Source organism: Seriola aureovittata, chromosome 12, assembly GCF_021018895.1.
Source record: "Seriola aureovittata isolate HTS-2021-v1 ecotype China chromosome 12, ASM2101889v1, whole genome shotgun sequence".
In the NCBI taxonomy this organism is placed as follows: Eukaryota; Metazoa; Chordata; class Actinopteri; order Carangiformes; family Carangidae; genus Seriola; species Seriola aureovittata.
In genome coordinates, this window is record NC_079375.1 from 8595917 (window position 1) to 8711409 (window position 115493).

At 39.5% G+C, this 115493-nt stretch overlaps 1 protein-coding gene across 3 annotated transcripts; it reads left to right on the forward strand.

The window, feature by feature from the left end:
• Positions 1-49060: 49060 nt before the first annotated feature.
• On the forward strand, positions 49061-112444 carry LOC130179482 (netrin-G1-like). 3 transcript variants are annotated; one of them, XM_056392488.1, is made up of 7 exons: positions 49061-49353; positions 55306-55987; positions 78241-78884; positions 97447-97619; positions 101241-101267; positions 102590-102634; positions 109599-112444. In XM_056392488.1, the coding sequence occupies exons 2-7, from the start codon at positions 55742-55744 to the stop codon at positions 109835-109837; spliced, it is 1374 nt and encodes a 457-aa protein (XP_056248463.1). In that variant the 5' UTR covers positions 49061-49353; positions 55306-55741; the 3' UTR covers positions 109838-112444. The 3 variants fall into 3 exon arrangements, with proteins under 3 accessions (XP_056248463.1, XP_056248464.1, XP_056248462.1); XM_056392487.1 differs by lacking the exon at positions 49061-49353 and adding an exon at positions 49760-50789; XM_056392489.1 differs by lacking the exons at positions 49061-49353; positions 102590-102634 and adding an exon at positions 49756-50789.
• The last annotated feature ends 3049 nt before the right edge of the window (positions 112445-115493 follow it).

Sequence of the window (115493 nt, forward strand, 5' to 3'; positions counted from 1 at the left end):
TAAAATGTAAAAACGCAAATGTCCACATATTAGGTTCACATTTAAATAATAATAACATCTTTCATGCTGCTTTTGCTTTATTTTCTTTAGTACAATCTCCTTTACAGTGCGATGAAAACCCAGGCTGTGATGAAACATCTCGCTGACTCTTGCTACACAACAAGTTCCACAAAAAATGCATCACAGTAATGAAAAATAAAGCCACTGATGCAGTGCTGAAGGTGGAGAGGGAGAAGTAGGAGGTTACACTCTGTAGTTTACCGCATTTTAAGATCAATGTTTGAAAGTTATCTGGGTATAAATATACAGTATATGAGATGAATGTAATGCAACTCTCATTGAGGAAGTTGATAGTTTTGAGAGTCAGACAACAGTGTGAAATATTTGTCTAAAAGTGAGGGGAGAAAAAAAAAACTGCTGGATCAGCACTGTCATGCAGTTTGATGATTAAACTCTCGAAGAGGAGCCGTTTTTTTTTAAAGTATCTGCCAACTTACATCAATGCATTCCCTGAATCCAATCTAGTGCCAGAGCAGCCGTGGTGACAGTCACTGAGCAAGGGAGAAACAATCGGCTTAAACCCAGGGAAGAATACAGCCTTATCCCAGCCAAATGGATGTAATTCATTTAGCAGAGCAGGTGTTAGACAAAACAATTATTTCTTAAGGATGTTTTCTGACAGTAAATACACATTAGATACTGATATCCAAGTAATTATTGCGTGTGCCACAGCTCCTTTAAAAACAACTCCCCCGTGTGCAAATTTCAACCTTAAATTCATCATAAGTTGAAGGACAATGGCAGATGAAACATTATCCATCTGTTCTCTGTCGACTTGCACCTCTCCCTCTGCCTCTCTCCTTCCCTCCCCTGGTGAGGCTGAGGCGACCTGTGCATTACAAGTAGAGGGCTGATGATTACATTGTTGGACTGAGAGCGATGCTCATGGTGCTGTAATCCCAGCAGTAATCAATATCTCTGGCCGCTTCGTTGTCCCATCCCTTCTACTGCATGTAAAATATCCCCGAGCAACACTTAGCCCACACTTTAATTATTCTCTCAAAGTCATCAGTGGCTGGAACCAATACTGGTCTTGAGCATACTACAAATGAATCAGTATTTTTTTTTTTTTCCTCTTGTTTAGGGTTGGTTTACGACACCAGGGAGTGTGAAGATAAATGATAACCACTGTGGAAGTCTATGTTAGAGGCATGGAGTGAGAATTAGAAAGATGTTGTGCATTAGGAAGAAAATAACCTTTGAAGATGATTTGATTGTGATAAACATATTTAAGTCCAAATGAAATTAATTAGCATTTGCGTTTTTTTCTGCTACAGCATAGATATCTGCTCTGTATGTGTCATTATATGTGCTCTCTCTTGATGGAAATGAAAATACAAAAAGGAAAGATTTACTTATTTATTTTTGGCGTCATGCATCATGTTTTTGCTACCTTGTCCAAATTGAAAATCACTTTGACAATAATTTCTGGATGCAAATGGGTGATGATTTTTAGGATTCCAGTTGGACTTGTGTCAACTACGTGCCTATTTTATAGTTTCACATTTTATTTTTTACAATTCTTTAACATGTTTTATGACCTCATACATAACCTCTTCAGGTCTTTAACCACACATCTGTCTTACACTGTAGCCGTTATCCTGTAATATTCTCTCAGGAGATGATGATGAGTCCAAGAGACCTTCTTTTTTTTTTCTCTCTCTCTCTTTTTTTGCACAAAACTTAGAAAGTGATGATAGAGGAGCTGGAAGCTAAAATTAGATGACTGCCTACTACATATTTTATCTCCACTCATCATGTAAAAGCAAGCTAGTGAGAGGTCAGCAGTCCAGCTCTGAGGCGACGTCTCCACCTCCATGTTCCACTGTCGTCACCGGCAAATGTTACACTCAGGACGAGCTTGCACTTCTTCTGTTCGCTCTGCACCTGACTACCTGGATTAAATTAGTTTCTTTTCTTAGTTGCTGTTGTCCTAGTCGTGTTGCTGCATTAGCGTAATTAATTATCAGAACTGACTCGTTCAGATCATTTCACCTTGGCTAATTTAACACAGAGAGCATTTAACGTAACTGACAATCCTTGAATGAGTTATTGTTTGTGTTTTCTATTTTGTCTTCGTCATCGTTATTTTGTTTTTGTTTTCCCACTATGCACTTGGCAACTTAACTCCATGAAAATATGAAGAGAGAAAACTCATTTGTGATCTTACGTTTATCTCTAGATAGCTGCAAACAGGTAAAAAAAAGAAGCTATTACTTAAGTTTTTGGCCTCGGTGCCCCAGCTAAAGAAAATTTCTTTTCTTCCAGCATTTATTTATGTTGATGCAGCTATTGATCATGCTCACAAGGAAATTATGTCTCTAGGCCTCGATGCTAGTAGGTGGGCAAGGACATTAATCAGGAAATCAATTGTGCTGTCGATTGGCCTGGCTGTGTTTGGAAAAGGATTGCAATCTGAAGACTCAGTTGGATTGGAGCGAGAAGCTACTTATTCTGCAATTACACAGCAAAATTACAGTGTGTAAGGAATCTGAAGTGTTATCAGTTTAAGTTCTGAAGTGCTTTGCTGCCAAATACCATCTTTCTTGATTAAATTATCTCACAGCACTGGGCTGTGGGATAATTGGTCATCATCTGCACTTTCTGTAGTGTACTTTCAAATTTTGTAAAGGGTAAGGCAGACCATAATCTTTTTCTTGTTGTCAACAAATGCCATGAGAAGAACCTAAATTAAGAATGAAATGATCCTAACAAGTAGTGTTTGTGTAGCCAAAGCCTGTTATTGCTCATTCTTATGTGCCATAGACCTTCAATGGTTTCTAAAAACTATTAAAAACACAGTGATGAGTGACACTGTTGGACTGGACGACATGTTCCTTCTTCACAATAAACACGGACAACGGAGTTTATTTTGAGTCAGTGCCATCAACTGTCCTGCACATATAAACTAGACCACTAAATTACAGTAACCAGACGTCCCAGTTTGTCCAAGATTGTCCTGGTTTCATACTGGGCGTCCCGAAACCTGACAAATGTCTGTAAAACACAAATGTCCTGGTTAAAACCACAGTTGAAATAATAATTATAATATTCTACTTGATTTTAGTGCTCACATAGACATTTATCATGTTATTACCTAATCCAATACAAAAATATAAACAATGCACCATGTGTTGGAATTCAACACTGATTGGTCTTTATGTGTGTTAATCAATCAATGCGTTGTTGTCAAGGCTGTTGCTAGTGAGTCATGCATCATAGCCTATGATGCTGGCAGCTCCTTCTGACACAACCTGAGTATGCTAACGTTAGCTTTCTTTCTTGTCTCTCTTCTGGAAAGAGCTCCAGGACACTTACTTCTTCCTTTGCAACGTACCCGCCAACAAAATGCTGGTGCACCAAAAAGGTGCACTCGGTAGGTATGCAAAACGCTGAAATACTTGCCCCCCATCCTGATGAAAACGCCTATGATGTGTGCACAAGGGCAATACATGTGTGTGTTAACGAGCATGCAGTACACTTAACAGTTTGTTAGTCCACAGCTGAAAATAATCCCCAACAAATGCCATATATACTGGTATTTGGGTAAAAACTACAGTGTGCAGGGTTGAAAGAAAATACTTCACCTTTTTAAAAAATGTAACTATATATTCAACAACCCTTTTTAAAGCTTTACATATTGAGTAGGGGTGAATGGCCTCAGACAAGGTGGGAAAGTTGAAAAGTACTGAGGCTAAGGCTGCGTTCCAACCAGCACTAGCCTTGCATTAAAAAAACAAAAAAAACATCCACTCTGATACAGTGGAGAAAAAATGCAGAGGGCTTCAGAAAATAAGGGCGAAAAACCAAAAAACATGGTTGTACTGGAAAAAAGTTGAACCTCACTCAACTCTTGTCGGAACACAATGCAACATCATCTGACAAAGCACATGCGTGTCCTTTCAAACAAGTGAAAGCACAAATTCCTGATAGATTACTTAGTAAAAAAGTGCCATATTTCTTTTATTTTTTTTTGTTACCAGGAGATTGATGTAACAAAAGATAGAATTATTGTTGTCACAATAAAATGGCAGTTTACGATTTAGAGGGTCACATACTATATGCTATTATAAACCAATGTGTAATGTTTTGGCATCTGATAAGCCGTGAAACTGTTACTCAAACTGGATTTCCTGGATTGTCATTCATTGTTTTACCAGAACCTGAAACAGCAGTCCAACACCAGTGCAGCTCCTTGCATTTTTTAAATGCAGGAATATTTTTAGTCTGGATGCAAGGTTTACTTTTCTTTTTCTATAAAGAAGAGTACAAAATAACACAGGCCTCATTATAGCATTTGTTTCAGTATCTACTTTTTTTCATGCCATGACTGATAACAAACACTAGTTGTGTTTTGTAGAATTTGAAGCTCTTTCTTATTGTATTTGTTTGCACCATTGTGTTCTTAGAATTCATCAGTGCAATACAATGCCACAGTAACCTCAATGTGCACTCAGCAGACACAGTTGCTTTTTCCCCTCACAGTTGTCTGTTTGACAATCAAATCTATCCCGTGTAATGTTATATCCTTTGTAGTTACAAATGGAGATGTAAGGTGCACAGTTCAAACATTAACACCACATCGCATCAACATGCAGACCACATGTGGTTGGAATAATGATCAAGAGAACAACAATGCCACTGTTCTAGGGGTGAGGTTGAGGTCCCCCCCGTCAACATCACAAGGCTCTTTGACATGCTATGAATCATTGGCATCTCTCACTCCATCTATAAGCCTGTCTCTGTTTCTGTCTTTCAACCCTATGGGACACATCTCAATGCTTTACCATAATACAGTTCCTCCACTGGGTTACTTGTGACATAGTCAGACATTTCAGAGTGTTTCCTCTTTCAGGAGCTGTTCAGTGACAAACTCGTGGCAGTCCCACCCCTTGGACACACAAGTTCTCTACTAGTTACACACCTGCTCACTTCCCAGCTTTGAAAATGTCCTTGTTAGGGTGGAGTATGCGCAATGAAAAGATCCTGCAGAAACAGGTTTGATTGCACCAAATCTGTCAGGGAGGATCATTATCTCTAGGAAGTTTCCCACAGTGAGCAGCTGGGAAATTGTCAAAAACCATCTTGTTGTGGATGCAAATGAACCCCTTTGAACTCCACTTTATGTATGTAGGTGTTTATGGCTGTCAATCACCATTAAGATTTTGAGAGTCTAGCAAATAGTGCACCAATTCTCATTTCTAGTCACCTTCTGTTGTTTGGATGCCACAATTCTGTAGAAAGATTTATCCATATTTCCTTTAAACCTAGCTAAATATTATTATAAGAAGATTTATGAATATGGATTCAAATGTTGAACCACTTGGGGAAGTCTGACACAATCTTGTTTGACTTTGTGTGTGTGTGTGTGTGTGTGTGTGTGTGTGTGTGTTTAACTAATGAAGGCTTTAGGCTAAAATTGGACAGATGTCAATGGGAAGCTGATTATCAAACACAGAGTAAAGAAGGGTTGATTCAGCAACATATCATTGAAGAAGTAAACAAATATGTGAAATCTTAGCTCAGGTAAAACAAAAAAAAGTAATGCAACCATAATAAAATTTTACTACGAGTCAGTTAAACAAAGACATTTCATACAGGGCTTTAGGGCTGTTGCTATGTCCTTTTATGGCCTCAGACATGGACTCATCTCCGTACTTCTCCTGCTAGATCTTCGCACTGCATTTGACACCAAATCTCAAGATTTTATTACAGAGACTGGAACATATCTTTGTATTAAAGAAATCACACCAGGCTTTTTAAAAGTCATATTTATCAATTAGATTCCAGTATGTTCATGTAACAATGACTCTTCCATGCATACAAAAGTTAGTCATGGCGTTCCTCACGTTTCTGTGCTAGGACCAATACTTTTCACCCTGTATATGCTTCCTTTAGGCAATATCATCAGGAAACACCAAATAAATTTCCATCTATATGCAGATGACACCCAGCTATATTTATCTGTGAAGCCAGGTGAAACTAATCAGGTCGTAATGCTTCAGGCATGTCTTAAAGACATAAAAGTCTGGATGACCTATAATTTTTTACTACTAAATTCAAATAAAAATGAAGTTATTTTACTGGCTCCTCAGAAAAATATTATCTAAGCATATAGTTACTTTGAATGGCTCCCGTTCTATTGTATTCTATCGTGGTACCTTGGTGTCATTCTTAACCAGGACATATTCTTTACCTCACACATAGAAAACGAGTTTCTAGGACAGCCTTCTTCCACCTCTGCAACATTGTAGAAAATGAACATCTTGTCCATGCACCTCTACACTGGACTACTGTAATTCCTTATTATGAGGATAATGTGAAAAGCCTCCAGTTGATTTGAAATTCTGCAGTGTTGAGTACTGACAGGAACTAGAAGAAAATCATACAAAGCCCTTAAAGACAAAGCTCCATCGTATCTTAAAGTCCTCATTGTACACTATTATCCGAACAGAACACTCCGCTCTCTATATGCAGGCCTACTTGTGGTTCCTACAGTTTCCAAGAGTAGAATGGATTGAAGAGCCTTCAGCTATAACCCTCTCCTATGGAACTGACAAGCTTGGGTTTGGGTGGCAGGCACCCTCTCTACATTTAAGATTAGGCTTGAAACTTTCCTCCTCCTTTATAAAGCTCATAGTTAGGGATGACTCAGGTGAGCCCTGACCCAACCCCTTAGTTATGCTGCTATAGGTCTAGTCAGTTGGGAGTACTCCCATCATGCATTGAGCACTTCTCTGTCTTCTTTCTCCATGCATTTATATCACACTACTGCATGTCACTAACTTTGTACTTTCTATCTCCAATAGTTTATGCTGCTCCTCTCTGTCCTCATTCTCCAGGTATGTCTGACTCTGGAGCTGCAGGATCCAGATCTGTCACTACTACTCAACACTCATTATTATTAGTAATAAGTGATGCTACTATCATTGCTGCTGTTAAGACTATTATACCTATAAGTATCACTTTTATAATAATAATAATAATAACAACAATAACAACAACAACAACAACAACAACAACAACAACAACAACAACAACAACAACAACCAGTCTGATAGTGCTTGAATGCAACAGTATATACAGCTGTTCCTGGTTTCTCTTTCTGCTCTCTTCCCCATTTCTCTCCTCTCAACCCAACTGGTTGAGGCAGATGGTCGCCCACCGTGACTCCAGTTCTGTATGAGGTTTCTTCCTGTAGTTTTTCCTCTGCACTATTGCCAATTGCTTGCTCATAGTGGGGACTGTTAAGTTTCTTTCTATAGTATTGTAAGGTCTCAATCTTACTCTGTAAAGTGCCTTGAGATAATGTATGTTGTTATGATTTGACGCTATATAAATAAAATTGAATTAAATTATCCAAGTACAGTAGCACCACAGGATTTAAGTGGGGTTTCAGGATTAGGTCTCCATTTGTGATTGCTTTTATGAACTGGTAAAGGATATAACAGCTTTCTATGAAATCAGAGCTGCTGTTTCTGAACTGTTTTTCTTTCTTTTGTGACTAAGGCTTTTTTTAAAGAAAGAAAATGCTTGGTACATGTCAGAATACAGGGGAAGATATTACTAAAAGACAATATAAAATAAATAAAAATGAAAAAAACACAGACGAAAAAAAGACGCAAGACTCAGTTAGCATTACAGTTAAATGAAAAAGAAAACACAGTGATTCTCCATTGTTATTGTTGTTTGTCCTAAAAAGGAGCAAATCGAAAATTCATCCAAACTACCCTTTGGAGCTGTAAAGTATTGAGTGAAAGGATAGTTTTTTCCAGCCGTGGCAGCCTTTACCAGCATCTAACTTTATTTGAGCAACTTAGCAAGCCCCGTCTTTTGTGTAGACTGATAACAGGAGTGCATTCTTACAAAACTCAGTGCAGCTTCAAAAGCAAAACATATTCAGGGAAGGCTATTTCCATTCTTGAGACCAATTACAGGAAATCGGAGGTGATTCAGGGCCAGCAGGTGTTCATATGCTCCAAACACAGTTGTTTAAGATGTGTTTTATTCGATCCTTGAACTCTCAGATAAGCTTATTTAAAACTTAGAGGATGTTTTAAAGTGTTAGCTCTTGAGTGTGAAGGTTAACAAGGCTTAAAATACAGAGGCGTCTTCACACTAAACTGTAGTATAATAACATCCACCCTGCATCTGATTCACTGTGTATTGGCATGAAATCTTTTCTACACCAGTTTTCATTCTAAATACTTTTATACTAATAATAATTATTATTATACTTTATATACTATATATATTTTCTTAATATTGTAACTGCTTCTTCATACCATAATTCATCTGATGCTACTTCTCTCTATGGCGCCTATTGCATATTTTTCCCTGAAAGACATTTTAAAGTGCTCCGAGACTAAAATAAGATTTTGTGCTGTATAAATAAACTCGACTTAAATTGCTAAGTTCAAAATATATATATTTGTTTCTACTTCCACCCTTAGATATTCCTTTATGCATACTCACCTTAACATATGCAGACAAACATATTTCACATTGACATATACAGTATAATATACATAGTAGTTAAGCAGTTTCATATCAAATCTTGTTTGTAATCTTTGTCTTGTTCTGCCAAACATGTTGTATCACTTTAAATGTTGTTTATAAAGCACAATGTCTTTTCTGTCGTTTCTATGCCACATTTTGTGTCTATTAACATTTCAGTGTCTTTGTATTATAAACTAAAAGGCTGCTGACAAAAAGCCTCATTTCACTGCTGCACAGTTCACTCAATCTAGCCTGAGTGTATTGGGTCTTTTATTTAAGAACCTCACGAGTGTTAAAGTAAGCACATGGGCACAAATGTTTTCTGCTGAAGAGCTGATCGACAGTTTTCAAGGCTCCCCAACACACACACACACACACACACGCACAAGCCTTTTAGATCATTTCACGAAAAAATGGTTTATCTTTCGTACAATCATTTATCATCATGTATTCTTCCAGTGAAAAATTCTGTTTCTGTCGCTCACACTCTGACAAATATACAAAGCTTTCCTGTTAGTTTGGTTGTCTGCTGTGTGGGAGATGGATGTGACGAAGCCTCCCTGATGTCTTGGTCGTGACATATTTGGAGCGCAAGAGATGAGGAGATTGGTGAACTCTGAATTTATACATTTTAGCAGCCTGATAGTGACTCTGGTTAGGTCATGGAATCAAGAGGAGGAACATTTAATTTTAAACTTGATTTAAAAAGCTAAATCTAAAGTTGTCGCTGAATTGCAAGACCACACTCGTCGTCATAGAGCCAACTTTATGCTTAAGTGTTTATGCTCAAAAATACAGTATTTACAAAAATGAAATCAAGGAAGACATATTGCAAAGATTTATAATAACCTCAATAAAAAATTCAATTCAAGACGACAAATGGAAATAGTGCTTCAATGCTGAATATGCATCTTTTTATATGCTGTTTATCTCCAGCGAGAAAAATAACCTATATGAATTATGTGTATTGTGTTACCAGTTAACAGATGTTGCTTTATCACTGGTTTACAGCCCCAGGACTCCCACCAATCAGGGGCCTCAACAAAACTAAATAAAATAAATGAATAAACAAATAAAAAAAAAAAATTAAACTCATGTCTTGAGAGAGCACTGGAGCACCAGAGAGTTCTTCAGACTATCAGGGGTGAAGTTAGAAATATTAAATTTATTCCCACAGCGTACATAATGCTCAGAGTAGTCAGCGGCTCTTCTGGCAGCAGCGTCTGTCCCTCTGGTCTTGCACCGTGCACAAGTGGGCAGGTTTGTGTTACCATGGTTACAGGGGACGCTCTGTGTCTCCGTTGCTATAAAACTTTCTAATGGTTCCCAATAAAGGTTTTTTTTTTAGGGTTAACATGTCATTAATGTAACTGTATCTCAGTATTGATATCTAATAATACACTTTTACATTTTCAGTTAACATTATACAGAGCTGCCAACATGCTCAGGTCTCTGTTAAGTCAATCTCTCAAATCTCACTCAAATTAGAGGAAGCCCCAAAACCACTCCTTCACGAGGAAATATAATTATATATTATGTTAAATAGACTTTGTGTGCACAGAGGAAAAAGTGAGCATCAGTCTTTTCCAGAGTCCAAAACACACAGTTTATGTGCATCACAATAGTCCTTGATTTGAGACAGTTTGACCTATAATACAGTATTCTTTCTCTAACCCACAAAACTGATGAAAACTCAAATTCAAAGTTTGTTTTTGTCAATGCATTGTTTACATTTTATTTCCAACATATTGCATCAAACTTTACCTACACCTTCTAGAAATAAACTTTGTTTCTAGAAGGTGTATAGGTTCTGGCTGACAGTTCTCTACTGCAAATATATATTAAATAAACAAATGAAAAAAATGCAGATGAAAATTTAAAAAAAAAAGAAAGAAAAAAAAGAAAGAAAAAAAGCCCTGTAAATATAATCTATCCAGGACTAGGTTACTCAGTACATGCATCTTTTAACTGTCGCTTTAAATGTTCAGTATGACCTAATTAACAAAATTTCTGAGTTTCCTAGGGAGTAATCAGGTGAAACATGCATTTAATCAGTTCTTTGCATGTCATCTAGAATAGGTCCTCTAGACCGCTACCTATGCCTGGGATCAAGAATGAATTCCCATATTAGCTGTCATTAGCAGCTATGCTAACCAGATTTAGGTACTAATATCTAAGATTAACTGGCAATAACAAAAATATTGGTTTACATGAGTTAACACTTTATTTTACTTGCTCAGTGATACTGTAGCATGTTGACTTGATTTCAGCTCATATTACCAGGTAACTGTGGCTGAAATATTCAGCTCCATTTTCATCAACATAGCTACATGTTTAACAATTGCTCACAGAATTCAACCCAGAGAAAGAATCATGAGGCATAGCAGGTGTGGTAATACTGGGTTGATAGGTAGGATACAGCTGGCAAAAGAAAGGCAAAGAACTCCAAAGAGATGACGTTCACTCAGATGTTCAAAGAACAGGTGTGTAAAACATATGCGTGGATTATGTGAGCCACTAGGTAACGTTTTTCAGGTGTACTTTTTAGAGGTGTTGTTTGCTAGTTTGCTAACCTATTTTCAACAAGGATGAAACATATATCCCCTTACTCTAAGGTAAGGGAGTGGGGTCAAAGTAGTGGGGGTATCAAATTAGGCCTGGTGGGCCACCAGGCTTGGCATACACCGCTGGTGGAAACCCTGTGTTGCCTACCCGTACAAAAGCTTGCTAGCAAGAAAAAACGACAGCATACAAGCTAATCCAGCATTAGCTGTGCAGCAGCTGTTCAAAAGAATGGCAGCATGGGATTTATTGACAGCATGGGGCATTTGAATCTGAGAGCCTCACTGCATTATATTCCATTATATTTTGAATTGTCACCTGTTGTTTGTGTGTTTTTCTTTTCATAAAGACATTTCCACCATAAATTGATGCAGATAAGGCACAAATTGGTGAATAAAAAGTCACATAAAAAAAAATTGTTTAACACTCAAAATGTTCTGAGGAAGAAAGAAAGGACCCCCAGATCCCCTGCTTAACATGCCCGCACCCAGTGTTCAAACAAAGCCTACACCCATGGTATGAGAGCAAACTAGGACTAGGCTGAAAGTTAAGACAACATAGACAGCCAGCCACAACAACTGGCAGCAAATGAGCTTGCTCCTGTTAGCCTCAGTATTTATACTGAGACTAATAGCTAATGAGTAGCAGGTGGGTGAGCAGGTGAATGGGTCAAGCAATTAGCAGGAGCAGGAAACTCAGTGGTGGGAGATGGTGGACAGGTGAGGAACTGCAGGTCAAAAACAAAAGTTGAGGTTAGTGTGCAGGACAATGGAATTACTGAAAGGAGCAACAAGCAGAAGAGAAACAAGAAGAATTCAACATTCAAGAAAATTTCTTACACTTGTAGAACATTGGCTCTGTTCCATTATGAGTCACAGGAAGCTTTTCCAGCGAGCCAGTATGCGCTATATCAGGAACCGGAAACTAGACACCTACATTGAATCTGGTGCTTATCAATATAATTAATTAGACTGGTAGTTTCCCTGTTGAATGTCCATGAAAAGAGAACTGTAGTGGATTGCTTTCTATTGTTTCCAACAGGAAAGGATGAGACTATTGTTAACCAAACTCAGTGCAGTGCTTTCCATCATCCACTGATGTCAGAACGTGTCAGATGAAAGGTTGTCAGCTGGCTACTGTGGTGAAGGATAACTTGCCCTTGTTTACCAGGTGCATATTCAGTATATTTATTCTTTTGTAGTGCATATCAGTAGCAAGCACAAACCCTTCTCATTTCAACCTCAACTGGTGAATCGTTCCTTTAAGGGTGAAATAATTGGAATGGAGATGGCCTGGAACTGAGAAAACGTGGAAGAGGCATTTTGGGATTTTTGGAAAATATAAAATTAATGTTTTTTTTTTTTTTTTATCTTTACAAGAATTAATTCTGCACAGATTGAAAACTGGCTTATGGAAGTAATTAATGTAACATTTCGGCATATTGTGCCAGGCTTTTTAATGCCTGGACATGGATTTGAATTTAAAATATTTAAGTTATTAATCTCTTTGCTGCTTTGTGGATGTAGTTGGATGTGGAAATGGATCTTTAATGTCAAACAAGAATTCTTTTACAGCTTTTTACATTGCACATGTCAGCCTGGTTGTTATCACTAGTGACTAACCCCTAACCCTCCTCCTAACCCTAACCCTGACCAAAATGGCAATAAATGAGATGCGAAAAGCTTAAAATGCGTAGACACGACAAATGAAATGTCCTTGAAAGTCATATGCTATTTACACACATTATAAAACATAGCACATGTGGAGTCTTGGAACAGTTAATCCCTGTTGTTTAAGAGCATATCAGTTTCACAATGCTTAAAAGAAACATTTGTCACCTGATAACACTGTACCTTATATCTCAGCAGGGTGTTCCCCCATTAGTCTGTGGGCCACCACAGGAATTGTTTCTTCACCCCCTAATGTGTAACATCATTCTCTAAATTTAAATATCCTATTGCAATTCAATAGATGGAGAGAAAAGGGATGAGCATCTGAAGGAAATGCACTGGACCTGCCTGGGAATACTAAACAGATTATACATATGCGCAGGGGCCAGCACACCTCAGAGAATAGAGAGCTATGGATTTGCCTAGACTCTGTCTCTGGCATTTTAATCCAGTATGGAGATTAAAGCAGTAATCCACCTTCATTTTCAAGTAATTTGACACATACTGTACAACATGTCCTCATCACTGCAGGTTCAGTCTTATATCATTTGGAGAGTTTTAATAAATATTATAAATTTGTCTTGAAGGACAAATACAATAAACAGCCTTTATATTTCCAGGAAACAAGAGCCTTAATATGATTTCGATGAAGGAGGAGAGGATATGCATGTTATGTTTATGATTAAAAGGGGTCATCTTGATGCGCTCAGTCTGCATTCTTAGCAGTTAACTGATATTTTTCATTTCAAAATTTACGTGCTAATTTTTCTGCAAATATTTAAGGCATAAGCGTTCATTTCTGTGTTTACTGGTGTTACCAAGTTCAACCTTGACACGAAAACTCCCAGCTGCACAGAGGAGGGTGACACCAAATGTTTTAGAGTGAGCATTTAGGATTTTTCTCTTTGAGCTCCAGCTTTGAGCACAGATAGTTACTATTACTATTTCTGCTAGCCCAAGTGTCTGCCACTTGTACATTTACAAATGCATATAGATTAAATATCTTTTTTCTCATCTGATCCTTTTTAATCACTGTTGCATTTGGCACTTTTTTTATTGTCTGTACCAAGAATTAAGTGTGATTATGAATTAGGGAAACAAATGCTGATGGCTGGTGTAGCTTAATGTGTTGACATTAGACAATTCTATCTATCTATCTATCTATCTATCTATCTATCTATCTATCTATCTATCTATCTATCTATCTATCTATCTATCTATCTATCTATCTATCTATCTATCTATCTATCTGTGAAACGTATTATGTAAAAAAGGTATTATTTTCTTCATTGCCTGTCAGAAAGGACACCATGGGGTAAATCTTTCCTCTGTGATAGCCTCAGGCAGCCAGGGTCTCACTGTTATCAGCTTGCTCCATCTTTATAATCCTGCCTCATTCAAATGGTGACTGTTTGCCAAATGTTGATATGTTTTATTAAATCCTCATGTCTCTGGATCCACTTGGCTGGATCATGGAGTTAGATGAGACGCCGTCACAAAAAAACAATCACATTTTTAAAAAGGCATTGAAATTAGACTGGAATTAGACTCGAACGAATTTCAGCTTATCTCATTTTTGATTTTCAGAATTTAAGCTGTAATGCATATGAATATGTTTTTAATAGTCGACATGTTAAATTGATTGGAAAGAATTACAAAAAAGGGCCCTTGCTCTAAAATTCATGTCTAAATATATTCTGGAAAGTGAAGCGTGAGTGCTTTTTGCAATATCCAAACTATTCCTGTATGCATTAAACATGTTTTTAATAACAATCATCGGCACAGTGGAATATTTTGCATTGTTTTATGGCCTCCTTATATAAGATACACAAGTGCAGTTGTGCATATTGTAGACACTATGTTGATTATTGCCCATATCATTGCTTTTAAGAGTAACAAATCATCGTGCATAAAATTAACTGCTTTTCTATTCCAAATTAATGACTTGTTATCAGCAGCTACAGAACAATGAAGATGATACATTTCATCCATTTTATTGTATGCTTCCTATATAGTTAATTAATCAATTTAACCAGCCTTTAATCCAATAAATTACTATAGAAGTAAAGTGCAGCTTTAAAATTTAGGGCACACATCATATTTTTGCTGATACCGGAAATTCATTGATATATTGGGAAAAAGAAAATAGCCTCTACAACTTTTGTGTATGGCTTTGATCACTTTAACTCAAGCCGTAAGTGGACATCTTTCTTTCTTTCTTTTTTTTTTGCTCTGTGTGCCATCTTCAGCTCAGAGGAAAGCCAACGGTCAGGAAAAGCCAAGACAGCAAAGTTTTCAAGAGGATTACAGGCAGACTTTGTCAAACAACCCAGGACAAGGAAATCACTTTCACTAATCCCACTCTCTGATGTGCGCCTCACAAAATGTGCCTTTCATCAGCAATAATTGAACATTGAGCAGACTACTATTGCGCTGGAGTCATTTCCAATGCCCTTAGCCTCTTGACTTTCAAAGTATCTTGTCTCTGTCCTGTGTCAGATTTGGAGAATGTTCAGTTAGTGCTCTGATGCTGTATCTTTAGTGATGCCCCTACATGCTGCAGGATGTATCCTACAACTTTTTGTATCTGCCCAAATCTAAATCTGCCATTTCAACTTCTGTAAAGGACTCCTTAAATTCCTTACTTTGGTGACCATTGGTAAGCCCACTTTCTTAGTTACCATTGCCACACCTATACATCAAGCTTATTGTTCTCACACCTCACATAATGCAGGATAAAATAAAAGAAGAAGCAGATGTATCACTTGAAATTCATATTCACTGATAAAACAATGGCGTATTGATTTCAGGTCATAGGGAGATTAAAGCAGACTTCTCATTTCTGGCTGGCAGAAATTACAACATGGTGGCATGTTTTTATAAGATGTAGCTAGCAAGCGAATTAAGCTAACATTAGCTGTCTGTGAAATGTATCTTAAATATGCACTTGATGGCTACATATGTGATGTAGTGCTACAGCTAGTTAGCCTTAGTATTATACATTTTTGGCTGCTTAGCTTACATAATATTTCTTCATAATTAAACATTTATTTAAACATAATGCTGAATTGGCTGGGGTTTCTGCAGCGTCTTTCCTGAATAAAGTAAAGAGCAGGAAAGTGCTGTCAACTTTATCTTAAATTCTAATAGCATCCAGGCCACACTTCGCCTTCATGCTTGGTCAATGTAGGTATAATATCTTTGGATGCTAATGACTCCAGCTTATAGTGGCAAAACCACACAGTTCAATCAATTCCATACACTTTTTTTCTTGTGTTTTTGATCTTGGAAAGCTTAAAACAACCCAACCTCCCTCCAGACTCTTTAAAAGGTAAATATCGTTCATACAAGAGCCCCGTGCACACTGCTTTGACCTGTGGAGAAATTCAAAGCTTGACAGACCTGCCATGCCTAATTATGGCTGCTAAACTATTAAGGACAATCACTTTTTGGGAAAGAAATTCAGCAGTCAGTTCCTTAAAAATGTCATGTTAAAAGTCTCATTCATGTGGCTGAACTCCATAAAATGTCCCTTAATTGTGCATGGGTACAAAGCGCATTAAGCCATTAAAATGACCTCCTCCGATCCTAATCGTAAGTTGTTAGTAGCAAACTCACATATTGTGAATCTAATCCTCTGTGAATCCACTGACCTTGTATTCAGACTGCAATTCAGTGAAATATTTCAGCTTAACCTAGTGTAGCTCAGTCAGGAGTACCTGGATGGAAACCACAATTTCAAAGTGCTCCATTCCAAGTTCCAAGTTAGTGAAATGTCAAAGTGGGCTTTGGGTATTGCTCATGCATTTACAAGGAAGGACAGGGTGTTAAAGTTTATACATTTGGGCTTGTTGTTTTGTCTTGTTTCCCCAGCAGCAGGGAGTTCTCAGACCCTGCCGTCTTCACACGTGGTTTAGCCTGGGGCACTTTAAACCCCCTCCACGTCACACACACACATAGACACACACTCGCTTCCCGGTTGCTCTCCCTCTCGTTCTCTCTTTTTTCTGTGTCTGTCACTCTCTCTCTCTCTCTCTCTTTGTCTGTTTCTCCTTTTCTCTCTCTCTCACCTTCTTTCTTCCCCTGTTCAGTGTTCAGTTAGTGAATCCCTCAAGTATATACCGGACCACTTCCTTTGACACACACAGCAAAAGCCTGTCTGTCAGCTCCTGCACTGACAGGATGAGGCCAAGCTTGCCCAAAAATTGTGAGAGTGTACGTGAGTATATGTAAGACTGCTGTGTGAATACAGTACCTCCTTGCAAGCTTTTGCACGCATGTGATGTCATGTAAGTTAGTATTACTCACTTTTTTTATAGAAAAGTCCAAAAACACATGCAGTGGTTGAAATGCCATTTGCATATTAGCTGAAGTGTCCACACAATAGCTACCATTGTCATTGGTCTAATATATTTGTTTTCATAACCCTGGGTGGGGCCTGAGTAAAAGAGTTATTTGTAGGTTTTGCTATTGCTACAAAGCCAGCATTAGCATTAACAGCTTTTTACTTGCTAGTCTAGAAGGAACGTTACAAGCTCAGCCCAGAACTTGATTCCTTTACTCACCATGAGGTGACTCCAGCAGTGGAAAGCACCACCAATGTTAACCCTCATTCATCTTTTTTTCTACTGAAGCTAGCATGCTAACCAGCTAGCCTAGCCCGTCTCGTCACTTTCTGATGGCAGCTCATTGTAGCCTCCAATTCGCCCCAAGGCTCTTGTCAAGCGATAATCACCACCACCTCCTCCTGGCAAGGAACCACGTTTGGCGGCAGAGAAAACTTACTAATCGCCCCTTAAAAGTTGTAGTTTCCTCCATCAAAGACAGCACTGATCATACTAATACTGAGCTCTCAGGGGGATGAGCAAGGATAAAATCCTGTGCTCAACTTTACAAGTTTAGTTTTGACCTTAAGGAAAGTCGTCCTTCTCTGGTGGAGTCCGTTATGTTTTTGTCATTTTACAGCAACTTGACACTCAGGTTTCCACCGTATTTAATCCACTTATAAGGAGACTGCTCGTGGTGAGTTTGTATTTTTAATATCCTTCCCTTAACAAATGTTATAAATATCTGAATGACTGAAAAGTTCCATCTGTAAGTTTTCAGTGTGACTCAGGGTGACAGACGCACATGATGGCACCCTGGCACTACAGCAAATCAAACTGCTTAACCCTCAGTTTTAGCTTTATTTGTCACCTTGCGGTATCTTCTTTGCTACATTTTTATCACAAGAAATTCTGGTTTCCTATATCTGTGATGTAATGTAGCTAGCTAGGATATGCAAACATTTTCATGCGGCAACACTGAATAGTAGTAAGTAGTGGCATGGCTTGGTGCTGCGAATCAGTTTTGAATATGAGTAACTACAAATATACAAACAGCAGTATTCATTCAGCAACTCCACTCAAATGTTGCTGTCAAAGGAAGAATTTTGGAGATGATTAACTAATTATTTATCAAAGTATAGAACATGGATCAAAGCACTTGTCATCAGTCTGCCATGGGTGGGCATATTCAAAAGCAACTGACACATTTTCTCTTAAAAGAGCAATCACATTTACTATCCTCACTCTCTTTTACAATGAATGAGATCTTATTGTGGGAGGACAGAGAGGATTAACATATGAGTCACAAGGTGACTGTCTACTACCATTGCACCTTCACGACATAATACTTGAGAAAAGAGGGAAGCCTTGACAAATTGCGTGGTTGACTTTGCTATTCTCTTCAAGGACATTTGCTCCATCCTTACCTCTTCGTCTCCGCAGGCTTGACTGGTGCAATGGAACAAAAACGTTGACACCTTGTTTCTACAAATGAGAAATGACAAATGCATAAATCATTCAGGCTCTGCCGTGTAGAGATATCAGTTTGACACAGTCTCTAGCTGTTTGATGCTCCACTGATGAAAGCGTCCACGGCAGCCCATGGAAGGCTGATGTCACCACTGATGTGCTGAAATGGTCAGTGTCGTTGTTCAAGCCTCGAACCTCCATCATCATCACACCCATGATGATGGAAGATGCCATGTGTGTAACTGTATGTTGACCACACCACGCGATTTTACAAATTGAATCATTCCTACATCTCACCTGAGGATATTATTACTCTGGTCATTATAATTAAAAAATAAATAAACAAATATTGAATCAGTGCAATAATGTAGGAATAATTGAGTAATTAAATTTTTGTATCGCATTACAGCATCATTGTGACTATATTGCTACTGATATTGTGCTTGACCTCAATAGTGAAAGACTCAGTTTCAGTGTCAGAGGTTAGTAATCCTCTGTGAATTGAAACAATATGTGAGATTTCCAGAGAGAGTTTATTGTACTGAATGAAGATGTATAATGGTGCTGAAGCTTATCTATTGTAAACACCAACCCAAACAGCTTCAGTGTTTACTCTTTGCTGTGATAACAAGATTAAAATACAAAATATTTTACGTAACCTGAAAATATATTGTTTAATTTGTTCTAAACAGCAATTTCTCCCAGTTTCATGAACTTGCAAATGAAGCCGGCATGAAACACAATTACTGTAAATTCACTGGCTTGCATTTCTTCAAAAGTTACTGTATTTCACAACAAGACCAATATTCCACAGATGCTCTAATCTGTCTTCAAGCCCATCCAATTATCTATTTAGCCAAATGTATAATTACTCGTCTGTGTGCCAAGAGTGTTTATTAGGATTCCTTACACACAAATTAAATTGCCCCATAAACAATTTAGCAGCCATTAGAGCATCTCAAGAAATGATTCACTTAATGAGGGGGCGGGATGGGAATGTTGAGATGAGGAGACAGAGGGCTGTAGCGAACACGCAGCATCCAGTGACATTGGGGAAATAGACAATTAGATCTTGGCAAGCAAAACCGCTATACGCTATCATGATGGCTTGTTTGAAATCAATATAATGAGCTACATGTAGAGTGTTGTAACACTTTTTTTTAGAAACAGATGGGGAAAAAAACACACTTCCTTATGCTGTTTGTGAATGAGAAAGCTAAAATGGGGTTTTAAAATAAAACAGGGCGTGAATATCCCTGTAGTGTTAGCAAGCGGGCATCTTCCTGTCACTGATGTCTTGTTGAAGTTGGTTCACGATGCCTCCAGAAGGATAAACAGAGGGTGTGTGAGTGGAATAATTAATCTGTGTAGCAGCTGTCCCTCATTTATGATGACTGATTTACCCGCTCACTACCCTGCAGTTGTAGATCTGCAACACAGAATATATATTTACAGAAGTTGGTATTGGTACTCAGATCCTTTAGTTTGATAAATCAATATAACACCTTCACTTAAATAAAATTGTAAATGTGTTATCAGCATTCAGAAAAATGGCCTCCATTTTAGATATACAGTACAGTATATATGGCATTATAAGATTATTAATACTGATGCATCAATGTGTATGGAAGCATTTTACTGTTGTGACTGGTTGAGGTGGAGCAAGTTTTAACTTCTCTGTATAAAGTTAGGTAGTTTAGTCCAGTTGTTTTAAACCCAGGCTCCAGGCCCACTAAAGGGTCACAAGATGAATCTGAGGGGCCGAGAGATGATTAACGGGAGATGAAAGAAGAATACATTTGTTGATCATTGCAATGATTATAAGCAGTATAAGTATAAGTGGTTAATAAAATAGTAAATTTTTATAAAGTTGGCTGTGTGTGTGTGTGTGTGTGTGTGTGTGTGTATGTGTGTGTGTGTATATACATATATATATATGTATATATACATAATATTGAATAATATGTCAATTCCTTATTATTATTATTATTATTATTATTATGATTATTGTACACCACAGAATTTCATCAAAACATCTTACAGAAACATGCAAAAACACTACCCACAACGTACCCTACCAAGTGTCTATTATAGTTTCACACAGAACAGTTGTTTAAATAGTTGTTTGAATGAAAGTACTAGATAAATTTAGAGCAGAAAATCTCTGTTAACAGTTTACATCTGTATAAACATCTGAAACATGACAAGGGGTCACAACCTGACACATGTTTTTTGTGAACAGCCACAAGCCAAAAAAGGTTGAAAACCACTGGTTTAATCTTCAAAAATGTTCATAAGCTTGCCATGTGCTTTTAATGTGAAATTTTAACCTGCAGAGTAACCAGTAACTAAAGCTGAGAATATGAAAGCCATCTGTGCAGAAGAGTATGTGTTTCGAACTTCTTCCAAACAAACCTTGAAGAATGAAACTTTGACCATAAGAGGTACTGTCATAACTTATTCACTAGCAAGTGAGGACTCATGTTTTGACACCTAACTTCAAAGTATCTGGATTCTATTTCATGTTGGCATTGGAGGAAAGTCAAAAGGATGCCAAATGCAAAATCCGTCACCGAGGTCAAAGCTACTTCCCAAGATGACAGAGGGGTCGACACATTCATTGTCAGTGCAGAGATACAATGCCACCTGTCCCTGAAATCCTGTTCTAAGCATTAGCTTTGTCTTTTCTATCCGGCGTGACCAGCTCTCTTTTCTCTTTAGCTGCTCTTTCATCTGTTATTTAATGGAAGGATTGCCAACATGAAAGAAATGATCAGTTTGCCTTTCATCACAATGACATCATCCCTCTGGCTATACCTGAGAACTTGTCTCGTTAAAGTGGAATGCTGCTTATTAAGAAAAAGACACTATACATCACACGTGTTGTTGAGGGGACTTTAATCAAAACCCTGTTTAGACAGAAGGGTTTGGGATATCATCAGGGATGTGACGCTGCTTCAGACTCCCTGATGAGCAGCTGCTGCTGTTGAGAATGAATTGACAACAGGATGCCTGTTTCTGTATTTCCAAATGGAGTTTTATTTGATTTTAAATGTTAATGAGATATATTCTGTAATATTGTTCTTGTTTCGATCCAGAAAAGCATCATTTTCCACTGAAATGCCTCCCATAGCTGCTGCCTTGTACTTTACCATCTTTTCTGACACATTTTGCACTTCCACATTGTCTTACTGATGACCTCATCAGATTAAATCTTAAAGGGAAATTCTGTTTGGGTTTTATTTCATAATTCTTATCGGTTATTTTAACATTATACTCCCCAAAGTCACTCTAGACATCTGGAAACATGTCAGCATCGCTATCAGAAAGTCTTTCAGGGCACGAAATACAAGCAGTCAGTTAATGAAACAAGTAGCAAACAACTGTTTATCCAGATTATCTAAACCTCTTTAGAGGTAAAAATAAAAGTGAACTCACATCCCTCATTGCATTTGAAAACTAAGTGCCAGAGGATACAGTAGTAAAACTATCTGTTCAACAGTTTGTGTGAGTAAAATGTCATTATTTCCTGTAGAAGTTATGGCCAAACCACAAAAGTGGGACCCAAGGTAGAATAAACCATAATTATCCTTTAATTTATCTTTAATTAGGTTTTGTGGATTTTGGAATCATCATTTGGAATCATTTCAAGCGGAATTGGAATTTTCTAAAATCAAAAGTTTTGAGAATCATATATTTTTTCATTTCTTGCTTTTTTTTTTTTTTGCAGTAGTTCCTTTTACCACACAGACAAATTACTTTCACATTAGTTAGTGTGTTAATTATCAGCAGTTTAAACCCGGGAGCAAATGTACTTTTCTTCTGTTGCACAGATGTGTGAATGACCATCGCTTGGATCCTGTAACTGACGGGGTGAAAGACATTTAAATATGGAATAATTAAAGGGTAGGTTCACATATTTTCAAGTCTATTAAAATAATTGCACATTGCTGTGCTGTGCATTGCCAACATTATAACCATTATTACCCGTGTCTGCCAGCACGATTACACAAGAAGTACTGAACTATTTTTTTGATCACTTTCCTTGACATTGTGAGAGTGGACATTTTTGTAATTTTGTCAGAAAGCAATGTTTGTATCTCATGACTTGTTTTATGACAAATGATTCATTTATGTTATGAAACTTCTCCCTTTCTCCTTTTATTTTTCTGTTGTAAGAGCTACATAATGGAGGATTGTTTGGCCTTGGTGGAGGTATGCTCTCTACTGAGTGCCATTCTATTTTGCCATTACAATGCATTTTTGCACAGAATGACAGAAAGCGGTGTATTTCAATCTACATTTTTTAGGTAGGAATCACCTTAGCAAGAAATGTCTTCATAGTCAGTACGGACAGGAAGAATGACCACAACAGCCAATTACTTTTATGGACATTGACTATTGCATTAAGATAGAGTTTAGATGTCACCCTGTCCTTTAAATAATCATATTGTCATTTAACATTTAGCATTGTCTATTCACACGCTGCTATGTGAATGTTGACTGCATCTTCCCCAGCTCCTCTGCTGTTCCCTCAGCACCGCTGCAGTATTACATTCAGTACCAAGCAGGATCTTTTTTACCTGATGACTATCTAAACTCTGCAGTTCCTCTCATCTGGATCCTGATAAAACCTTTAGGACCTGTGTTATTTTTAATGGTGCTCATAAGGTAAGACATCTCTGAGCCACAAAACCTGAAGTAATTCACATTTTGTCTTGAACTATCTGTGTGCTTGAGAGAGAAAGAGAGAGAGAGAGAGAGAGAGAGATAGAGAGAGAGAGAGAGGGTGCACCGTTAGAACAAAATGCCTCCTCCTCTGAATGTGACTAATCACAAGGCTCAGACATGCAGTAACATAAGTTGCACTTTTGATTTTAACCAGACATATTGAAGAGAACCTTTTGAAGTGCTGTACTGATTTTAACACATTCTTTCTCTCTGTTTTTTTTATTTTGTATTGAACTAGTAATGTTTCGCTGTACTTTTGTCCCCTGGAGACTGTAGAAACATCTTCAAGAGAACACCTGCCCTTATCAGTGTGCTTGACCTATTTCCCCAGCTTCTTTGCTTCATCCCTCCCTCTGTACAGCCCGTGCTACAGAGGACAGGTAATCCCATTGACACTAGCAGAGACTGATGTAGTGCACCTGCGATCTGGTTATCTTGCCCTATCTCCAATGTGGATAAAGCTGGTAGCAAACCAGCGAGGTTATAAGGTTGTCATAGATCACTGACTATAGTGTTCAGCTAAGTGAGCATTAAACTGGGTGTTTATAAGGGGATAAATTGCATGGCAGAGTTTAATGATGCTGCTGATAAGTGTGTGCAGCCATGCTGGGTGTGCAGTGATGTTGTGTTGTTTGGGAACTGGCAGAAATTGAAGGTGGAAGAATGCTGCCGGTATTTATGGGTTAGCTGTACTACAGAAGAAAAGACAACCTTGATCATATACTTCAGCGACACAGTATGGAACATAGGATACTGTATAATTTATAGCTTGTGTAATGTATTGAAATACAATAGTGAAATAATGTTTTGTGCTCTTGTTTTCTAAGAAAACCTGTGAATTAATTTAAAGAAAAGCAGTGCACCAGACTGCCAAAGGCTGCTGTATTATGAAAACAAAGATGAGAAAAGAAAATATAAAAGTACCCAGAGCATGGTCAATAAAGTGAAAGAGCTAAACATAAACAAACTTAAATATTGATGGAGGATGTGAATCTCCTGGGAGGCAAAGCAAAGGCGTCTTCTGGTGCCTCGGCGTCTGTCTGAGCTGCAGCAAAGCACAGGGAGCCTGTGCAGCTATAACAGATGTAAGCCAGTGAATGCAGTCCCCATCATTGCTGGGCCTCTAGGTGCTTAACTCATTTTTTTTTTTTTTTTTACTCATTTTAAAACATAATGTGCACTTTGTTTTATCATAGTAGTGCAACTCAATCCATGCAAGAGTTGTCCACTCATTCAATTAATCGATTTTGCTGTCATCAGCCACTCTCTCCCGTGTGCTCTCTCTATCCTGTGCAGTCTCTCTTCCTCTCCGACCTCTCTGCGGGCTCTTGATGGCAGCTGAATGGTCATAGTGAGGCCCAGCAGGTATTTAAGCTTTCAACGGCTCAGGATAATGTGCATCTAGTGCACGGAGCTAAAAATGTAGCTACTCAGGCCTCCCTAATTCATTTAAGCGAAGCCCAAGGAGGCTGGTGTGCTGGATCTGCAAAATCCATCAGCTGGCGGAGAGAGTTCAGAAGGGAGTGCAGCAAACAAACTGCCTCCAAGAAGCTGAGGCGAGTTTGTGGAAGAGTTTTAATCCTCTGTCACAATGGCTGCTTCCCATCAGATGAGGAGGAATAAGTTACATAGCCTGATTTATTGAGAGAGTGCAAAACAGAAAAGAAAAGGCAGAGGTGTTGATTAGTTTCAGTACTATCAGATCTGATCTATTTTGTCTGGCTTTGGTGGTGAATTTCACTGGTTTGGGAGCCTTTTCTGGTGGTTATTTCTTTTTCCTTATGCTACAGTCAAGCAGGTTGCCTCTTTGTTCTGGGGTTGTGCAGGAGATGCTCATCTTTCTTGCTAAGGAAACCAGGGCAACCACCTTCTGACAACTCCCTCGACTCCCCTGGCTTATAGAGTCAGACAGCAAACACATGCACATACACACCGGCACACGCCAACACATACTGTAGGTGGTGATAGACAACTAAGAGGAGGAACACATTCACACTCATACTGTATAGGGAGACAGAGAGAGAGAGACACAGACACATGCATAGGGAGGCTGGCAGGAGGATGGATAGGGAGTTAGCGAGACACAGACAAATGTGCTGTAAGAGCAATTCTTGTTTTACCGTTTGTTGTTATTAATCACACAATCCTATTACCTTTAAAAAATGTCTCTGTGTCAATGTGACAGAAAGTGTCTGCACCATTTAAAATGCAACAAATATTTTCAAAGTTCACTTAAAAAATATATTTGATACCCAACTTGCTGTTATTCAATTCACAAGTGGGATGGGGGATTATTAAAAATTGATTGAGGCTTATGTACCCAGATGTATTTGCTCTGCGTTTAAGAAAATGTCATCCGCAAACTTTTTTTTCATGCATTCACATTCTCACACCAAATTTTCTCTCGTGGCAACGGAGGTACTGAGGCCTGTCTTTGACTGATGTGCTGTGGCACGAGTTGTCTTCGGCTGAGATGAGGACTGCAGAGGGTTTTGACAGTGTTCACTCCAAATATCCTGCTCCAAGTGGGGCTGATCAGAATAGACGCCTCTCTCAGCACTGCTAGGCGAGCTCCGCATCGCAGTCTGTCACCACTGTCAAAAAGTGGGGACTGCAGTTGGATGCTCACTTTGCAACATGGCGATGGCCTGTAACATCTTGTTAAACTCTCAAATATGTCAGTTTTTCTTGTGCGGGCCAAGCTTTAAGTATGGGTCTGGAGTGGTTATACATAAACTCCATCTCCATTTCAGGGAAAATAGCTCACACATATTTACATCAGAGGCAAATTACAACATTAACAAGTCTGTTTATTGCTTTATTCCTCACTCTAACTCCTCTTAAGCTATGATCAGTAAACCTGGAGGCATTAAAGTAAAGTTATTAGCGAATAGTGCTCACTTTAGGATTGTCAGTTGTCAAGTACTTGCTCAAGAAAAAGTTTTCTGTTGTCATATATATACATCATGTACTGGAGTTTGTCAGATTGCTTTCTCCATCCGTTTATTCAAAATATTATAACATACTTCATGGTCATTGAGTAGAACTTTGCCCAGTTCTACTCCAAACAGTTATATATCCACTTCACCTAATATCCACTAGGAGATATTGTTAGAAAAAAGTTGAGCGTGAATTTTGGTCACTATTGAATGAAGTTATCCAAGATCACATTAAAGAGTAACTTAACACCAGGGATGGAAAGCTGTGTTTCATTGCCCTCTCCAGGTTTTCCAGACTCAGACCACAGCGTGTGGACAGAGATGTGCTGTGTCACACCTGTAACTACACCGAACAGTGATCTCACTCTGGACTGACACTTTATACAACAATATAAAGCACTGCAGCAAGGTGAGAAGGATGAGTTGGGTGTTTTTTATTTTCTCATTATTGGCTCGGACAGGACAGGACGGACAGGGGTTTTGCTCACAACATTGTTATGAAAACTTAAAGCTGTGCATCTTGATTGCATCTGCTGCTAAACAGGAACAAAGATCACTAAAGTGTTGGATTGATTTTAAAATTGATTTTATTGATTGCTGTTAAGGCTCTAAATGAGCCAGTAAAAATGAAATGATTGTGATTTTTGGGTTTTTGGGTTTTTTTACAAGGAGCTGCTCAACAATTGTCACTAGCAGACTGTTGTCAGCCAATGTGGATGAGCCAGGTTTTTGTGTTTCACAATATTCAACCATACAAATGGACACATTTAAAAACCAGCTTGAGGCTACCATAGTGGTGGATTGTTGCAATTTAAGCACTGTTACCTAGTTACATGCATCATTCCCTGTCATCTTGATTTTTTTTTTCATCTTTTATTTTGTCCATGTTTTTCTTTTGTTTGATTTCCTTAAACTCCCTGAGACTCACATCAGTCATAACAACCTTCTCTGCAGCCATTAAAGTCTCCTTTTCTCAAAAGACAGCCAGACGGTAACTCACCAAGTACATGCTGCATTCCTGCTGAGCCCTCTGGTGATAATAGTCTGACTTTCAGGTACTAACAATAGATGGTGTGAATTAGTAAAAGTTAAGGAAGGACAGAACAAGTCATTTGGGTAATAGGACCTTGTAATAATCTCATTAAAACGAGGGAGAGGAGCATAGGGACGACACCATTATCCCAATCCTTTCCCTACATGAGAGGTATTTATTACTTTGGTTTTGCCGTGCTTTTCTCATTAGCACCCTGATTGGGATTCTGCCTCCGTGTTTGGCTGCGACGCAGGATGGCCGGGGAGAGCTCCCATCAACACTCAGGTGAAGTGAAATCTCAGACTGACAGAGCTCTCCCTGGTGACTCGGTAACATGGCTAATGGCCTTGCTCAGGGCCTGCCCAGGCATAGGTTGTCGATACAATTCTCTTCCGCTTTTCCCACTTGCCAGTTTCCATCTGGAGCCTATTCTTGAACTGAGATGGTGTGTACCTTTCCCACGAGGTCACCGCCTGTCTCTCCATAACACTTAGCCCCAGTCCTCCCCTCCACATCCCCTTAGGTCCTCTTTTCTCTCGCCTTACTGAGCTTCTTTTCATTGTGACAGGCCGTACAGTGCAGTGCATTACAGTGAGTCAACTTCCTCTTTACTGTAAGGGCTTTATTTCTACGAAAGTGCTGCTAAGAGTCAATGAAGGCAGCTAAAGAACCACTTCACAGTATATGTTTGAGTTTGATTGAATTTGGACATGTGAAGTCACAAGGGTCTCCAATGTCCAATGAGTTTGAGCAGGAGGGTGGGATTGATCTATCATTCAGCAAATTTATAGAGTAGCAATTGCAAATTAAAGCAAACAGCATAAAGGTGAATGTTCTACTTGCAGATATGTAACATTATTATAGCTAAGGGTATGCTGTAGAAAAACAATTCTGTTTGTGGATTTATATCCACTAACAGACACTAGATGTACAGCAACCTTTAATTACCTGTTAAACAGATTTAAGACATTCTGAAATTATTTTTAAAGTATTTTTCTGTGTCTACTTCGCTGGCATTTGTATTTTGATGTATGGCAGTTGCACACAAACCGGCTGTCCTGACCACAGAGTCCCAGCATTCTGCTGATTTTCTCTTGCCAGGTCCATAATTGCATTGACCTGTCACTTCACGTGTAAATCACTCCCACCTTGATGGCTGCATTAAAATCAAGCAAGGCTCTGGCTCCACAATTTAGAACTAGAAAATGTACTCAGTAGAGCGTAGACCTCCACCGAGGCCAGTGTCACACAACATACGTCATTGTATAGTCCAAGGCATAACAAGCATCCTTTTTTCTCTAAAGGCAACGTGCCTTTAAATGTAAAGCTCCAGCTGACTGGAATAACCTGCCCGCTTCGCTTAAATCTATCACTTCCTCTCATCATCCTAAGTCATCTCTTTTTACTGACATTCAGGCAACTTACTCTTCGTTCTAATTACATTTCGATCAGGAGCGACTTACATTTTTTGAGTAGACAAGTAAATGTGTATTGGCATGTGCAGAGGGGTAAGATGGTGTGCGTAGTATAGGAAATCCCAGAGGGTTTAGACACCGGTGGAGGTGGAGGTGGCTGTGATTGGAATGAAGAGAGCGCTGAAGATCAGGATGTGATGAAGACTGGATCCTGATGAGCTGGACCTGGGCGCTGGATATGAAGACTTGGAGGTGAAAGGGAAGGAGGAGAGTCGCAGCTATACGTACTGAAATTACAGCTGACAGCAGAAGAGAGACTCATTTAAGGTTTGACAGCAACAATTTGATTGGCTGATTGAGATGGTTGCGAATTGGTTTACAGAACACGCCAGTCAGCTGATTAGACCAGCTGATTGATCAGCTGATTAGAAGAAGTGGAGAGAGAGTAAGAGAGAGAGAACCGTGAATGAATGAGGCATCAAGAGCCCTGATTGAACTTATGCTACGCCTAATTTGACACATGAAAATATTTTATTTCTAAAGTGTGTGGGTGTGTGTGCATTTACTGAATGAGTTGGTGTGGGAGTGAGGAGGCCTGGGAGAGCTTTTGTCTGTGTATGGGTCAGTAGTATTTGTATTTGTGCCAGTTTGATTTATGTATTGCATTGTATTTTCTGTATTTTTGTGTTAAGGACCCTCTTGAAAACAAGATGGTTCATCTGAATGGACTTATCCTACTAATAAATGTTTATAAATACACCAGACTAAAGAGAAAAAAATACAAAGTAAATTAGTAAATTTAATGGGTTCTTTCCCCTCCCTGCGTAATCCTGCAGACAGACAGACAGACAGACAGACAGACAGACGGACACAGGTGGAGGTAATAAATGGATTAAACAAACTGTCAAGCTATCCAAACACTATGTGACCAGTGCAGCTACAAATAGTTTCCCTGTCAATTATCCGCATAATAAAGCAGTAAAGGAGGCTGAACCACTTTAACAACTTCATTGAAAAAAAAAAAAAAGTTTTGTTCATTTCAGAGTGGCTCAGTTTATGATCCTGCCAAAACATACCATCCATAATAAAAACAAAAACTTTGTAGGCTGCCACAAGTCAAGTGCCGAACAGCAGGAGGCTGTCAGACAGCCCGGCTGAGGGGGTTATGGTTTCCACTCACCCAGTCGAAGTGCATATTCATTCACGCTGCTCCGCTCTGGTTCAGCGCTGAACTGTTCAACTGTGTCTCAAGGGTGAGCATCAGACAGGCATAATTTCAAGGCCATGCACTGTTGCTCTCATTACTATTCGGAGCCATATTTACCTGTTTAGCTCAGAAAAGAAAGAGCCAACAGGTAAGACTGAAGTGTTTGATCAATTTAAACAATGGAGATTTGTTTTATATTTTGCATTAGAACCTTAAAATCATGGTCTCTAATTTTTGACAGCAAAATAAAAAATTCATGTAGAACATCATTTTCAAGTCAATAAAACCTTTTCAGGCGGGAGCATATGACAGTATAGACTGCGCAGAAAACAGAGAGGAATCCTGGACAGGCTGCCAGTTCATCACAAGGCTAAAACACACACATTCACGTCTATGAGTATCCGGATATATATATACCTTTAGTAAGTGGAGGAAAACCAGATGATACACATGCAATTACAAGGAAAACACACAAGAAGATTGACGGCTCCATTCTGTGAATCTGGCTCTTTGAACTCAGGTGGAGTCATACGTATAATATTCCTGTGTCTACTCAGCTTCTTGTCTTCACTGCTCAGCGTTCTGAAAATTTGCATGTACTTTTCTCAGACAATGAGGATGAGCTCAAACATATGGGAACTGGCTCAGTAGCTGTGAGGGGTCGCCACACTCCCTATTTCTACCATGTGTTGTGTTAGTGGAGGAGTGGGATGGCAGGAAAGCTGCATCTAGAATTTGAGTTGTGTTTTTACACACATACAGCAATGTAATTGTGCAGTTGTACTGCTCCGACACCAAGACCCACCTTTGCACTACTCACTCTGACCACCAGCTCCCAACCTTTTAGGCTTGTGACCCCCTAAACAAAGCAAATGTCTAATTGTCACCCCTTGCCAGCATATTGGCTACAAACTGTTTAACCAAAAAATAATGTTTTCCTTGTGTTATTTAAATAGATACTGAAGGCTAAACACAGAAAAATTATCCAGAAATTCATAAGAAAAAAAATATCGGAAAGTCTAAAAAATAAAAACATGCTCTCTTCTGCTTTCCTATGGGTGAATCATCTTGCGGCCACTCTGTGAGCCCTAGGTTGTGAACCACTGCTCTAAATTCTATTATAGATGAAATGTAGATGTATAGATTCATGAGAAGTGAATAGCAGACAATTGGATGGAGCCATTCATTCTAATGAAAGTTGCTTTTTTATGTAGTTTTCTTAAAACAAGCTGTAGATCCAAAGAGCTGCTCAGCAGAGGGCAACAGGACAGCAATGTGTTGTTTAAAGCAAGTAACTCAGCTGCCACTGTACAGGAAGTCTGACCCAAACAATGATGCTGTTTATGGAAAAACTCACCAGAGTATGTACTTTTACCGAAAGCTGAGTAGTTTTGACACCTCTTTTATGAAAGTGTTTTAATGTTTTATTATTATTGATACTGTTGTAACCTTTTCTTTTATCCGCCGGTCTGGGTCACTTAACTGACAAACAGGAATGAGGTGTGAGAATGTGCAACAAAATTGCTCGGACTAATCTATAGGAACTCTCTGCACTGTACAGAGTCAGTCCTGACTGACCGTAGTCACTCCCTGTTCAGTTCAGTATGATTTGCACCTGTTTGGTCACAGATATATTATGTCAAGATGCAAGACCAATAGACTCACAAACTTATTTGTCCCTTATTGTATGTACTGTATTTATTTATTTACTGCTGGCTGGGATAATAAAGATTACCTTCAACTGTCAAGCTTCAACCTTCAACCTTCAACGCTGACCCTCAATTATCACATTTCAGCCCAGATGACGCAGGACTGGTGTCAGTGCACTGCATGATGTGAGACAAAAGTGCCAGTCTTTCATACCCACAGGTCTCACCCCACAGGACAACGTACTGTATCTGACACACACCAACCATGAGGGTGATATGGCACTTCCCACGTAGTGTTGCCTCTCAGCAAAGGTGGTGAAAACATACAGTATATCACAGAAGGTTTGATAGAGCGTGCAGCAGTGTCGGCCCAGGCATCTGCCTCTCACACCCACGGGTCTCCTCTTGGTCCACAGGTCTCTTCCACATCACCCTCTCTCAGGCAGCAAATGCCACCCACCAGGTATCCCAGCTGCCAAACAGTAGGTGGTGGGAAGCAAAAAAAGGCAGGTATATGAAGTACAGCAGCGCAGTCTCACAGACACATTCACAGACCAGACCCTGGTGCTAAATACAGACTCCGAGAGAGACCCCGAGTATCATCTGTACATATTACTTACAATATATACATGAAAAAGTAATATAACGTAAAACCAGCTTACTGTAATCAACTGATGTGCACAACACCATGCAATTTACAAAGTCTTTGGAAACCAAGAAAAAAAATGACATGATATGTAGTGCAGTAGAGAGTATTTCACTAATCAAAGGAAATTACACAACCTTTACATAACCATTTAATAAATACACCATGGTGAAGTTGTAGAGCAGTGTAAATTGTGTGTTTTGTTTCTTTTCATGTATTACAATCCTCATATGAAAGGGGAACTGCCTACAAACTGTCTGGAGCAGTCTTTGCACAGAAGAACAGAATGGCCTATTAATATCACCCGCAGGCAAATCCTTTGCAGGATCTGTCTCTCCTTTCTTCTGTGGAACAACAACATTTACGATGCAGGATCCAATTATAAAAGTCAGAAACCTGTCAAAGGCAATGAGCTCTTGTGACCCCTGACCCCGCAGTCGATTTGTCAGTGCCTACATCTTAATTTCCAGCTGATCACTGTTGCTGTGACATTTTGTGGCTGCCAGAGATTACAGATGTACACTGTTCCACTGGCATCAGTTTCACATTATGAAACAACGTCTTTATATTTAAATTTTTATATTTCAACTTAAACTTAAAAAGAGAAAAATTGACTTGAATTAGACTATTGACCTCATATTTCCTTATCAGTGACTGATTTTCTGTCAGTGTGTTTACCAGCAGACTTCTCAAACATATATGATTAATTTTTTCTCAGCTATTTGTACATTTTGGTGTTGCTACATAGCCAGTGTTAGCATTAACAGCTGTTTACTTCGGCATCAAACTTAATTCCTTTAATCACCAAGGTCTGTCTCCAGCGATGGAAAGTAACACCAGTATTAACTCTTGTCTCTATCATGTCTTTTCTCCTACTGAAGTTAGCATGCTAACCAGCTAGCCCAGTCCCTTCTCGTCACTTTCCGATAGCGACTCACTGTAGCCTCCAATCTGCCCTGAAGACGTAGCACTGCTCAAAGGGTATATTATAACCTCTTGTATTATAAAGACAATAAGGGCTGAAGCTTAATGAGACTTAGACTGGTTATTGCCTAACCTGCCTATGCCTATACTTTACTTCAGTTTCTCTTGTTTATTTTGCATCGTTAGTTAATCCTTTTTTTCATTTCTTTTCCATTTGTATTCTATGGATCTTTATGTATATAATTTTTATCATGTTAAGGAGGTTTTTTTTTTCATTTGTCGAGGCTGTAGTTGTCTAAATTATATATACTGTAGATATGGCTTTTCTTTTGATTGGTTTTGTTGCAGCCTGTGGCTCTTGTAGGAAGATGTTATTTTTTCAATTGTGAATCTGATGGGAAACTCAGTGTTTACTGTCTGCAAGAATTCAACTTTTTGTTTTGACCCGTTTTACTTTCCTATGCGCCTGTTCACCAAATGTGCAACAGACAGCGGTTACTTCATGCCAGAACTATGAACTGTCTGTTACCTGAGTATGTTACCGCATGTTTCAGGAATTTGCTGATTTTACTACCACTTGGCAGTCCTAAAGATTCTCATCGCCCACCACCATGTCACATCCATGGAGGAAGAAAGACACAGTAGTGAGTCTTCAGTGTGTTACAGTGCTGTTGCCCTGGTCAGTGCTCATGCAGCTCAGTGAAGGCACGGCAACCAAAATATTCAGACTGCTGCCAAAACACCATATCAGTGGCAGGTCCTCTACGCTGCACCAAGTCAGACAGACAAAGTGGATGATCCACTTTGGAAGAAGAGGAGCATGGGTGCTTAGAGTCTGGAAACATGAGCCTTTATTTTCAAGACCTTTGTCACTAAAGATTAAAATGTCCCTTCATTTAAAACAACAAGTAAGTGATGAGGCCCTGATACCTTGTTGAAATCAACAAATATCTTAGAATCATTTGCTGTACGTGCGTGGATGTGAGTAATGTAATTTCAAATCCTCACAAACAAAAGTTATCCACAGCTGAAAGCCTATCGTGCTGTTCAAACATTCGCCGCGGCTTTTCATGTGAAATGAAAAGGGTGAATCCTCATATCCCTCCATACCTGGCACTGCGGCTGCTCTCTACCTGCGAGCCTCTCTGAAGTAGGGGGAATATTACATGGCTCCTTTTTTAATGTTCTCTGTAAATCCTGCGGGGACATTACCCAAGCCCAGTCACCACCGTTTGTGACAGATGGAAAACCTTTCCAAAGGGATTACGATGCCCTATCGTTCTCATTTCTTTTAAAGCCCAGGTATCAGTTATCTGTCAGCCGGGTTCTGGATTGCCTTGACAGAGACGCACATGTCTCGACTCGCCCCTCGCCAGAGAGCGGATGAAATTCCCCGTTATGACCTCTCTGTCTCTGCCTTTCACAGCTGTCAGGCAACACAATGACATGATGGCGACATTTGAAATGCACCCTAATAGTGCCCTGTTGGGCCTTGTTACCACCATCACCCCTACCTAAGAAAAGGGTTTATAGTCTATCAGGAATGTGCCACATTCACAATTGCCCCTCGAATTGGGATTAACTTTTAAGTACACATCTGGGATGACACAGTTTGAGGGGAAACTGATGGACTGCTCCATTAAAGCGGATATTGTTGACTTTTCTTTTATTGAGATATAATGTACTGTTGGGAGAGGCTGGTTCTAGCCTGTGAATTCAGGCTGATGTCAGCACGTTGAGGGTTTTTGTTTATTGGCCTGTAAGGAATTCTGAGAAATAACAGCATTTACAGAAATACACATTTAATAGCCTGTTAAGTTTTTAGGGTTTTGCTTGAATATCATTTGCATTTGTTTTGGCTTGGTTTTATTGTGTCATAAAATGACACATAACATACTTACAGAAATATGCACGATACAAAAAGACAATAAAACACTGAAATCCAAAACACAGAGAACAGATTCAATCAGTGATGGAAAGTAACCGAGTACATTTACTCAACTTGACTCGTTAAAATTTTATACATATTAAAACCTTTTGGTAGTCTTATAGGAGACAGCAGTAAAATGCTGTTTACATATAAATATAATTATGAACCATCTTATACTTTCATAAAATTATAAAGACTTTGTTTGGGGTTCAAATGCAGGATTTTTTATTGTAAATGAGTTTTAATTTGTTAAAGGATTTGAATTTTCCACAGGTCAATCCAATCGAGGATACATGTGCAAAAAGAAAACAAATAAAAAACAGGGGAAATATAATCAAATAAAAAAAAAAAAATAGAACAGAATTGAAGCATTGCACAGGATAAACAGTCAAAGTTAACATAACCTACTTCTACTGTCCTCATGTCTGAGTAGTTTGAATCAGGAAGTATTTGCTTTCTGTTTTTCCGTGAGGAATTGCTGTTGACAGTTAATCAATATACAAGTGTCCCTGCACACTGAAAATATCTTCTTGTTTTTGTACCACTTCATGTCTGTTTCTTCCTCATACTGTACGCCCACGTTGTTGTACTGTATAGACACTGTAGCTTACCATACTCTCCCCAAAGACCATCCTGCTTATTAAATGTAGGAAACACAGGAAATATGTTCCATGGCACAAAATCTCACCTTCTTGCCATTCAGGGATGGAAATGTACAATTAGTTGTATGTCATATGGAAAAAAAGGATCTCATAACACAGCCACACACCCTTTGGACAAGAATTTATAATATAAGCTCTATGTGTATATTCTCCATAAATCTTGGATATATGCAACAGATTAAATATTCAAAGCCCTTAAAGGAGACCTGATGGGCACATTATCAATCCATGGACTTATTCTTAAAGCTTTGCAATTTTTAAGAAAATAATATGTAACAATACACTTTCAATGGAAATAAGGTCAATTTTATAAAATTGAATAGTCCTAAAACAAGACCTGCTGCCATGGTAGCAGTTCTGTGCAGCTAGATTTAATCACAGCTAAATGCAAATGTAAGCATGCTAAAATGCTGACAATGACAATGCTAACATTCTGGTGTTTATCCTGTTCACCAAACATAGTTTAATGTGCTAAATTATATATTTGTTAATTTGCACTAAACATAAATCACAGTTTAGGATGATGAGAATGTGTTTTTGCAGGCGTTTAGTCACAAACCCAATTACAATTCTAAATTTGATGATGGTGCTAGATGATATGTTAAACGGATCATGAAATGTATTATAATTCATCCTGAGGGGGAGGGGGGTGAATTTCAAAATTCAAAATTGCCAAAAATGGCAGTCCGCCCTCAAAACTTCATGTATGTGTATTTTGAGGAGAGGTCAGAAAGTCAGCAATGTCTAGGTTTCATCTCATGAAGGACGACCCAGAAAGCATAATAAATCGATCTCACATACTTGTGTTTCTGGCCCAGTATACGCCCTGTTCCACGGCCTGAATCTGGCCCATGAACAGCATGATTTTCAGATGCTACTTCCACATCTGGACCAATTCTGGTGGATAACAGCTAGAATCTGTCCAGATGTGGAAGTAAATGGGCGAGACTCATACCAAGGACCCAGGCATATGTTGTGCCAGAAGTTTCATCTTGCTATCTGGGGATGAACACCTGTAAAAATTTCCAATCGTTTAGGAGATATTTCAGTCTGGAACAAAGTAGTGGACAGACATTGCCATCTAAAGCTACCATTCCTTATAATGTCTAATGATTGTGCTGCACAAGAAAGTAGTGCCTCCATTTTTTAAGTGTTTGAACCTATCCAAGAGTAGAAGAAAAAATCCATTATTTATCTTGCTGTGACACATAAACAGGAAGAAATAGTGGAAACACTTAACAAATGGAACACCAAGCCTTGACCCAAGAGGTTAGTAGCCACAATTCAACGAGTGATTGAAAAAAATAAAAATCTTTAATGGAAGCCTGCATTTGCTGTTCTTGTAAGCACTTGCTTTTTGTGTAACATGATATTCCCACTTGTTGCCAGACACTAATTCTAGACTACCTACATTATTAGAAAGAAATAAAGCCTGAAGGAAGCTCATTTCCATATGTTGCCCCTCTCGTCCCTGCACTGAGTGAGAGTGGAGACTTTAACTATATATATTCATTGTCGACAGCTTCACCAGGGGTATGGATATACTCCCTTACATCTTTGACATTCATTTAAATGACATTCAGTTGCATCAAACCCCCGAAGGTCCATTAGTTTCTGCTCTCCCATTAGCTCCCACCTAAGACAAAGAGCAGCATCCATGAGGAACTGTTTAAATACCTCATTTGAAAAAACAGAACAGACGCAGTGCACACAGTGCATAAGAGACCATTTACAAGTTCAACCTGTTGAACTGTGTTAGGTAAGAAATGTTTGTTTAAAAGGAAAATAGCAACAGTAATACGTTTATTCAATGTGTTGCCAAGAGTGACATGGCCACATCAACAACAATGTTGTGTCCAAGCACTGTGCTGTTTATTTCCAATAGAGACGGACATATACCGAGCCCCTGAACACTCACAACATCCCCTCCCTGTGTGTTAAAGCTGTCATGAAATACTTTACATCAATATTTCATTACTGTATTCCTATCTGTAACTATTCATAATTATCGTGAACAAATTGGAGCATAAAACGATTTGCTAAGATTGGTAGGCCATCTTATATTAAGAGGCACTGAGTAAGATTCAACATCTCTAAAGCTCATGTAAAATAACACGTTCTATCTCATTTGTTTAATTTGCACAGAAAGATAAATGTCAGTTTGGGGCATTAGAAGGAGGTGTCTGGAGTTACTGTTTCTTGGCAAACATCCAGGAAACCTTATGGTGAAGACGAGGCTCCTGGAAATCACTAAAACTTAACCACAAATTGTCACTTTTACACTTTAGTTTCTGTGTGGATTCAACAAACAAGATGCAACCGCTTATTGAAGAAGCTTTAGTAGCCATATGTTTTTAAGCTTTAGGTTTGATCTCCTTTTTCCTTTTCAAGAGAAATACAAAACTGTTATGACTCTTCCTTTGGACTTGTGGGTATTGAAGTCTTTAATATTTAAATGGTTAACTCTTGCTTTCATTTGAAGCTGCCGTCAAGGGAAGATTTTGCTGTGCATGTTTAATTTATTCATTATTATTTATTAACTGTTTATAGCCAGATATAACCAACACATGTCTGTGAATGGGGGAACTGGACTTTCCTTTTTTTCCCCTAGATGTCTAATTGAAACTTAATGATCAAGATTTAAAAAAGAAGAGAGATTATTTCATGAGAAAAAAAAGCTCTGATTTTAAGTTGACATTTAGAATTTAAGTCTTTTAACTGACCGAACCTCAGAAATTGGGGGGAAAAAGGGAGTAGCGGGGAGGGTAATCTTTGGAGACAGGGTTGTAATTTTGCTAAGTGAGTCATCAAAGATAGCCATTTAATCCCAGATCTGTCCCAGACAGGAACAGAGAACTCTTTTGATCAGGAAATGAGGCCAACACTGGGCCTCGAGAGAAATACCCAAATCCATTTTGGGGATTGAAGTCAATTCAGGGAATGAAAAGATCACAAACTATCTATTTGTCAAATGCAAAGCCTGTGGTTATCTAATTCAGTAAAATATATACACAAAAGAGACTATTGCTGCGCAGTGGCCGTGTCTCCGGGAGGAATTTTTTGAGATTCAAATTTTATTCACATTTTAGCCATCAAAGGATAAAAAAAAAAACAGACCAACCTGCCAGCCAGTTCCTCGAGAGGCATTCACAACAGTAGGGAAATGTGGCGATTCAGTAAAAGTGCAAATTATGCTCATTATTCAACCATCAAAATCTATGTCCTGGTAAATGCATAGACACAATTGACTTTTTGTGTTTTGGTGTTGTTGTAAACATGCCTTATGCCATTCGCTGTTACGCAACCATTGCTCTCTCACCCACAGAAATATCACAGCTTCGACGGCTGCTCTCCATTATTGAACAGAAAGAGAGAAAAACTGCAGGTGGTTGGCGTTTAATATTTAAGAGGTTTCACTGGATTCCAGCACCTGCCTTGCATACTGAGGAAGGATCTCTCAGCAGACCTGGCCTGTGGACCCTGTGGCCTCCACACCGCCCCCCATCCCACAGCACCGCCCTCCCAGCCACCCAACACATCTCACAACCCATCCCTGTCGCCGCCACAAAGCCCGGTCTGCACCCAAACACTTTTCCTTCATGCTTTATTCATTTTCTATAACATGAACATCACAAGTAAGTCTCTCGTCTGTCAGCCACTCCTCCGATTCTGGGATTAATGTAAATCCTGACAAACAAAGAGGATTCAGTAGTGGATGATAATGGATAGGTGCTATTTGCATTGTAATATGAATTCATTAAATCCGTCTATATCCTAGAGACGGCTGCCTATTTCAGCACTGATGTGGCGTTTTGTTTCTGTGGAAAACAATGCTTCCTCCAGATGAGGGGTGGAGATAGAGGTGTCCTTGTTAATCTCGGGAGATGTTTATCATGGTTCCTACGCACTCCTTTCTTTTCTGACAAATCAGCTGCAACACTTTTACACCAACATTTGGTGGAGGGGGGTGGGGGGTAGGGTGGGGTGGTGGGAGATGTGCCGGCACGCTCCCTTAGGACTCCCAATTCTGAGGCTTCTCAGTTTTTGTCCTCTCCAGCAGGGGAGGATGCAATGTTTTATGTTTTAAAATGAAAAGAGATGTCATGAGGCGTCACTAAATGCATGGGGACTGTGTTTGATTGCTTTGCTCTGGCACGAGGGGCTGTTCTCGTGTCTGTTTGGTGCCTATCACTTGCTGCCGGTTCGCCTCATCATAAATAATGCAGTCTCCACCCTGCCCACCCAACAAACACCTAAATGAAGACAGCCTGCATTGCAGATTCCCAGAATGAGAAAGGTTACCTCAAGGAGCACGGCGAACCTGAATGAGGAAACAACAGGAAACGTTTGACGAGAACGCCTCCGTTTGAGGGCAGTGTTTACAAATATGTGTATTCTTGTTAGAATGATGTGTGTGTATGTGTGTGTGTGTGTGTGTGTATTTGTATGTGTTGGTGTCAGCGTGTGTGCACATGTATCTGTTTGTGTGGGTGGAATAAATAAAGGTACCATACATATCAGGGGTGGTATAGGGAGAGAGAGAACAGAGAGCTCGATGGGTGAATATGTAAGCCTGTAAAATACAGTAGCTCTATCTCCCAAAATATCATGTTTTTTGGGGAGATAAGATTGACAGAAAAAAAATATGTGATGACAGTTATCTTCCACATAAAAGTCAGCTCAAGCAATGCTACAAAAAAAACTTGTGGCTGAGACATTCCAACAATCGAAAATCTGCTTCCCCTCTACTTTTAATCACCTGAGTTTCTGATGAAATATCTTAGCTGGAGGCACGTCAATGCCTCTTAATACTGGGAGTAAAGACAAACCAACTGTTCCTCCACTGCAGCATACCAATGAATGACTGAATGTATAAACAGGTGCTGTAATACATGTTGGTAATCCATTTATAAATACTTGTGTGTGTTTTTTGCAATTTCTGATAAGTTATCAAAAGTGCTTTAAATGTCAAAAAGTCATTACTAAAGGGTAACAAGCATAGTCATCTAATAAGCAATCAATGCAGCACTTCTAAATGTTAATAGAGTCATTAATAAAGGGTCACAGGTTTCTCACTTTCTAATAAGTTGTTAGTAAAAGTCAGGGAATTCATCTGCAATTTTGATTGTTAATACATAATGAATAAAAAGTTTTTTACAATATCAATATATATATATATATATATATATATAAAAGTGTGTGTGTATTAATAAATGTGGTCCATAATAAATCTTATTAATAAGTAATAACTGATCTATAAAAGACCAGTAAACAATTCATTAAACAACATTACTGTGAGGAGTGGCTTAAAGAAAATGGTACAGGTAGATGAAGCACACAGACGGGTCGCATGGACAAAATCTCCTTTCATGGTTTATATTGTTGGTATTATTCTGTGATATAAATAGATATATATTGGGATTTGGTACATTTTCTGTTAGAAACTTATTGAAAATGAAATTAACCACACATTCATGTCTGTTTTTGACCAGTCCACTGAATTAGGGTATTTCATCACACTGATTCCAAAGTCATTAAAAAATCTAATTTTCCCATAAAGCGGACCTGCTCATTCACTTGCATGGACCCACAATAGGCTCACACACCTAGAGATATTAAAGGAATGGGCAGAATAGGAAATCTCTTTTTCTATCATCTCACTGAACAACAGGGTAAAGCTGAAACACGTTACGCTGCTTAAGGTCACGACCTTCTGCTGCTCTCAGTTATTTTGTAATTTGTGACAAAAAGAGGAAAGTTGACTTCACTAAAGCACATAAAAAAATAGCAGTCTGTTTTATATTCCCCCACCCATGAAACCAACATTTGACTTCTAGAAACATTTAGGTTTTATTGACATCCAAATCTATTTCATTGATTGGTAAGTTCCTCTGCATCGATCAGCTGGAAGTAGAAGAGCACAATTCGGGCAAACCTTGAGTGGATCCCTGCTTGTCATTAATAAACTCAACAAGTAATATAATAAAAGAGATGAATGGACTGTTGTGCACTAGGTGTGTATCCTACGTCTTAAAATAATGCGAATTGTAGTGGACTTTGGACCTGGTCTCACCTCGAACTCAACTGGGTTTGTTCAGAGAATCGACTTGACAACTAAGGTTGTCTGGACTCCATCCCTGAGGCCACAGAAGCCACGCTGGGTACTTTGTGACTATTATATAATGTGCAGTAGGTAGAGCTTCTTTCAGATTTATCCAGAAATAATAACTTCTAGCCATGTTTGGTGGCTAAAGACACGCAGGTTACTAATCTCTGACACAGCAGTAAGCCAATTTTTCTAGTGTTGTAATTCCAAAGAGAAATGCAGTTTAGGGGAAGGTAGCAGGAGTGGGAAGGTTTGTTATTTCATGAGCTGGCTGGAGTTTTTGAAGATGTGATCTCTCCTCCTGATTCTACGGTGGCTTTAGCAACTGAGTTCAGTTTATGAGCAGCAAGAGTCCCTGTGGTCTTTACCAGCCCAATATGTTAACCTCAATGAAAAGTAGATTAGACGTGGGTGAGCGAGTGCTTGGTCGAGCATTTACACTCACAAATCAAGATAGTGGACTTCATTTTACAGTCTATGCTAACATACTGCTGAATCAATATTCTCCAAGCGCACCTAAACATTAACAAGCATGACTCCACATCAAAATATGTTACCCTCAATCAAAAGTAGATTAGGTAGAGGTCAGTGACTACCTTGTCGGCTGCCAATGGTCCATGTTGGAAATAATGAACCGCTCTGAAAACATGACAGACACAAATAGCATGATATATGAGAGGAACACGCACAGCACATACTGCGAAGGCTTAATTGATAGTCAGATGATTAATAAGGCAGGGCACAAGAAAACTCCAATCAGTTAATAGTTTCATGTTTGTGGGACAACAGCTACACGGCGCTGCCTGTAAAATAGAGAGATGCATGTAGTAGCGAACGAAGAATAATGAATGGTAATGCTTGGAATTTTAATTAATGACAGTGGCAACGTTTTGTCTGTGCTGCACTGTGTTAACATGCGCCCAGCGTTGGTTGGTTACACTCTGTTGACTGTCTCCTGAGTGCCTCCACAAGACATATTCAGCGCTACTGTTCTCTGTAATACAATCCAATTCATAGATAATTGATTCTGGGATATATTCCATCTAAGTCTGCCTTCTGGGAAGTAGGCTAGTGGTCACACAACTACTGAAAATCTTCAAGACATGAATTTCAAGCCAAGAAACAGTATCTTGGCCTGATTCGTCCTATTGATTTTCTTTTTTATTCCCCCTGACAAAAAAGATGTGATTTAATAAACTTTACAATATGCTCCAACAACTGACACCACTGCTTCCCAGGAACCAGGCTTTAAACGCCACCAAATGTCATCTAGGCAAAGATCAAGCCACAGAGCAATTAAAGTGTTATGGTCAGCTCGTGCACATTAATACAAACCCGCCGTACTGTTGGCTGCTAACTGTTTATCAGCACGTCAATCCATCCACCAGGCATCTTGCAAGGAAATCTCAGCCCGCCCCTGCGCCACATAAAAAGTCTAAACCTTGTCAACACACAGCAAAAGAACCTCGGGGAATATGTGGACTTTTAGGCATGCCGTACCTAATAAATGTCAAGAGGCTTACATGGCTTTGTAGACATGTGAATCAAAATGTAGAGCAATCAAAATCAACGCTTTACAGTTAAAAAAATAGAAAACTACCAGAAGGAAAAACCATGCAAAGGCACCTCCGGTTTATTATCATGTGGATTGTTCTTTTTCACCCTGAGAGCCATGCAGTATTTTTTCTACTTTCAAGTTTGTTTTTTGATACCTCAAGCACTTTGATTCCATCATTATGAAAACAATTTTTATCCAAGGTCATCGTGTCATGAACATTTGAATAAGCTTGTGGCTATCTACAGTACATGCAGCCACAATTAAACACTTAGTAGCATCGTCTCATCTGTCTCTTCAAGTAAGAGGGCCGGAAACAATCCTAATGTGTCAACTGGTCTATCGTTCAGGCGGGAATAGTTTGCAGTTATCACCTCATTAGATTTTTTTAGCCTTGATCCCAAAACAAGGCTTTTATCTCCTCTCAAATATTAAGGAGGGCTGTTGATGAACTGATTTGTTGTTACGGTTAAAAATGACTTGTGCCATCCATCATGTTGTGAAATGTAGCACAGCTCCCAGAGAGGTTGGCGTGTTGCCCAACGCTCTCAAGGCAAGACATGCCAGGCTCCAGCTGCTTATATGCCCTGTTTTTTGGTACAGCTGAGGTGCCACCCGCTTGCTCACATACCTGGCAAAGAATAGAAGTGTACCTCCCACGCAATAAGACTTTTGATTCCAGATTCAAGGAGTGCAAAGAGGACAGTCTTTGGCGATCTCTCTTTGTATCTAAGTTCTTATCAAGAAAATAATTACATCTTTTTACTTTAGTGAAATTATGTCAAATGTCATAAAACAGAACTGAGATTGTCGTCCTGGAAAAAAAACCAGCCCATAGGCTGTTTGTACAGCAGGTTATTATGACCCATAGTTACGTTTTGTAGTTAGGCGACATCTAGTGGCTGTAGTAACTATGACAGGAGCAAAGGGAAAAATGTGATGACGTAGTATAAAGAGCGACAAAGTCCGCGGAGGCTGTGGTGGATGGATGGGTCAACAAAGCACTGGAATAGCCTGTGACACAGGAAAGCGGCGTCCGGTTATGTCAAACCAGTAGTTTGTGTTGTTTCTATTATCCATAAACTTTGATGAACAACAAAGGAAATCGTCGTTGTCGGTACAGCCCATGAGTTTATTATTGTAACCATGCCAGCCAAGGTCTGGTACACCTGTCGCTGTAGGGGCGCTATTTCAGGAGACACTCCTATGGGTCATATCAGAGGGTTGGTTGTTCAGGTTGGAGGACTTGTTGTACATTGTGTGCCAATTAAAATCTAAAAGGATTGCTTTACCGCACAAAACAGTGAGGGACTGAAGAATTTGGCGCAGAAGAAGATATACACAGTGGCATTATTTACATTATGAAGCTGCCAGTAATGACAGAGACACAAAAAGTAGAACAGTGTTGGTGTTGTCTATGTTTGGAGGAACCGTTGCTCCAGCAGACCCACTCATGTTAGCCTGTTAATGAAACGGAATTGAAATCTGATTCCACTTCATTTGTTCAGCCCCATGTTGCGTTCATGTGTCTGGGCTTCGTTACTTCCAGTGGACGGTGCTCTCTCTCTCTCTCTCTCTCTCTCTCTCTCTTTCGCTCTCTTTCTCTCTCTCTCTCTCTCTCTCTGTCTCTCTCTCTCTCAGGTAGCTGTGTGAGCCATGGTGGCACGAACTCCCCTGATTTTTCACAGTTTTGCTGACAAAGTCCAGTAAGTCGAACTTGGAGCTCGAATACACTGACTTGTCACATGCGCCGTCACAGAAGCTGCAGCAGCAGTCGGTGGAAGTTAACTTAATGTTGTCACATCAAACAAATATGCAAAAAATTTAAAGGTTGCTATTTCCATACAACTGTGTCAATCCCACCAACATCTGTTGCCAGTTTTGTGGCCATTTTTCTGTTGCTATTTAGCTTGAGCAGTTAACAAGCTTTTGAGAAAGATGGTATTACTATTTTTAATGCAGTGCACAAAGCTCTGATTGGTCGGCTGTTTCTCCACACTGGGGAAACTATCGTGATGAGAGCAACTCCAGACCAGTTTGAGTAACTGAACAATTTGGATATACCAATCACCAATCACCATGGTTTGATTTCTTTATGACAATTATGTTGCAGTAGCACAGTTACACTAACTCTCTGTGTTGGTAACTATAGGAGGAAAGTAGTCATCAGTAAGTTTTATCTGTTCCATTTCACCATAGAAGTAAATAAGGATGTTTACAAGCTTAAATGTCTCAAATGAATATTATTTTCCCCAGCACACACATACACAAACACACACACACGGACACACACGGACACGCTGCCGTGCTTGAACTAATTCCAAAGTGTGTTTCCTGACTCTCCCATCTCCTTCCTCACCCTGATCACTTCCTGTTCTAAGCTGCACTGCAGTAGCTTTGGCATACTCTCCAGAAAAGTGTCACACATTCCTTGTACACAGAGACTTTTATGTGCGGTAACAACCCACTCAAATTCGCAACTATGCCTCACTTGGTGAAAAGATACACTGTCATATGCCACCACACGGTTGCTCAACTTGTCACTTTAAAGGTGAAGTTTCACTCCAATTATCAGCAGGCGTTTGGTGACGCAGTCAGCAAAGGTAAACAGTTCTAGCAACCCTCTCGTCCAATCTCAACAATGGGTGAGTGATGTTTGTAGTAGTATGTGAATTTTGTTTTAATTATAGCCAGGAGCACTCTGAGATCTTTATGTAAATTACCAATACCTGAAAAAACAACTTTTGGGTTAACTTTCACAGGGAATTGGGATGTTATCTAATATTTATATCCCCTCTAATTGCATGCCATAATTACAACCTTGGCCTTAAGAAAGGCTTTGGAATAAATTGAATTAATTTGGCAGCCATAAGTTGTGCCTGCATGCTGATTCACTCTGCTCCACCTCTGGAGAAAAAACTGATTAAATACACTAATAATACATTTAAACCAGACAGAAATGCTTCATGAGAAAAAGAAGCCCAAAGCTGGATGGAAACAGAAAAGAGTTTTATTCCAAAATCTCGATGCAAGCGTGGAGAAAATCTCAACCCACACAAGGTTTGATGGCAACAGGGATGAAAAGTGGCTTGACAGATGTATTCTTTCTCCCCATCTTATCTCTGCAGGTCTGAATGTTTCTTTATCCTCTCCCTATATCCATCTCTCCTTCTTCTTTTCCTCTTTCTCTTGACTGCTCACACACAAACACACACACACACACGTACGGGGCTGCTGATCCTGTCCCCCTCTGCGGTCTTCTTACATGCAGGTGGGGTCACGGATGATTAAAGCAGTGGCAGGTGGACTCCACTTTGAAACTATCAATAGACCCCCGGGAGCCGAATCAAACAGCAAACCCTCCATCTCTGTCAACCCCGGCTCTCGGCAGCACCGAGGGAGAGGACATGCGGAGGGTGAGAGGGCAGGCTCCACCTCTGTATCCTCGCCGTACCCTGAAGTACACAGTTGAAAAAGCGATGGAGGGATTCCTGACACTCTGATGTGGTTTAAAGCAGGCTTTGTGGATTCATTCAGCTGACCCTGCAGCCTTTGACCAGAGGGGAGGAGAGTAGAGAGAACAGTCCTCTGCTGCATTTTTTATTCCCACAACCCTGCACTAATGTTTACTGCAAATAGTGATATTCAATGAACTATGGTCTAATAGCTGCTGCTGTACTACTGTTTATGCAATAAAAATAAAGAAAGCAAAGATGGAAACCTACAAGGTCGCTTTTCACAGACTAACTAGGGCAAGGGGGACGTTGTGGTTGTTGGAATTTCTCATCTGGGTTGTTTGGGACTTTGGAGTTTTCCTGTAAGCCAAGCTAGCAGCATGGCTCTAGGGACGGCAGTGTCAGTCTGTCTGTTGGTCAGTCGCTCCAGCATTCTGGTCCAGACTGAAATAACTATCTGATAGATTGCAATTAATGCAATTTATTCTCTGGCGCCACCATGAGGCTGACATTTGTCGTTCCAAGAGAAATGCATCCGCAACTTCTGTGTGGATTGCCATTAATTTAGCCCTTTAAACATTATAGGAAATGTAATAACTTTATCTTCTGACTTTTCATCTACCATCATCAGTTCAAACTTTCTGCTGTCAAAAACCTGCAAAAGTAAAAACATTCCCTTCAGACTCTGCCGTATTTTGAAGTTTGTGCTAATTAGCAGATGTTGGCATAACTTGGTGAACTTGGTAAACGAAATACCTGCTTAACGCCAGCATGTTAGCATCCTCATTGTAAGCATGCTAGCATGCAGATACTAGCATTTAGCTCAGACATCTGCTTTGCTTTTCTACCTCACAGAGCTGCAGCGCTGTCAACTCTTTCATCTGAGTCACCTTTTCTCTGAAAAATAGATAAAATGATGCAAAGGTAACTTTGCTGTCATTGTAACTGATCATTTGGATTGTTTTTATTTTGTAGGATTTTAATTTTTAGGAGTATTATTCAATATAGTTCAATAAATCTATCTATCTATCTATCTATCTATCTATCTATCTATCTATCTATCTATCTATCTATCTATCTGCCCTGCTAGAAATCAAAATGAGACGGCACAGTCATGTATGTGACTCTCAGGGCGGTATGGTAGTATTTCCAGGAGCAATGATTTAATGGAAATGTCAAGAGCAGCAGTCGCTCCAAGCAAAGGCTGAACCCTCTGATACAATGTGAGCCACTTACCTCAGTGGGGATGAGAGACTTGTTGTCATTCAGCTCTGGTCCCGACCAAAATCTGCCTTTATCAGAACAGAAATGGCATCCTCACTTTTTTTTTTTAATGGGATTACAGGTCTTTCATTGCATATTAATTTGCCAGAAATCAATACCGGCTGTGGTGCTATTTGGGAGCATTTTAACAGCAAAAAGACTGCGAAAGAGCAAGGAGAAGAGGACAGGAAATTAGACTATAATGTACTGATGCATGGTTTCTGTAAGTAAGGAGTTGAATGAAGGAAATACAGAAGGTCATATTGACCTTTTGAAAATAATACGCTTCATTCAAATTGGTTTATTCTTACATTTTGAGATGATATGGATGAATGAATGATGGATGTAAAGAGGGGAGGAAAGAAGGGAAACTGTGTGACTAAATGTAATGAAAAAGAGGGAGTAAGGAAGGAACCCACTGTGGAAACCCCGAAGTAATTTTTACAATTATAAACTTGCATTCATCACAAACAACTATTACAAAGTGTTGTATGCAGCGTTTTAATGAGTTCCATCTTTACTGTCTTCACTGAAAATCCACTGGAGCAGGTGGCGAAGTTGCCTACAGGGCGCAGGAGCTGCCAAGGGTGCTGAAAACGACTAGATTTCACAACACAGTTTTAAAAAAAAAAAGGAAAAAAAAGCAGTTTAATGAGACAAAACTGAGTAGCTCTCTGGAGCAGTTTGCACCTTTGCATTCCTTGTTAAACGATTTACAAACAGCAGCAGAAGAAGAAGAAAAAAGCCTCGGTGCTCACTGTGTCTTCTTTGTAAGAACACAATCCCTCTGCACGCCCATAGAAATGTGAATGAAGAATAAAGAGTTACTTATTGTACAACTCGCCCAGTTTTCGAGGCTTTATTGCACCGACATGAGATACAGTCTACTCAATTACTGTGGTGACCTTCAGCTGGGCGCGGTTGTTCTTATCGTGCAATCCAAACCAGTTGGCATTACAGCACAATTAAAATGCGTGTTCAAAGCGACCTGTCACCGCGGTTGTTTGCCGTGCTGCTTGGCACCCTGTAGTGGAGAGGGTGACATCTATGACTCCTCGCCAAGGGAGCCCGCTACACGCACCTAACTGTAGTTATTCTTTCAGCTCTGCCCTCAAAATCCGCCGAATAATTACACCAACAACTCCGGCCAGAGGAGTTTTATTTCTCTCTCTTTTCCATTTTTTCCTTTTTTTTTTTTTTTTTTTTTTTTTAAACCAGCGCAGCTCCAATCTCCCACATTCTTTTCTGGAAGGTAAGATCTTTATATTTGTTTTCCGAAAGCATGGACTCCTGATGGTGTTGTAGTGGGAATAATCTGCGTCTATGACCTCCGGGCGGTTGTCAGCGTACAGGCAAACAAGCAAATTATATTGTGTTTTCAGACAGAGGGTTTTTTTCCTTCCTAGGTGATCCTATTCTTGTAACTTCGGTTGCATTCTAATTGTGTTGTACTGTGGATTTCTGCCCTGAGGACTCGCCTCTGCTAAGTTTCGGTGGATTTTCTTTCTCTCCACATGCATGTCTGTCCTTATTTTGGATAGACTGAAATGTGATGATAAAAACTCACCGAGTTTATACTTATAGGTCTGATTTACATGGCGTTAGGTAACACTTGACTTGATCAGTGCGCTTGGGCTTGCAGCTGTTTGCGCTGTGAGGGACCTGGACACCGCTGTAGGAAGCGATGCAGAGCCACTGCTGAGGAATTATCCAGCAACTTTAAATAGAATATTCCACTTTAGTGTCACAGTGAATGTGACTTCGTTTACCGGTCAAGTCTGATCGTGCAAGAGTTTGGAATTGTTTCCTTCGTATAAATAAAACTGAGCAATTTTCAAAAAGCGTCACTGGAAATAAAATCACTTTCTTTGATTAATTCTAGAGATGAGTTGCATTTTAAACACGATATCAGCCTCTGAGGGAATAAGAAATACGACCCAAAGGTTCACTCGCCTGGTAACATAAATGACTCTACTTGGCGCAGTAACTGGGATTTAACAGCCGGGTGAAAATAAAGGGTGAAGTTGGGATTTACCAGGCAGTCAGTATTATCTTTAGGACCCGGCGGAGCGCTCATATGTAACTGGACATAGTGGCTCCGTTTGAGGAAGATTGCTTATCTCTCTCCTCCTCTCCCGTCCACAACTCGGCTGAGCTGAGAAATCTATCTAACCTATCCAAACGACCCCAGGAGTTACTCTCCACCGGGATGATGTGTTTTAATACGCGCTGATGGACTCTAATGATTTTGGGACCACTGTGAATCCCTTATACCTGTACGTGAAGTATTTGTTGTGCGCCATTCCGATGAACGCTGCGCCAAGAGCAGCGCTGCGTAAAGTCAAACAGCTCGTGTGGACAGCAGACGATACGCGACGGCGTTTGTAAGCGCGACAGAGACTGTCTGAACGCGAGAGAGTCACGAAGTGTTATTTTGGAAGAAGAGGCTGCGTTTTTTTTAGTCAAACGCAAAAGTTGAAAGTAAAGTTGGGACTAAGAGAAAACGCTGTGCTCTCCGCATGAATGCGCGCTTTCTGCGCATACGTTGCTTTTATTGACCCATCTGGTGGGAAATTAGAAGAATTTGGAGAGAGAAGAAGCAGTCAAAGGCATGTGAGAATCTCTCTGCAACTACTCTTGGTAAATAACTTGTTGAATGAGCAGCCCGCCCAAGGAGTTCGTTTAAATGTGAGTATTGTTTTTTTTCAACATTCAGATTGTGCACTTTCCTTTTTTTTTTTTTTTTGCATTTTTTTTGCATTTTCCACTTGTGAAAACAATCGTGACTAAATGGGCAATAACAGGATAATTATGGGCTGTTTGATGGGCGGATCGTTAGCAGTGATCAGGTTTGAAGTGGGTTAAATGAATAAGGAATGAGCAGCTGATATAAAAACACTGCAGTTTTACATCCACAGCGTTTTACCATTTTCCCTCTTTAAGGACTTTTACTATGTAGAGGAGACTCCTCTATGTTTTACGAGATATTTGATATCTTATAAATCGGAATGTGCATCGTATACACTTTTATGTAAAGCTGCTGTTAACTTGAATTGCGCCCCCATTAGCACCAGTCGTTTCATAAATGAAATAATGTCACTTTAACCTGTTGCGCAGCAGGTCAGGAAAGTCAGATCTAGGTGTGCCTCGCCTCTGCGCAAAATGTGACCCAGAACGCACTGGACACAGCCTCTCTTAATTATCTAAACTACCGCAAGCTCTGACAAACGGTTGCTTTCTTTGTATCTTAATTAAAATTAGGTCTTGTCCAGAAAAAAATTAGAATTGTTGGACTCTGGTTGCATGAATTTTACATGTCCTGGATTTTTGAAATGTTTGCAACATTCTCTGCCTTTTTGCATGTTAGTAGTTCAGGGAAAGGACTTTAAATAATGCATGGCAGCAGATTTATGTGGCAGTGGTGTAGGCAGGCTGGCTGGCTGGCTGGACTCCACAGTGAGGGACCCTCACATTGTCACCACATCAACCACATCCTCTCAGGGATAAAAGGCTCTTTGCAGGGAAGCACAGCCAGCTTTTGTTGTAAATAGAAAGGAAGGTAATGTGACTTCAGTTGCAGAGGTTAAAGGTGCAGCCCTGGGACATTAATTGTATGTTTTATGTGCTTACAGATCAAGTGCAGGAAGGTTGCTATTGAGAGAGAGGCACAGATATGGTGAGGGGAGGAAGACTGAAAGGGCTGAATGAGGGATCCAGAGAGAGGGAGGGAAGGAGAAAAAGACAATCAGAAGACAATTGTGTGCCAGTACAGACATGCTTCCGTTTGCCAGTCGATCCCACTGTGACTCATATGGAAGGGTTGGTTCTTGGCTGAGAGAACGTTGGAAGAATTAACCCGGTTATTGTTGCACTCATCAGCCAGCCACAAAGCATCAGTCTGTTCAAACTGGCCGTGGATCAGAAGTTATTGGTTGGAAGTCAGCAAAATCAATAAACACAACAAGGCGGTATTGTATGTGCGCACAGCCAAAATCCTGACCAGGTGCTCGACACAGAAAGGCAAGACAACAAAATAGCAATTGTTGTGAGATAAACTGCAGCGGGAACGTCAGTCTTTCCTGTTAGTGTTTATTTCTTTTATTGGTTTTTATTTTTAAACCAATAGAAGTGGCATATTGTAATCAGTGCTACCAGTCCATACAGTCAGTGTGGAGCACAGGAGCAGATCTGCTGTCCTATGCGTCAGCACCATGGACAGCTCCCCTCCACATTGGCCCTGTGTGGGAACCAAGAGGCGATCAGGAAGCCACACTCGGAGACAGAAAGCAAAGCCACACTTTAGCGGGATTACTATAAAATGAATGGAATACATCCGCCACGGTTTTTAAGAGTCTGGCTGGGAGTTTGTAACCAATATAAGCCACGGGGCACTGCTGCCTGCTGACTTTTAAAACACTCTGCCATGCATGAGCTGCCCAGGGGATGGAATGCAAGCGGACACAAGGGGGTGTTTCAGAGGCTTCAAAAACAAGTGAGGGAAAAGAGACAGAGAGAGAGAGAGAGAAAGAGAGAGAGAGAGGTGAGGTGGTCAACCTAAGCTCTAAGCTCTCTCTCTCTCCCTCTCTCCCTGCACACAGAGAGCTGCTCAAATATTGATGACTTTTAATATAGAATCTGACCTCATATTTTTCTCAGTGAAATTATGACATTCTTGAGTTTTTCCTTGCATTCTGAGTGCCCCTGAGGATGAGGTAGAGACGCATTGACGGGGGAAACAAGTGAGGAGGGGATTATGCTGTATATTGCATTTTTCGCTTTGTGTGAAGAATCTGATGTTATAAGATATGAACTGGTAACCAGGACAGCACCACGGGAGATCACGAGTCAGTTATTATAATATAATCTTAGATGGGACACCTCTTTGAGTGATATTTAAGAATGAAGTGGCTTTCTAAATGGTGTCAGGACGCTTATTGTGTGCAGAAATAATCTCTTCTGCATAACTGAGGTTTGAAACATTTTATATTCTAAGCTTTTTCATTTTTTCCTTCACTGTCACCTCAGTAGTGCTCTGATGCTGAATGATACCTGTCCTCCGAGGTTCACCGAGCATCCCGACACCTTCCTTTCATCTGTATGGATTTCATTTCTCCAAGTGTCCATGAATTAAAACCAATATTCCCACGGTTAGCTCCATTTGCTGTCGCTTATTAGGTTTGACTGTTCCCTATTAAATAAAAATAAGATAGGCGACCTTCACCACCCTGCTGCTGGTACCTAATTTGACTGTCTTTATAATGAAAGTCAACTTCGGTATTATGAAATAGGGTTTTATCTAGGTGTGTGCGTGTGTGTGTGTGAGAGAGAGTGTGCATGTGTGTGTGTGAGCTAGTGAGATGAGAGCGGTCCATCTCAAGACACATTTCTGATCAGGGACTGACATATATATTTATGACATTTCATTCACGCATCCCCATGAAAGAAATGGCTTATTCATCACTCAGAGCTCCAGTCGTGTTATCAAATTTGTAATTGGCCTCTCTTCTTAGGAGGCTTGTTGATTGACATGAGCACATTTAAAGAGCCAAAATTCTCCCCTCTCACTTTTTTTTCTTCTCTCATCCCCCAACTAGTTTCTTCCCTTCTCCCGCTAGAGGTCTGTCAAACGAAGCCTCCCATCCACACCTCCTGACATGGCTCACTTTGAAGGGTCTGTTGGGTCTGAAAAGCAGCACATTTAATTTCTCTGGCTCAGATGAACATCTTTCATTACAGTTGTGATGTATTCAGGCCCGGAGTCATTTTGTAAAAGGGGCATTAGGTTGGGAGAAGGAAAGCAGTAATTGCCTTAGATGTGGTCAGAACCCATTCAATTTTCAGCCCAAGACAAGGCAGCTGAGTTAAAATACTAAATTTTGAAGCCTCAATGTGTTGGCAGGGAGCGCAGAAACCTGCTCGCATGTGTGCGCACACATGCAGACACAACAACTCATTAAGGAGAGTTTGTGTTTTCCAAATTTTGATCCCAATCTTTGCCTTGTCACATGATAACACGTTTTATTAAAATCCCTTCATTGATTAATTTGATTTGACTCGGTAACTTCTCGATCAAAACTGTAATCTTTCCACACAAATCCAAAAATAGCTCTTTCCTCTGAACATAAAAGACTCGCCACATGCTTCAAACCCCAGCATACCTGGAAAATATTTGTTATAGCAGAGAGTGGGAGAGAAGGGGAGTGAATAAAGCTGCTGACTGGAAACTTACTGGTTTGGCTGCGTGTATGAATGGGGGGGAATCTGGGCAGAGAAATTGAATGAGTAACACTTTCCCATCAACAAGTGCTGCTGAAGTGCCCTTGAGCGAGGCGTTTAACCTCCTGCTGCTGGAGCAGACGCTCTGTGTGATCATGGTGGTTGTGCCAGGCATTTTTTCAAGTCCTGGCTGGTGTTAGAATTAATGAAATGCCATACTGCAAACTTCTTAGCAGCTGTAAACACGAAACTGTACATCCTTGTTAAAATTGTGCCATAAATAGGCAGAGGGTTAAATTGAAATGTATGCGCATATCCCAGGAACATTAACTTCTTTCCACTAAGGTAAAACCTCAGGCCATCTCAGCACTGTATATAGCTGCTCCATTTTATTTCCCCCACTTCCACATACAATTTTTACCTGAGACGCTGAGTCGTGTGGGACTCGGCTGACTGCTGCCAGGCACCATTACCTGACGAGTTAGGCCATTTGACTGATGGCTTGTGATAGCTCTCAGAAACGTACGATCCCTCAAATAGACCATTTCTGTCTCCCAATTCTGCTTTAATATTTCCCAAATGCCTCTGAAGGCACTGGGACAAACACAGCTCCACCTTCGGCTATAAAGGAGCAAGAGTCGGAAAAAATAACTTAAATGCAGTGACAAGACACAAGGAAATGAGCCTTTTTGTATGAAAATCAAGTGGAGCTTAGGCTTTGCAGAACAAGCTTGATTTGAATTGTATACAGTGATTTTGGAAAGGTTATTATTGAGGGATACATATAAACAGCGAGACCCTGCATTGTGTTTGTGTGTACATTATGGATGTGTGTGGTAGTCGGCAGTGAGATCTACTATTTATCCACCTCAGTGCCCTTAAACCATGTTGAGCCTCTGTTAATATTTTAATACAGTGTTTCAAGTGTTTCTGTGTGTTTATGTGATCTCTTTACTCACTGCACCGTCTTTTTCCTTCTGTCCTTTAGGATGCTGCTTGTGGTAAGAAAAAAAAACACACACACAATCGACAAGAGATCAAGCTAAGACATCTGACAGCCACTGACTTATGAGGAGTGTCACTCCTCGCTGCTCATCACGTCTGACCGTCAGTTGACCCCTGCATCAACATTCAGCACTTCTGGAGAAGCTCACTTGTTGACACACCTCATCAGCCAGGCACAAGAGGCGGCAATCGAAGACAAAATAACTGAATGGGGGCTAATCGTCGCCTGAAGCTGCTGACACACAAGTAGCAACATGCTGCCACAGTTCCCAAATCCTCCACTGCACCGTTCAAAGCTGCAGTTCATTTAGAAACTTCTCAGCGATATTGCCATCTCTGTGACGAAGCAGCGGCTGTAAACACACAAAAAAAAAAGAAAAAGAATAATTCCACAGAAACCACACAGAACGAGATCAGCGATGCTTTGGCCCATATTGTTCATTCTGCAAGCTGTCTGCACCAGCGTGGCACATGCCATGCAACATTACCCGGCGGCCTGGGGACACTATGACGTGTGCAAGTCCCAGATCTATACAGAGGAGGGCCTGGCATGGGACTACATGGCCTGTCAGCCGGAAGCCACCGACATGACAAAGTACCTGCGAGTGGCCCTCGACCCCCCAAATATCACGTGTGGAGATCCGCCAGAAACGTATTGCGCTTTGGTGAGTCGTAACCTCGCCTGTCCCCTGATGGAGACAAATGAGGCTGGAGACAGGATCTCACAGCATACTGGGTCAGGGATAGAGAGCAGTACATAACAAGGCAACGTGCTGCCGCTGCAGCAGAGATTAATGTACAGACAGATCCAGTGTGTATTAGGATACAAGTGCTAACATGCAGCATCACACATGCATGCTTGACATAGACACATGAATGGATGCTGACATGCATTAATAGATCAGATCCTGGGGATGCATTTAGACAAACATGCACAAGCAGGTGTAGAGACAGACAGATGCACACGAGCACGCACATACACACAAACCAGGACTCACAGTCGTGAATGTGCACAGACATGCATAAGTATACACACACCAGGTTATAGAGGCTGAGTTCGAGTGAACTAACACAAAATTCTGACCATATCTGACTGGTGTAGCTGAGTGTGTGTGTCATATTCTCCACAGTGCTGATGTTTTTCTTGTCACATATTTCTTCTGTGGATGGGACAATATTTTAGATACAAGGGAAAGAACATCTACTTTTTCATTTTTGTATTCTTTTGCAAAAAAATTTTGCATTCCCTGGAAAGATTTTTGTATTCTCTTGCAAAAAGTTGCAAACAATTGTAGAAATAGAACCTTATTTTTCTTCCTCCAAAATGTTTCCAAAATATTTTCACACAGTAGAAAAGCACCCACTGCCAATTTGTATTTTTTTGTCTATACAAAGTCAAAATGGCCAAAAATACTGCCATGTTAAATTTTTTCACTATACAAAAAACATGCAAATGCACAGACACACAGATGACTGCAGACACACCTCATCCCTCAAACCCCACAAATAAGTGCGCGCATGCACACACACACACACACACACACACACACACACACACGCACACACATGCACGCACACACACACACACACACACACAAACACATGCGCGCACACACACACACACACACACACACAGAGGAAGGATCAGTGTTAAAAGTGACAAGGTAATAGTCCTGGCAGAGATATTGTGCACTGCATGCTTACTGCAGTGTTTTCAGCGATGTGTTTCATTGGCCCTTATCAACCATTATCAACAGTTCAACCCCAGGTTGCATTTGTTTAGAGTCACACTCAAAGTAAGCAGCAAGTACCCACAGGCTTTAAAGTGTTTTATTAGAAGTTGTGTGCGTGCCCGCTGAGAGCTCCTGCAAGTAAATATTTACCAATTAAAATGGGCATCTTGAAAAGGAGAGTTTTTTTAAATTCTTGCGGCACCAGATGGCATTGAGACATTTAATGCCACTGTAGGATGAAAAAAGAGCCGGTCCCCAGTCGTGTGTGACGTTGTGCAAAGCTTTATATCAAAACAAACTGTAAAACCTTTATCAGCCCAGTAGATTATCCGGAATACGCAACATTAACGTAACACAGGGGGCGTAAAGAGCCAAACAGAGACAAAGAGAGGCACAGTGGTTGGACAGATACTTCATTTCACCACAATAATTGTCGGTAGTTAAAGATGCCTTGTGATTATCTTGACCATGTTTCCCTTTTCGTTTACGTGGAGATATAATTTCATACACAGTATACTGCAAACATGTATTTTCATACATTACACTGACAATATTTCTTTTGTGGTATTTTTTTTCATTTTCAGAGTATACAGTATATTTTTTCATTCATGAAGGTGGAGATAAAATGACTAATAGTGAATTTTGAAAATTGATTATTTACCAGTATTATAAGACTAAGGAGACTGGTCACTCACTGGTCACTTTTCACTGAATAATGTTTCCTTACCCAGTGCTTGTATTACTCTGTGTAGTTGTAACTACAGTGATTAGCCTTTATGTTGAAAGAGAGCACAGCACTATCAAATCATGTATCTGTTCTTCTTGGCAACAGTGGATGATGCGATTATAATTCAGGCACAGGGATAATGTCAGATCAATATCTGAAGTTATATTGCAGCTAAGTGTTGCAGGACTTTAGCATCTGAGTTGCTGGAGTGTTTGTTTCCATCTTGAACAAAGGGAGCAAATTTGGAAAGTTTTAGCCATGCTAGCAGAGTGGTTCTGGGGATATCGGCCTGTTTCTTGGGCAATCCAAACTATTGGATGGATTGCCATGAAATTTTATAAAGACATTCATATTCCCCAGAGCCCTGACTACAATGAATCACTGCATTTGCTTCAACCGCCGCTATAGTAGGTGAAAAATTTCACTTACATCCAGTGAAATATATCAATATCTACAAGATGGGTTGGCATAAAATTTTGCACATGGTTCCCAGATGATAACTCTTGACAACTTTGGCGATCCTTTCACTTTTCATCTAGCAACTCCTTGGCCTGAATTGTAATAACTTTGATGATGCTTTCACTTTCCAACTAGCGCCATCTTAAGGCCAAAATTTCAGTTTCAGTCCAGTAGTTTTGGCTTATCAACAAATACCTGCTAAACTATTTAGTGCTAATTAGCAAATGTTAGCATGCTGAAATGCTCAAAAGAAATGGTGAACCTGGTAAACATTTCCTGCTAAATATCTGCACATTAACATTGCCATTGTGAGCATGTTAGCTTGTTGATTTGGATGGGTTGGCCAAAATTCTCTGACCTTCTGCACTCACCAACCTAATAATTACATTTTTAATTACAAAGAAGCAGAAATTCATTCATCTTACGCCCTTTTATAGATACGTTTTCACCAAGACAACAATTGGTCAGCTAAATGGTCAATTAATCCAATTATAAGTACAAGCAGTTTAATCACTGAATTAAATTAAATGTAGAATATGTATTTGAGATAATCACTTCAGGTTTAGGAGGTATAAAGAATATTTGCAATCTCCAATGCCTCCAAACATGTGTACACTCATGCTGTAAATTGATTTCACTAAAAGATAATGCGACTTTTCAGATCTCCCTACACCTGCCAGGATGTCTGTCACCTCTGACATGGATTTGCGGTCACCATTGTCCAGGTGATCAAGAACACAGGCTTCTCCTGCACTCACTTAAACGGCTGTTGTGCGTTTGATCTGTTTACATTCTCAGCTGGCACACAGGCAGACTGACACCGGTGACCTTATCCACCGGTGCTTCCTGAGAGTTTGTAGGAGATGAGAGGAGCATGCAAATGAGCTCTTTTAGCCAATCACTAAGTTGCCTGCAGTTGTGAGCCTGGTCTAATCAGTTTCCTCAGGAGTTGGTTTGCCTCATAGTGGATGGTCAAAGAATCCTGGATAGCTCACCCCTCCCATCCCTTCATCGCTCAAGGATTTTTTTTTTTTGTCCAAACTGGGCTCTGCCAAATATAGTTATGACAGAGTCTGTGCTCATGAAAAGGGCATTAATCATTCAAGAGTGGATATTTTACATCTTAAGGTTCGAGGTTGTTTCCTCTTTGGATGAAATGGCAAAGATACCCTTTTTGGTTTTGGTTCACATTTCAGCTCTGTTTTCTCTTGAATGTTCTGGACAAGTGATAAAGAGAGTCCAGGATAAACAGTGTCTAGGACAGGTGTTCTGCATCAGGGAGTTAGCCCTGTTTTTATTTTTAGCTGCAGACCTTCAGGGGTTCTTCAGAATGTGTTGGTATTAAGGCTGTTCTCCTGTGGTGCACTGTGGCACTGTCACTCACTATCATTCGACACCAGTTTATGGTCTTTTTCTAACAGGCAGTGTGCAAGCATGTATGTATAATCGCATAGTTGTAATCCTTATGCTGCAATTTAAGAGAGTAGTGACAAGGTTGTATTAATTGATACATTATAATTCTTGTTATTACTTTTACAGATTTGTATAAAATTTCTTAGTCATGCTTCCTGTTTTAATTAATGGGGAAAAGACATTTTTAATATTCAGCATTAACACAAATTATCTAATTAGACCCATTTGAACGCTCGTAGGCGAGACAATTATTAAACTATTGCACCACATGGGCCCTAATGAACAATAGCTGTTAATGCAGAAGAACGCCTGCTGAAAAACATCTGCATCTAAAAAGCTCTCATAATCACTTTTGATATGGTTACCAGACACGAGAGTGTTTTTAATTACAGCACTTCTCTCACTCTCTAAAGTCCAAATCAGGTTGGCTTTGGGGGATTTAACGGCAATTCACTAAAGTGGCAGGCCATTACATAGACTTCATTGAGAGAAGAGGTTTAATTTTCACGCACTTCAGAGTCAAACCAAATCATTTGTAGTTGCCAAGTAATGGGCATGGACATGTTTATTCCACAAAAAATAAATAAGCGTTTGGCAGATGGCTGCCACAGTGTCTTAAAATTTTCACCATCTGAATATGCTTTGTAAATAATTTCTGTTTTGTGAAGCAGACCACACTGTCAAGCACTTCTAACTGCGCCTGCCATGGTGAAGTAGTATTTGAAATAGTGCCCTGCTGATAATAGAAACTTTTCACCCAGTGGTTTGGTGGTTTGAAATGTGGCAAGGCAAATCTTGGAGGAAGAAGTTGAGAGCCACTCTGTTCTCCCACGGCATTTTTAGTGATCTGGCTCTGGATCTAAATGAATGAATGCGAGCTTTGAGTCAGGTGTCATCGGCCCACATGCTCCACAGTATCTGCTGCCATGCTGATTCATCTGCGTCATGTTGGCAATTGAATAATCTGTGAGACTGATTCAGTAATGGCGTTTATTCCAGCTACTCTGAGTTTAACTGGGTAGATTCTTGTAATTCCTCTGAACTTTATTCAGTTCTCTCAGAATGGATGAAAGGAGTTTTGGCTGCCAGTTCACCACACAGCCCCCTCGGAGGCTTAGGGAGGAAAGACGAGTTGAGAGCTCCCACTAAGCTGCTCGGAGACTGCCACGTTATTGACAGTCAGTGCAGCAGACTTATCTTTGCTGGCAATGATGGGAGCCATTGTGAACTTTCAATCTATGTCTTACATGCCCACAAGAACTGACGTAATCGACTTTAGAAAGAGAAATAGATTATAGACCAGAGAAAGGGAAGTAACCTTTGCTGCATAGGCTGTGAGGTCATGAACAGAAATAGTGAATCTGCAGAATATCTCGTGCTTCAACTCCACAAAATGTGTTTATGAACTTCCAACTTGTTTTGCTTGTCAAATTTAGAAGAAATGTAATCACTGCCTGGATTCAGTTGGATTATGGGCAAAATCTTTTGTCCAATCCTGGAAAGTTCTTGAAATGTATTCTGGGTGACATTAATTTTCCAACCAAATTTATTTGCTGTTGTAGAATAGTTGCATGCCTAAGAACATAATAACAAGGTTGAATGATTACCCTGATCAGACTAAAAATCAGGATTGATCAAATCTTCATCCACCTGACTAACTCCTCTTTGAGCCTATGGCCATGTCCAAAATCACTTCCTCATTCACTCATTCTGTTAGAGTCCTAGTATAATGCACACTCAGTTAGGCTGTAGGGAGCAGTGAACTGAGGTTTGAGACACTCATGAATTGTTATCATTTTGCATCATCAATGATAGCTGTAGTGTCCCATAACTGTAATTTTTGCATCTACAGCATAAAATAAGATGCATTATAAATTGTAATTGTTAGCAGAAAATATTTTCATTTGTTAAATTGAGTGTATACATTTCACACTCAGAATCTGGATATAGAAATAAAATGGTTATAATCCTGTATATAGTGCACTATTTAGTAGATTTGATTTGATATGATTTTGGACACTGCCTCTGTCTGTGCCAAACCAGTCTGGGGCTCAATGTCATGAACAGAGTGTCAGTTTCTAGTTGCTGAAATAACCCACCAGTTCAGAGGTCAAAGCTGAAACTGCCATTGCCCCTCTTTGATCTCTGCACCCTTCCGTCTTGGGGGTGGGGGGATTCACTCATCCATATATTTGTTTGGAGACAGGGAACAGTTGGAGCGTTTAGCTTCCCGTCACCCCGGTGCCCTTGACTCTGTTCTGAACTGGCCCTGCCCAGCACATCATCACCGCACCACTGCGTACTAAGACACCGAGATGACATGCAACATGTCCCCTGACTCCAGGAGAGGGGGGGAGTCATCATTTATTCTTTCACTCGCCTGCCACCTCTTTTGTCTCCTGGCTTTTTAATTTCCTCGTCACTTGTTTTCTGTCAGCTGATGATGCATAATATCCATGCTTTGTTTGAACATGTGGAGGTTGGATGCTCCATATAAGGTGAGCACTTGACAGATAGAGATATGTCGGCATTCTTCCCTGGGATCTGTGACAGGTTAATTCTTAGAGGGTTGTAAATACAAAGACAGATGAATTATGCATAGAGATATAAAAGAAAGTGATGGGCTTTGTGGTTCGGCTATACAGTCTTTCTGGACAGCTTAACATTTGAATGCATGTTTGCTGACTGGAATTGAGTGCATATAAGTATATGCATAAGTGCTTCATTCTTTTAAATTTTTTTCCAAAGCAGACATAATACTTGAAAAGCCAGTTTTGAATATTTTTTCATAGGTGTCTGCAGGACTCTCGTTTCCTCTGAAAAAAATGATCATAATTGCAGTTTTCCTTTAGTTGCCCATAAACTGAAATTACAAGAACATCAGACTTTGTAATGCAAATGTTTGAAATCCACATACATTCTCTTACCCGTTCAAGTCACCTATTGTCTGTATTGAAAACAGAGAGCTTTATTAACAGTTCTAATTCTGTGCAGCTCTCATATCGTACAGTCCTCATATTGTATTTTCACTGACATATGATGGAACCAAGCTGCCTGGCATGGCAGACTGTCAAACATCGATGTTCTGTGAGATTATGTTTGCCCACCGTGTTTGATATGATGAGGTGGAAATGTGACACACTTTTCCACTTAACACAGCTGGGTTCGAGACACATTTAATTCAAACAACGCATGGAGTAGATTCAGCAGAACTATCTGAAGACATGGCAAAATCATTATTAAATGGCCAAGCAGTGTTACAACCCACAGAATTTTATTTTCAATCTTGTGGAAATCCTTACACCTCCAATCTTATCAGCTACATCAGGCTGAGCTATGTGAAATCATGTTTTTCATACACAGGACATCTATAGCACTCAGGGTTTCCCACTCAGTTTTTATGAAATATAATACTAGAATTTTATTCATGAGAGGTTGGTCCACCACTTTTGGTCAAGACTGAAATATTTTGACATCTCTTGATCCATTATCATCATCATCATCATCATCATCATCACTATCGTCCAATAGATTTGAAATCCTGTTAAACCAATTGCTCAATGACAATTGTGCACCTATATGTCTACATGGTGCCTTTGTCTATTTTGACTCTGATGAAGACACAGTAGTGTTGAAACAGTCTGTTCACACTATCAAAAGCAACAAAGTATTCGATTTAGCTGCATGCTGCTGGAAGATGTGCAGAGAACCCTTTTGCATCGTCTCAAAAACTATAGAATGTATTGTTATGCAATGTTGTACAGACATCCGTGGTTCCCAGAGGATGAATCCTACTGATGTTGGTAGTGCCACTATGAAGTTGACAGTTGTGGTTCCAAGATTAATACCTCAACAGCTATTAGATGTATCTACATGGAATTTAACACAAGATATTTATGGTCCTCAGAGGATGGAAAGAGGAAATTTACCACTTACATTCAAGGTAGCCAGAAGATGACTTGTAATAACTTTGATATCCTGACTTTTCATGTAGCGCCATCATCTGGTTTCATCAATGGCTGCGATCAGACTGATCCATTAGATATAGAAATGCAGCTAAGATAAACACCTGGCATCTTTTATATTGAATTGAATATTGCAGTTCTTGCAGATTGCAGAATTGGTTTTTTAGTGGCCTCGTGTGCCATGAAAGGGAAACAGATTGGAAATTTTGAACTCAAACTCCAGAAATCATGTAATGTGTTCAATCAGTGAACCAAGCCCAGTGCAATTATTTTACCAACCAACACAGTCTGTACCCAGCCTTGTCTTCAGAGTATTTGCTATTTCAGAGTCAGTTGGTGTTTTAGATATTCTCAGGTGGTTATTAATCAGCTGTAAAAAGATATGCGTGGAAGAAATATTTTACAATACAAAAAATTAGGGCACTCTTCATGAGATTTGGACATTTGTATTTTTTACACAAAATGTTTGCCTAACTTTGCTCCAGGTTTTGAAATAAACAAAGTGAAAGTGAATCAACTGCATCCCTACTTCTCATCTCTTCAGCTTCAACATCAACAAACTCTACATGGAATATTAAATCTTCTTTGTTCCCTCTAGGTTTTGAATTTAAAAGCAGGGTGACAAAGACCAATCTCGTTAGCATTTACTGGGCCTTGCTTGAGGACGCGAATCGCAGAAGATAAGATGGTATTTTGGAATGATTCAAAGGAAATCCTATTACCTCATGATATGACTCAGCTTCCTTCCTTCCCACAGTTCAGCCACATTTAACTAATTTGCTGCAGACTTACATGGCAACACATTTTTTCCGCTTCCCTGGCAAAGGCATATTACAAGCATGAATGTTTCATCTGTGAATCACTGTGTTTGTCTTACACCTCACTACACAGGAAACAATTTGTTATATCAGTGTGTGGTGCCTGTCAATACCAATGAGACAGTAGTTCTTAGAGAGCGACAGTCATGAGCTTTCAAGGAAGCGCTTTCGTAGAGATGACATTGTTGTGGTGACCAGTGGACTTAAGCTACTTTTAGTTTGAAAACCCTCCTCAGAGGTTTCTGTGCTTCCTGTTTTTGCCATGTCCATCGCAGCTCTTCTACCTTTTCAATAATGAAATAAAAGGGTAACTGGACTCTCCACACTGTAATTTTAAAAATAAAAGGAATTCCATGACCATTAAATTGAATTCTTTTTGCTCTCACAGCCTTCAGTGCTTGTACATCCATTCAGCTTTCTTTTATGTTTGACAAGCTGAATGGGCTTCTTGTAAGATATACAGTAATTGAATTACTCAAAAACTATTTGGCAGGCTAGCTCTCAGTTGCTGCCCAAAAAAAATTCAACTTGGCTCACCCATTTGCCAAAGTTTTTTTTTTTTGTTTGCAGGGAAGTGCATGTGCGTGTGAAGGACTTCCCCTCCCTCAAGACACTGTCTGTAATTTTAGCCAGACTGAGGAGTGTCAAGCAATCAAGCAGTGCTCTCATGGGAGAGGGACACTTTGAAAGCTTTAACCTGAAAAATATGTATTGCTAGGAATACAGCTGTGCCACAAATTCAGACATTTAAAAATGTTTCACCTATTTAACATAATAACATAACATCTTGAATATTATACAATTATAATATTATACATTAAGACAAAATTGTAGTTTCTATTGTAGCGCCCTTGTGAAAACATATTTTGGATATGGTTCCAATGTGCATTAGCTATCAGCAAGTATGATGCTAAACTGCTTTCTTTCCAAGAGTCAATTAAGAAAATGTATATTATTCTCATGTCTTCGAGTTAAGTACAGAGCTACAGTCAAAACGTGGTTGGCCTAGCTTAGCTTAAAGACTGGAAGCACACACAACTACCATAGGCTGTGGATTTCTTCAAATACAACTCTTCTTTATGATGTCTATTTAACCCTGACAAAAACAGAAATGTAAAAATGACAATTTGTGATTTCAGAGTTTAGTCTATGAACCATTTCTCTTTTCCCAGTGCTTCTCTGTAGCATCTCTGGCTAAAGCTTGGGCATGTAACTTCCCCTAAAATTACTTTTTGTGTTGCTTAGGAGTTAAATAAGAAGACTGCTACCACTGTCATGACTTTGCATATGGAGCTGGAACTATAGTTAGCTTAGCTTAGCATATAGACTGGAAACAGAGGGAGACAGCTAGCCTGGCTCTATCCAAAGCTTTAAAAAATCTGTCTGCTAGCATTTTTAAAGCTCACTGCTGCAACATATTGTGTTGGTTTAAGCCTTTAACAAACAGAAATTAGGAAACTATAAGTTGTGGGTTTTACGGGGAGTTACATGCTTACATGTCTTGACAAGGCCACTGACTTTCAGGAGTGCAGTCTTTTTTTCTTTTTTTTTAACCTCTGGACAGAGCCAAGCTAGTCTTCCCCCTGCTAAGCTAATCACCCTGCTGACTCTTGGTACATATTTTACATACAGATACGAGAGAGGCATCAATCTTCTCATTTAACTCAGCAAGACAGCAAGTGTATTTATCAACATATACAACTCATCCTTAAAAGCAACAAGCTACGCTGTGTTAATTTTTAAGCTTTACAGATGCTGGTAGAGGTATTTTCTAACTTTGGACAGGCAGGCAAGCTGTTTCCCTGTCCCTCTAGTTATTATACTAAGCTAGGCTAAAAACATCACCAGTACAACTCTGTAATTACTAGACAGACATGAGACTGATATCTATGTTTTCATCTTACTCTTAGGAAAAGAAAACAAATAAGCATATTTCTCAAAATGTTGAACTATTCGTTCAAGGTGTTAATATGTACAGTGCACCAACTTTGAATTGTGTTACCTCTAAAATCCAAGGAAGTCAAAACGCAGGCTGTGTTTTTTTTATTTATTTATTTTTGAAAAGGTCAAGCCTTTCAATGGAGAGTTTTATGGGGGTTTTTTTGTTTGTTTTTGATTTTGAGAATTCATGAACTATGTTGAAGGGGCAAGAAATGAAATAGGGAAACAGTGGCGAGATGACAGGCAACTGTTGCGACCCACCTCCCCTTAGGAAACCCAGCCATCATGTTGTCAGGCCATATCGATCTCCGAGAAAGAGTGAAAGAGACTGTGGTGTAGAGAGAGAGAGAGAGAGAGAGAGAGAGAGGTGTGGAGAGAGGTAGGGATGAAAGTACAGAAGGGAAAAATGGTCGTTTACAAAAGTGGCTGGTGTGATTTTATCATGCTCAGTGAAAGGGTGACATTTCAGTAATGCTTTATTCCTCACTTTGGCATTTCAAATTAATAAAAGCCTCTAATAACTATGCAGATTGAAAAAGATGGAGGAGGAGTTGACACGCTATGAGCTAACACACTGATGAACAATGCAGCAATTTCACTCTCGCTCTTTTTTTTCTCCACTCTCAATTTCATCCCAGTTTCTATGAATTTCTCTGCGATGACCCCTGCATCTCATTTTAAATGGCTGAGAACTGAGACTGTGTCCTTAGAACACTTGGAATCCCTCAGTGGCAGATTTTAATCAGTTTAAAATCTCTTATATGAAGCTAGCAAGAGTCAAAATCAATAATGCAATGATTTTAGTATAGTTTATCAGTATATTGTTAGGATGGACATGTGGTAACAAATGGATAACACTTTCATTTTTATTTTGGTTTTAAATTGTTTCAAACTATATGGATCAATAGGAGCGCAACAGATAGACGTTTTCCACCAACATGGTGCCAGTGTCTAATCTAAAACCGGTTTCACATGTTTCCACCAAAAAAAGTCACAAAATAGCTCGAACCACTGATGTCAGTGACTATGGGAGGAGGGAAAAGCAAGACACTCTTCATCATTTTGGGAAAATATAAGCAAAAGCAGCAACAGCACTGCAAGATGTAATGACTAGATTTATAAAAAAGCATGTAAAACAATTACGTTTTGTCAGCCATGATTTCTTTCTTACTGAATTTACCCCAACTTCTGCTACGTAACTTTCTTCTTCTTCTGAAGTTTATTGTCGGCTGTCAAACAACACAAAAACACAAAAATTGCCCATTACTGCCACCAACTGGTATTAACTGATAAGGTTTGATTTTCAAACTGTCGAAATTAAATTGATAACCCATAAACTTTATATATGAACATATAGCTCTGTTGTATTTTGTCAACTTATGGTTAGTAAAATATTGTATAAAATTACATTTGTTATAAGTTCAAAACCTAATTTTTGTTGCATATATGACATGCATACATGACACTGAACATAAATGGGGGACGACACTGACATATGGGTAGCCTACCCATTACACATCTTACAGCATATGAATCTTGTCAAATGGATGAGATCAACTTTATCCAGAGTGTGAATATTTTTAGCACAGCTAACGCCAAAGAGAATCAAACTATCAACCTCTGGCATTGTTAGTGCCGTGCCCTATTTGTACAGGATCAAAAGAGAAGCCTGTAAATTCATCTGATGTGTTTGTTTGACACACACACATATCTGCCTGTGTTAAGTATTCCGTCTAAAGTATCTTGAGAAGAAAGATATCAATTTTTACCACACAAGCAGGCGGTGTTTTATCCACAGGCTGCTTTGGAATACAGAGTGCCGCAAAGAGAGAGACCAAGCAAAGAGAATTAAACATCCTCTCATTATAGCAATGTTAAAGCTTTTTATTGAATCCTGACATCAGAGGGAATCTAATCCCTCACACGACCAAGCTCTCTCTCTCTCACACACACACAAACACACACACACACACACACACACACACACACTCACACTAATACACAGGAAAAATATACAGGTATACATAAATACACAAAAACAACAAATACACATGTAAAATCACTTTGATGCAGCTCTCTGTACATACACACACAGATTCACACACAAACCCAAATGCACACACTCATGAAAGCTCACTACCACCATCCCCCATGATAATAAGGTGGTGTTAAATTTACCCCAGTGGGACTCTGCCACATGGGACAGATAATGAGGCCAGGTGTTAATTAATGTGGAGTACGTTTCCCCTTGTCTGCTGACGCCCTATGAATCCCAATCAAGGCTGCGTCCGTGGATTGCGGCGCGTTTGATTTGCCAAGCAGTGTACTTCAAAAGGCCAGACTGGCTGTGCTGCAGTCCTCAAAAGGGACTGCTTTGGCAAGGGCTACATTCCAAAGGGCGGAGTGCTTGGCATGTGGCAAATCGAAACATGAGCGCCGGGAGAAGTTTGTGTTTTTGTTTTGATCAGACATCTGCGCCAATAGCAAGTTACAGCCGTCACCTCTGCACCCTCTGATGTGCTGCTCACTTCACCCACCTGATGCAAATGTTTTCATTTTGTTTGCTGCGTGCAGCCTCGCACATGACACTTAAATGGAAGATACTGATGTCTTTGCAAGTTTTACCTCCTTAACTACAACTCATGAATACTCTACATTTTGTTAAGAATTTTTGAATGCATTTAGTACAGTCTTAGATTATTTTGTGATTATGCCAAGCAACCACATGGTCCATGTTCATTTCTGTACAATTTGGCATATTACTCTGCCAACCTAAACAGTTATATTACTATGTCTACAGGCATTTTGCAAAGTATTAAGTACAGTATTTGCCATCTAAATACAAAATGGACATTTTAAATAAACAGCTAATCCGCAAACAGGAGAAGTTGATCTATAAAATAAACCTCCACAGAAATAAATCACATATGTCACTTGCTTGTGTAATCAGTCACAGTGAGCATCAAAAGGGGCACTTCACTCATTTTACATATATGTTTAGCATAGCTAAAGCCGATATGACTCAGACCTACAAGTCTAGCATTATTAGTATTGTGATCTATCTCCACAGGATCAAAGTTTGTCCTATACCAGACACTAAATATCAGGATCTCTCAGCCTCTGCTGTTTTTTTAATTTGTCTGTTGCAAATCTCCATACTTTGTGAAGTGCTATACTAAATTGATGTAGTGCAGATTGACATGAAAAGTCTGTACTGAATTAACTTTTTTTGACCAAAATAACTTCTGATACCTTAAAATGGAGCAATATTTCATTATGAAACATCTTCACAGGTTACAACTGTAGATGAGCAGTTCAACCTGTGTTTATGCTTTTCCTGATCATTTAATTTTTTGGATAAATGAAGGGATGCAGCTATATCAAAATAAAAATAAAAAAAATGTAAGAAAAAATAAAGAACCTTGTGTAAGAGAGATTTTATTTTTAATCACCTTGAGACCCTTCAAAATTATCCTGGGACCGCCAGGTTGACAATCACTGGATTACATCAGAAAGGTTGGGCTACTTCATTTTCTAAATATGCAGTGGTTGTCTGTAATGGCAGGAAAAGCACATCTCAATTTCTGTTAAGTGTATGTGATTTGTAGTACATGGCTTAAAACACCCATAACCACAGGTATAGCCTTTGAAAATGCATGGACGTCAATTATTTTGAGGCTAACACTCACATGTTCTGGCCATTTAGGCTATCAAGATAATCATGTACGATGGTATTTCTTGGATGTGCATGATATTGAATTGCCATTATCTGTTGTCAGGTCTCTGACATTCATAACCCTCCAACCTCAGATATGATATGATGGAGCACTCACAGGTCAGATGTGCAATCCTCTTGTCCTTCATTCCTCTGAAGGTCAGAGCAATGAAAAGCCTGGCTCTGTTGTGAGCCACTTCTGGCCCTGACTGCAGGTCATTAAAGCTCTATTGAGTTTCTGCCAAAGCTCTGACTCTCCCAATATCTCACCATGGCTCATCTCAGCTGTCTCTTCCGTCAGGGTTTATACCAAGCCCTGAAAGGATCAACACCCAGTCTGAGTGTTCACTATACACTTGAGCATTCCCTCCTCTGAAAAGTCGACCTAGATCTACTTTGATATCATCCATTTTGGCCTGTCGTCTGTGTATCACCAAACATATGATCCTCAGTTATATCAAGGTACTGTGCGAGTGCGCTGCAAAGAGAACTTGCCTTTTCCACTGACTGGAAGTTGAGAATTTATTGTGGTCTCTGATGGGCATCGTGTGATTTTGTCAAGTAGTGCATCAGCTCAAATCATCATTATTTTTGTTGTCCTGGATCAACTCCCCAAACACTGAATCACAGCCGAGTGAAATCACCAAGCTGACATTTGTCAATTTTCTCCTCCTCTGGTGCGCCACGTGAATGAGGATGGACATCCGGAGGTGTGATAGAGGGGGTTTGGGCCAGCGACAGGTCTGCAGGTGTGATGCAGGTTAGGAGGTGTAAGGCCAAGTAGGATCATGGGCTGATTAATCCAGCAACACCTCAGGTCCAGTGGGAGAGACTTCTCACAGCCACAGAGCCTTTGTAGTGAGGCAGTTACTGAGGGCTCAGCATAAAACTAGCAAAGCACACACAGGTCACAGACTCATTGATGTCATATTACTGTATGTTTTACATTGTAGCTTTACCTTGAATGGTAAACAGGTAAATAGAAACAAAAAGGTAATTAAAGTTTATTACCAAATGATTGCTGAGATTGGGGAATGCAGTGACATTGCTATAAGAAAATCAAAGATGATCACGTCACCAAGAGATTAACTTATTTGGATGACAAAATGGAAGTGAATGGTAAAATAATTACCCAGACTGTCTGTAAACATCCATCACAGTTAAGAGACCAACTTTCTAATTCCAATGTTGACCTGTGAAATGTCTTGAATTCCTTCGCCTCAAGGGGGTTGTTAGACATTTCGGTTGCTCTCATATTTGCTTATATCTCCAAATAAAGTGGTTTAAATCATCTGGATAAACGAAAGTGGTAAACAACTTTCCTCTCACCACACATGTTTTTAGCTCCCTTGTACCAACATCAGCGTTTTCATAGATCTCAGTGGTTACTTTGTTGTGTACAGTGTTGAAATTACCATGAAGAAGACCTAAAGAAGTTATACAAAAACGAGGATTATCCTTCAAAGTCAAGTATTTACTAATTCAAATCATATTCATGATTTTAAAAAGTTTCACAGAATTGTATCTAAAGAAATTTAATGTCGTATAAACAGTGCCAAATGAAAAAAAACCAACAACTTTATGGAAAGAGAGAAATAGAGGATAAAGAAACAGTGAGAGAGGATGGTTGTACAGATGATCATCATTTTCATCTTCATTATCATCATCATCATCATCATCATCATCATCATCATCAATCTGCATTGGAAATGCACTGCCATTCTTTCTCATCTTAAATAAACATTGCATACAGTATTTACTGTATATTTGCTTGTGCTGCTTTTGTGTAGGTGAGAACATTGGAGGAAACTCCAGTTAAATGAGTCGTTATTTTATTGTCTAACAATTTGATTTAGTATAATTGCTGCAACTATAACTGACAATATAAATATCATTATTATACCCTTCCAGTATTGTGGCATAGGATTGAACTGCTGTGCAATTTGTGCACTGAGTGATATCTTTATATGCTGTGGGTCTCTGTTTATACCCATAAATAAATAAAATAAATTACCCCCCTAGACTGTTTGGTAATTGATAGCATAATATTTCTTCTTTTTTCCTGAAAAGTGGTCATCACTCAAATAAAGTCAAGCCAATTAATTTAGAAAGCATGCACTGTGCAAAGCTGCCTCAGAGCAACCCTGTCTCCTAGAAATTACATTTATATACAACTAAAGCAACAGCGAATATGCCTTGCGACCGGATTACATTTTCTATTAACGTAATGAGAAATAATAACAAGCTTGAATTAAAGGAGATGGCTGGAGTGGGAGAATGAGGTGAGTTCAGTCTGTGATCTGAGCTTCAAGTCCAGGAATCTGTCAGCTAAACTGATTGGTTGGATTGCCTGCACCCATCCTTCAACAGCAGCCGTCACTGGCCCTGGGAATTTATCTGCCGAGCCACCTCTCGTGTCAAAAGGCACATCAACAGGAGGTTGCGCTCTGTCAGTCTCGTAGGCCATATGTCACTCATTTAAACATCTGCCTCACATCATATCATCATGTGCCTCTGTGTGTGTGTGTGTGTGTGTGTGTGTGTGTGTGTGTGTGTGTGTTGTGTGTGTGTGTGTAGTGTTTGCATGGACTTTTGTATGATGTGTGCATTCCCACAATTTTTTGACATATTCTATGTGGGTGTTAGGAGAAAACATCAATCGCTGTATATTTTGTGAATTTGTGTGACAGCATTTCAAAGATTTTATTGATTTAATTGGTGTGGAACAGATATATATTCTTTTTTGTGCTGTATGTTCTGTCATGGCTCATTGATTCCTATAAACTATTGAACACAACCATGAATTTACATATGAATATCCACTAAGCCTTCATGGTTGAAGAGTTGAGGAGCTGAATGTCCGGATTGCTTTATATTCCAGCGAATGACATTTGGATTCACGTTCCCAGCTCAAGTCTCTCGCTGTCTCTGTCTCCCTTGTTCTCTTGCTCTCCTACTGTGTGTGACACCCTGATATTGGATTGACCTTATAGGCTGCAGAGATTGGGACATCATTAGCTGCGAAACAGCCGCAGACTTGCTGCTCAGACCTCCTGCACTAAGCCACTGCCCCCGGACGGATCATATAGCATTGATAGAAACCAGCTGGGCTTGGTTACAGCAGTCATGGTGGCAAAAGAGATGTCAGCCATACCAATAAGAGACAGGCCATTAGAAGCCCCGCAGCACTGTACTGTAGGTTATGTACTGTAATGTAAGTAAGTGCTGAATTGAATTAGGAAGACAATGTGACTGCTATGGCAGGAACTGGTGGGGACCCTTTCAACATACAAATAAAATACATTTTGTGTGTCGGTGAACAAAGTTTATTAAAAAAAGGTGAAACATTTAAAGCAGTGTAAGCTACATAACACTTTTGATCCTTGGGTGGGGGATTAAGTATTACAGCAGCATATGAAACAGACTGGAGAGGCATTGTATGTCGGAACAGGATAACACGGTAACAGTTTATTTCTGTTCAGTCTGTTATTTCAGAACAATTTTTGAATGTCCTGAAAGTTTCCTGTAAGGTTACAGGAAAAGTAAAGAAATAGCTCCGAGACAGGTATTTTAATTAATTCATTTATCTGTGTTGATTTCCAGAGAACTTTCTTTGAAAGAACTGCTTCGTTTAAATCCTTTAAATACTTAGAGATTTTGTTATACACCTGTAGACAAATTTCACATTTCTGCCTATTTAGCTGACTAAAAGTCTCAAGGTTATGTTCTCTTAGCATTGGAATTAGTTGGACCAATCAAACGGTTTTAACTAATTAGTATGAAATTACATGTTTCATTTTCAGGACACTTATGTGGACAACATTTGGAAATTAGGACTGTACAGACTTAAAATAAAGGGTTACCAAAAATTAATTAATTATACACATATAATATCTTGTAGGTTTTAAAACAGTGTAAATGTCCTAATGTTCCAGAAGAAAGCAACAGAGCAAATATATATCTTTATGTATTCAGAATAATAAAATACAATATGAAATAGCTGTTATTAAAGGGTAATCCACTGATTTAGTATTCCACTTCCATAAAGTTAGGGGATTTTTTGGAGACAGATTTTTAAAAAGAGGGGTCGAAACTGAAGCAGCACAGGCCAAGATATCCTGACTTTTAGTCCCTAGAATGGGTCCAGCTCCAAAAATACTGAATCCCACAACTCCCACAATGCAGCTCACCAGTTGATAGACTACCATGGCCCGGTTAATTGCCCATGTCATTCAGTCTCTGTGTCTCTAGCTTTCTGTTATAAATTTCTCCAAGCCCATGTTGACATCACCAGGACATCATAGAATATATTCTGCAATTGTGTGTAAAGCAACCGTTGGAGCGACCCTGCATATGAAGTGTATATATATATATTATATATATTTATATATTTATTACGCATGTGATAACACAACTGAATACAGTAGCAGGGCAAAGCGTTTATTGATGAGATAGTATTATACAATTAGGTAATTGTGATAATTATGTAATATAATACCATACAAGTGTAATGATAATTATTTTAATAATAATAATTAACAGTATGCATATGATCTTAACATTTCAGAGTGAAAAATACTGTTATGCTCAAAAATCTAGTTACATCATCAACATGTTACATTTTGGTTAGATGTGACATTAGAATAACCTATAACTAATACTTTCATGGCTGCAATTCTTTTTCAAGCATGAGTTACATTTTTCAGGTGGTCGATATCTAATTTTGGTACAAAACTCTTGTTTCTCTCTAATTCTTTTCTCACTATCTCCTTCTCCCACAGCCATGATCACAGGTAAAGGATCAAGCTGAGAGGGCTTATTGTTTTTCAATAGCTTCCCTCCGGCATAGTACTGAAGCCCTGGGTCTTAAATGACCACAGAAGGTATTGATCTTCATAAGGCACTGTTTTTGTTGTTAAATAACCACCGCAGGAAATTCGATGAAAGGTCCTGACCTTTCTCTATCATTTCACCTACACTGGGGCTATAGCTATCCAGTATGGTGGGGTTTACTGTGAGAGAGTAAATACCGTACATGTCACTTATTGTTCGATTGGAAAAGTGCCTTCGCATTATTGAGTGTTATTAACGACAGAAGGGTCAGCCAGCCAGCTCCCATATGCGAACGGGCTCCTCGGTTAGAATGATCAGTTCCCTGAAGGCCTGAAGTCAGGGTAGGCAGCGAGAGAATGATTATGGATTGAATTTATGACTGCTTTCCACTGGTCTCTGAACACTTCTTCTGCTGGCGGGATGAAGCAAATTTCTCTCTCTTTAAAGCTTCTATTTACTCTGCTTCTCACTGTTCAGCTGGGAAATCGTTTTTCTCATTAGCCACGGATGCTGCGGTCTGAGTTCTTTATATTGTCTGTGAATAAGGCTCCCATTTCGGAAGATGCAGAGGCAGCCACCCCACTGCTCCCCTGAACCTAACCGTGAAAACAAATGAAACAAATATAAGTGAAAATTCATGCTCTTGAATGACAACAGGGAAATCTCAATGTCTGTGTCTCCCTCCCTCTCCATGTACTGTCAAGGTCTGAGCTCTGAGCAGACCTCCAAGGCTGTTCAAGCACAAGAAGGGAACGTAACGAGCCTCAGCACACATCATTGGTAAATAGTTGACACAAGTACAATGTATTGTCCCCGTGGCCATACTCAGGCAGCCACCATCCTCCCGATTACCCCTTAACTCCTTCTTTCACATCTCTCTCTCTTTCCGTGTTTCTGTTTTCAGCCTACAGTATGGCCTTTCAAGCTTCATGTTGGCTCGGCATGTGTGTGGGTGTGCATGGGCGTGAGAGGAGAATGCAACTAAGATTATCCTTTAAAAAAAAAAAAAGACCAAAAAAAAACCCCAGAAAGAAAACACACACACACTCACAGCAAAAAAAAAAAAGGTATACTTATTTTACATTCTCTCTTCCTACTCTCCCACTCTCTGTCTTAGCAGCATAACCCTTATTACCCTCCTAATTGGATAATGCAACACTCCTTTGAGTCAGGCCTAGTGACCCACAATCCCTCAGCCTTGTTCTACCACATCGCATAGTTATCGCTTCTAGCTGAGGAGCAAGTTTGCTGATAGCATATCACAGTCCCACAGGAAATAAAACGGACCGCGGAGATCTGTATCTGAAAACAGGGAAGTCATACATCTTCCTGTGAGGAAGATAAAGCAACAAATAAAAATTTTCTTTGGGTGAGTAAAATTTAGGGTCCTAACTCAAAGACAAAAAGCAGCTATTGGTCTTTTCAAATAAAATTTAATGGCGACTGCTTATCAGTATTCCTGCCAGTGATCTTCTCTCGGCAAAGTGGCAGTCTGGGTTGAATGCACTGCAATACTGGAGAGATAAGCGGGTAATGTTGCAGATAGCACTGTTCTCACCTTTAGATAATTTTGCGTGTAGAGTGTCGGATGATTGCTGATTATCGAACCGCTTTACAGTTGATCTGAATCTCATCAGCACTTAACCTCATTGTTCCTGGAGCAGAGGTGAGAGGAATGTCAATTGGAGAGTGTCTTGTGCTCTCTGGCTCTGTTTCAGCTCTCTCTCTCACTCTCTCTCTCTCTCACTCTTCCTCTCTTTTCTATTCACACACACACACACACACACACACACACACACACACACACACAGGCAAACACAGTCAGAGTTCTCTACCCCTCTCACTCTCACAAACAAACACAAACACATCAAGAGCTCCTCTTTCTCCCGACCAACATGCTCACATACACATATCCAGACTCTGTGGATGTCTATGGTACAGAGCAGACAGAGGCCCATGAAAAATGCATGTCCTTTTGCGTGTTTCATAAGAAACACTCATCGGGATTCCATTCCCATCTCAGCTGAAATACCACACAGGAATATCAATTACACTGGCAATTTGGGTGGCAGTGTAGGCAGGGATGGCACTGAACGAGAATATGGGATCCGCAGTGTCATCTTAATGAGAGGGTCACCGTCTCCTGCAGCTCTAGGGTCAACATTGCTTGCGCAAATTATAAAAATACACGTTGGCCTGAATGTGAAAGAAATCCTATTGAGTACGGTGGTAGAATCATGATAGGATGGAAAGCCAGCAAGGCACTGGAGAAGTAAATAACCCTTCAAGGAAAAGCAGACCAACAGCAGACCTAAGAGATGCTTTATGGTTTGGAATCGTGAGGGTGGGATTGTTACAGCGAGCTGCTTCACTAACAAGTGTTTTTTCCCTCTGAATATTTTATTCAAAACTGAATATTTAACTGCCTTTCTGACATTTCAATTGCTTAACTTCTCTTCCTCAAACTACAGAGTGCAGCTCATCCAGAATTTTTTTTTCTACCTATTGTCAGTGTCATTGTTCAAAACTCCTCCTGCACAAAGGTAAACTGACGAGTTAAATTTCATATATGTGGCTCACCGCCAGTCGGTTCAAACTATTATCACTAGCAGGGAAACAGTTCTGATACTAACCAAAAAAGATCCCACATGAAATTCAAGCAGTTTAACACAAAAAGCAATTAAAGTCATGCCCTAGCACACTTGCAATGTGTGAAAGCTCAATTTAATAACGGGGTTCTCAAGTATAATAACTGCATGTGTTTTATTTTTTTCTTACTTTTTTATAAACAGATGCTGCCATTATATTTGCTTGTATAATACAGCGAACAGATACATGTCATACATTTTAAATAATTTCATAATTGACAATCTATTAAGGACAGTAGTAAAAGGAGTAGTCAAATAAAAGATCTTTACTCATAACATTTGTATTATTATATTAAGGAAATTCAGGAAATGTCATTTGTCTTTCATGGTGTGATAAAGAATTGCTATTTTTATATATAAATGGATCAATAATCAAAGTTCAACAAGAAACAAATGCATAGCGATATTATGAAGATATGATTCCTTTTGCATGATGTACAACCTCACAGGGGGCACACTTATTTTATTATGTTATATAAGCCAGTGTCCCCAAATTTAAATTTAAATTACTCAGTTCTTCATTTAGGACATTGTTCTTTGAAACTCTTTATTTTGTAACAACTATGATGAGTCATTAAAAATTATAACTATACAATATAACGCACAGTTTCATACCCTGTTGCCAAGTGTGCTTACATGTGTGTATGTGTGTTTGTTTCTTGATAGGAAAATCCTTACATGTGCAACAATGAATGTGACGCCACCACTGAGGAGCTGGCTCATCCTCCCGAGTTGATGTTTGACTTTGAAGGTCGCAATCCCACAACTTTTTGGCAGTCCTCCTCATGGAAGAAATATCCAAAGCCCCTGCAGGTCAACATCACGCTGTCATGGAACAAGACCATTGAGCTAACTGACGACATCGTGCTGACCTTTGAGTCAGGTCGACCAGAGCAGATGGTCCTGGAAAAGTCGCTCGACTACGGCCGGACCTGGACCCCGTACCAGTTCTACGCTACTGACTGCCTGGACGCCTTCACCATGGAGCCCAAGACAGTGAACGATCTGACCCAGCGCACCCTGCTGGATATCATCTGCACTGAGGACTACTCCAGAGGCTACGTGTGGAAGAACGACAAGACGGTACGTTTTGAGATCAAGGACCGCTTTGCCCTGTTTGCCGGGCCTCGACTACACAACATGGCCTCACTGTACGGCCAGCTGGATACCACCAAGAACCTGAGGGACTTCTTCACCATCACTGACCTGAGGATTAGGCTGCTGAAGCCAGCCACTGGTGCCACCATGGTGGATGAGAACAACCTGTCCAGATATTTCTACGCCATCTCCGACATCAAGGTGCAGGGCAGGTAAGAGTCATTTACATTTGTCAAAACTATCATGTGGCTGGTTTCAAATGTACAAAAAACTGTTCACTCTCGTGTTTCTCCAGGTTATTTTAATGTGTATCTCAAAACGGACCACTTTAGTCTTTTCTTTTTTTCAGAACGGCTGGAGCTCTGTGATGAGCTAGCAGCACTTGTCAATTTCCATCCTTGTCTGACGATGAATGAGGACAAGTTGGTAGAATTTTTGTGGAATTATAATTATCACACAGCATCAGTATAATCCAAGGATTGGCCAACCATGTGCCATGAAGAGCCAACATTCGGCAGTTTGTTATTCCAAACAAAGACACCACACACTGATTAGCACTCCTTCAAGTAGAGAGGAATAACTCAGGGAAATCACCTGCTGAGGGGGATCAGTAGGCATGAAAACCTACAGACTGTTTCTTCTCCATGGCATATGGTTAGCTGCCCCTGGTATAAACCAACCTTTTCTGTGTAATACTATAAAGTTTTGTTTAAATTTTTCTTCCAAGTGGAGTTCTGGTGGTCCACTAATGGCACCAATATCAACTGACCAGCAGATTTTATTTCCACAGACCAGATGAATGAATGGAAGTCTATGGGTCTTTTTTGAATGGGAAGTTTCCTAACTGTGGAAAGAAGTTTTTAAGAGGAAGCCACGATTACAACTTGTTGAATTTTCAAAATGCAAAGGAAAGGAGCATCAATACCTCCCCTCCTTTGGCCTATAAAGCCAACTATTTAGTCGCTCAGTGTTTACAATTGAAAAGTGTTAAGGTGGGCAAACACTAAATTCGCCACAGCCCAAAATTCTGTCTTTAAAATATGTCTGAATTGGGGGGAAAGGTCTTTTCTTTTGATGACTATGAATGTTTTTATATCATTACAAAACTTGATTGTACATGGTTTCTTATAATTAATTCACTTTTCCAGGGTCATATTAGCCGTACAGATTATCACAATTAAGGAACACATTTTCATTTGCTATTAACAAGCAGAAGTCTTGTGTCTGATAAACTGGTAGTCTTTCTTGACAGAAAACAGTTGCTTATTCCAGTTGAAATGTAGCAGCATTAGCATTTTCCGGATGCTAATTCAGCTGCTACCTGCTCCACTATGTTCACCAGCTAGTTAACTTTGCCTGTCTGCCATTTGTTGCTTAACAGTGTAGGTGGGGCAGTGAGGCAGTGTAGTGTAGTTTTGCAGGGAACAAGGATAATGAAAACATGCAACTGCAGGTCAGAACAACAACAATCCAAAAATACATTTAGAAATAGGTTTATGGAGCTGCGGGGGACTGCAGAGTTGTGTGATAATTCTGTGTTGGTTCATCATTACAAGCAACCCCCTTCACATTACAAACTAATTTGAGCCATTGTTATTATAAAAAATATATATATCGATTAGGGCACCTTTAAAACGAGTCATATGTGAAATTAGAATTTTTTATCTTACCTGTTTAAATTTAGTTACTCCAGATTTTCCAGTTTTAAAACCTACATTTTCAGTAAGACTAAGATGATTTCCAATGCCTGTTTCATTAACACAGCTTGCAGTTTTGCAGCATATAATATCTTCAGTGAGTCATCAGAATGTCACTGCAAATATCAGGGAGTGGAGACATTGTTGTTTCATGATACATGGAAATGGCCCACATGGTGGTCGTAAAGCCTCTACAGCTGCTCTCCAAATGAGACCCGTGTCGCTTGCTGCAGTTGGTTTATATGAGGATAACTAGGTTGGTAATGACCCATCAGATGGGCCCTAGGTGAATTGAAACAGTTAGTCCCCAATTAGAATTCAGTCGACTTCAATGGCAGATTAGAACCATTAGCATGTTGGGTAATTGGTAGGAGACTAATCTTGTAATTAAGAGCATTTGCAGCTGATTAAATGGTAATCATCAGGGACACATCAGTGAAACGTGGAGACATTCAGAATTGCCAGGCTTTGGTTCCAAATTTAGCCTTGGCCTGTTTAATAATGAGTAGATTTATGGTTTAATCTATGAGGTTTCCTTTCTGAGCAAGACACAGTTTTTGCTTAAATAACTCACATTTTCAAAGATATCTAGGTCTCTTTTCTTAATCATCTTTGACTGCTGGTTGCAAAACTGTAAAACAAATCAGTCACTGAACATCCACTGTTATAACTGGCAAAAAGTTTGACATCATTTCATGATGTGTGATGTCTTTGATCACATGCCACAACAAATTTTTCATAATGTTGGTGTGTGATATTCCCATTTCAGCCCTATCAGAGAGATATACATGTTCTGCAGTCAGACACACTCTTCCAATATCCACACTCATACTGTAAACATGAATTGATAAGTTCTAAATTGCAAGACCTGCTACCCAGCACAGACTAGCATCTCCCACAGATATCTTATTTTACCATTCATTAGAAAGAGTAGCAAAAGGTTGGATGGGGGGAAAATAAGCTATTTTGCCCAATTTTCCATCCTGCCCCTGGGCATCAAATTCAATTTTCCAGCAAAAGTTTGCAGTGAGAAAAGAAAAGAAAATAAACATACGATTTCTGTCCAGAGGTGGATCAGTAACTCACTTGAAAGAGGGTGATGGAAGTGGGTGGGGAGAGACTGATTGGAGTTCCCACCGGCTTCAGCAGCCTCCTGGCTACAACCAAATGTGAAAGCCTTATCACAGAATGGCCATCCTGTCCGAGAATACCCAGAATACTTCATAAACACTGATAAACTTACACACACACACATACACACACAGCTGAATATGATCAACGCCAGGTAACTTGCAAATATGTTCATGGATGTCAAGGCTCTGAATGGATCCTGGAAAACTGCAGAAATGTCAAATTACATTCTAAAAAAAGGTTCATGAAGATAATAGACTCATGAGATTATATAAAAAACTAGTCAAATAAATAAGCCAATGAAAAATATTTAAATCCTTTGGAATCCAACTGTTATTTATGTACATTTTGATGCTCATTTTGTAACTTGCGCATTAATGTTGTTATAGTCTAAAGAAAAAATATGTAAACAAACAGAGAACTTGTTGTCACATTTACATACAAAAATACAATAAAGCTGGATAACACTAACTTAACTAACTTAAAATATCAGCAGTAGAAGAGATACCAGTTCATCCACCAGTATTTCAGCCCGGTTTCCAGCTTACTTCATATTGGACGATTGCGTGCCTCACAATTTACGTCCAATGTCATCATTCAGTACAAATGAAGAAAGTAGTGTGCCCAATGTGTACCAAGGCAGAAAGAGCGTGGAGATGTAGGTGGTGGATGGGGCGTAGCGAGTCTGACTTTCACACAGTAAAGTTTGCCTTTTTAACCAGTCTTTGACAAATCTTGAGTTTGGATGGGAGTAATGGTACTACTTTTACTACTACTCCCCTCTAAAGCAGCAGAAATGGCATATAGCAATATTGGTAATGTGAAGAAGTGAAAAAGCTTTAGTTGATGTCATCACCATCCCCACATAAAAACAGTGAATTAGTACAAATGTGTGGAAGTAAATAAAACAGCATCATCAGTAAGGTTCATTGGTGGCTTTGCACAGGTTGTGTGTAGAAATCTTTGGTGAATGAGGCTCATTAGCTGTAGACTCTTGGAAGTCATTGAGAGAAATCCTGAACTTAAGTGCCTGTGGCAGGTTGAAACAAAGCCAGCACACCAATAAAAGTAAATAACATTTCACTCAGAAATAAATCCTGGGAAACTTCAGATGCTGCACAAGACAATATAAAAAGAACCAGAATAGATTTTTCTTTTAATAATCTAAGAATTGTTGCAGAACAGGAGTTTATAAAACTGACTTTACAAAGCTAGGAATCACATTGCACTGAAAATGCTTTGACAAATCTCCCTGAACGATGATCTTGTATGATAGAAAAGTGATGGGCAAAAGAAAACCTGAGGAAAAAAGGTAAAAAGGGGGATTTTTTTTCCACCTCTGAGTAGAGTCAGAGTGTGTTGTGGGGCTAGCCATGCTATTGATTTCTAATGTTATTCCACATCAACGGGAAACAAAAACCTTGAACTGTGCAGGCTGTCCCACCTTTCACGTCTCCCTCTCCATCGTTCCTCACTTATTGATCAGATGTCTGTTTGTTAATTAAGACATGACCGCTACTGGCTGGCTGCACGGTCAGAGCTGCACATCTGTAGGGCCGCAGCAGGGCCTGGGAAGGAGAGGCAGCTAATCCATAAGTGCTAATGTGCTATTTCTCTCATCTCCCATGTCATTCTCTATTTTTCTCTAACCTTTTCTCTTGTTTTTTTTTTTTTCGTACTTCACTGTTTCTCTTTCACTTCCCCTTTTACCCAGTGTTCAAGCATTGTGTTCAAGTAACCTTAAAACTAACAACTATCCAACATGGCTAGGCCCTTCACGGTGTGGACTGGGCAATTCCCCATCACTGTTTGTCCGCTATAATCTCCCGCTATAAAGTGCAGTAAAACAGAATTGACAAGTAAACAGAAAATATACATATTGATATATTCTTAAAACTTTACCACTGGGTTGGTGGTTTGATCACAGGTCCAAGTGTCCTTGAGCAAGACAGTGAACCCTTATTGCTCATAATGGCCAATGGCATCTGCACTATCATGGTGTGTTTGTGTGGGTGAGGCCCAGAGGCACATTGTAAAGAGCTGTGGTGCAAAAGCATTAATGACTGTAAATGAAGTTTATTTGTTTATGGTAAACTTACTTATTTATTGAATACACATTAACTTGTAAGGAATTCAACTCCCCAACTGCCCTGTGAATACAAGTGTGCCAGGCATTTGTTTTTCATGCAAGAGAAATTGACCTGGATGAATCAAACGAATGCTGACATTAAATTCAGAGATATGCACTTTGACAGACCTCAGACTTCACACTGTGGCCTCTCTAACCACTTAGTTGTTCTGCTGTGTGAATACATGCATAAGTGTCGGTTTCATTTTTCACTCAACTGCAAAAATTATTGTTAGCATTACATTACATAACCCATGTGGGCATCTTGTGCGACGCATAGGCCAAATTCATTAGCTCACGTCCTTGGTTGTTTGATTGATAACCTCCCTGTCTTCTGATGATTTCCAGCAACAGCTCTTCATAAATCTATTAACCAGTCTGCATGTCCTTCCTAAGTCCTTCACAGCCAGCTAGTTTCAAACTACTGATTTACTTAATTGTGTTGCATTAAAACTAAATTAATTTTTATCCATTAAAGACTTTGTAATGTGTCAGCCAGTTGCTAGAAAACATCTGTAGCGCAATACAAGAGTCAGAAAGAAGTTATTGTTGCATTATGAGCTGTAACATAATGGCCAGTTCTGTTGTTTTTTAGGTAGCCAACCAAGTTTTAAACTCTTTTGTAAACGTTGGTATGACTATACTGTTGGTATGACTATTTATGCATATGCATCATGACATTTAGGGAATATGCCAACCTAACTGGCTATTTAGTGTTATATTATTGGCATTACATTTTGTAATTTGAGGTTTTTTGTGAAATGTAAATCTAAAATCTTCTCAGCTTGCATCTTCACTTGACAGCGTTTTGGATCAAGTGTCCAGTCAGATACATCAACTGTATTAAAATGAATTACAACAGGTCAAAAGCAAAGCAAGCTTATTTGTTTGGCAACTTTCAAAAAACAAAAATGTTTTACATAAAAAGCACTTTTAAATCCCTGAATGAGCAAGAAGAATTAGCTGGTTCAGTTAGCTATGCAACACTTGGACAAGACAATGACATTTTGTAGCAGCTAATGTCTATGTAAGAACTTGTTTGTGTAGTGCAATTTGCTTGAAGTCAGCGAGTCATAAATATCCAGGTTACACCTAATGTAACGTTATGATGAGGCATAAGAAGTTTGAATTTAAAAACAGATGGTGCAACTGGCTGCAGGATTACTACTGGCAAAGACAGATGTTGAGGATCAGAGGCTTAAAATTATCTAATGTAACATCTATATCATGATGTACTCTAACACATTGCATCCCGAGAAAAGGCCTGACTTATTGTTGATCATAAAAGAAAAAACATTTAAGTCATTATGTCATTTTTGGTCATTAATCATTGTAAGTTTGTCTGTTGCAATTCTGCTTTATTACACAAAAAAAGGACTTTTGAGTATCTAACATCGACAACATGACTGCAGGCTCATGGAAAATGATGTGTGAGATTGTTTCAGTCCCTACTGACTGTATATGCTGACAAATGTTAAGACAAAAGCAAATTTCACAACATTTTATCCTGAACCTTCCCACTGAGGTATACATGAGAATTATTCAAAAGGCAATTTGGAGACAAAAGAATAATAGTTTCAGATAAAGTATGAAACATCTTACTCTTATTTTATGCTCCCCAGTGGTTCCCTCGAGCCACAGACAAACTCTGTATCTCCCTCTCTCGGTGGGAATCCTGAGCTCATAAGTGCTGTATCACACACACTTTCACTGTATCTTGCACTTAAAAAGGAAAAAAAAAAAAAAAAAAAAAAAAAAAAAAGGAGTCTAAATTTGTAGCTCCTCCACAGTGCATTCACATGATGGGCATCGCACCCTGCTGAACCACACACACACTGAAGATCTAAACCCGGAGGATATCTACAGCAAGTGCTCTCGTGTGGTCACGCACACAAATTCAAGAGAAAAGTAATAATGATGTTGCACCATATCATCTGCTGTGTAATGTGCCAGGACATTTCCCTCCCTCATTTAAACATTTAAACTACTGGCATTTTAATATCCTTCTATCCTGAAGAAAGAAGGAAAGAAAGAAAGAAAGAAAGGTTTGTGAGTGTTTCTAGCTTGTAACTTTATAAGGTAGGACAGAGTGCAGCAGGAGCAAAATCAATATAACTCCTCAGTGTTTGAGTAAAGGATGTTGTTGCGTAGCTTGATGGAATTTGTTGTTGATTCTTAGTTCAGTGGTTGCACCAGCTAAATGTTGTCCAAAGTAAAAATGTTAAAAACCAACAAAGTCCATGACCATTTCTGAGATAAAGAAAAAAAAAGGTCCAATACACACCAACTAACAGATTTAAGAATTCCACACTAGCAAATCAAGGTTCACCTTTGTCAACCTTGCACCTTCTTCTAATACTGACTCTGACTGAAATGAAAATGTAGAAGTCATTATTCCCGCAGTGTGCCATTCTTCGTTTTGTACAGTATTACCATACCACTCTCAAACACTGTTTACAGTCTGGAATCACCCATACCCATCATCAGACCTGTCACATCACATCCCTCCATCAGAAAGCTCAACCCATCGTACCTCAAGACAGTAATTTGTGCGAATACAGTAAGTCCATATGTTTCTGTGGGTTGTCGCCCTCTCCAGAGGGGATTAGTAACTGAATGATGTCCTAACTCAAGACAAAAAAGAGCATCCATAGTCAAACAGTGTTTGTAAACAGCTATCCAGATGGATGTAAGAGTTATTGCCCCCCCCCCCCAAAGGTTTTTGAACCCTCATCTTTGAGCAATTTGTCTGGTTTTTAGGACATTTGCTGATGATTTTTTTCTTCATGTATGCTTAAATGACTGTGACAAAGCCATTTTTACTTGTTGATCTGTGATTTGTTGACAAAAAAATATCCCCCCAAAAAAAACAAACAAAAAAAAAACCACACACACACACACACACCAGACATGCTACATTTACATGCTAAAGTAGTGCAGTACAGCAAGAGCCTTTGCGTCAACCTCTACAGGTGGCAAAGAGATACTGCAACTTATCATGCTGAGTTACAGTGGACTGTAACTCAAATTCAAATATCTCCGTAAATAGCTTATGTCATTAAGGATATAGGAGGAAGAGTTTATGGAAATGTGGCGGTTTGACCACCTGAGTAGTTTACATCCCATAAATACACATGGTGACTTTTAAGGTAGCTTTAATATCTTTTACACTAAATCTCCCCAACTTTTAGACTAAAAGTCTCCAATTGAGCTTAAAGAGAGAAAAAAAAAAAAATAGATTTTGTATTTCTCAGAGGTCGCTGAAACAGTTTTTAGACCATTTACTGAGATAAGATTAACAGAAAATGTAAATTTTAACATTTCTAAAATCCTGCTAATGACATCTGAGATCCAACAGAATTATTTACTGAAGAGGGTGTCTTAGAGTGTGCATTTTTTTGAACACTTGAAAATGTGAGTAGTTGGGAAGAGATGCATTTATATGGCGGAAAGCCAAAGTGAAGACCGAGTCGAGCCCAGTTATTTTTTTAGTACTGGAATTTTTCTTGTTGCCCCTTTAAATGGCTACACTGCAGTCTTGCCCTTGACATAACCACGAGCCAAAACAAACTGCACACACACATACACACAAACTGACTGGCTCTTATCCAGTCTCTCACATACAGAACACACGCACACACACACACACACACACACACACACACACACACGCTTCCAATCCACCAAGCCCGTGCCCTGTGAACCATGACAGCTGTAGCCAGCTTGATTGACAGAGTTTGAAAGTCAGGTTCAAGTGCAGGTTCACACGACCCCCAGCGTTACTGTGCTACCACGGTAAGGTTCTCTCTGGCTCTGCCAACGCCTGCTCACTTATCTTCCACCAGATGTCTGTCACATGCTGCGATGTTTTCTGCCAGTCATCTCCCAGTCTCCGGCGTTTAATTAGTGCTCATTATGGCCCAGGCTCTCTTTGTAAATAATATATGGGTGCCAGAGAAAGCACATCAACATAAGCCCTCTCTGGAGGGGCAGCAGCCATGAATAGTAAAATCATCAACACGTCCTTTTTGCCACACCTATTGCACAATAAAGCTTTACTAGCTGTGGAACAGAGGTGGTTGTGGCTTTGTGTTCAAATGGTGGATACGTTTATATGCATGTGTGGCCTCACCTGAGTGATACAGTGGCAAAGGATGTTTTCTCCTCATTAAAGTGTTAATACCTTTGTGAACACAATTTTTTATTTGTACATTCACCCTTCATACTGTACATGAGTGCTTGCAGTAAGCAACACTTGAATGTCTCTGTGCTTTCACACACGCACACACCGCCTCTAATTTCCATATTAATATGTCCTTCCATTGCCGATTTCTTCACAGCTTCCTCCTTGTCTCAGCGGCTTACATCACATGAATGAGACGGCCCTCCACCATGAGGGTTGAGGTGGGACGAGGGGGGCAGACATTACCATACTGTATGCCTACATCAATGCACAACCTCAATAATAGGCCCTGTCATTGAAACAAATCACAGGCCTTCAGTGGCAGTGGTCCAAGCCACGCAAATTCAAATTTCATTTCGCTTCTGCAGAAAATTGGAGCAGGGGGAATTAACTTGTGATCCATTCCTAATATTTCTCCAACAATTTGGGGAGCCCTGGCGGGGCTGCTTTATATTTCGATAGGGGACGCAAACAATTTGCTTGAGATGTATTACATTACACCCCGAAGAATGACAAAATTGGCCACAGCACAGAGCGACGAAAACAAGCCTAATCGGACTCTTCAATTTCACGGTGACACAGCCTGGTGTAATGAGGTGACTCTGTGACTCTCCCCTCTCCTCATGGAAAAGTTCAACGCAGCTGAAATATAAACCGAGACGATGTAAAGAAGGGTTGTCAAACTCATTATATGAGCTCGATTTGCTTTGTCCCTGCTCAAATGACTGGTGTTGAAGTAGGAAACTTTGTTTTCTTTTGGAGTTTACCTGCATCAAGTCAGGTTGCATATTACAGTGAACATCCCTTTTTAATTGTATGGCTTTGCAGGGCTTCAGCTGCATTAAATCTTTATTTTTAGATAACATTATGAAGCTATATTATTAATTTGATATACATGAATATTTTTTTTTTCTTCCCCAAAAGAGTAAACATATTAAGTGAACCACATAACACTGAATGTTTCCCCCACATGAAAACTCCAAAAAGGTAAGGCAAGGACAGGCAAGTTTATTTTTATGGGACAAAAACAAAACACACACACACACACACACACACACACACACACTCTCTTGTGCTTTTGTATTGTAAACTCCAAGATTACTACATTTCTACAAGAAAACAACATCATGATCTCAAAAGTAGTTTCCACACTGTTAAAGTAAAAGTCTTGTTTCCTGATTAAACAGGAGAATATAAATTACAGTGCAAAATACAAGATATGAATGAACAGTCCAAACTCAGAATAAATAAAAGCCAAGGATTTAAAAAAGTTTTAACCCCTGATTTATGAAAGTATGCAAGTTTAAATTTTGTTCCAGATATGTGGTACATAAAAACTGAATGCTGCTCCTCCATGTTTAGTAAAGCAGTCACTGCTGTAACAATCTATATAAGTCTGAGACACAGCAGGTCAACACAAAAAGGCCTAAGAACTGGACTGATGTGATCAATTCTGTTGAGTTTCTAACTTTCTAAATCCTGCCAACACATACATGCTTTCATTCTTGATATATTCTTATGGTGATGGTAGGCCTATTTTGTAATTAATTCTAGATGGGAGTGTACTACACCTAGATTTCTGGCTTGGTTTGTGGTGTTCAAAATTTAAGGGAATCAAGCCAACCACGGATCTTAATCAATCATTCTTCTTTGGCTCCAAAAACCAATTAAGTTCATTGTTTTCTTATTTTTGGGAAATTTTGGTATACCAGGGAGGGATTTTTCTTGACCAAGTTATTATCACCATGAAAGTCTCTACAATGCATCACTTAAAAAGAAAAACAAAACAAAACAAAAAAAAACACACCACCACACACACACACACACACACCACCACACTGTCTTACACACTGACTGAAGGGTAATACAGAAAGGGACAGAAAGCGGGACCAATGTCCTGATCCCTTCATGTCAAAGAATCAGACAGCCTCTCCTGCACGGTTGTTGGCAGGTTACTCTGGTTTGGCCAGATAACACATTGACATTCATCTAAAAATTTCAGCAAGGCCAAAGTTTCCCTCAACAGCCTTGATCTCTCCATATCTGTCAGAGCTATCACTGGTCAGGATATGTGAGCCTCTCCGAGTGTCTTGTCAAGGAAAGTTTCAGGAAACCTCAGTATGTATTTATTCAGCATGGAGGCACATTACAGCTTCTGACCATGGCCAAGTTGTGTGAGGAACAGGTGAGGTATAGGGCTGAGGGAGACTGGTTTTCTCAGTCAGTCTTATCATTCAGAACAGCGGTCACGGGTCAAATCTCTAATGGAAGAAAAAGAAAGAAAGGGAGCCTTCCATTTTGCAATGGTCCATGGAGAAGTTGCATTTCCATTTCAGAAACTATTTTGTACAAGTTGCTATCTGTATTTTCCTTATCTTCACAGTAACAGAACAATTCACAGACAAACAGTTTCGCAGCCAGCCCCTTCATCAGTACGTGGCCTGGCCCTGTGGGAGTTTCAGCATTTATACCCTGTCACAGGTGCAAACAATTAGGTCAATCACATCGTTGCCTCCACAAAGGGAAAAACAATTCAAGAGGCTGAACCATGGGAGCTAATGTGACACACCAGGCACATATAGCATCAGCAGATTTATAGAAGCAAAAAATGAGCAGAGGAGCAGAAAATAGAGTGCCGACCTCATAAGTGCCGGTGTGGTGATTTGCAGGTCAAAAGCAATTGAGGCATTTGGTTCTGAGACTGGATTAAAATTCTGTGAATAGCAAACGTTTTAGGCGACATCTCGGTAACATACACCCATTGTTTCGGCAGCGTATCAGGGACTACATTTGCTGCATTGAAATATAGTCACTAAAATCAATGAATGATTATTTATAACCAAGATGTCAAAACAACTTTTCATCTAACATTAGCCCTGTAGTAACAGCAGAGGCTATAAGTACTTACATTCTTCTTCTTCTTTAATCCCAATGGGCCGCACATGTATGTTCACCCACACAGGTGTTTTCAGTTATTCTAATTATTTAGTCTGGTTGAGTTGAAGTTGGGCAAAATTAAACTGGTTAATTATGGAAGGCCACCAAACTCATTGAACAAATAGATATTTTCACAGCAGATATTTTGATTGGTAATAGTAGAAAAAACACTTGTTGGTAATGCATTAACAAGGCTCAGTTCTATATTATTATTCTATATTATATTCTATATTCTGTAAGCCATGACAGCTGATGGGTTTCTATCCAAATATAATGCTTTTTTTTAACTGAATTTACAGAAAATCATCAAAAGAAAATGTGAATTAATGCACATTTCCATCTACTATCGTTATGCAAATATTAGGAGTTGGTTCATCTAGATGATTGTGCAGTCATGTGCTGTTAAACCACTGCAAAGAGCACCAGTGAAACCTCAAACAGTGCTTCAGCCTGTGTGTGAAAAATGTCTGTTTCATGTATTAACTGGAGGAACATTAAAGTCTCCACATTGGTCCACACAGATGTGATGTTTTCGCTGGCCACCATTTTTCTTCTTATGTTCTTCTGATGTGACCATGCTATAGTAATGGTTTGGTTAGGTTTAGCAACAAAAAAAAGGTTGGTTAGGTTTGGGGAAAGATCATGGTTTGGCTTAGAATAAGTTCTTTGTTAACATTAGAGGATGTTCATCATCATGGTTACAATAATAAAGATGTGGTTAAGGTTATGGAACGAACATGGTTAAAAGAAACAATGTTGAATATCAGTTGGAAATGGAAAAGAACAGCAGTCTCTCCTAAATGGAAATTTTCACTATATAAAGTGTAGTGAGAACCTTTAACGTCACCTGATTTCCTTCATTGAACCTTTCATACTTACTGCACCCACTAGAGGGCTTTGTCACTTTAATGTAAACATATCATTTTGAGGCTTTGCCTCACACGACTGCTTGCTTAACAATAAAACTATGGGTCATAATAAACTGCACAAACAACCTACAGGGGTCATTGTTTATAGGAGGACAGTGTCATAAAAACAGGTGGACAGCAATGCATTTAGTTTGACAGTGAGTCAGCATGCACAAGGCTAGGACCCTGAAACTAAAGCAGCTAAATGGAATTCAGCCATCATGAATTTTATTATTAATACCTGTGGCATATTGAAATATTATCCATGAAAACAGCCTATACAAACAAAAACAATGTGATTTGTTCAACCTTACAACTGGAGAGTAAGTGACACGTCAGTCAAGCCCAGTCTTTACACGCCCACACCATCTTGAGAGTTTTTAATTAAGGCAAATCAGTGTAAACACCTGTGGGCGGACTTGCAAGGTATTTAACAAAAGCTGAAGGGAGATAGTGGCTAAAATAAACAGGTTTGAATTTAAAATGTCTCCTTACTATTTTCATGCAAATTTTCCAATAATGATTTTTCTACTGAATGGCCCCAGTTAACAGGACATCTCATTTTCATAACTTTAATTCTATTACATTCATTATCTGCTCTTTTGACTGTTAGACTCATTATGACCTTCATAACCATCATTTCTCACTATTCAAACATTAATAGTGCTTGATATCAAGATCACTGTAATTTATTGGCTGTGAATTTGTCTGAAAGGGAAATTGCCACAAATTGTTATATCACACTCTTTATTGTTCCACAATTACCTCGTGGGTATAAGTTTTGCAGTGTCAAAGATTATAACACTGTGAAAATTTATTTATAGATTTACAGTCATTTATCTTAAGCAAGACTTGCACTTAATTGAATTGGTGATTTTTTTTTCTTGAAAGTCGCTGTAAGGTTGAACTTGCAAATTAGCAAATTAAAGTTTCCCCCAAATGAAAGTTTCCCTTACTTGTCAGTTCAGGCTCCTCTACTTTGAGGTTCTTATTTAACAAGTTCTGTGGACCTCTCTTGTCTTGAATCAGAGATGCCAGGAGCTGTCACAAGGAAGAAAAGCTGTGTTAGACACAGTGAGGCTGTCAACACAGTGCCAAGCAGCCAAGAGAAGCCAAGGTTCAGCAGCAGCTAGAGGAGAAGACACAGGGCATTGCGGCTGTCTACCCCAGAATACCAACATAAACTAGACCCCCAACTCATCTTCCTTCATTGCAGAGATTCGTTCATTGTTGCAGTTGTGGCGTTCACATTCGCAGGCCAAAACATAGTCAGAATCAAAACCAGTATCTGTATCACTTTACAAACGAGGTGAGGCAAATATTAAATACAGTACTTTATAATGTCTTTTTTTAAGGAGGGCATGATAATACTCATAATTGGATGACGCATTAATGTCGCCCTGTTTAAGGTTAAAGGGTCGGTCCATTCGAATTGCAAAAGAAAAAAAACATGTATATTTTCTTACCTATCTAAAATGGGATTTAAGATACTTTTGGCTTCATCTGCTCAGGTTTTGAGATGTGTGTATGTGACACACAGTATTAGAAAATTTCATTTATAAAATTCAACCAGCTAGGAACCCTCAGGGCGTTCTATGCCTTCAGAGAAGGCCAAACATCTCAGGGTTTTAAATCTCTTTTATTTAGTAATTATTCTCTTCTAATTCAAATTTTAGACTCATTTTCTATCAAGTGTGCTTCAGAAATAAAGGGGTTACTGAACAGTTATCCAATCAGATTTTATCTTCTGTTGCCTAGCCAGAGAAAGGAATAGCTGGCTCACTCACATTGGTTGGGACTTCATAACTGGGACAGAAGGCCTGAAGCCTCCACAGCTGCATGTGTTTGTTTAGAAAGTAGCAGGTGAATTAACCAATTGTATTCTGATTTATAGTGGGTGGGACCAATAATCATTTCCCTAGGCCTTTGAGGCTCAAGGCCAGAGCTATCACACAGGTTTACCCTGTCCAGGGGTTTAAGCTAGATCATTGACTTCAGTCAGTCAGTCAGACAGCACATTTACAGCACAGTTGGCAAAGTGACAGAACAAAAACAAGGATACCCAAAGGACCCCAAGCCAGAACTTGAAAAATTATCTTTCATGTTGAAAGAAGTGAAGAAGAAGTTGCCCAAAAGTCAGCAATGGATTTCAAATGACAATATTCACAACTTGGAACACTTTCATGAAAACCCTTAGATTTTTTGGATCAGTGGACCCTTACGGACTAAAGGAATATAAATAATTGAGGAATAGACAGATATTCGGACTTCACAGTTGCTTCAAAAGTAGAGAGTAACCACTGTTTCACAGTCTTGCTGGTTTACAATGCCGGTAAATCTGAATTAACTTTTTTACTCATGGTTTCTGTCAAATGAACTGAACAGTTTAATCGTGGAAAATCTATCTGAGCTACCGATGTGTAGCATGTCAATATTGACCAAACTTTAAGCTTTATTGTTACACAAAAATTAGCTTGTTCACCTGGGTGTCATGTTCTCGTCACTGTAGAACAGAGCTGGAGTGGATAAATACCTGTGACTACTGCAGAGTCAGTTGACCCGGGAGTGAGTAACCCTTTCCCACAGCAGAAAAAAGCCAGATGTTAGTGGGTGTTAATGGGTTCTCTGACCAGTGTAAAAGGGACCTCAGTTAAATTTTTTATCTCAGTTTCAGATTAATGGCTTTTTATTAAAACTACTTAATATCAAAGGAGCAGTCCCCATAGAAACTGAAAAACATGTTTGATGGATTATTCAGTATAATTGATTCATTTTGTCTGGAAATAGATATTGCTATTCTTGCACAGAAATACACATTTACATGTAGACCACCACAGCATTGATTTCATCGTCTCTAAGAGCATTTTTACCCCCAGCTGAAGGAGTGCAGTTGATGGGAAGGACAGAGAAGCCAGATGATTTCTAGTGTCTCCTAGGGGAGGGTCACTTGTTTGGATAATGGATAATACCAATTGCTATCGGGCTGAACACGGGATAAAAGGTCATTAAAACTTTATGAAATGTGTCTTTGTAATGGTGCCAGTTCAAAAGGCTGGACATATAGGGGATCTCTTTCCTCTTGTGACCAAAGCCAGGGACAGAGAAACTCTCTGATTTCAATATGACAATGCCAGCGGCAAAAGCATCACATCCCAGAGCTCCCCTGAGCCCACATCCTCTACTCTATCGGCGTGCTACCCACACCGGTTGGGCCCGATGATCCAGATTTTGCTGGTTTTTAATTAAGTGGAAGGTCAAATCTCATCGCTCTTGACTTCAGGGAGCTGCTGTTGTCTGCATGGCAGAAGAGCTACACCCAGTCATTAATTTTATGGAGCAGGGACTTTAATTGATTAAAAAGTTAAAGACTATGGGGAATGTGTGGTAAGAGGCACCGGCATTTACTTGCTGTGATGTGGCTGCTAATATTGTCAGACAGCATTCAACCTGAGGAAAGATGTTGATTTTCCTTTATAAATAGACTTTGGGAGTTCTTTTCAACTTTAATATTTCTGCTGCTGAGGAAAACCCATGGATTTGCAAATGACGATTACTCTTTTCTGGTATGAACCTAAAGGTTTACATGATCATCAAAGGTTCATGTGAATTCCTCTATGATCCCCTCAGGTTATATTGAGTTTTATTAACTTTGAGTTTCTGAAAATAGTCAAAATCCAAACTTATAATTTCTAAGATGCATGGGCAGCAGTTATACACTGGTTTTGGTGTTACTATCTCTTGTGCTATTTAAGGTGCTTTTGTTACCAAGTGAGCACCTCAAATCAAAGATATTTCTCGTAACATATTGCTCACAATGTCCCTTCACGAATATGGATTTTTACTTACATTTCCAGTAAACTGATTTTGCCTTTTGGATCATAACTTTTTTAAATCCCCTATTAAAGATTTCTAATCTTTCTCTCTTCTTATCTCTACCATACATTTAAATGTTTATAACACACTGTTACATAGCTGTAAAAAAGTATAATCTACATTTCTACTGTATGCAAATGTATTTATTAACAATCTTTACTTGACACAATCATAACTACTGTGGAAATAATGATTAATAAATGATTGATAAGACAACATAGATATTTGGAATAATGTACAGTGTGATCATATGTCTTTAGTAGTTTTAAATACATTTATAAACAGCTTAAAAAAATCTTTATGTGTTTGAACAGGAATTAAATGCTTTATTTCACTCAAAAATTGTTATAAGCCAATATATATCTTGTATTAATCTAATTGTTACACATTGACTATTTTGAACCCTAAAGTTACAGCAGAAAGGATCTGTACCTGTATGTATTTGTGCCATTTATTTAAATATTCATGTTTATATGTGCATGTGTTTCTATTCATATCCATTTATTTATTCTCTCATTTTTAGCTGAGCACTTTTTCAAAAGACTTTTTTACAATACCCTACAGTAACCCTTATAAACATTTAGTAATTGTGTGTACAGTGTTTATAACTGCTAAATAGGAGGATTAAAATAAAGTGCTACTCACATAGTGATGTTACCAGACACCAACAATAGTTTAGACCTTATTCGGTGACTTTCTACAGCTGCTTATTAGCTATGCAGAATGAGGTATAGTTTCCCTTGTTTCCCGCAGTTATCTATCATTAATGTGAGATGTCACCGTAAGGCCAGGAAGTCAATTAGAACGGATGTATTTCTGACTGCTGCTGTCATTTCTCTGTCTCATGTTCACTGGTGATTGTAGGCAGATACCCAGCTCCACTGTCTCAAATAGGAGAAATCTTCCCTCTGAAGCACTTTGTAAAAACAAACATAGGCATGATGTGAAACTGTGAGCCACTCAAACCCCGGGGGAGGTCTTCTGTGTCAGCTCCTCTTCATGGCTCCCACCCCAACTGGTTCTTTATCAATCCCCCCAACCTCCCAAGAAGCTGAGGTCACTGATTGTAACCTTTTACCCTCTTAGGATTAAAATCAAATATGGAGAATTATATTTGGAATACAACTGGAATATGAAACTGTAATATCTCATGTGACACCAAACATAGCCTGTTCTTCCTCTGATCGAGCTCTTCTCTGGGAGTAAACAAATTCTACGAGCATGCAGTTGACTCTCTGCTCCTTCAGGTTGTTAGACCCACACAAGTCTGACTCAAACTGCAACCAATTTGTTCTTTTTCCAAAGGCTTGGAAATACAAGCACGTTTGTTCCATGTGGTCAAACGGGGGGTGGGTTCGGTGGAGTGTTGACAGCCGTCAGGCTTTCTCTCCTCTCCTGTCAGGAGCATCTGTCAACTCTGCCACAGTTCTGTCTAATAAACCAGCTCCGCCGACCGGTAGGGTTTCCTGCCTGAAGGCTCCCTTGCCAGATAACAAAGTAACTTTGAAGAAAGAGAAAAAAGAGAATTCTCAGGCTACGCTGCTTCCCTTTGTGCTATCATCTCTCTATCAGATCCCTGCTTTGTGCTCAATTAGCAAATCTTACAGAGTGCCATTCATTTAGCTCACGGAGTGGCAAAAGTGACCTTGTTCTCATCGCTGTTCTCTCCACAGGGGCAGCGACAAATGAAGCCTTGTTTTTTTAAAGGAGAGCCTAATGAATCTTTGTGGAGGCGCAATCCAAGACAGATAACCCACCAGGATTTCAATTTACCCCAGACAAAAAAATTTGAAAGGCTCAAATAAACGTCGCAGCAAGGGCAGACTTTGTGTAATCCCTCCAGAAGGTATTGATTCAATGGGTGCAGAATGATGCCTATTCATGTCTCCGTCTTTTGTTGTTATCTTTCTGTCTCAGGTGCAAGTGCAACCTGCATGCCAACAGCTGTGTGTTTGACAAGGGGAAGCTGGGCTGTGAGTGCGAACACAACACTACAGGGCCAGACTGCAGCCGCTGTAAGAGGCACTACCACGGAAGAGCCTGGAGTGTGGGCTCCTACCTCCCCATCCCCAAAGGAACTGCAAATATTTGTAAGTATGTCAGTATTTCTACTGTTCAGTAGATATAGACTGGACATGCAGCTAATGTACAAGCGATAGTGTTGATGCTGGTAGCAACACACCGCTGTATTTCCCATCTGATCACAGCAGTCACTGGTATCTGACAAAGGCTGAAACACCATTTCTTTAATTATTTATTTTAGTTTTGTTTGCCCTTAAGGGATTATTGCACCTCTCATCAGCTCTCTGGCTCTGGGCTGCATCTTTCCCAAATGCAGCTCTGAGCACAGTCTGTGGTTTGGTGGAGCCAGACTGCTAAATATAACCATATAGCCAAGGAGTGCTTCCTTTTGAGTGGCGGACTTAACAATCGTCCCGCTGTGTAAGAAGCCTCGCAATTGGCTCTCAGAATGAACAATGTTGCAGTTGTCACGTGAGGCTACCTCTTGCAATCATGCAAATAATGCCATCCTCTCTCAGGAGCAGAGGGGGAAGTGAAGTTCAGCTGTCACAAAGTCTCCTACTGTGTATTCAGACAAACACAAAGCAACATTTTCAAATGCAATGTGGCTGCAGTTAATTGGAAAAACTCAATTAGGTGCAAATTCATGCCAACATTTTAACCAAAACCAGAATCTTTTTTTTTTTTTTACTTTAACCAAGTAGCTAGAGAAACACTTCTCAGGCACCAAGTCCAAACCTTCTTGTTGTTTCCAAAGCTTTCAATGTCATCTCCAGACCTTCCTCAGTGAATGGAGTTGCTCAGCTGTCATGTAGTTGCTAGCTGTCATCACATGACCTAAGTATTGATTTTCATTGAACGCTTTGGGAATAATAATGTTGGACCTTGTGTTGAGAAATGTTTTTTTTTTTTTTTCATCAGGTCAAGAGTGAACCTTCAAGTTGTTTTAGCTACTTCATCTTAACACATTCTTGACAATAAGATTGGAATTTTAGAAAAAAACCCTTTCCAGTCACATATTGAGTAAAAGGAACAAAAAGGTCAAATTACCTGTTTTGTTATTTAGCTACAAGGATCTCTGCTCATTCAGTGATAAAGTAACGTGAACACAATCCCTTCTGATACTTTAACACTGAACATAACATTCCTTCTTCAATTCCATGACAAGTGTGCACTAATGCTGGATATTTTTCTGCCTGTTCGCATGCTATCTCTGAGGCAGAAGGTGCTCTTTTGCATTATCCCCATTATAATCTTGGACGGGAGTTGAGTCACATTTATCAAATCCCATGCCTGAGGCAGGGGGCTCATTGCCTCAATAAATCTAATACAGCCACTCAGGGATGTGGTGGTGGACGGCCAGGCGAGGCCAGATGGTGGAAGATCTAGCCCTCTGGTCCTCCTTTCTCACTGATTCAGCCTTGCAGTCAGGAACTCTCATGGCAGCAGTCTGCTGGGACTGACAGCAGGTTTTTCAGATGCTCAGTTTGATTGGCTGACTTGAATTCTCAGACGTGGTGCTCTGATTAGATTTATACAGAGATATGATATTGCTATTGATCCACTGGTTTGGTGTGAGTAAATCTGTGCAGTAACAGTGCCTTTTCTTGCTTTTCTTTGGGCTGTTTGTTCGATGATGAATTGGAGGATTGGCATGAGTATGCGTCTCATGAGTCTGTGGCGGTCTGTGCATGTATGTGCACATAACAGCGTGTGTCTGCCGCTGCGCTCATGCAATGCATTTCAATTGTGGGTGGGGGTTTGTTTGTGGGAACGTTTGCGAACTCTAAGGAGATATTGCTGGATTTACCCTTGCACCTCTCCTGTGTTATGAGTCCCCATGTAATGTGGTGCTCAATGTCAGATTGACAGGCCGTTATTAAAAAATCCAACACTTGGCCGCATCTGCACTGAACCGATGAAACCAAGGTCTAGCCATATCAAAAGCAATATTAGCACTTGTTTGGCAGTGGCATAAAATGCAATAATGTTGCACATGGAAGTGACGTAAGGATATTGGTCCCCCAGGTGTTGAATGAACACAATTTTTGTCTTGAATTATTCTTATTTCTCTCATAAGTAAAGCCCGGGCCTTGTAACATGCCTTTATCCATTATGTGAAGCTCATATTTCCTATGAGGATATTAAACATACAGCCCCTCGTATCAAGACAAATATGCTGAACGTGCAAAATGTAATTATGGTTTAATAGCTTTCATCTGTCATCAAGTCTTCCTCTTTAATCATGAAAGTCATTTATCTCATAGGTAAAAAGAGGGCAAGGTCTATTACATATTCAAATCCCTTCACATGTAGATATATGGACATACGTGACCCTTCGTCTAATAAATTAGAGCCCAAAATGGAGCCCGGTGTTTCTATGGGCCAAAGCTGTTGGCAGCAGAGAGTGAGTGAGAGTGATTCAAATCCAAGCTTCCCTTAAAAAAAAAGGAGGTGTGTAATAAAAATCTGTAAGTTGCCGGCAGAGCAGAAGAGGAATCACTTGGAGAATTATGTTGACAGTCCACTTTGCAGGGAACACAACTCATCTTGTGTTCCAAAGCAGGTTCACAGGTTAAGAGGGGTTAGGGCTGCGAGTTTGATCAGACTGAAGAATGTGTTTTGGCTTCAAAGGGCAATATTGTTTGCCCTCCATTTCTCACACAGAACAGCTATTGGTTGAGAATTGTAGCTTGCTTGGTTTCTTGCAAATTGGAGCTTAAAAATCTGTGCTTTTCCTGCTGCTGCAGTGTTGCACTCTTGCCAACAGTTGCTGTGACAGCCCCCCAAACTGGTAATGAAGTGATGAATGGGGTGCAAACAATATGAAAGGCCCACAGAAACATAATCACAGAAGGACAAAGCGATAAAGCTCATGAAAAGGATCAGAAATTGCACTAATAGTGGGGTAGGATTTGCCTGCTGATGACATTAACATGGTACAAAGATGGTGGATCCACAGCCAGATACTGATAACATATGTGGTTCAGACAAAGGCTGCATCAGTCAGCTCCAGGCCACAGAAAAAGACCTAGTTCACTTCCTGAAAATATGCATATTCATTTTTCTTCAAGCATGCTGTCTTTAATCAACACACAGGTGAGTGTTAGGACAACCATATGTAAAGGTTTTAACATATTTTTGTTACTTTATCACTGTTTTCTACTGGAAATCCCACTAACTAAGACGATTACAATGAACACTAAATTATTTGCAGATTCTGTTTGACTCATTTCACACAGAGATTCAATGTTTCAAGGACGATACAGGAAAATCACTATAATCTACCTTTGAAGAGAAGCCAATAGCAGATAAAGAAAACGAAGTGTTGACAAAATGTTTATTCCAAACAGTGAAAACGCTGATTAAAAAAAAAAAAAAAAAGACTTTGTCCATATTTGGAGTTTTGATTCTGTTGACATTTCATCACTGGCAGACCTGTTATTATCATCAGAGGAAGGCGGGTGTTGGACCATGCATTTGTCAGGTTCTCTGGGAAGCCATGGCTGCTGCTAATCAGTGGACACAGCAGAGACCAATTGGATAAGTGTTGGTTGGCTTTAATTATCCAATGAAAAAAAGCTACAAACAAAGATGCTTTCTCTTGTAATTTCACGACTGAAGTTTTCGGAGTAAAATGAAATAGGTCCACACTTTAATGAAACATTGTGTCTTTGCTCTTTCTGCAGGTATTCCCAGCAATCACGGACCAGTGCGTAAGTTGATCACGCTTTTTAAATTGGCATGCTGATGAATGGTTTCCTCCCTCAGTGATGACTAACTCCTGTTTGACTGATGGTGTTGCTGTGAGAAATTGTGCCTGACATTACCATTATCGTTCATCGGTATGTTTTACACAGTGTGTGAAAAAAATGAATCCTAACAAATAATTAATGTAGAATTACATCTTAAAATCCAGTTTTTATGAATGGAAGTGAACCAGTGCATCGTGTGAAAAAACCTTTCTCCAGTGCATTTTTAATAGTGACAATTGTTCCTAGAATATTCTTGAGACAAGACCAAATGTCTATCCAGCTTTGAGAAACAAATTACAACTATAAAGAATTATACCAAATTTTTCAAGTTTTAGCCAATTATGACAATTCATATATACTTCACATTCCTGCTAACAGTTTTACAAGCCATGTGGTACTGTTTCATATTTTTGGAAATGTTATTGACGTCCGTTTCTAGGAAATAAATAGAAACCATAAGCTGATTTCCATCATTTCCATACAGTATTAAAATCAAGGGGCAGGTAATTTAATATGATTGAACTATGAAAATTCTATGTTGTATTACACACCACACGCAGGTCTTAAGAGGCTTTTTGATTTTCATATTGTAAAGTAATGAATGCAGAGGTGGGAAACCTTCCAACCATCCATTATCTTAGGGGAGAAAAAACTGTGCAGCATGGTTTGCAAAATGGCCAGCAGTTACTTTGAGTATTGATGTACATGAACTAAAACTTCCTAAAACACTAGCATGGTTTAAGGTTAAATGACTTGCTAGTTCATAACGTACATCATGTTCATAAGTCCTTTATGTTTGGGCCAGTGTATCAGCAGGCACTCCTGAGAATGATTTCTCCCTTCCACACTAGAATATTTGCTCTAAGCGCACAGACAGATATTTGCCCTAAGCCAGAGGAAAAAAAGAAAAAAAATCTTTTATGAAGATGTGGTTCCCACCATGCATCCCCACGCATGCTGATGCCTGAAGGTGACTTCTCATATGGGATAACAAAAGCAGCTACTACATGTACATGTCTCTGCCTTTGTCTTGTGGAAAAATCACTTATTTAAGCTGCATGCACACTATTCTACATTAACCCATTCAGTGCTCCAAACACTGTCCGAATGTTTTCAATAATTCTGAGGCAAATCAGCTCAGATAACAAACCGATTATTGTAAAGAAAAAACAACACAAAAAAAAACAAGCATCTATGCATGCTGTCCCTGTGCTTTAACAACATAACAGCATGAATTATATGACTACTCAGTGTAATATATAACCTTTCCCATTTTTACACAGATCGAGCAAATGCCTCATCTCTTGGTGTTGCAAATCGTAACCAAGGTAGGCTTATAGGCTTTGTAACTTCAGCATGACATTAACAACACAAAGAAAGAATTGATTGCTTATTGATTGGCAGTTTGGGGGTGTGGGGGTGGGGGTGGGGGTGGGGGGTGTAATGTAGAATATTCAAATTGGCCTATGCGGTAGGTTGTTTTCCCAAAGCCCAGATGCTTTCATCCTGCATGCACACAAACACACGCTGGTCCTTACAAGGTAGCTCTTTTGTTGTGAGAACACTGTAGGGAACGGACCACATGCCTCGTGATCACTGAGTCCACAGCCTCCTAACCTCTTTGATCATGCCCTCTTTTTAATTACCCAGAATGCTCTCTGGGGGTACACCCTTTCTGCCATGTTCACAAGGAAAAAAGGAAAGAGGAGAAGGAGAGGGAAGGAGAGAAGAGGCTCCAGGGGGGGGTTATGTAGATTGATCTCCAGCTATCTCCAGCTAATCCTCAGGCCCAGATATCCTGTGTAGTGAGTGTTAAGTCGCAAAAAATAGGACTTTCAGGGTTTTCCACGATCAAGGGAAGGCGTTTCCCTCTCTTTCCCGGACACATAAAGCTGGAGACGGGATGCATCGATGAAAATAATCCAATGTTTGCTGCAGTCAGAGGTGAAAAGAAACCAGGTACTGATCAATCTAACCTATACCAGTCGTCTTTGGAGGAAAAATGCAACAGAGAAAAGGAAAATATGAAACAGAGAAAAGTAGCTCTGGAAGCAGATAATGTTTGGAGTGTTTGCAAATTAATTTTCTGTCTATCAACCACAACTAATCAACTCTTTGTTTCCACTTTAGTACCATGGCTGAATAACAATCTTTGAAAATCTCAACCTGGACACGGTCTCATTGTAAATATGACTGCTGGTAAATGCAAACAAAACCACCTTGTGACACCTCTTGATTTGTGACAGTGGAGAAAAAAGTAATCAGTTGCCTCTGGCAGTAACATGTAAAATTTAAGTAAACCTGTGTGCACACCAATAACGATAAATTGAAAGTATATTGAAATTATCTTAAAAACTAGCAGTTTAAAAGAAAAGTGAGATATTTTGTGAAATACCTTTTTAGCAGAAACTCCAGGAAGTTATTGTGCCCTGCCAAAAACACACAACACATACAACCCAGTAAAACCGCAACTTGTTTTCGTATTTGTTCATATACAGATTGAACCATCAAGCTTCAGCGTGTTGATTAGTAATCTTAATTGGTGTTGGAACTCTGGAGAGGCACACTAAACAGTTTCCGTTTTTCAAGTCGTTGTGCTAAGCTAACATTAATTTAACATTTAATCTTCCAATTCTGAGTTGACGAGCAGTTCGGAACACAGGGGTTGTTCGTGAATAAAAAGAAAAATCCTACACTTTCCATCTTTAGATGCAAACATATTCCCTGCCACTGTCAAGTGCTACTATGCAGCTGACAATTTATACTGAACTTCAGAGCTTCGAGTCATGACTAATGATGAAGCCTTCATGTTAATATGATAACAGGAGGCATTGCTGAATGCAGGTTTCAGTTTACCCTGACATCATGGCAAAAGGTATTGATCCAATGTAATTGAAGCAACACTATTCTGTCTCAGAGCATATAATTAGCAGATCCTGTATCTGAAAACTGTCTCCATTTATACTTAATTGCACTGGTGAATCTATAGTTATAAAGGCCCTTTAAAAATATGAAATAAATCACTATAAACATGATTTTTTTTTCCCTGTTTGTAATTAAATGAAGGTACTGCTGTCACTGTATGGTCTTTCCTGTAAAAAGTATTAAATTCTAAAAGATACTTTGTGACTGCAAAACAAATGAGTGATTTAGGTAATATGAGATCTGTAAATATGAACAGACATATTTAAAAAAAATTGGACATTCGATAGGCTCTTTTATCCACCTCATAAAATCCAGATCTTCCACAAAAAGGAGAGACAGGAGCTATAGTACAGGACATCGATTTGTGACTTTCAGCTTGTTATCACGCTGGGATTTTCTGTATCTCAGAGACTTCTGTTGCAGAGTATCTGAGGACATCAAGAGACATCAGAGTATGTGAGGACATCCTCTCATCTGAGATGAGAGGATTAGAGAACTGCCTGAGTATGTTTAGGACATAAACAGACTGTTAGATCCTCTACAAAAGTCACAATAGAAGGAGCAGTATATCCAATATTCCAGAAACATGAAACTGACACAATAATTGTTGTGGTACAGTATTTCAAGACAAAATTAAGTTTTTAAAAAACAAAGGTTAAAAAAAAACAATTGCATCACACTTCAAGTCACACAAGCAGCAGTGAAATTTAATTCAGTTCTTTGTCTTCACTGTCTATCACTGTTATACTGTTGCTGTGGTGAATTTTCTCCATGTTGCTTCGTGCAACACCAAGGCCCAGGGATGGATCTGTCATAACAGTTATACTGCTAAATGTCACACATCTGACAGAGGTGTGAGGTGCACATATGTTTCAGAGAGAGTAAGCTACTGCTTAGCCAGGACTCGAATTGCTGTGTTCTCACATGCAGCCAGCACAATTTCTACAGTCTTTGATGTCCTACAGGGGCAAGGTTGTTGACATCCCAATATAAGATGAAGTTGTGTGTGGAAAATCATTCAAAATATGATGATATGCATGATCTTGTATTTTGTTATTATATATTACTAAAGGGACATCCCACCGACAAGCTTAGTTCAGTGTACTATTCAGCCTGCAAAACAGTTGTATAATGTTTTCTGTGTCTCTGCAGGGACCTCTTCCAAAGTCTGGAATAATAACCCCTAATGATGTCATCAAGGTCATTTATATTTTTAGCAGAAAGCCTTTGTTACAAACTGGAGACATCGATTTAAAAAAAAAAACATGGGTATTTTTCACAAGGAGTGTCAAACAAAATACACTAATAGCATTATTTGCATTATGGGAAATGTAGTATCCAGCGTTTTGGTGGCTTGACCTATATTTAGCACCAAATGTAAGGATACTTCAGGCTCTGTAGTTTTAATTTTGATGATTAGTTTTCAGATCCATCCATGGTAAGTCCTCAATCAATTTTATGGAAGTGCAATACTAAATTATCAGACAGTCTTTATGACTCCATAAACTGTATATCTGATAATAATGAAATTTTATATTTTACCGTTGTAATTAGATGAAAAGGTATACATTTAAATTAGCTATGCTGATAATTGCAAGTATTTGAAGTATAAATGCATAATATTATAGAGCATACATCACAAAGTTTTACAGACATGTTCACTTCATCCATAAAAGATAGCAATTAACGATACCAATTGATAAACTTTTTATTATGTCTCACATGCCCAATCCCTATGTGAGAGTTTTTCTGAGTGACAGAGAATAATTGATTTATTTTACACTGTATTTTGCCATGGCAGCAGACTGTGTGGCTCCACTAAGACACCCCAGGCTTAAGCCTCTGCATAAGCAAACTAATTGGGCTACAGATGCTTTTAGAAAGACAGTGGTCCTGAGGGTCTGCTGGAGGACACAGATTATCCCTCAGCCACAGGCACAAATTTAATGCGTAGACTAGACAATGGAGACTCAGTTGATCCCATGGAAATGATTACCAAAACACACAGCGCAGGTGTTTTCCATTAGCTGTAAAATAAGAAAAACCTGATTTTTTTGGGGTGTAGCCAGGAGGCCATTAATGTTTGAACCCACTGAGGACAGAGCAGCAGTGATTCAAGAGTCTGTTTACATGAACAAAAAGTTTCAGTACAGACACTTTTCCACTGGTAAAGTGGACATTTTGTTGGGTATGAGACAGCTGAGACATTTCAGCTGGGCTTAAGTGGGGTCCAAAAGTCAGAGACCCCTTTGTTTATTTGTCAGCAGGATTATGCAAAAAGTACTTAGCCGATTTGCACCAAATTTGATGGCGGGATGGGGCATGGGCCAGGGATGAATCCATCAAATTCTGGGACAGATCTGGATAATTTGTTGTGAATTAAAAAAAAATTTCTATGAAGTCTGGTGTGTTGTTTGACAAAGAAGGTCTGTGCTGGCTGAGTACTCTTCTAGTTAAATCGTGCAATCACCGTTTTTTTAGGGAGCAGCAGAAACAAGCTTAAGAAGATTAAGAGGAGGAGCTATTTGTAAGTTTTGCTTTTGCTACATGGCCAACATTAGCATCAACAGCTGTTTACTTACAGGTCTAGTTGAAACGTTGTAAGTTCAGCATCAAACTTCATTCCTTTACTCTCCAAGCAGTGGAAAACAACCCTCTTGTTTTGCATCAATTTCTATCACTTCTTTTCTTGTACTGATGTCAATATGCTAACCATCTAGCCCCGGCCCAGTTGGTGTGTCTTGTCACTTTCCGATACCGAGTCAATGTAGTGTCTTGTCTGCTCTGAAGAACTTGCCTTGCCCACTGCCCATTGGGCGTATTATAACCTCTTATCTTGTAAACGCTGAAACTCTTGCCAAGATGAGTAAGGAAACAGCTGTTACTGCTAACGCTGGCTATGTAGCAGTAGCAAAACTTTAAAATAGTTCCTTTAAGCTGATATGGTAAACAGTTGTTTATTTACACATCCAACAGTTATGGAGCAACATTAGCATTTATTTGTAGTCGTGTGTCTGGCCACCTGGCAAAGTGCAACGTTCCCTCTCCTTCTAGCTTGTTTTTAGTCTCTAATATCTCCTGAGCAGCCGAATGCTGCACTGCATTCACCAGCTAGTTGCTAATTTTGTCTGTCTCCTGTTTGGTGCTGAGCAGGTAGTGTAAAGTGGGTTTTTAAAGTTTTCCTGCTGCTGCCTCCTGCTGTTGCTGAAAATAACACCATGAGACCGTCAAAAGTGAAACAAACAGTCACAAAACTAAAGCGAAGAGCTGAAAGATGCGATAATGCTCCATAGTGCTGAGGGTAGTTGTAGAGGTTCACTTCATAATCCATTTTATGATGAAAATATTATTATTTATTATATAAAATATTCATTTTAAGTATTACATTCTTACTGTACATCAAAAACATGTACACAAAATGTTGTGCTTTTCTGCAAACCCTCAAAATATCAGTACAGTACAGTGATCATGGCAGGGAGGGAATGATAGGAGTTGACTTTTTCAGTAACGGCTGATACCAGCTTCTTAAACATCCAATAATAATAGTCATTCTAATCCAACCCCTTTTACATCTGCAATACTGCCTCTCATTATGAAAATTACCAAAAATCTGTTCCTTATGCTCAAATACATCTGCACCATAATTATTTTTCTTGTTTGGTATTGATTTGCCCTTTAAAGGAAAAAGGATGTAAACAAACAGCTTATTCATGATATAATTTGCATATCAGAGTCTGTTGTGTGAGTGTCTGTGTGCGTTTGTGTGTGTGTGTGTGTGTGTGGTGTGTGTGTGTGTGTGTGTGTGTGTGTGTGTGTGTGTGTGTGTTTCAGCTAAATATAAACATCACAATATCATATTCCCTGCATCGATTCAAGGAAGTTTCGTGGCAGAAAATTTTTAATCTATCTTAAACATCAGTGGTAAATGTCAGGTTTCGATGTCAGTCTCTGAATCAAAGAGAAGTGGCTTCTTGCCAGTCTCATTATTTTGCACCAGTGTTCAACAATCATACAGGGAGAAATCTATCATGCCACACAGCCACAGCCACAGCTGCATTTTAAGTGAGGAGTTTGAATGATTGTGATATTTTATCTATATTTTAAGTACTATCATTATTGATCTTTCCATAAACACATAAGAATAGTTGAACACAACAAAGCTATCACACCAAATCTTCTCAGGCTGGTCAAAAAGTAAAGAGGCGTGGAAAGCGGATCCACCAAAAGAGTTAATTACAGTACGAAACTAAATTATTGAAAATCCCAAAATGATGATAGAAAACCCTGGTGGAATTTCCATTTAAAGCTTCAGTGGTGTCTGTGTGAAGTGGGTGGGAATATTATGAAGTTAAATGTAATACCAACGCGTTTTTAATCAGTTTTGGCAGCAGCGATGATTATTTGTTGAGTTTATTCTGATGCATGAGCCACATTACTGAAAACCAAGAATGTGATTACTATTTATGCAGGGAGAGATATCCAATTACACTGAAATCTCTTGGCAAATATTACCTCTTCCAGGATTTCACCTCTGCCAGCAGAGAGGCTTCCTGGGATAATTGAGTCGTGAGTTTTTGTCTGGAAATGTGAATATTAGCTTATGTAGTCTTAATCAGTCTATATCAAAACAAAGAAATGTTCAGTGGACACCAGAACAATGCAGTCCTGGATATTACATCCATTTCTTCTGACAGAGTTCTATTGTTTGTCATAATGTTAACCGCAGAGAAGAAAATAACAGCAGTTGTTGAATTACCTGGAAATGCTTATTTGAATATCAAAGCGTCGGTGTGGTGGAGCCAGGTATCCGTCCCATGTCTTCTCCTCTTTCTGTTCTTTGAGTGTCATTGTGCCAGAGGGAAACAGCATTTTATTCTACTGTCCTGCACTGAGGGGCTGTTTCATAATACTCTGGCATCCTTTGATTCACTAATCATTAATTTCACCTCATCACTGCCATGGTTTGTTTGCTCTTTTGTTTTGCCAGGATTATTTGCTCTGAAGTCCCTTCAGTGCTCCTAAAAATATCCATAAATCCATAAAATGTCTGTCTGTTTTCTTTTGTCATAAACAATCATTCATGGAAAGGGTTTTCACGGGCTGCGAGCTGCATGTTGGTATTCATACAGTATGTGTCCCGGTTATTTGTCTCCTCTTCCTCTCTGCACTTGTTCGCAAAAGTCCTTGGCTTCACCCTCCCTAATGTGTCAGCTGTGCTCTAAGGACACAGAGCGATGCAGACAGGACAAGAAGAGGCAGCTTGTGCCCTGTGAACCTGCCCGTTGATGTTCTCTGCCGCCCTATCACTGAGTGATCTATTAATCACCCCCTCCTGTCTCCCCTGCCCTCTTTGCTTTGTCTCTGCAGCTCGAGTGTGTGACAACGCGATGCAACGCTGTCAGAACGGTGGCACGTGCCACCACCATCAGCGGTGCCATTGTTCCCCTGGCTTCACGGGCGTCCTGTGCGAGAGAGCTCGCTGCCAGGGCCCCGGGGAGTGTGATGACCAATTGTCTGGACGGGCCTCCTTCCATCATCCCCCCATCGGCTGCCAGCTCGCCCTCACCCTCGTAGTGCTCCCGCTGCTGATTGTTTCCCTTTGCTGAGAGACCTGAACAGCCTCCCATCCTCAACCAAACCCTTAGACCACACATGATGAGACTGAATTCTCAACCTTAAGGACATGAAGGACAAAGGGCATGGATAATTTGCTCAGTATACAATATAAGCAACTCTTTTGTATATCCAAGGCCACAGTGGTGGGTGACAGAGTTACGAACAGGTTGTGCACTGATCTGTTATACTGAATGATAGAGGGATTTGTGAAAGGCTTGGTGAAGTCACTGCTGTCCTATAATGTCACAGAGGAAACGGTTGGAGCCCTCACTTTGTGATTATGTCATTGGCTGATACTTCATAAAAGGCAGACTGGAGACTCAGATAGAGCTACCCCACACTCTGAGAGCAAACTGTACAAAACTAGACACATGATTTCTAAGTTATCATCTGAAGTTATGAAAAAATAATAATGTGGACGGGGACATCTTAGAACATCTTGCCTCACTGCCTCCTTCCTTACTTGTTACCTTCTTCTTGTTCTTCTTCTCTCCTCTCCTCTCTCCCCTTCCCTCACTCGTCCCTTCCCCCGGTCCTCACTGTCTCCTTCCTGTGCTTTGGTGACTCTGGTGATTTTCCTTTGCTGAAGGGTGTCTGTTGTTTTGCCAAATGCTGCACATGTATTATTATCAAGCCCTTTGACAAGTACCAATCTAGTACTTTTTTTTTCTTTCTCAGAGGCTTTGTAGTCATGCTTGAGCTCACCTGTACGGGAAAAAAAAGTTGTAACATACTGTAACTGTATTTAATTTTTGTATAAAAACAGATATTTTCATGACTACGCAAAACAAAAAGATGTATTACTTGTTTTCTATTGCTGCCGACCTGTCCTAGATGTGGACTATGAGTGCGTAAGGAGTTTGGTTGTATTATTTCTTTGCTTGTGTGGCACATGGTTCTCTTCATTTGAGAGCTGCTGTCAAAACTATGTTTACATACACACCTACACAATACACTTCCACCAAAGGGAAAAAGAAAAACATGTCTTTGTCTTGTTGTTGAAAAGTAGAAATTTTATTAAGTAGTTACATGACATTTGAGACAACATGTGAAACAGTGTATTGTTTGTAGATAGGTATAAGCCAATGACAATAGCTGAATGTCATTTCAAAAGATTTATGAAAGCTATCAATGCCAATCTTTGACCAACTCACTGAAGCAACAGTTGCTGGTAACAATATATCAGTCAACAAATAACTTCCTGGTGCAATGACTAAGGTTGTTTGTTTTTTTTTTTCTAATGTGCTGTAACACCATCCTTCTTGTGCTCATGAAACGTGGGAGAAACCAGAAGAATCTCAAGCCAAAATCCCATCAGCTTTATGTAAATTTAACAAGAAGAAGACTTGGAAAAAAAGGAGATTGCGCGGCTGTCGCAGAGGTTGTCCAGCTCAAATCTGTAATCAGATCTAATCCCTGAATCAAATGGGAAGAGGGGAAGGTTTTCTGAGCTGGTACGGTTGAAAGCCTGCATCCTGCTGCGGGAGCCTCAGCGAAGCGACACATTCGGGAAATGAGCTTTAATTCATGGAGGGTCAATGAATAGAAATGAAGTCGCATCCCACTGGGTGACATATTGAGCACTGAGACCAATTTCATTTGAGAGATTAATTTTCCTCCCGAGGTTGTCATGAAACACCTAATTGTGTTAGAGTCTACTGTAAGTGCCTCTCATTAAACGACACTGTCAATGAAAAAAGTAGCGAATGGCTTTTTTGAGAGAGACGATTGCCTTGCAAAGCAACTTTTGGAAACTGAGAGGAGGTATTTGAAACGGGTTAATACACTGTGCATGATAATTGGACAGGAATGGATGTTAGTTATTCAGAAAATAATACATTTTTGGAAGAAAAAAACAAAAGCTCATGGTCAACATAAATCTGCTGGAGAAAACACAAAAACACAAATATGGTTGTCAATTAATTTCAATTAGAAAATAAATCAACAACATCACTAAATCCTTGAAAACTTCCATTCATTAAGCTTCTCCACCAAATGGTAATTGTCTAATGAAACTTAGCGATCATAACTGGGTACAGCAGCACTGTCAAGCTATGGATTTCACGTTGAAGTTGTGTTTATGAATCAAAAACCAAAAGCACTGAACAAGTCTGAGGAATTCAGTGTCCATCTAATTCGCTTATTATAACTAAGCATTACTTTCAAAGCCAAGGAACATTTCGTACTTAAGCTCAGTTCACAATAACACATTCACTGTAGAATTTCCACTCGCTACTGAGTAAACCCAGTCCGGGATGCTATCACAGTTTAGGGCAACGTTTAGTGGCTCTCGATTGTGTGGGGGGAAGTCTATGCGCCAGCAACCCACAATAGTTAGGTTCACCAAAAACAGACCATAGTCATTCTTCTGTCTTGTAATGTGTAGAGTGAAACATACTGTTTAAAAATACCACCAATAAAGCTTGTGACCTCTGTCTTGCTTGTCCGAGTACATAGCTAATAAGTATAAAAGCAAATCAGCTAAACCGGGTTAGGCTAGCGCTACACTGCAATACTGTTTCTTTATTTTCATGTTTCATTTTCATCTTTTGGCATATTATAATGTAACCATCAATATAATATAATATTAATATGTATTATATATTCATATATTATATATTTCAAGTGTATATTTGAGACTCTTCTGCTAGGTCCTTGACAGAAGAAAAGTCAGCCAGAAACAGCGCTTTTGATCAGCTAATGTATCTAACCTTAGCTTAAATAGCTTGCTAGCTAAGCTGTTTTTTCAGTTTTTATTACAGTTTGTACCACCGTCTGTGATTTAATAGTTTTGTTCAAGGTTGAGCTTTCTCTGAACTTGCTCTGCAGAATGTGAAGTGGCACACTTGAGACTGTTTGTGGTGACAGTTGGACTAAAACAAATTTTAGAGCAGAGTTTTAGGGCCCTTGTGTGTGTGTGTGTGTGTGTGTGTGTGTGTGTGTGTGTGTGTGTGCGCACATGCGTGCGCGTGCATGTAAAGACAATTACCTTTACGACATGTTAGTGCAATAAAACTGGAATTTTATGACACTTGCTCCTGGCTTTGGGCTGTATTTAGCCATCAGCAAAAAAAAAGTTTTAAGGTTAAATCCAAGTCTTTTGCACTTAAATGCAGATTATGGCACAAGGGGCTGATGAACAACTCGATGGAGACCATTGCTCTGCCTCAAGAGCAGGTGCAACACACAGCCAACATTGACATTCTTAGCAACGGAGGGAAAATGAGCACCATAATTCCTCTACATGGCCTGCTAACAGTGGGAATATGAGCATGGTAATAAACTTGCCTTTTATTGACACCAGAATAAGAGACAGAAAAAGCAAAGCTAGCAACTATATACACATTGGTATTGAACACTTGCATGAATGCATTTTCCAATATATAAATAGCTAAAAACTACTGATATTTAAACTTAAACATGGCAGCAGTGGAACATTTTATGAAAACGACTCTTTTTTGGGGTTTTTTTGTTTATTTTTATTCAGTGCACAAAGACCTGAGGATTTTGTTCTCTAGTTATGTTCCCTGCTGTTCTGTGTTGCAGCAACTCCTTGTCCTTCCCCCTTTCACTTCTAAGACTCAGGAGGGGGTATTAGGAGGACATTTTTAGACATGAGCAGTCCTTGTGTTCTGCCACAGTCAGCACTGGTGGCACCAACAGAAAGTTACATAAGACAAGGGGTATTCAGTATCTGGGAAAGAAGTGGCTCAGCAACATGACTGGAGCACTCAGCTTATTAGAAATCCAATATCCATATTCAGCTCATCAATAGACACTCTTTGAAATGCCCAGCGGTAGAACTCAAAGCACAACTCTGTGGTGTTCAGGGACAGAAAGCTAAACTTTTCTGTCAGTCAGTGTTGTGAGTAATACTACAGCAGTGCATATATGATGAGCGTTGCTATATAGAATCCCCAGGCTTCGCTTTTTTTTCCTTTTTTTTTTTTTTTTACCATTTGAATATCAATAATTCTTATGCCAAAAATGAGAATATGAAGGTTCACATTTCTTCCCCTGGCTGTTTTCAAATCAAAGGTTATAAAGAAAATACATATACCTTCTATTTAAATCATGAATTTCATGGATGTTTTGAACAATGATTTACAGCTAAGGATCTAAAGTTGGAGGTTGCAGGTCCTTATACTTTTCACATGTACAATTTAGCTATAAGTTTTCTGGCTCAACTGTCACTGTGTAAGAGAAAAAACTAAAGAAATAAAACTACAAGTGTGGCTCCATATGGAGAGTTGCAGTTTGCAAAAAGACCTTTTCCTTTGAGCAGCAGCAGTATTCTCAGAGTGAAAGCTGCCTGGTGCTTGACAGTGGAAGTTATTTTATTTATTTATTTGCGTGTCAGTTTGGTGTTTTTGTTTGTTTGTTTGTTTGTTCAGAAAGTTTCCTTGCAAGAGATATCCACCATTTGAAGACAAAGTTACACCTAGTCCTTGCTGCACCGAGTTAAAACTAATTTCTGTTAAGTCAGTTAGAAAACAATGGGACAGATTTTTAAATGTTGAATTGAATTTAATCATCATCTTATTCCAAATACAGCATCAACACTATTTTTCAACAAAAAGATCAAATTAAAATTTACAAGGACATGAAGAGAAATATTGGCATCACTGCTGCTTTTGAGAGAGAAGCAAGAATTGTGATTCACTTTTTTAAAATAGATGTGTATTCAATAAGAGTTCTTTGGACCAGTAAAAAAAGAGGTTGACAACATATAAGAAGAACACATGCGTCTAAAAGTGCACCTCATGTGCTTTTATGTGTATTTATGTAGCAACACATCAGGAATGGCACTTATGGAGGGGTGGGAGCAGCACGCCATCTGTGGCTTTATCAAACTCCTATTCACATCCCTGACATCGCAAGGACAGCTGGTGGGTGGTTCGCTGGCTTGGCGCACATAGCCAGAGTACACTAGAATCAATAGACAGAACAAAGAGGAAGTTAAGCTGCCTCTGCTGGAACATGATGGAAATACCTTTGTCCCTGCTGCTCTTTCAGAGTTCTTGGAACTGACTTAACAGGAAGCAAACTTTCCACTCTGCCCTAAGCCATTAGCTGAAGAAACATGAAAAAGGCTCCTATTGAAATCACAATCACAAGGCACAAGTCACCTATGCCATCTGTGACTATCCTTATACTGCTGAGGACTCCCACTGTAAACTTTTGTGGGATACGATGGAGTCTAGGCGAGTGTCAGTTATTGGGCGAAAAAAAACGGAATTAAAAATATACATTCAAAATTCAGAGGCAGCTTTAAGCAGGACAGTTTAGATTCTGGCACTAAACGAAAGCTCTAAAAAAAAAAAAAAAAAAAAAAAATCTGCTTTCTTGTCACGACCACAAACCAATCTGATGTCCTCTCATTTCAATACAATCTAGGGCAGCAATCGGCTCTTCGGCTACAGATGGTAATCCTATTCAGTGTCACACACGATCACAGCTCTTGTCTATTTTTTCTCAATGCCAAATCCAGCACTTCTGGCCTTCAGTGCCACACCTAAATTGCAAATCAGCCCCGGCTGGGATTGGCACTGCAAGCCCCCGACACCCTGTTGGAGAAATTATTTATGTATCAAACCGACGCCGTCCATAAATAAAAGATACCATTCACAGTCTGTTCCAGAGTTC

What these genes read in the sequence shown, in the direction of transcription:
- LOC130179482 (XM_056392488.1), top strand. Translation starts at nt 55,742, where the DNA reads ATGCTTTGGCCCATATTGTTCATTCTGCAAGCTGTCTGCACCAGCGTG. An exon ending in CAGAAACGTATTGCGCTTTG is followed by an intron (nt 55,988 to 78,240) that starts GTGAGTCGTAAC and finishes GTTTCTTGATAG; the next exon opens with GAAAATCCTTACATGTGCAA. An exon ending in CAGCAATCACGGACCAGTGC is followed by an intron (nt 101,268 to 102,589) that starts GTAAGTTGATCA and finishes ATTTTTACACAG; the next exon opens with ATCGAGCAAATGCCTCATCT.